The sequence below is a fragment of the Solea solea genome, chromosome 3 (assembly GCF_958295425.1).
Source record: "Solea solea chromosome 3, fSolSol10.1, whole genome shotgun sequence".
Lineage (NCBI taxonomy): Eukaryota > Metazoa > Chordata > Actinopteri > Pleuronectiformes > Soleidae > Solea > Solea solea.
The window spans coordinates 13,272,397-13,394,292 of NC_081136.1; the positions used below are offsets into that span (position 1 = coordinate 13,272,397).

At 40.3% G+C, this 121,896-nt stretch overlaps 10 protein-coding genes and 1 pseudogene across 18 annotated transcripts in view; 5 read left to right on the forward strand and 6 right to left on the reverse strand.

The window, feature by feature from the left end:
- LOC131457339 (calpain-5-like) overlaps positions 1 to 12,142 on the reverse strand; it is a 15,241-nt gene extending 3,099 nt beyond the window's left edge. For 2 of the 5 annotated variants that reach the window (XM_058626323.1, XM_058626319.1), the window contains exons 1-9: positions 11,212 to 11,892; positions 8,741 to 8,925; positions 6,771 to 6,902; positions 6,461 to 6,672; positions 5,453 to 5,645; positions 5,168 to 5,355; positions 4,245 to 4,379; positions 3,001 to 3,421; positions 314 to 436 (exon numbers count right to left, since the gene is read on the reverse strand). In XM_058626323.1, coding sequence (XP_058482306.1) covers positions 314 to 436; positions 3,001 to 3,421; positions 4,245 to 4,379; positions 5,168 to 5,355; positions 5,453 to 5,645; positions 6,461 to 6,672; positions 6,771 to 6,902; positions 8,741 to 8,905 — 1,569 coding nt within the window. In that variant the 5' untranslated portion in view covers positions 8,906 to 8,925; positions 11,212 to 11,892. Of the gene's footprint in view, positions 1 to 313; positions 437 to 3,000; positions 3,422 to 4,244; positions 4,380 to 5,167; positions 5,356 to 5,452; positions 5,646 to 6,460; positions 6,673 to 6,770; positions 6,903 to 8,740; positions 8,926 to 11,211; positions 11,893 to 11,964 lie in introns of those variants that run through there. The other 3 variants (XM_058626322.1, XM_058626321.1, XM_058626324.1) reach the window with 3 other exon arrangements.
- Positions 12,143 to 13,243: 1,101 nt separating this feature from the next.
- On the forward strand, positions 13,244 to 16,059 carry cnpy4 (canopy FGF signaling regulator 4). Its single transcript, XM_058625437.1, has 6 exons — positions 13,244 to 13,408; positions 13,498 to 13,624; positions 14,423 to 14,519; positions 14,761 to 14,883; positions 15,054 to 15,171; positions 15,496 to 16,059. Exons 1-6 carry the CDS (start codon positions 13,324 to 13,326, stop codon positions 15,642 to 15,644), a joined length of 699 nt encoding a protein of 232 aa, XP_058481420.1. The 5' UTR covers positions 13,244 to 13,323; the 3' UTR covers positions 15,645 to 16,059.
- Positions 16,060 to 21,876: 5,817 nt separating this feature from the next.
- ntn5 (netrin 5) lies at positions 21,877 to 39,668 on the forward strand. Its single transcript, XM_058626242.1, has 7 exons — positions 21,877 to 22,101; positions 28,144 to 29,609; positions 31,284 to 31,472; positions 34,334 to 34,483; positions 37,712 to 37,762; positions 38,807 to 38,887; positions 38,989 to 39,668. The coding sequence occupies exons 2-7, from the start codon at positions 28,154 to 28,156 to the stop codon at positions 39,585 to 39,587; spliced, it is 2,526 nt and encodes an 841-aa protein (XP_058482225.1). The 5' UTR covers positions 21,877 to 22,101; positions 28,144 to 28,153; the 3' UTR covers positions 39,588 to 39,668.
- A 5,092-nt stretch (positions 39,669 to 44,760) lies between these two features.
- On the forward strand, positions 44,761 to 45,824 carry LOC131455955 (monoacylglycerol lipase ABHD2-like; annotated as a pseudogene).
- On the reverse strand, positions 45,756 to 61,106 carry si:dkey-33c9.6 (active breakpoint cluster region-related protein). Of its 2 annotated transcripts, none has more exons than XM_058623777.1 (24): positions 60,618 to 61,106; positions 59,854 to 59,890; positions 58,354 to 58,446; positions 57,499 to 57,620; positions 57,262 to 57,366; positions 54,768 to 55,001; positions 54,047 to 54,154; positions 53,900 to 53,954; positions 53,770 to 53,822; positions 53,126 to 53,263; positions 52,854 to 52,975; positions 51,734 to 51,890; positions 51,514 to 51,633; positions 51,326 to 51,401; positions 50,810 to 50,884; positions 50,519 to 50,593; positions 50,310 to 50,407; positions 49,483 to 49,584; positions 48,868 to 49,031; positions 48,449 to 48,588; positions 47,743 to 47,877; positions 47,349 to 47,454; positions 47,084 to 47,222; positions 45,756 to 46,814 (listed from the first exon to the last, which is right to left on the reverse strand). In XM_058623777.1, the coding sequence occupies exons 3-24, from the start codon at positions 58,403 to 58,405 to the stop codon at positions 46,710 to 46,712; spliced, it is 2,481 nt and encodes an 826-aa protein (XP_058479760.1). In that variant the 5' UTR covers positions 58,406 to 58,446; positions 59,854 to 59,890; positions 60,618 to 61,106; the 3' UTR covers positions 45,756 to 46,709. The 2 variants fall into 2 exon arrangements, with proteins under 2 accessions (XP_058479760.1, XP_058479759.1); XM_058623776.1 differs by having other exon boundaries at positions 45,757 to 46,814; positions 50,810 to 50,905; positions 60,618 to 61,103.
- Positions 61,107 to 62,600: 1,494 nt separating this feature from the next.
- On the reverse strand, positions 62,601 to 67,961 carry ponzr1 (plac8 onzin related protein 1). The gene is made up of 5 exons (XM_058624783.1): positions 67,928 to 67,961; positions 66,788 to 66,919; positions 65,381 to 65,518; positions 64,634 to 64,779; positions 62,601 to 63,080 (listed from the first exon to the last, which is right to left on the reverse strand). The coding sequence occupies exons 1-5, from the start codon at positions 67,944 to 67,946 to the stop codon at positions 62,940 to 62,942; spliced, it is 576 nt and encodes a 191-aa protein (XP_058480766.1). The 5' UTR covers positions 67,947 to 67,961; the 3' UTR covers positions 62,601 to 62,939.
- Positions 67,962 to 68,932: 971 nt separating this feature from the next.
- On the forward strand, positions 68,933 to 75,685 carry zgc:194312 (uncharacterized protein LOC794943 homolog). The gene is made up of 2 exons (XM_058624781.1): positions 68,933 to 70,284; positions 73,206 to 75,685. The coding sequence occupies exons 1-2, from the start codon at positions 69,332 to 69,334 to the stop codon at positions 73,345 to 73,347; spliced, it is 1,095 nt and encodes a 364-aa protein (XP_058480764.1). The 5' UTR covers positions 68,933 to 69,331; the 3' UTR covers positions 73,348 to 75,685.
- Positions 75,686 to 75,782: 97 nt separating this feature from the next.
- On the reverse strand, positions 75,783 to 91,543 carry acadvl (acyl-CoA dehydrogenase very long chain). Its single transcript, XM_058624780.1, has 21 exons — positions 91,422 to 91,543; positions 91,057 to 91,146; positions 90,891 to 90,951; positions 89,425 to 89,496; positions 89,080 to 89,152; positions 88,901 to 88,965; positions 88,461 to 88,595; positions 88,176 to 88,320; positions 87,466 to 87,595; positions 87,222 to 87,347; positions 86,031 to 86,229; positions 84,369 to 84,473; positions 84,014 to 84,100; positions 82,919 to 82,981; positions 80,566 to 80,667; positions 79,658 to 79,755; positions 78,523 to 78,595; positions 78,314 to 78,386; positions 78,074 to 78,146; positions 77,911 to 77,986; positions 75,783 to 77,487 (listed from the first exon to the last, which is right to left on the reverse strand). Exons 2-21 carry the CDS (start codon positions 91,128 to 91,130, stop codon positions 77,350 to 77,352), a joined length of 1,968 nt encoding a protein of 655 aa, XP_058480763.1. The 5' UTR covers positions 91,131 to 91,146; positions 91,422 to 91,543; the 3' UTR covers positions 75,783 to 77,349.
- A 233-nt stretch (positions 91,544 to 91,776) lies between these two features.
- dvl2 (dishevelled segment polarity protein 2) lies at positions 91,777 to 109,866 on the reverse strand. Of its 2 annotated transcripts, none has more exons than XM_058625371.1 (15): positions 109,309 to 109,866; positions 103,677 to 103,746; positions 101,135 to 101,289; positions 98,801 to 98,910; positions 98,451 to 98,580; positions 97,928 to 98,018; positions 97,696 to 97,765; positions 97,437 to 97,576; positions 97,203 to 97,279; positions 97,035 to 97,102; positions 96,818 to 96,937; positions 96,246 to 96,377; positions 95,546 to 95,722; positions 94,448 to 94,672; positions 91,777 to 93,467 (listed from the first exon to the last, which is right to left on the reverse strand). In XM_058625371.1, exons 1-15 carry the CDS (start codon positions 109,467 to 109,469, stop codon positions 92,911 to 92,913), a joined length of 2,283 nt encoding a protein of 760 aa, XP_058481354.1. In that variant the 5' UTR covers positions 109,470 to 109,866; the 3' UTR covers positions 91,777 to 92,910. The 2 variants fall into 2 exon arrangements, with proteins under 2 accessions (XP_058481354.1, XP_058481353.1); XM_058625370.1 differs by having other exon boundaries at positions 96,818 to 96,940; positions 97,032 to 97,102.
- Positions 109,867 to 111,007: 1,141 nt separating this feature from the next.
- Positions 111,008 to 116,582, reverse strand: si:ch73-335l21.2 (RING finger domain-containing protein). Of its 3 annotated transcripts, none has more exons than XM_058626166.1 (3): positions 116,460 to 116,582; positions 114,936 to 115,022; positions 111,008 to 112,977 (listed from the first exon to the last, which is right to left on the reverse strand). In XM_058626166.1, the coding sequence occupies exon 3, from the start codon at positions 112,919 to 112,921 to the stop codon at positions 112,283 to 112,285; it is 639 nt and encodes a 212-aa protein (XP_058482149.1). In that variant the 5' UTR covers positions 112,922 to 112,977; positions 114,936 to 115,022; positions 116,460 to 116,582; the 3' UTR covers positions 111,008 to 112,282. The 3 variants fall into 3 exon arrangements, with proteins under 3 accessions (XP_058482149.1, XP_058482150.1, XP_058482151.1); XM_058626167.1 differs by having other exon boundaries at positions 114,689 to 115,022; XM_058626168.1 differs by lacking the exon at positions 114,936 to 115,022 and having other exon boundaries at positions 116,460 to 116,578.
- On the forward strand, positions 116,333 to 117,915 carry si:ch73-335l21.4 (E3 ubiquitin-protein ligase-like). Its single transcript, XM_058626169.1, has 2 exons — positions 116,333 to 116,880; positions 117,585 to 117,915. Exons 1-2 carry the CDS (start codon positions 116,427 to 116,429, stop codon positions 117,644 to 117,646), a joined length of 516 nt encoding a protein of 171 aa, XP_058482152.1. The 5' UTR covers positions 116,333 to 116,426; the 3' UTR covers positions 117,647 to 117,915.
- Positions 117,916 to 121,896: the final 3,981 nt, after the last annotated feature.

Sequence of the window (121,896 nt, forward strand, 5' to 3'; positions counted from 1 at the left end):
AGGGGATGTAGTTTGACCTTTCTAGAGGAATTATTAGTTTTATTTGCACACACTTCAGTTACTAACAATACATTTGACTTCTGCATTTAACCCATTCTTTTTCCACAGCAGTAGTGAACACACACTGAGTTCAGGAGCACCCAGGGAGCAGTTGCAAGGTCCCCCCTGAGCAAGGTACACCAGCCTTTGACCTGTCCCAGGATTTGAACTGGCGGCCCTCCGGTTAAAAGCCCAATTCCCTTCCACTTGGCCACCGGCTGCTTCCTGCTACTTCCTGCAGTCAAAAACATGTGTGGGGGCCATTATTGCTCACCTTCAGCACCTCAAAGCCAATAGGCAGGTTCTCCCCTCCTCCATCTTTCCTCTGTATCCTCCTGTCCTCCTGCTGCAGACACATGAGCACCTCCTCCTCTTTGTCTCTGACGTCAAACATGAACTACAGGAATAAGAAGGTAAGGTTTGGGTAAACAGAAACTAGAGAGCTCAGAGATTTGTTTGCAATTAAAATTGCAATTTATAATGTAACTACATTAGAGCCACAACTAACGATTATTTTCATAATCGATTAATCTGTCGATTATTTTTTCAATTAAACAATTGGTCCAAAAATATCAGAAAACCTTAAAAAAATGTTGATTGGTGTTCGTCAAACCTGGAAATGAGGATGTTCTCAAATGTCTTGTTTTGTCCATGCACCAAAATTATTAACTTTAAATGATTTCTTTGTTATCCAGAGCAAGGAAATTAAGAAAATATTCACATTTAAGAAGTTTAAACAATCGGAAATCAAAGTAGCTGTCGATTAATTTAGTAATCGATTAATAATCGATTAATTGTTTCAGCTCTAAACTACATTTAACTATTACGATGCACAGCATGACATTTATGCGCCCAGGTGTCTCTCAAACAAAATAATCACAAAGGTCTTAGTTTGACCATGTCAGGAAGCAGGATTGCATCATGGGAGTTGTTGACTTGTTGTCTAGTTTGGTTCTCCTGAGGGGTATTCCAGAAAGCGGGTTATGTGAGAACTCTGAGTTTGTTAACCCTGAGATGAGGGAAACTCTGAGTTATCCGTTCCAGAAAGAGAGGTAACTTAAACTCTGGGTCTGTTACTGCGGTAACTTACTCTGTGAACATAACCTGCTCGCTGGCAGGTTTACTATAAGAAACCCAGAGTTTCTACCTGTCTTCTCCCACACGAAGAAAGCAGTTAGACATGGATTGCCCATTCATTAGAAATCCAATCGACATCGAAGCCGTATTGATTAGAAATGCATTACGTCGTGAGAGAATCTTCCGACCCAGATTAGACGTTTTGATTAAAAATAAAAGACAAATTCACATGTGATTTGGTTCTTCTTTATTCATTAAAAGTACAAAAGCAACAGTCAGGATTTGTAATATAGTTCCAACTATTAACATATTTCACATATTCACCTGTTTCACCATGACAATGCACCCACCTCAACTGGCGTTCAAGTAATAGAATTTACAAGTCTGTTTTTCTGATTTGCCGGTCCAGGTACACCATTTCTTTCTCGGTTTTTTGAATGGTTTTCATTAGGTGCACCCTGTACAACTCTTTTACCGGCAACTCGGAAACATATGGACGACATTTAATTCCTGCAGTTCTACATACAGATTTAACATGGTATTGACCGAAAATCTCACTGTGTCAAGCTGTGCTCTAGAAGTTGATGGACCCTCCTCATGGTGATGCCCAGCCATGTTCTGTTGAAGGACAAGAATGTGCTAGTTTGTCCATTATCTATGCTCATCACTTCAGTGTACATGTCAAACTCCAAATTCCACTCAAGAATGTAAATGAATATGAATGGGTAGAGCAGTGCCAGTAGCTATACATAATATTAAGACACACTTTTCAGTAGGCCCCTCCGGAGCTCTCCCTGTGGCAGCAGACAGCGTCTCCTCCTCTCCTCTCCCTCCTATACATACATATATATATATATATATATATGTATATATATATATATATATATATATATATATATATATATATATATATATATAAATATATATAAAAGTTTTATTTAAAAAAAGTGTATACTTGCATGTGATGTAGGCACTAGTGTCCTGGGGGGTGACAGGCTCAGATGAGCCTCCCCCAGGGATGCCTTCAGCCACAGGGCGACCCCTGTATTGGCTGAGAGCCCTCCACCCGTTTTTCGGGCCTCTGCCTTCTTTCTGTTGGCTGAGCAGAACTCAATGTTTGCAATCTGAATTAATATTTACGTTACGTTTAATAGCCTAAGTCAATTAAAAATAAAAAAAATAAATCAAAGTGAGGTGCAATCATAGCCTAGCAAAATATGCCTTACCTTTTTGAATGATGTTTTTATGTTTCATTTTGAGCTGCTTCCAAGTCCTCCTTTCTCCTGTTGGATTGCACCTAAATGAAAAACTCAGATTTCATTCCTACTTATATTCATAACTATAGGCTTTGCTACGATCTTACGGTTAAATGTTACGTCAATGGAATAGTACATTCAAACTTACGCGTTGACTCGGGCAGCAATTTTCTACCATGCGTGTCTCTCTCTCCTTCGCTGCTGCAGCTGTGTTGCATTCGCGGCGAAATATGTGCTCATATTCTCCGTAGCCCAGCAAAAGGATCTCCAACTCCTTCGCACTGAAATATGTTGATCTTTTTTTTTTCTCGGTTGTCATGGTGACTCGTGGTATCGGGGCTCCATTGATGATGGCTTTTTTCAGTGGTTGTGCACGCGCGTACCTCGAGGTTAACATACTCAGAGTTGATTGAACTAACTCAGATCAGCTGTTCTGGAACCGGATACTCAGAGTTTCCCGACTCAGAGTAAGTCAACTCAGAGTTCAGGGATAGACTCAGAGTGTGTTGAACCTGCTTTCTGGAATACCCCTCTGGTCATTTATGCCTCACAGGGAGAGCTTCTGCATGGTGACGACATTATGCTCATGTTTTCTGCACCCATTCAACAAATCCCTCTGTAGTTTTACCTGTGGATTGTGCAGGAAAGTCTCTCTGTGGTTGATGCATCCTCCACATCGACTCCTCTTATCCGTCTGTGCCTCCCATCCTCCGTTCCTCTCTCCACCATCATCTTTCACCACTTTTCTCACTGTTTTACCCTGCTCACACCGTCCTCTCTTCTGCTGCTGACTCTCACCGAGCCGGGCCTCCTTGCGGTTCCCCCGCTGCTCAGTCCCCCTGGGTTTTATGTTGGTTTTACCTAATGTCAGAGCATAGTTGCTGTGGAGGATGATGGATGGAGGTGACCCAGGTGTGGTGGGAGCCGGAGCCCACTCCCCATGGCAGCGCTCTTCTCTCCAGTGAGAGTGTGGCCACAGCAGAGCTCTCTCCACCAGCCTGCACACCACCACATCTGTGAAGTAGTGACAGAAGTCCTCGAAATCCATCCTGAGTGAGAGAGTAAGTACATCAGTGAGTCTTTACTCACGTTGCACTTTTGTAGATGTCAAGTGTGAAAGAAGTAGTGACATCTAATGGTGAGACTGAAGATTATCACGACAGGGAAAGACAGGGAAGGACGCAAGCTATCGCTTTTCCATTTGAGCTGCTGTAGAAACAAGGCACAATATGGCGGCCTTAGTAAAGCAAGGCCCTAAAGTACATGTGAAAAGCTCAATCTAATGCAAACATATTCATTGGTAGTTGATTCAATTTCTGTCAATAAATCTACCTAATGCAGCACAGTACATACATACCAAACAAGTTGAAATAAGGATAAGCTGAAAAGTTGTGATTGTTACACCACGTCTGTGTTTTTAGATGTTTTTTGACTGTGTGAAATGATTCTGCATGTGTAAAAGTCAGTTTTCAGAGGAAAAAAGCACCAGTTAAAGTCAGACCTTGTATAACAAACACACATGTTCATATAAGACAGCAGCCACCCAGTTTTACTGCTTTGGAGTTGAGATACAGTTACCGTGCCTTGTCAAGAGTGATTAGAATCTGAAATAAAACACCTAAAAACTAATGTGAGGTCTTAAATTATCTGTTTGTCTCTGTTCTACAGGCCTGAACACAGACTATTTTTTATCCAAAGCTTTATGTTTTAGCTTTATAAACCTTTTATAATAAAGTAAAAAAAAAGAGTGCGATTGAAATATAAATTATATTTTATAATTATAATTTATATTTATGTGCCAAATGCAAATCATTTAAAAGCAGTGACCACTCAGTTATTGGTATTTTGTCAAAATAAGACAATCAAACGTACCAGAACTCCCCAACGTCTCGAACATTGAGGCCCATCTTCTCCCTGTCTGCGCGACTCATCTGTTGCCACTCCTGTGACCTGCAGGGGGCGTGCAAGGCCAATAAACTCAAAGACAGCAGAGCAGAAATGGTAAAGCTGCAGGACACAACGCAATGGAAATGGCATATGAAGAAAAATACAAGCTGTGTTTCAACTTCTGGAAACCTTTATTGGTCCATTTTGGCCATTTTAAGAGTTTCTCAGCATCGTATAATGAAAATGACAGATGTAGCATTTGTATATGTGGCCTTGTAAAATGTTATAAAAACAGTCGGACACTGTTAAATGCTAGCAGATGGGATTCACATCTTTTTGCAAAACACGTGATGCAGCCAGCAGTATAGTCTGACATGTGGCAGACGCATAGATTGTATATAAAAAATGGACGTAGTCTTCTAGTCTGAAAAGTGAAGCCCACAAGCTAGGACATATGTAGCATTTAGCCACCAGGGGGCGACTCTTCTGGTTGCAAAAAGGAACAAGTTTGAATTGTTGACTTCTACTTCTTACATGATTTATAAATCAGTGAGTTCAAGCAAGTTCTCAATAGCTATAGTTTCAGCTCTTCTTTGGTAGAACATGATGTTCATTCATTCATCGTCTACCGCTTCATCCCCTGGCCCCAGATGACACAGGGTGAAAGGTGGGGAACACCCTGGGTTAATTTTGTAAATTATGTTTCCATTTAAAATAGGAAAATAAACAATAAAGTACAGCATATATGAGTGTGATTGCAGGTGAAGGTTGCAGGTGACATTTGTGGTTTCAGAAGCTATTCTCAAAGCTTCATAATGGGCATTTGTCTTGCAACAGGAAGGGTCTGTCCATTTTTATGGACACTCTATAGGCAGATGAAGTCAGTAAATGGTATAAAGTGCCCTCACCTCTGACTCCAGGCACCTGTCCAGTCTGTGGTCCCCCATGGGTTCCTCATTCGCACCATGAAGAGTCTGGACACTCGACCCGTCTTCTTGTCCCCCAACCTCAGCCTCTTCACTGCTGTGATCCCGTAAGCGTGTCCTCGCACTAGGCCACAGTCCAACACGGACTCCACTGTCTCTCCCTCTGCTGGCTGAGAAACGGAACATATACTGTACATATACCTTATCTTTAATAAAAAAACCTACAGTTTCTGAAATGTTTAATTTTTCCAGAATAAACAGCCTTACCCGTATGGAGCAAGTAATGAGGGATTTGCATTCATGGGCCTTGGTTAACGTCTGGAAGAACGTCCTCCTGTGGTCACTTTGCAGGACGAGGGCCTCGCGATCCAGACTGAGGGGCTCTGAAACTCCCCCAGTGAAGTCGATCAGGGCCTCTGCAGTGTTTCCTCCCTCCAGGGCCTCATAGCACCCGTTGAGTCTAAGAAGGAAGCCAAGAGTGGGTTAGATTGCTGTGGCCCTGTTGCTTTACTCCCTAGATTGATTTCAACAGCAAAAACATGACTATGAAGTGTGGTTACTGTATTTGTATCTGCATTTTCTCTTTTTAAGACACCTTTTTTGAGTTTTTGTTTAGGGTGGTTATTATGGGTGTTGGCAAAGAGGTAGCACTGTATTTATATTAAATACTGTACTAAAATCATTTTGCTTAGCATGGTTTTGTGGTTAAGATCACACAACCTGAGACCAAGTCTTAACGGCAACAGTTAAAGCTGTAGTATGTAGCTTTTATTGATTGATTTTGTTGAGGTCAATGTTCAGCCTCTGCTTGTTCTTTGTGAATTAGGCTGTGTTCATCAACAGATCATGGGCTCTGTCAAGCAATACTATCAGACCTGACTGAGGGAGCGTTTGTGTGTTTACAGCAGTAGTGCAGGGCCAGGTGGGGACAAGATTCCGTCAAACGGCTGAGTGACTGAATGGTTTTTGAGGAGTAAAATTCACTTCTGAATCTTTTTTATGTTGCTGTATTGAATTTTTGCGTTTCGCTTTACTCGCTCAATGTTGCTATAAAACAAATCGCTTTCTGTTTTAATTTGACAAAAATAACAGCAGTGCACTGAAGCAGGGTTCACTGAAAAGTGAAGGCAGAGAAGAATGGGGCTGTATATGAGTCTGAATGAAGAGCATCCTGGGATAATGGTATCAGATGTAAAGGACATTACCAGTCGCTATATCACCTGTATACCCTGTATCAGGGTAAGAGCCAAATATCAACGAGGATTTTCTGCTCACTTAGCGTAGGCCTTCTCCAGCAGGGCGCTCCAAAACTCTCGCGGTGTAGCTGAGCGACAGAAGAGCAGCACCCCATCCCCGCTGACTGGCAGACAGTCGTCAACAACCACGTCCACCCAGCGGCCAAAGCGCCAGAAGCGGTAATGGAATATTCCCGCATACAAGTCAAGGCGCTTTGGGTTCCACTCCTGATCTTCATGATCAGGGATGACCTGTGGGACACAGAGTGGGAGAAGAAGAAAAGCCATTGATGAACAGAGAAAGATTGTTTATAAATAAACAAAGGAAGGAAGGAACACAAATAACCAACCTTCTTCCAAAGAGATGGCTCAGATGCTAGGCAGGAAATGGCAGCCACCATCCAGCAGTTACCCAGACTGCCTTGGTGCAGGTCACGAGTGCTGATGCCATCGACAAAAAGACGAGGATCTTTGCATATTTCCTGGATTTGATTGAAACATAAAGCGAAATACATGTGTGGTTCTTTTGCTGCAACATGCTAATGTTATTTCTTTTGCTTTCTTTTCTAAATCCAAAACAATCAGCTGAAAGACATTCAAATGTGGAGGCAAGTGCAGAATCAGCAGCAGTATTAGCACAAGACTTTGCTCATTCCACTGTGAATAGAATAGAAAACACAGTATTCATTTATTTATTTATTTATTTATTTAATCAAACATGATAAAACAAATTCAAACACACAGGCGGCAGCAACTAAGTAGGAATAACTGCAGCATTTCTTCCTCTATAAAAAGTTTTATGAACAATTCTTGTGGCTCCAAACATTGATTTTATGTCAGCACGCAGTAATAAGCAGTGTGATTACTGAGCAGCAGTGAGAAGCGTCCCGGTGTTTTATGAGCTGATTCAGTGTCAGGGCACTGCTGAGGAGACAGATCCTGTCTGTGTGGCCCTGGTGATCTCAGTTTGGACAGGGTCAGGTAACCGCAGAACTGCTGCTGGACACACGCACACACACAGAAAGACACACTCTTGGTGGCCATAACCTCTTAAATGTAACTCTAATCCGACCTCTAAGGCGATATCAAGTTCATAAAAAAAAAGCACAGATGAGCAGGTGGGGGAATCCAGGTTGCAAGCTGAACTGTTCCAACAGCAAATGGGAAATTACAAAAGTTTAATTTTGTTGTTGTTGAGCGTGTATCTGCAGAGAGAGCCAACAGATGTCATCCTATCATTCATCTCCTTCTCCTTGTTGATAAATGCTGCTAAATACCCGAGTGGAGCAATAGGAACATAATTCAATTCCGTTGGCCCTGTCTTAGTTCGGTCTGAGCCATAAACTAAGAATCTCAGACATTTATTTTTTTTGCTGATGTGAATTCCGAGTTTTAACAGGTCTTGGGAGAAGTCTAGAAATCACTACAATAAAAAGAGCATAGAAGGGTTTAAACAGATTTTTAACCCTAACCCTAACCCTGAAAATGTATTCTTTAATAAGGGTGTATTCATTGTCTGCCTCCTGTTAATCAGCTTATTAGTCCAATAAATATAGGAGGTCAACATTTACCCCAAACACTACAGAAACCCTGCAATGTTTTTAAAAAAATTACATACAAAAACACATTTGGAAATCTATTCCTGTTTCTTGTGACTTAAATCTTTACTTTGACCCTGTTTCTAATCTTTTTAATGGATGTCAGCATATTCTCTGCTACGTTTTTGTTAATAAACACCTAATCCATTTCATAGAATTGATGTTATATACAGTATATTTCCGTGCACTTGGCAATAAATAATTTCTTCTTGAGTTTCACTGTGTTTATTCCAGTGCACTGCACCACCATTAAAGGCCACTTGTGTTGGTGCAGTGACAATAAACACTTGTGCATTAGCTAGACACTGTGCTAAAAAAATCTGGGCTATTTAAACGGTTGCTGCTTTTCCTTAACTCAACGCAACTGTGTATAAATACATAGCCTACACACACACACACACACACATACACACACATACACACACTCACAATACAGCGGTCCATCAGCAGCACGAGCCCCTGCTCCTGCAGTGCTAAGGTTTCACTGCTTGACGTCTTTCCTATAATAGAAAGTGCTTTATTTAACTGAATCTGATGAAGATGTAACACACTCGGTTTAAGATGTGTAAAATAACTCTGTAGTAGTGGTTTGGACCAGTGCAATGCAGGAAGGTGTGTCAGAAATCTGAAATTTAACGCACTTTACAGATTAATGCTGTGAATAACGTCAAGAGTGTCCTTATCCTGGAGGAGCTTCCTCCCGCCACACACCTCACACTCACCCTCGGCCTCTTCCAGGTCAGTCCAGGCGGAGGCTCCCGTTTGTAAAAGAGGGACTGGCCAGTTGTGGGGAAGAGGGGGTCTTTAAAGAGCGCACCTCGACGCAGGCAGGCTCGCCTCAGCTTGTGAAAGCTCTGACCCTGGAAGTCACTCACTCGCTCAGGCATTCTAGGCCGAGTGCAGGCGCCTGAGGAAAGTTGGCAGGAAGAGGTGAACTGTGAGGGATTTACTGCAACCAACAAACATTGCTGTGGGGGTCAAATGTAGTTAAGTTGAGCTAAAGAACCATGAGACTGAGGTCAAGTTAGATTACACTGACTTAAAAAAAAGAAGAAGAAAGTCAATAAATACAGTAAACATTTCATTTTATTCATTAAATTAACCAATGGCTACTTATAGTTTAGTATAGTTTGAATGCATTTCAGGCCTAATGCAGTGTGAGATCATGAGGATCTAGTCTGGTTAAGAGGAGGTCAGTCTCGAGAAAAAGGAAGTAAAAGTGCTTGTTTTGATATGGAATGATGTACAGTATATATTCAGAATAATAACATTCATGGCGAAAAATAATATCAACATTTCAAAAACAGAGAAATAAATTTAAAATGAAGTAATTAATAATGTGGCCAGTTTGACACCTCTGCCTCAATAACACATTCTAGCAGTAAGGAATCATGGGAATTGTTATATTGTTTGGTTCTCCTGTGCGTTTGGTCTTTACAGAGAGCGTTTCATCAGCAGAAAGCGCAGCAAACCACAATGTGAAGCCACCAATACTTAACTGAACAGGAATACAGATTTCTATGGATTTAAAGAGTGTTTTGGCCAAGTCACGTGCACTTCTCTCAACAAAACACATACTGTAACATTGTCCTTTTTTTATAAACTTGAGTGCAGAAATTTCACATATTTCATATTTGAATTACTTCAGGCTTTCTTTCATTGTTCAATTATTACAGTAGGGGTGTCATTTAAATCTACAATCAGGACCCATGATCAAACTTAAACCCAGTTAGTTTTAATAACATCATTTAGGTTGTGTATTTTCAAGCAGCAGAGGATCCAGGAGGTCCTGCAGGGTCTGTGTGTGTTTGTGTCTGTGTGTGCGCGTGTTTGTGCGTGTGTGTTATAGAGAAGGGGTAGGGTGAGGTCAGCATTAAGGTTTAGTCATCAGTGATATGAACTGCGGGGACCCTAAGTCAGCAAGCCTGTGTGTGTGCGTGTGTGTGCGTGTGTGTGCGTGTGTGTGCGTGTGTGTGCATGTTCACAGAGGGGTCATCTCAGGGTCTTGCTGTTCTGCGGACAAACGCAGATGTAACTTTGCAGGTGCTTAGGTTTGCAGATACCACGCAGGTCAGTGTTATCAATTATCAGTGAGGTTTTGTTTCCCGTGTATCAGAGACACATAAACAGCAGGAAAAATAGGTAAAGTAAACATACATTTCCAATATATTATGATTCAATGTATAACATAAACATGACTTGGAAACAGTGGAAACCTTTTTCTTTTTTTTTTATCTTTAACTTAAGTAATAGTAGCACATAATGCAAAAATATGTAGTGTTTGTCATGTAGAATGGCCCATGTTAGAATAATGTATATAGTTGTATTAAATGAATATTTTGCTGTCATAAGTGGGACTAACTTGAAGTGGTTTGTTTAGAGTAGTTGTTTATCATTCAAGTAACAATGAATGTGATCTTAGTCTATGATAACTTTTCACTAAATTAATTAGATTTTTACTTATTATTACTATCAACATTACTAAAGTGATCCAATTGAAACATTTGGTTAAATTGATACAAAGTACCTCAAAACTCAACTACTTGACTACACGTACCTTGTAACTCTCCACCACAGATCACGTCTTAATAATTAATGCAGACATATCATGAAGTCCTGACTCGGCATTAACACGTGATGAAAACGTAACCAACAGTTTAGTCTAATGATAATCAACACAGTTTTTAAATGTTGTTTTGGGGTTTTTTGATTAGCTGGTTTAGTTCATTTCTATTTTAGCATGTGTGTACATACAGTCAGTGTTTACAGGAGACTGACTGCAGATTCAAATTATAACACTAACATAAAACTGCATTGCATCGTTTTTTATGATTTCTTTTTAACCAACCATTTACCTTCACAAATCCATCCAACAAAAGACAGTTTTATATAAATAGAAATAAGCTGTCCCTTAAAATTATATAACCTATGAAATCATAAGCTTTATAGTAATGTTGAAATTTAATTTTAGTTTTGATACATGGTTTGCAGGCGTCACTTGTCAAAAAACATGTGACAACTTAGGAAAATGTTAAATATATTGGTTGTGAGTGTGACAGTGATCCAGTCTTCAGCTCGTGTTGGATATGACCCTTTTATTAACCTTTAATAATTCTGGGTCATACATTTAAGAATTAAATCATGATAGTTCTGTGGTTGTACAGCAGTTTTTCCTTCCTCTGAAGTGTTTTACCTTAAAATCAGAGTAGGAGTTGATCCACTTGCTTTTCCTGGGATGAGTCTATTCCTTGAGCCTCTGCAGTGGATCCACTTTCATGTCCTTCTCGGATCATTTAGGAGATCCTCCGGGGAGAATCCTAATTCCTCTTTAAAGACGACCACCCATGGCTGTTTTGAGAAAAATAGCTAGCATGTGTTTGCTCTTTCTTCTTGTTGTTGTTTGGCTCAGAGTCAGCTGTTAAACCCCTGCTGCTGACTGTGTCCAGACCAACGTTTTCCTCTTCTTCCTTCCTCCGATTCTGTCAGGAGTGTTGGATTCATTTCCACTAGGTACTCATGTAATGTTTGACCTCACTGGACCTGAATATAAAACATAATGTAAAGGAATTTTAAATAAAACACACAAAAACACGCACGATTCAGGCAGCTGTGTGATGCTGCAGGACAAAAGTACAGCTTGATGTGAGTGCTGCAAGAGCCGTGACATGCAGGAGGAGGGTGACACTGCGGTGTAACTGTATCTGCCTCCACCACACAGACAATGGACAGACACCCAGTCACCCACAGCAAGTGACATGCCACACAACTGAAGCCGTGGAAACCCACACATGCAGTAAAAACGCTTCACTCACTGCAGCCACTCTTGAGTTTCAGACACTGTATCCTCTGACACCTGTGTGAAAACTGCTGTGACTCCACTGACAACATCAACTAATGTGTTTTCTGTGTGTGTGTGTGTGTGTGTGTGTGTGTGTGTATTGCTCACTGCTGCTTCTGTTCCTCTGACTGAGCACATTCTCACCACATATATCTCTTCCTCTTAATATGGCCTCCACGATTCCCCCCCTCTCTTCTCTTTCTCCCTTTTATCTCTTAAAGATTGTCTCCTCTTCACTCATTTTCTTTCTTCTCCAGCTGAGGGACTCCTGGAGTATCTGTTGCTGTCAACTTCGTTGCCCCTGACACCCGAGAAACCTGGAGGCAAGCAGGGTCTATTTTAACTGCTTCACTGCCAAAAATACCAGGCAAATGATTTCCTATTTCTACATACTGTACTATATAATCAACATGTAGTAATTGTACATTATTGATGACCTAGAAAGCCTGTTTCAATTACCTGGAATGAATTATAGATGAATAATATTGATTGATTAACTCATGATGTTTTCTTTTTAACTGCAAAACTCTGAAAAGCAAAATGTGAATTAAAGTGGACCTCACAACACAGCCTCTGCTTTTACTAAACCACAAACAACAATGGCCATGTTCACATGTATCCAATATTTCATGATGCTAACAGGGTTAAAAATACATTTTTACACCATAAATGCAGATGCATGAGGTATATAAATGACTCAAAATGCAATTAATTACTTTTGATGAAATACTGTGAATGTAATTAAATATATGGTTACTTTGGAACACTGGTCTATTATTTAGGCTCAATACTACAAAGATTTTAGAGTGAAAAAACTGTACAGTGATTAAAAAATAATTTGGTCAAAGTTTATATTAGTCATGTGTGCGTATTATTGCATTAATATAAAAATATTAAAGTTACATGTCAAATACATATTCTTGTCCTGAAAACTGGTACACATTACACAATATTAAGGAACAAAGTTGTGATAGTTATTTGATGCAGTTAAAATCAAATTACAATTAATATTTAAATAGTATCTGATATTTTTTTCGATTTAAAAAGTGCTAATGTGAGACTTAATCTATTACTATATTTATACAGTTATTAGGTTTCTGAAACTGCATTTCAATTATTTTTAAAGACGTGCTTTCAAACGCGCACTGAGATACTGCGCTCTAGGTTGTTTTATTTTGGAAATCGGATGTCGACATCCTTACAAATCAGCCTTATTCATTAGTTCACGTGGTTTTTGCAGTAAAAGCTTTTGTCAGACAATTTGAACACGGAGAAATGTGTCACTAAATAATACTGTACACGACTTTCTCTTTGAGGAGATAGGAGCTCGACTTTTCTTCTATCTACCGTCTCCCCTGAAATCCAAAATCGGGCATCGATTACGCATGCGCATGGTCTAGATGCCGATGTGGCTCCGGAAGCAGTACATTTTCAGCGTTTCTGCCGGCTTTTCTGCAAACTGACGCAATGAATGTTTTTGTTTTGGCATTGTTTTGTTTCTGTGGCTTCGTCGCGGCAGATGAAGACGAGAGGCTGCCAAATAAATGCGAAGGTAGGACGAGAAAGCTACGCCAGGTAGCTCGTGTCTGTTTACAAACGTGCGGACGGCTCATGTTCGTGTTTGTTTTGGTGTCTTGTCAGTGTGTAAGTTCCTCACAGTCGAGCTGCAGGACGCTCTGGCGAAAACCGGCCGCTCCAAAGAAGTGCTGGAGGTGGGAGAAGTGCTGGACACAGGGAAGAGGAGGAGGAAGATCAAATACAACACCTCGTGAGTTCAATTCTGTCTCGGGGACGAGGACACACCCACAAACACGACATATTACAAGTAAACATCAGTCCTCATGAGACTTTTCAAAATGTCTCCAGCTTCATTAATGCTGTTTGAAAGAAATGCGTTCTATTATTCAATGTTAAATGAAATCAGTGGTACCTTTGCACAGCAGCCATGTTGACAGGGGAGATGGGGTCACAGATGTAGACAATCACACTAATGATGGCTGAGTTCCATTTAGCTTTACTTTGAGGGTCACTTCCAGGATACATGCTGTTTCATTGTCCTGACTTATATGAATGGAAAACAGATGAATCATTATTGTTTACATCCTTTTTGGGATAGCCATAGTAGTTTGACACATTTGGAAAAGTGAGGGGTCAGTGGAGGAGTCTTTGTTGCAGTCTCACCATAACATGTTACTTATTCTGACCTTTAAGTGACATGAAATATTTTTAAGAATAAACCACACATTAATATGCTCTGCCCTAAAAAATGAATCAGTTCCCCATTTTATTATTGTTCAGGCTCATGAGTGTTGAAAGAAGGAGAAATCCAACACTCCAGTCAAATATTTTTAAATGTTTTATTTATTCACAAATTGAGCAGCCACTTGGTGTCACTGGAGAGAAAAATGTGCTTTTAACTTTTGGAGCAGGAAGACAAGAGGTGGATAAAAGGGGTGAAGCGGAAAACCGAGGAAGGGGAGGGGAAAAGAGGCGATATACTCATACTGAGCTTTATGTGTCAAATGTGACCCTTTAATACTAATCCACTTTCTTTGAATTGTTTCAGGGAAACTCGGCTGACTGAGGCGTTAGACGACATATGTGAGCGCATCCTGCAGTATAGTGTTCATGCAGAAAGACCTGGCAGCCTTCGATATGCCAAGGTGACGTGAATTTGTTTGCATTATAAATTTAAACTCTTTATCTTCGCTATTTGTCGTATTTTATCTTTAAAATGTATTTCTGTGCTGTTTTTATACTTGTAAAGCTCTCTGAATGACCTGACCCCGTTATAACATTTGAAGTGGATGATAGTGTGATATATAAATACATTTCATTTTTCATCAGTTGCAAACATTTCATTTGTGAAACAAACTGACAGCTGGGTATTTGGTGTAAATCTAGGGCACCAGTCAGACCATGGCAACACTGAAGAACCTAGTCCACAAAGGAGTGAAAGTGGATTTGGGTCTGCCGTACGAGCTGTGGGACGAGCCTTCAGTCGAGGTGTCGGACATGAAAAAACAGGTCAGGTTCCGTGGGTCTTCTTTTGAATGATTTTGGGAAGAGAAAAACAGAATGTTTCTAACTTCAGTAACGATAGAAAAACACGTTGAAAACCAAAAAGTAACCAACTATTAATTAGTGTTATAATGAAAGTTGCGATACAAGTGAACGTGCTGGTGTGTGTCGTGCAGTGTGAGACGATGCTGGAGAAGTATGAGGAGGTGGTGGAGGACTGGTACTTCCATCATCAGGACCAGAGACTGGAGAACTTCCTCTGTGAGAGCCACGTCCTCCAGATTTCGGATCGAGGTAGGAGACATTGTAAACTACTCTGTCTCTCATTTGACTAAATATGTACACACATTTATGTAGAAACCCAGTAAGTGGTTCTTGAGGAAGAAAATAACCAACATCTATTTTTTTCCTCTAAAACTAAACAGTTAATGAAGGGAAAGCACTTAAATCCTAGAACGAGTAGAGAGCGATATTAGGGTCCATGCATTACAATAAACAATCTCTGAAATCTAAACATCAAAATCAACTCAGCTTTATTTTCCCCATGTGGAAATCTAGTATGTTCCTAAAAGCTCCTCCTCTTCATCCTGATTGTGTGTTTTTCTCTCCTTCTCTCAGAATGTCTAAACGAGATGTGGAAAGGAGACGTGGGCCGAAAAGGAGGGGACAAGGACAAGGCAAGCAACAGTGCAGAGGAAGACGGAGCTGATGGCAGCACAGAAGAGGAAAGGGAGGGAAAGAAGACGCATGACGCTTCAGAGCTATGAGACAAAACGTTTTAGGTTTTTTAAAAGGAGAAAAGCATAAAACAACACAAAACCTCAGCTTTAGGCTTTTGTTTGGAAACTTCTGTGGACTGAAACTGAACATTTCCAGCTTCTTAACCGTTGAAAATGAATAATTTGACACAAACCTGAGATTTGTTGTCGGCACCATTTCTGGTTTACATCGACCATTGTAACTTTGTTCACACTAACAAAATGTGTCTTATTTTTTTTATAATAAATGGTGTTTATCTTTTATAAACTGTTGCACCTTTTTAAAACGCACTCGTATATTGGAGTACTTTCAGTGTTATATCATGTTTACAATTATGCCAACATTATATGGTACATATATCTGCCATTTTGAAATGCAATATGTATAGTTTTTCATGTCGAATAAAATGTTTTTAATAGTAAATTTTGCTCGTGTGCTTTTTTTTTTAAAGAAAAATCTTTTTCATGAAAAATGACAGCAGTGACTGTGCAGTTTGTGAAACTCACTTGAATCAAAGCAGAACAAGGCAAAACAAGCCAAACACTGTTGGGATGACAACAGCAAAGCTTTGTGGTTAAATGTCACAAGGACAGGTTTGGATAAAAGCTCATCTGTCTGACACTGGTCACTGTTTGTTGAGACTTGGACCTGAAGCACTTTACAAAGCCAGCTTTCAAGACGGCGAACACAAAGTGATTATTCAAAATAAAATGTCAGCTTAGCTGTGGAGCATGCAAATATTGGAAACAATGTGTGCAACAAACCTGGGGCCAAAACAAACCTGCTCAATGCTGACACCTAGTGGTTGCACTTTTTTTCCCCTTCACACTTACTCCATCTCGAGCTCAAAACAAGTCTCCCTCTTACTCTAAAATTACTATGTACAAAAAGTAAATATCAGAATCAAATCTATCAATCAATTTATTGTTATTTTTTATTATGAACTCCCAATAAATTAGAAAAGGGGAATTATGTGCTCATAGTTGCTTGTTTAACCTTGACGATCCAATGAAAAAATCTCCTCCACTTATTCCTAACAGCAAATTCAGTTTAATACCATATAATTTAATATAATTATATGTGACAAACATGTATTCTTTTTAAATCACAAATACAGGTTTTTTACCTGTCAGGTGAAGATGGGTCAGATGCTGATCAGTCACAGCAAAGCCACAGCACAGCGGTGAAGTCACGTCCGGCCACAAGAGGGCACTGAGGAGCAAAGAAGAAATTGATCGTTATGAAAATGATTCAGTGTTATTTGTGTTTAGTGCTGAATATTTTCAACAACACAGGTGTCAGTTGCAGGATCAACAACATAAATAGTAAGGTCAGATTTGCCTCAGGTAGATTTTGTGTACATTTTAAAAAACCTTTTCTGAAATCTGTCATCACTGTATTAATCCTACTTTTATTCCATTTATTTAAATGTGCCCTATTCAGCAACAAAAAGGACACAAATACAACTTGGTGACAAAGTTTATCCAACATTTCAACCAGGCTGAAATCAAATGAGAGGAGGAAGATTCTGAAAGTTTACATTGACTAAAGAGGCAAAACAAAAATGAAAAAAAGATGTGGGGAAGAAAAGAAAATTAAATATTGAGAAACCGTCAGTGCCCTCAGTTCTTTCATTAGGCACACTTGTTTTGTCTGTTAGTCCATTGTTTCATTTTTTGTCTTTGGGTCATTTATTTATTTATCTATTAAGATACAAAAAACAAATGTACATTGTACAAAATGGGTTAAACCATGGGTTTAAAGGCAACATTTAAAAAGCCTTCTTTCCCTGATTATTCTGTGCACTACTATGATCAATGGATACGGTTTCAATCTGCAGCCAAATTAATTTGCTGTGGTCTTGTTTTTATGATTATTCACTTCACTTTTTTTTAGAATAGAATAGAAAAAATATGTATTGTCCAGCTGGAGCGTGAACATTTTGTTTAAAATTGCTCAATAAATCATAAATAACACATGGTGAAGATAAACCTCAGACTAGAAACGAGACCAAATACAAAGTCTTTAAAATGTAAGGTCACAGAGGTCACATGCCGTTCAGTGATTTTGTTGTTTTTGTACTTTCTACATCTAATCTTTTCTTTTCTTTTTCTTTAAGAATAATAATCATAATAATCAGGATAAAACAGTTTTGTTTTAATTTAACTGGAAACCCTTGATTCCTGCAAATGAGTTCCTCATTTAACTGTAAATCAAAAAAGAATCAAGCGCCCAAAGTAAAACGAGAGGCATTTTAGTGTTATTACTCTTTGGCTAGTTAAGAGATAATGGATGGACACTGTGTGGAAACACATGGATGCACTTGGCGAATGTGCCCGACCTTAACAGATGTCTCCACCATCATGACGTAATGACAAAGACTTTCTTTCTAAATACTTTATTTAACGCCTATTAAACGTATTTGTCCAATAAAGTTTGCTGGTTGTTTAATTGCGGCGTTGTAGAGGATCAGAGGGGAAACCACTGTGGACATTTGACTCTTGACTTTTGCTCTTTGAACACAACAGGTTAATTGGTGACTTTGTTTTTTATGTGTGTGTGTGTGTTGGTTGTTTTTGCTGCGGCGCACAACAACAGTCTGTTCACCATCTCCATCCAGCGCCTGTCAACACTTGTGCCAGAGACACAGTGAGGGAAGCGTGGAAAACAAAAACACTGCATTAGTATTCATGGAAACCAGGACCATTTTCCACACTGCTATTGTGTTTTTTTGTTTTGTTTTCTTTTGTTTTTTTTGCCAAGTCATTTCAAAAGCCAAAGAGCTAAGTGAAGAGTTTTTGTTTTTTTTTTTCCACAAAGACATCCGTGCTGCATCAACAGAATTCATCATAGTTATCATAAAAAAATAAAAAAATAAATCTTTGCTCTTTGTTAAGAGGAAGAACAGTTCAATCCAAACTGTCCAGAGGTAATAGGTCAAATTTACATATAATTACCTTCAATTATAACTTAATTTCCTTCCCCCTGTAAACAATAAGGGCCTGAGGGAACTTGATCTCTATGTATACATAATCAGATATGATGCATAAACCTGCAGGTCACAATTAAAACATGCATCATACATGTGTATTTAAGGTCCAAATAAACGTTATAAAGCTAAGACACTTTTTTTCTCCAGTCCCATACATTAACAACATTTAATATGCCTCTATAGACTTGAAGGATTTTTCCTCATCGTTTCCTGTGCAAAACAACCAATATCACGTAATTAGAAGTTTAATTATTATTATTTTTACCATAACTATGATTTGGGTCCAAATTAACACCCACATATCCAAATTCAATAAGATTAATTAGTTTTCCCTTCCATTTTTTTCACTTATTGTTCTGGTGGGAAAAAAAACTGTTTATACTAATTGTTGATATGTAGACTGAACAGAAGAGGGTCTTACATGGATCCTTGAGGTACACCAATAGTCATTAGATATATATTTGTATAGATAATTTAGCAATTAATATTCAACTCACAAAGATTTTTAATAGCAGTTACTAGCTATATAGCGATAGCTGTTTGTGCACAATCTCTTAAATTTCTTTTATTGCTCTTTGGGAGATTATAAATATTTTTTCCAGATTATTATATTAACCTGGGGAAAAACATTAGGGCTAAGTATTAATAATACATATGGAGGAAAATATATATTGTTTGTGTGACTCATTTTAAATATCTAAATCTTTGCTGTTGTAGTTGGTTAAAATATTGTTGGAGTGATTGTCTGATTGATCACTATCATACACTATAGACTGAATAGTAACATGTCCTTAAATAGATCCTTGAGGAACACTGTTTTTTTTTTCTTCTTTGCTCCTTTGAATATCATTTATATACGGATTATTTTTCTTAGTTTTGTCTCGAAATAAAAATGTATTTTAGCAAATGTCATTCTACATTTCATGTGTTTTGCAAACCTTTCTCTTTTAGGCAGAGTTACAACCATTTTTCCAGAACAGCACATTATCCCATTATGTCACATTATGTTTTTTTATGGGAGCATTTAAATGTAAATGAGAAGAAAATGCAGACTGCAATGATGTAGATTAATATAATTTCCATATATTGCTTTTCAATGCCCATATCTGATCATTAGACTAAAGTAAGTATGTATAAGTACCATATTGGAGCACTTTCCCTCACTAATCCATCAAATAGACACCCATGTATTGTGAAATGTGTTCTTATTCTGTCACGGTGGCTTAATGTTGACTTTTATAATTACACCTCTGTGCTTTTTTTTTATTATGATCTGAGTCTCAGCACGTTCCCTCGCTGCAGGACTCAAACATTGGCAGCACTGCACACCTGTCAAGGACCACCTGCAGAGAATTATCAAGCACGACGACAATGTCTTATATCACTTTAGCTGGGACTTCTGTTATCGCTGAGCAGATATTAGTGCAGCTCAGCTCACTCATATCTCTCCTTTGTGTTTTAACGCTGCGACATTGATGCGTAAACGTGCCATTTCACCCTTCTAATTTTCTTTATTGCACTTGTGCTGCGTCCAAGGATAGCATTTCTCAAGTGCACTGTAACTACTTGACACACACACACACACATGCATACACACAAAGCACACACCTGGGGAAACATTCCTCGAGGGAAGTCATCAATCAGTTTTATGGCTTTCTCTGGGAAAGTTTCCTCCTTTCCAATCAAGCATCTTCTCTCTCTCTCTCTCTCTCTCTCCCCCTCTCTCTATTCTGTCTAATATTTCCATCTGTATCAGTTTTGCTTCACATCTGAGAACAATCCACTGCGGCCAATTAACTTCAACCATTATTCCTATTCCACCGAGGGATAATTGGAGCAAACTGGAGGGTGAGATCTCTGCCTGGACAATATGAGACAAGGCTACTGCAACATGGCTTCTCTCTGTATCCTCAATTTGCCTGCCAGTGGTAATAAACCTGAGGTGGAGGAAATGCACAGTGTAAAAAAGAAAGTCCTAACAAGTCCTGAAATGCTGAATTGAGTCTCAAAATCCATATTTTCTGCTGTAGCCACTTGAATTAATACTCTCTCCGGAGCTTGTGGCAACAAATACAGCTCGGTGATTTGTTTTCAGATTAATTCTGATTCTCAGATTTCTATAAAGAGAGTGTAATGTGTTGCCGCTGGTGGAGGAAGTACTCAGATCTCTTACCTAAAAGGTCCTCAAGACATATTTTTCTTATCATGAGCGGTGAGATCATGCAGAGACAAAACATTTTCTGCTGTTGCTGGAACAGCTTTGGCTTTTTTCAATAGAGAGATTTTTCCGCATGCATGTGTCTGTCTGTGCTCGTCTCATTGTTTTTATTGGGCACCGTTGGGAAAAGCATTCTGGAGTTTTTCAATAAGGGAGAGATGGGGAATATTATGTCTATTATATCTAATCTGGTAGTGGAGGAAAACATGAAAAAGTAATTTATTCAAGGCACATATACGAAAGCAGGTCTGGAAGTCATCTGTAACTTAACTCTTAATATTTAGACCAGGGCTGTAAATAAAGACAAAAATAACTTTGTTTTTTTTTTCAGTTGATCAAATTGTAAAGTACGACATTGTCTCTTTCAGGCTGCTACAGTATTGTTGCTGAATATAAACATGATCTACTGTAATAAGATTCCTGCACTGAAAAGATTGTATTGTATATTAACAGTATAAATCTTGTGAGGACCAAAAGAAATTTGAAAAAAAGTGATTTTGTGTAGAATATCTGCCAAATTACACTTTATCCTGTCAATTAAAATGTGTAAAATGAGTACAAAAAAAGTCGAGATAGAATAGAATAAATAGTGTAAAGCACTTAAGAGGCAAATCCCTCCATTTGTAATTTGATATATGATAACTTTTGTTTATAGTACTTCAGAATATATTACACAAGCAAGGTGTGTATGTCCACATTCACATTAGATACCAGTTTGTCAAGTTTGTCTCATTTGAACATTATTTGACAAAATAAAGACAATATATCCATTATTCTGGATGGTTTAAGAAAGCGCCAAATAAGAAGTATTTTGAACCTAAAATGAACCAAACATTGAACTATACGAGGTTATCAGTGGGTTTAATAATGCTCTTGGTTTTACTGTGATGGATATGATACTTTATTTTGTCATGGGAGACCGTTTGGCAGCGGTGCGCCCTGCGTCAAACAGGATGTGGCTCCGCTCGGGGTGGTGGGAGCTCTTTCGGCTCCAGATATAAGGAGAGACACCTCCCAGCTGGTCCCGTTAATTTGCCTCCCTCTCCTCCTCCTCCTCCTCCTCCTCCTCTTCCCCTTCCACTATACCCGGTGTATTGCCCCCTCTCGGTCGGTTTATCTCGTGTCCCACTGTCTCTGCAGACGAGCTGGAGGAGGAAGTGGATGTGCGGACACTTGCTGCGCTCCTCTTTAATGACCAGGACGCACCGCGGGAGCAGGGGAAGTAAGGAGAAGAGGAATCACAGGGACGCACATGGTGAGCACTCCTGATTTATATTATCGTACCTCTCTCTCTCTCGCTCTCTCTTTTTAAGACTCAGACGGTGAGACTGCTGTGAGAGTCGAATGTGCAACTTTTCTTTCTCCGTGCGCGCAGAGAAGAGACTTTACGCGCAAGTTTTACGCAGCGAGTGCACGGCAAATCTGAGCCTGTGGTATTTTTTGTGACTTAAGAATAACATTCGCAGTCAAATATTATTTGCCACATGTTACTTTAAATTGAATCAGGGAAATATTTGGCACTCATTTTGTGTAGATGTAGATCCAGTCTTATACAAATTAATTATTTCAAGTGCCTTTATTTATTGTTAAAAAAAAGTATTATACAGAGACGTTTTAAATTTAGACAGCAAGCTGTATAAAATGTCTGATTTATTACATCGATAAATCCGTTGCCTAACATTGAACTCATCCAAGTCATTTTGACTTTACAAACTCAGACTTTATTTAGCCTCTAATTGTTTAGTTTTCAATAGATAATTGTTCCATTTTTAATATTAAGAATACTCAGTCTAATATTGTTATGTTTGTGTCATTCAAAATGAAAACATAAATTACGTACATGACAGGACGATACCAGGGTTTGCAATTAGTTCATCTGATCTTGGAATAATGTCTCCCCTCAATACAAACACATGCGAGTAATTACGACAACGAGTTTATTTTCTTCAATCACAATTCACTTGTTTGATCGCCTCCCACTGTAAATATTATTCTTCCTCTCTATCCCGCAGGATAAAGCGAAATTGGCGGCTGCTTAACGAGAGCAATTAGCACAGAATGGCTGTAATTAAGCTTCACTCTCAGCGTCTGCCAAAGTCATCAAGACTAAAACACGACCGACGTTTATGTGCAACGAACCGCAGCAAGTGAATCATTCTTATTAGTCCCAGCGCCATTAAATGCAACGCAAACCGCAAACTTGTGTGTGACTCCAGGCTCTTTGAACGTCTCACCTTAATTTCCCTGAAGTCTCCCTTTTTTTCCAGTACCTGAATGCAACACTAAATATATCATATACAATCTTTTTTTAATCTATGTATCTATTGATATATGCACATGTAGATAAAACAATACTAACATATATAATAATATAAATATAATAAAAGTTGTGTGTGTACGCCATACAAACTGATAATATACAGTAAAATAGCATCATGCTGTATATTATCCATCATCTATCCATTGATATAGATACATAGGTAGACATAATAATAATACTGAATAAAACAATGAAAAAACAATGCCTTTAATATACAATATATTACTGTATTATAATCTATAAATGTACCATATATTAACTATCGAGACACATAGTGCTTACCATTTTGCATATGCAGCTGCACATAGAAACAGTGTATATACAATAGACGATACACTACATGTTATCCAAGAATCCTAAATAAAATAAAAGTTGCATAATTTAGGTGCATACATGCACATCTAAATGGTTTTTATACTGTACAATATATAAAATCGTATTATACGATATACTGTATATTATCTGTCTATACATTAATCCATACCCGATCCTAAATAATATAAGAAAGTTACATCTATAGGTGCCTATATCCATATATACTTACATTTATATGTAAAATAAAAGGTGTGCATACGTATGTGTGTGTGTGTGTGTGTGTGTGTGTTACAGGGGCGTACATTGCAGTGCAGTGGAGGGCGTTAATGTAGCACACAGTAGTGAAAAACAAATATTAAAACAGGCTGCTTTTAAAATATTTTTGTTTCAAAGTTTATACTATTATACTATTTAATAGTGCTGTAAACAGTCTTTGCATCTCCATCGCTAACCTGCTCTGCCACACTGTGTGTGCGTTTGTGTGTGTGTGGATGCAATTGTCGACGCAGTCATGACCAGTGGCCTCACTCTTATTCCCATCATGCCTGAGGTTCGTCTTTGGCGTGCCTGCAACGCGGAATCACAATGATTTCATTTCCATCTGTTTTTCAATATCAACATGTGAAGCTCAGTGCTGCGCACACAAAGCCGCTTGCCAACTAGTATGAGGCTATAAAGGGAGGGGGGGGCGGGGTGTGTAAGTTGACAGGAAACTTAAATATCAAGTGGGTGACATGTGGTTTTTTATTCAAAAATTAAATAAGCAGGACAATGAGGGTCAATGCAGAGGCAGAGGCACCCTCACATGTATCTGTGACGGTGCACTTGGCCCCCCGGGGGGGGGGTGCATTGAATGCACCGGGGTTGGCGGTTTATTGTTGATGCACGTCTGAAGGACGGAGGCCTTTTAGCTAAAGATACGAGCAGTGATAATCCATTTTGTGCTGTCTGTTGCTTCCACCTCCTGCAGGCCCCCCCTCCACTAAAATTAGATTATTACACCTAAAACAGAGCTCCTGGAATCTGCTCCGTGTGGAATAACACACACATGCGCTTCAACTGTGCAAGCAGGAATGCAGTTTGGGAATACAGACGGCATACGTAGCCTCTCTCTTCTCACCCAGTGTTGTATTTCTGACCGGCTGAGGACAATTGCAAATTAACAAAGGTGTCAGTGTGGTAACATGCGCCAACAGGTGCTTTGCTGCAGCTTCAAACATGTCGGCTATAAGAGAGAGCTCATATAATTGATCATATTTATTTAAAGGCCCCCGAGTCTTGGAGCAGAGTTGCAATGTAGAAGCCTGGGAAATCGTCCCAGTGACTATCACCCGGATATAAAACTCTTGTTCATTTTTATACAAACACCTCATTTCGTCTTTTGAGACTCGCGAAGGTGCAGAGCAACTCAAATCTAAAGTGTTTGTCTCCGTCTTGCTACGCACATGGCTGGACAAATCTGCTGTCCATGACGAAGAATGTTAAAATGTGTGAGACAGGCCAAATCCAGCTCATCTGCTCACCAGAACAGCCCCAGACCCAGACAGGCCCGCAGCTCCAAAGTGTGAACAGACCAGAGCGAGTTACAGTAACAGGTAGAAAGAGACTATACCACCAGCAGAGATTTTACGATCATTTTAAGTCTTCATTTTCTGCCAAAACACAATAAATTAGTTGTTTTTTTTTCAGAATAAAGCTCTAAAATGTGACCAAAAAAGATAAAATCCCATGTTGCAAATTTATTTTTATAAACTTAGCTTCTTTACACTTATCTTTCCTGACCATTCAATAGTAGAAGTGCACTACAAGCCCATTATATTGATTACAGTCTAAAAAAGTCAAAAATCCTATTTAAATCCATTTTTACATTGTAAGGCAGTTGAATATAAGAAGCAGTCTTTGCTATTTTGCTGGCTTTCAAATGTGTAAGACAATAACAAAGAGCATGTTGTTACCAATACCTTTTTAATAAAAAAAAAGTAAAAAGAAAAAAAGAAGAAGCGTAAAACATTTTCCTTCCTTATGACATTTATCATTTCTAATCCTCCAACTTGTCAGGCACTTTAATTGCATTTAATTACACCTCAACAAAATGAAGAATGAATGAAGGTTTACGTTAGGAAATCAATACGGACTGCAGCTTGTTGCTCCGGCTTCGAGCACTGACATGAGTGGCGGTTTCCTTTCTCTCCTCTGTACGACTATGCTGTAAACATGCCCCCAGGTTGTCAGCAAGTATTTTTCCAGCCACTTGCCAGCCAAGCATAGCTGCTTCCACAGATCACCCGCAGGAGATGTCGTTGATCTTATCATACCACAATTTGACTGTATAAGCTTTTTGAGGAGGCGTGAAGAAGTCTCACTGAATGCTGTCAAAGTGGAGGAGTTCTTGTAGGGGTTTGGTGCAGACCTCAATTTGCAATTTTCTTGTGAGAAGGAATAGGTGATGACAGCCTCTTTTACACATGAGCTATTTGTAGTCAATACAGAGCACCTTGACAACAGGAGTGGTGTAAAATACCCCTGATGTCTAGGTTTGGCATTTTTGACCCATCAAGTGACACTTAAAACGGAATGCCGCTCATCCGCAGTATGTTCTTCCGATACCCCGGCCGTGTGAATTTATGGAAAGCGGCAGAGAAAAACACTTGAAACCATATCCGATGGGTTCTGGTGGCTGTGCCAGACAGATGATCTGGTTTCAGAGGAGAAGAGAGTCTGGATTTGGCCTAGTGGGGCGCATTAAAAAACCTCAGGGGCCTCTCTGGGATGAGCATCCATTTATCAAAGTGGTTGTAATGGGGCAATGTTTAATTAGTCATGTAATGTGACAAAGACAAGAGCAAGTGCATGTCATGGGAATGTTAAACAACCCCCCCCCCTTTCCCTTTGCAGCCTTACATGTTTGAACCACCACAACCCTGAGCTGTTACTCGTCCACACTCACGTATCATTTCCCAACCATGAATAATTCTTTGTCATACTCTCAAAGCTCTTGAATTTGCTGATAACCTTTGCCCTGCTCATAATCCTCTCTGACAACATCTTCCCTTCCTACACGGCCAAGACGTCACCACTGAATGAAACCGAACACCTAATTAATCACACCATCAGCGTATAAGTCCAGCTTTTTATCAGTGAGTTCAGATTCCCACGGGACATGTCTCGACATGTCAGGAATGACCAGCCGAGGCATTCTGGGTCCCAGGAATGCGGCTCACTGGCATCAGGGTCACAGTTAGACCGCTCATCGCCGCACTCGCCACTTGCGGTGTATCCCGTGGCAGCTTCGCAAAGAGTGAGGGGGAGCCTCAAATGTGGTGTCCGATCTCCCCCTTTTGTCCTTTTACTATACAGTAGCTTTAACCGATCCTACCATGTCTTCTGATTTCGACCTCAGGAGGAGAGCAGCTTGTCCGAGGGCTTGCCGTAGCCTCCGTGCAGGCCCCGCAGAGCTGTGTGGTCCCTGAGGGGAGCCTCATATTTCGGTCGTTGGCTAATTGAGCAGGATGACGAGGCCGCAGAGGCTCTCTGCCACGTCCTCTCCTACGGGTTTGGTTTATGCAGCCCTGCTGACTTTGCTGTCAGTGTCAAACGCTTGTTAGGACATCATCAATCTCGAAGCAGTTAAGAATATTCCCAGACCAGAATGAAGGGGGCAGGTGATAGATGTGCGGGGAGATAGAAGGGCAGGGGGGGAAAGCCGTTTGAAAATGTGGAAGGAAGGCAGTTATTGATGTAAATATGACAGACCTCTTGAGAAAGAAAGGGAAAGAAACCCAAAAATGAAAGTGGAAATCTGGAACTTTCTTAGCACGGGAAGAATCCATTTAGGGAATGTGCTTCTGGGCTTAGGGTGAGTTATTAAAAACAATAACAACTGGTTCCGGAGAAGGAACATTCCTTGTTCGTTGTGACCACATGTCAAAATTAATCTTGACAGACGAATAAATTACTCTCATCACCAGTTGTAAGGGATTTACTTGCACTGTGGCGACACACAAGCCCGTATTTGTCTTCACCACGGAAGTCTCCACGTAGTGGGCTCATGCTGAACACCCATTTTGATCTATAAATCATTTCCTACTATCCCAAGCCCTAATCTCCCAACTCCTCTTCTCCCCTCCCCTATTTTCTCTTTCTCATACACTCTTTTCTGCTCAATAACCGCTCACACTCAGCCCCCTCGCTTGCCTGCAGCACTGACCAGCGGTAAATGATTTGAAAAGGAGAGAGCCATAAATGTGATGGATGTGGTCCAGGCCGGACTTTAGCCCCAGCTGTTGGGCATGTTTTTTGTCATTTAACACAGACCCACTGGGTGCATGGCCTTCTTCACCCCCACTCATCCACTACTTTTTGAAGAAAGTTGAAGACTAATAAGTTCTTAAGGGTCGCAGGTTCAAACTAGTGGCTGACACCGCTATGATTGCATTTTTACGGGTCGAGACCTTTATTGGCTTCTGCCGTGAGCCAATAAGGTGCAGTTGAAGAGATGCCATAAACTGGTACTGTGTGTTTTCAATAAAAACACAGGTGGGCAATCTTAGATCTCCTTCTCTAGCTTTAAATTTAAGTCGTATAAATCATTCAGATTGTGTCGTTTTACGATGAGACTCCCAAGATTTTCTCCTAAAAATCATCTTTTTCTTTCTTCCATAGGCTCAATGACATGATGTTCCCACCCTTTTCCCCTCCCCCCTTTACCTCTCTTTTCCCCATTTTCCTTCTACTCCTCCTTTTCCTCCCCTCATCCCTTGTCTCCTCCTCCCTTTTCCACACCCCATTGAGCTGGACTTCTCCTCATGACCCCTGCTACCACCTAGATGGGCGCCCACGTCACTGCCTGTCAGAGTTCATCAACGCTGCCTATGGGGTCCCAGTCAACGCTAGTCACTCGGTGCAAGGGCCCAATCACGATGGCAACATCACCGCCCTGACCGACCTCCACAACCCTCATAACCTCACCTGCTGGATGGCTCGCAGAGGCATGGACACCGGGGAGTGGGTGCTCTCCATACCACTGGGCCGCCGCTTTGAGATCACCTACATAAGTTTGCAGTTCTGCCACCAGGGGGAACCATCAGATCCCATTTCCATCTCCATCCTCAAGTCAATGGACTACGGGCGCACCTGGAGGCCAATGCAGCACTACTCCAGCGACTGCCTCACAAACTTTGGGCTGCCATCGCAGACAGTGGCTCGGACCAGGCATCAAGAAACAGAAGCTCTGTGCTCAGACCCTCGTCCACTGCAAAAGCAGAGGGGCGGAATGGTGCTGGCCTTCTCAACCTTAGACGGACGACCGTCCTCACCCGATTTTGACCACAGCCCCACCCTCCAGGACTGGGTGACAGCCACAGACATACGCGTGGTCTTCCATCAGGTGTCCAAAGTTGTCAAGACCAGCAGTTTGAATAAACAGGATGAAGCAGAATGGCGTGACAGTGGAGAAGATGACCGAAGCACTGGGCGATTGGCCTACAAGGGCCGCACTGAAGGGCAGATGAACATATTGAACACGGATAATACACTGCCATTTTTTGACAGGCAGTCCAAACAATCAGCGATAAGAGGGAGGAACAAAGGAGAGAAGGTGGACAAACATGGAAGGAAAAGTCACAGTAAGGGGTCTAGTCAGGATGAAGATGGCCACAATGTGACCAGCAAAGAAGGGGGAGATAGTTTTGGTACGCTCACGCATTCAAAGAAAGGTGGGAAAGGGAGAGGGCGTGGCCTTAAGAGGGAGAAAAGTCACTGGCTACCTTGCCCCAATGGCGACTGTGATTGGACAGTGGAGGGGCAGCGTCAGGGCAACAAAGGGCAGGAACTGAGGAGGAGGCGGAACAATAATCTCAACACGAGGCAGAGTGCAAGGAACCTGCAGGTGGCTCTTCCCTCCACTTTTACCTCCCCTGCCCAAGCTCCTCTGGCTCTGTCGGACCTGCAGGTCGGAGGCAGATGTAAATGTAACGGACACGCTTCCAAGTGTCGCCGTGACGACACAGGTCGGGCAGTATGTGTGTGCGAGCATCACACAGCGGGGCCAGACTGTGACGTGTGTGAGGACTTCTACTTTGACCGACCCTGGCATCGAGCTACACCCACACACCCAAACCCCTGCATTGGTGAGTCATGAAAGTTACACGTCACCCTCTGTTAAATGGAATAAACCTATAAATACATCACCCTCCATTTTATGAAGTACATCTGCGTGTCAACACAAACATCTTATCAGCCAATCACATGGCTACAACTCAATGCATTTGGACATGTACTGTAGACAGGGTCAAGACAAGCTGCTGACATTCAAACCGAGCATCAGAATGAGGGAGAAAGGTGATTTAAGTGACTTTGAATGTGTTTTTTCGTAGAAACTGCTGATCTACTAGGATTTTGATGTACAACCATGTCTAGGGTTTATAGTGAATGGTCTGTAAAAGGGAAAATATCCAGTGAGCAGCAGTTTTTTGGGCGAAAATGCTTTGTTGATGACAGCGGTAAGAGACGGATAACCAGACTGGTTCATGATAGAAGGGCAACATTCTATCATGACACCACACCAGTATTATTTACCAATGTGGTAAAGAATACCACACCGGGTACCATTCCTGACACTTTATAGGGTTCCAGTGTTGCTAATAAGGTGGCCAGAGAGCAGAGGTGGGGGGATTTGACTCGAGTCTGACTTAAGTCGCAAAAGTGAGGACTTGAGGCTTGACTAACGTTGGAAAACGACTCGATGTAGACTTGGGTAAAATGACTCAAAATGACTTCTGGAATATTTACATTTTCTCAAATATTGAGGGGGTTAACGTTCCAATTTGCTTTTGAAACACGGAACACATTGGATGTCTGCTTTTGCGGCCTTGATTTCAAACCTGGCAACCGAGCGACACCAACACCACAACGTGAAATGCCATTCGACACTTCAAATCCCACAAAGGAAGGTAACACATTGAAGTCAGTTGGTTGCTATTTTAAACGAACGCTAGTTAGTGTCTTGGTGGGTCAAAAGCTGGTTATAAGTGCGCGGAACGTGCTGCTTTATTAGGCTAATGAATGCATTTCCAGGGTTTAATATCGGCCTACAGTCAGTATTCTTTACATTTTAGGCTCTGCAGTTTCATTTATTTTCATTTTATTGGTGTAAATTATATATTCTTTTACAAACAATTCAATTGTATGGCACTGTGAAGCTGTCCTTACGTTGTATGAGTTATACAGTGTTTATGTTACTGATAAACTCTAGCAGTTCAGAATGACTTACTAATGTCTTTTTAGCATATTTAAATGTGGAATACCTGGGAAATCATCTTCATCTTCTATATTCATACGACTTAACTTGCTTGATTTAAAGCAGAGACTCGACTAGACTTGGTTGAGGGTAAGACTTGGGACTTGCTTGTGGCACAAACAGATTATCATCTACCATAACAAAATGATTCTGGATTATTGAGTTCAAATATGGTTATTGTAGAAATGTTACATACCGAGCAGGAGTTCTTTGACAGAGGAACATTGAGAGCATGCTGGCAGAGGTAACAATGACCATCTGGTGAGGGAACAAAGTCTTCTTATTTCTGGGGTTTACTGGTGGGAACTGCCAGGGACAGGAAGTGGGCGGGAACCAGGTGATTTTCATCAAGCTTGACTTGAAAAGGAAAAGTGACTTGAGTTTACAATAAAGCATGAAATGCATGAAAACCAAGCGGGTGTTACACTACTGTATAACTAACATTTCACTTATCTTTACCTGTACATTGGAAGTAAACCAAAACCCCTTTTTCTGTTTATTTCAGCCTGTGAGTGTAATGGCCATTCAAACAAGTGCCGCTTCAGCATGGAGGTCTTCCAGCAGTCGGGCCGACAGGGCGGAGGTGTGTGTCTGAAGTGTCGACACCACACGGCTGGACGCCACTGCCAGTACTGCCAGAACGGTCACACACGCGACCACAGCAAGCCTCTGAACCACCGCAAGGCCTGTCAACGTCAGTCACTTCTACATTTATGTGTTAACTGTGTGTGTGTGTGTGCGTGCATGTGTGTGGGTGGTGCAGGGTCAAGTACATTCTTGTTGGTGTATTTGTGTCTACGCAAAGATGCATAAATAAGTTTCTTTACTGAAGTGTGTTTTCCTGGAGGATGAAAGTCAAACCATAATGTGAGAGACTGTGTGTGTGTGTGTGTGTGTGTGTGTGTCTGACAGCCTGAATGCACATCTGTGTGTGTGTTTTTACGCAGTCTCTCTGTCTCGTACAGTTGTACAGAAGTGTTTAAAGGTTCGGTTACATGGTTACATTGTGAGAGTGGACAGCTATTCCTGTTAGCGGTACAAACATGGAGACACATACAAACCCCCCCACTGGGCTGCCACCTGTAACCCCCGTCGTTACCACCGGTTGGCATCTGCTGTGACCCCTGACTTTTCACTGGTCACATGTCCTAAGTGACTGTGACACTCTGGCATGCTTTACTGCCGCACCAATATATCCAGAGTTAACGGGATGGCTTTAAGCTTGCCGCAGGTGCAGGGATGAAAAGGATAGGCTATAATCTAACCGAATTTTTAAAACTGTAGGACGTAACTCTTAAATGTAAACAAATGCCTGTCACTTTCAAACCACTGTCAAATGAGTGCTCACAGCCTGTCTCTCGCAGTGTGGGTTAGGAGACAGGTGGAGACAATGCTCTAGCTAAACATGATAGTTGCAAACAGGTTGAAGTGTGATTCAAAGAAGTAGAAGTAATAGTAAAGTTCCAAGTGCAATTCTTATGCTCAAAAACCCGATCATTCAGCAGTTTGATGAGGTAAATGCTTTGTTTGTTGCCTGTGTACTAGGGCAGGTGGAGCTAACAGCCAAGCTAACAGGTGAATATCCAGATTTGTTCCATACTTTGAAGAAACTCCCACACGCTGCTTCTCGACTTCTAGGCTGTATATTTTGAACTCCAAGGGGTTTTTAAAGTTGGAGTTTGACTTTCCTCCCCACTAAATTTGAATGGGTATCTGAATTTTAGCGTACAGATAATGTTACATCATTTCTGTTCGCAAACATCAAACAGAGGCAGAATAATAACAGCAAAATCACCTACAGTTGCACACTGCAGCTTTAAATTTCCTCCTGCTTTAACTTACAGCTGCATTCAGAGGACACCGGCGATATAATAACTTACTCGGTCCTGTCAGGCTGTAAGAACTTGTGTAAACTTTGCTGGAGTGTGAACAGAGCTGTTTCGAGTGTGGGTGCTTTTCTTTATCTGTCTTTGCTCATCATGTGATAGAAGTGGTAAACAGACGACTTTGCAGTGTAAACCGTGGCAAATCCCGGCTGTAATCATTATACAGCAACACAAAGTGGAAGAGAAATTAATTATAAAACATGATGGGGGCTCTGGCTTCGCGGTTTATAGCGTAAAATCAGCGGGAACAAAAATGAAAATGTATCTTTCTTCCACTGTCAAGCTTTAAAGAACGCCTCATCCCTTATGTGACATCTGCTTAATAACTTCATGAAGGAATTTGTCTTTGTTTACGCATCAGGGCAGCTTAAGAATACCATCCTTGGTGTCAGTCAAGGTCTTGTGTCTCGCTCAAGGACACTCCCGCAGGACAGACGCTTGCTGTCATGCAGGATTAAACCTGAGGTTCTGTCGTTGACGGATGGCTGACTTAATCCAGTCCATTGTACAGCCTTGTGTTTTGTTCAGTGATCGCAAATTTTAACACCTTCTGGCTTAAAATATTTTCTCATGCGTGCATGTTGTCACACGGCAATTTGCCGTCTTCTCCTCAATGCCAAAGACGGTCAAGCACACAGCCGACACTCGCTTGGCTCCGTGCTCACTTCATATTCATTCAATTGAAATCTTGTGCATGTGAAAGCAAACCTGTATGACCACAGCCGGGTGGGTGCCAAAAAAACTTTATATCTGCGTGACTTGATATTTTTATTTTCATAGCCATACCTATAATGACTGTGTGTAATTTGAGGTAAAGGACTGTGAGGTGATGAGTGCAGAGAAACGACTCCCCCGAGCTCCAACAAGCATTTTAACATCTTTCAGCTGTTGTTTCAGATTTGTAGCTGCAGTGCGTAACTTTTGGGGATTTTTTTTTTTGTGCTGTTGATGTTATTATTCTGCTTCTGTTTGGTCTTAGTGGACGGAAACTCTGTAACATTATCTGTGTGATGTGTCCTTCACCTGAAAACAGGCTGTCATGCAATACTATCAGACCTGACTGAGGGAGCGTTTCTGCATATACAGAGGTAGACAGGAACAAGAAGTGTTTAGTAGAATTCACTTCTGAAACTTTTTTTGGGCACTTCTTTGGGTGCTACTATAAGAACAAGTCAACCTGGATATCCACCAAGAGGCACATCTCGTCATTTTATGGTTCAGAATGTTAAACCCTGATCTGTGGGACGTGTAGGCTGGATGGCGATAGCCATGTCAGCTATGTCAATCGTGTGACATCATACCAGTGTGACACAATAATAGCCCGCCAATAAATTCAACTAAGTAGAAGAATTGGACGCAGTAAACACTGCTGCGTGCTGACATCATTTTTAAAAAAAGAAACACACAAGGTTTTGTATCCTCTCTCTCTCTCTTGTCGTGGAGCATGGTATATTTCGAAAATCTTGCATTTTCCATTTCTTTTTTTTCCCCTAAAATGACGATTATTGGTTGACCAGTCAACAAACTGCAGTGCCAATATGCACAGATTTGTACAGATTTTGGTACCCTTCACAATTGTTGACAAGTATATAAGTGCATGTAACTGAACGAAACTGAAATGTAATGTTTTTCAGGTAAAAATAAATAAAAATGTTTGAATCTTTTCCAGCATGTCAGTGCCATCCTTTGGGAGCAGTGGGCCGCTGGTGCAACCAGACATCAGGTCAGTGTCTGTGTCGAGATGGGGTGACCGGCCTCAGGTGCAACCGCTGTGCCCCAGGATACAAACAGGGAAAGTCTCCTCTACGGCCCTGCATACGTAAGTTTACAGCCAGGAGTCGGCCTCATTTAAACTGTCAGATGCTGTTATACAGAGACTGTCCTCGTGGGAAAGGTTTGCATAGATACTAGGTTTTTGTTTAGCCCAACAGATGGACAAGATCATAGGAGGAAGTCTTCAATGCTGGTTACTTGCAACCATAGACATCCAAACAGTCTGAGTTGTCTCATCATAACATCCAACACAACAGTGGCAGATGCTGGTCTCTGAAACACTGGACACTGGAATAAATTCTGCAAACGAACAACTCAAACAAGAAAACGTGATAATCATGTAAAACTGAAATGCTATAATTGTGTTTTTTGCACAAACCAAAATGGGCTAGACCTCAGAGCAAATCACACACAATGACCAGCTGTTTGTCTACAGCCTTCCCTCACAAAATCCACACACGGGACTGAGACAGTTTCTGCAACGCTGTCATTCAAAAACTAATTCCGCCTTTCATTCAGTTCCTCCAATCATCATGCAGAAGCCCACTGACATGGAAGCTGAGCTTCCCTGGGAGTCACAATTTTGCCAAATCTGTCCAATCACCGTCGAGCTCACCACAGTGAAAAAAAAACATTTGTTGCCGTCCACCAGTTGAAGCTGGGCTTCAAGTGGTTTCGCCCGTGATAAACAGCTGATTCTGAACGAGCTAGTGACACATTCTAATCACGTTCTAGGGCACGGTCAGTGTTGAAATGTAAATACAAAACCGTACATATTTGACGCCATTTTAGAGAAAGCTGAGCTTCCCTTGCTGTCTTAGAGCAAACGCCAGTGCAACACAACATTCCACCTCAAAATGTGAAACACAAGGTCTGGCTGGTTTGTCTGTTCAGAAACACAATGGCACAAAATGGCCACCTCTGTGAGGCAAGACCCTTGCCCAAAGTATATATAAAAGGCTCATTCTGAGTATACGTACACAAAATGATTTTAATTTTAAAGCAATCACACACACATACTTATGGGAAGTATATTCAAATTCTGCCAAGAAACCCTGCTAAATGTTACACACTGGGCCTTTAATACTTTGTTGTCAGTCATGACAAAGTGACCTCATTAACTTCTCCTTCAGCCTCATTTGCCTGTGGCCTAAACGGATTAAACCTCAGATCAAGAGCTCCAATCCTTTATTAAACAGTGTCTCGATATTAAAGGGCCGCTGCAGCCTGGTTTAATTTGGCTCAATCTCCAAGCATGTCCCCTTCTCATCGTCCCTGGAGACGGTTTCCATAGCAGCATTAACATGAGCTGACCACCACGGGGGGGAAACCTCATCTCCAGCTGATCTGTGATGAGCATCTGATCCAGTGGATTGTTGCTCCTCCTGTCTCTGCTCATGACCGCTACCGAACCTCGGCCCCGAGTGCTAATCCACGTGTGCTCACCGGGATAAACGCACAAGTGCCGACAACTACACAGGCACTAACACTGTGTAAGCTCCAATCAGGTGACATCGGGAGCCAGCGGCGACGAGCTTCACACCTGTCGCACTGCGGCTCAAAGCGCCCCCATCACAGAGGCCAGACTCATAACTCTCCCAGTGAAAGGAGCGAGGCAGAGAAATCCTTGTTTGTTTTTACTGCCGGACCATCTCAAGCTATGTATAGCATCTCTTACTGCCCCTCACCCGCCAACGCCGCCACATCCACCTCAGCTCCTCCTCTCATCTCACACAGACTTTAGCCGGCCTAAACTTAAGGGCAGCTCAAGAAGATCACAACATATCACTACGCATTTGGTAAAAAGTGCATTTTTGCTAATTAAAGGTCCAGTTGGTAAGATTTAGGTGGTGAGTGTAATTGCTTTGAAATAAAAAGTATTTTGGTTTTTGTAGCCTTAAAATAATACCATTTGCATAATAATAATAATAATAATACTAAACTTTATTTATATAGCACCTTTCAAAACACTATTACAAAGTGCTTTGCAGGATACACACACACACACACACAGCAATTAAAAGTCATCAGAACATAAACCAGACCTGAATAAAACAATAAAAGCCGTAAAGTAAGACTCAAAAACATCAAAACCGTGATAAAACATGATATAATAAAGGCATTAAAAAGGTTTAGCGCTTGCATTTTGAAGGCAGCCATCTTGCACCATCATGTTTCCACTGAAAAAAAATAAGTAGTACATTATTACTCGAAGCAGCAGCTACACAACGGAAAAAGCCTGCAGAACTCTGCTGCTCATTACAGCTTAGATTCTTTAGCCGGACTGAAGTTGTCTCAGATTTCGTCTCATGATGAATTCATGCTGCCTTTAAACCACATATTTGAATAGATGAAATGATTCAATTAGTTGTGAACGCCAATAGTAATAGTAGAGGGATAAACCATCATGACTCAGCAATGAAATGATAAAAAGTAAAGCTTATTTTCTGCAACAGATCAGTTAATAGACTGAATATACAGGTTTTGAGTTTTATATACACGATGGCTTAATTTATGAAATTAAATGAATTTTATTTTTTTATTATAATTACATTTTCCCATTTAATGCTGTTTTTAAGTTTTAGGTTTTATAAACCTTTTTACACTTTTCTTTGAAGAAAAACTACAAAAATATCAAAAGGTACAGCTTGGAAAAGTAGCATTCATTTCTGAAGATATTAAACAATACGCAGCCTCAATATGATCCATGTATGGAGTCAGTGGTGTACGTACATCCACAAACACACAGTGACTTCCTGTTGTTAAAATAAAATGTGTGTGTGTGTGTGTGGGGGGGTTCAGCTGGGTGGGGGTGTAGGATGTCACTGTCCCAGTTGTGTCAAAGAGGACGGGACATGAACGCGGGAGACACAGCGTTGGCTTAGTTTTATATGGCTGCACTGTCACACACACTTTTACTAGCGGCCTGGATAATGTATGGACAGACCAGCAGGTTGTTCAGTTTACACACACACACGCACACAACACACACACACACACACACACCAACTTTATTAAGCTCTGTTTAATGTTTGAGACAAAACCATGCAAGAGTAAAGTTTGTATCTCGTGTGTCTTTGGCCCATAAAAGGACCACACAAACAGCGGCGATGACACGGACAGGCCTCACACACACACAGGCATTCAAGCAGAACAAAACTAACACACACACACACACACACACACACACACAAAGGAGCATCAGCCTGACAGCTTGTGAAGACAGCGTGTATCTATTCCCGTCACCTGTCTGAAACTGTGTTTATGTTTGCAGGAATTCAAGAAGCCGCTCCGACGCCTGTGTACCAGCCTCAGTACAGCATAGGTGAGTGGATTCACTGGCGAACGACAGACACTTTCATTTATTTATTAGCGACAGCCAATATCTATTTATTTATGTTTGTTTTTTCTGATGTGGCCTTTGCCTGTAACATGCCAAGACAAATACCTGTTGTCATGAACATGTGTTCTTGTCCTCGGATATCTCCCCAAATATTATTTACGGGGTTCGTTAAACGGAGATGAATGAATCTGTAGAATATTAGTATCAGTAGGATGATGCACCTTTCAAATGGGGCCAAAAAATATAGTATAGTCAATATAGTCAAGTTTAGAAAAACAATGCATTCATGCCTGTGCATGAATTTTACATAATTAGTATTACATGCATAAGACAAATTAGAATGAATTTAAAGTGTAGGAGAAGATTTCTCCTTTCTTTTTAAGAAACAGAGTTTAAAAACCTGATTTTAAAAAGTAAAAACATAGCAACAATCAGTGGCCACAGGAGAATACTAGCTTTTCTTTTTAGGCTTTTCTTATCTTTACATTTCTGGCTTGCTTTTATTTAGGCTCTTATTTGCCTTCTCTTTAATAAATCACTTTAGACAACACACAAAGTGTGTGTATACACTATAAAAGAGTAGCATTTATATTCTGTATGAGATAACTACTACTTTCAGTTAAAGGGAATAATAATAATAAATGCAGGCCAGTGTAATGAAGACAGGAGGAGAGTGCACACCTTTTCTAGTGATGCAAAAGTCAAATGTTAGTTTAATGTGAAACAGACCCTGATGACGTCGTCTGTTGTTGATTTTAACAGAAAGGACCTTGAACCAAATGTAAAAAAAAAAGCTCCTCCAGCTTCTCAATGCAGCAGCTAAGCACTCCCTCCTAGTGGCGGCTGGAGGAATGTCCCACCTGCTCCACTCGAGGGTCATCTGTTAGTCACAGGATACTGTGATGACAAATAGAAGCAGCCATATTGTAATTAGGGGAGAAGACATGTGCTGATATGCTTGCTATGAAATGATACCGTGTCATTTGATGAATTCTTCCTCCCTTCTCTTCACTCTCTCTATGCTAGCGGAGGAGTGTGTGTCGTACTGCCAGCCTTCTCAGGTTAAAGTCAGGATGAACTTAGAGACCTATTGTCTCAAGGATTACGGTTGGTTACATTTTCTTCTTTTTTTTTTTTTTAATTAACAATAATAATAAACCAAGTATAAACCAATGATTGATTGAATGTTTTGTACCTTTGCATGTCAGTGCTGAAGGTGCAGGTGAGAGGGATGGAGCGTTCAGGTCCCTGGTGGCAGTTCTCCATCGCAGTCCAAACTGTCTTCCGCACGGGGTCCTCCTCCCACGTTCGCAGGGGCCCACATTCCCTCTGGGTCCCCGACCGTGACCTTGGCTGCGGATGCCCCGCCCTCCACGTGGGTCGGACTTACCTCCTGATTGGCGCAGAGGAAGGAGAGCGGGGCTGGGGCCCAGAGGAGAGACGCCTGGTGGCGGACCGCTCCACTCTGGCCCTCCAGTGGCGGGAACACTGGAGCCCCAAACTCCGGGGCTTCCGGGGGCAGGACAAGCGGGGCCGCTGCCCTCCAAAGTCCCCCGACAAGGACCACCACAGGGAGTCGTCAAAACCACAGTCAGGGTACATCCCCCCTCACCTGCTGACTCAGAAAGACACTGACAATGTGAACACACACTCTGCAAAAGTGGACATAACTCACACGGACACACACGCTCAACCAGAAGGCACAGTAACCACCACCTCCTCCCCCTCCTCCTCCCCCTCCTCCTCCTCCTCCTCCTCCTCACACACCACACCTGCTCTGGTGTGTTCAACTCCACGTCCTGAATAAAACTAAATATCTATAAGAAGAGAATTAAAAACAAGATGACTGGGAGAAGAAAGAGTTGAATTTACACGTTTGGCCTGAAGATGGGATTATTTCCTAATCCCATTTTCAGGCCAAACGTGTAAATTAAACTCTTTAAAACTCTTTGAAATACAGGAGTGACTTTATGTATATGAAACAACAAGGTCAAAATCTGATCTAAAGATGTGAAGAAAAACATGTTTTTACCATGAGTCAGAAAATATCGGCCGCGGCCACGTTGTCAAGAGGATTTAAATGTTTTCTCTTCATGAAACGATTTCAACAATTAAAGTGGATGAAATTCTAACTGAAAAGGCCACACAAGATGTTTTGTTTTTAGTTTGAATCCTATTTATTGTTGATTTATTTTTACTCAAATAAAGGGGAAAAGTGACAAAAAAACAAAACACATAAAGGTAAATGTTCTACCTCACATTTCCTGCACACAAATGTAACCAAAGAGTATTCACAGATGGTTTGTGTCGTGAAAATAAATAAATAAATGAATATATATATATATATATATATATATATATATATATATATACATATACATATATGTATATATTTTCTTCTGCATTTTGATAAAGGTTTTGATACATATGAGGCCAATAAAATATCTTTGACTTTGTTCTCTCGCTTTTTTTTTTTATATTCAAAATTGAGGACTACACTAAAAAAAATGATTATAATTACCACAATATTGAAACACAGATTCCACATGGAGACTCCATACTGGAGTTTTTCCAAGTGTTTCTTTAAATTGTGCCTCATTATGTTACTTTATTTTTTTTTTCCCTTTGCATTTATTTTCAATAGTTATATTAAGAAGCACACACACACACACACACACACACACATTTTGCATTAGTTCTGTATAATATTCAGGGAAATTGACACTATCTTCAATCTGCCGCCTCGGCGGACAGCTGACGTGAAGACCAAACTAACCCAAGCCTCATTTTCTAATCGTACAGGAATCCTGGGAGAGACGCGCACAGGCCTCAATATGGATCTAAAAGCATCGGCCTGGCCTGTCGTCACGGCTTCTGTTTCCATTTGGGAGATATGGCGTCATAGCCCCAGGGAAATAGTAGTGGACAGGCGGGAGGTGTAATAAGACAGATGGGGGATTTCCTATTTGCCGAGCAGCTACCTTGTTTTGGTAGCAGCCATGTCAGTGATTGGTTGTGCTGTAGCCTGTGATTGAAAATGAAAGGAGGAAAAATAGACTCGCTGACTGATGTACGAGCGTGTGTGTGTGTGTGTGTGTGTGTGTGCTGTACTGTTATGTAGTCCAAACATCCAGCTATACAAGGATCCAGAATCAGCAGCTTCTTCGGGGGCCAAAGCACACACAGGAGCTGCCAAACAAAGTCAGTTTTTCTTAATAAAACAGCTCATTTTACAGTCTTGTTGAAGCAAAATAGAAATAATGAAAGAGCAAGTGATGTTTACCATATGTTCCAAGATATAAAATGTCTTTAGTCCGGCCTTTTATATACTGACAAATTACAATCACAACTTTCGACTGACAATTTATGTGTCCTCTGATATTCCATCAAAATGTTATATTGAAATTGAGGACAGAAAAAAAGTAAATTTTATATGAGGAGGGGGAATATGGCCTACAGCTTTTTACCATCTATAATTAATTATAATTAAGAAAGAGAAATGAAACATGCTATAATGGTAGGTTTTTTAGAAAGGTTACACTTTTTAAAATCCTGGTTTGAAAACACTAAATAAACGTTCCATAATTAGAACATAAATAGAAAAGTTATTATTTAGTTTCCTGACAGTTTGGTGTTAGAAATGTAGGGATATGTGTGTGTGTGTGTGTGCGTGTGTGAACACACAAAGCACCTGCTGTGTGTGGCGGCAGGAAACACCTGTCAGCGGTCGTCTCCGCACAGCCCCCGTCGACATGAGGGGGTTTGATCCCAGAACTACCCTAACACACACACTTACACAGACACTAACAGACAACTTAAGCCCCCGCAGCTCTCTGCTGTGGAGGGAGGGAGCACGTTGTCTGCGGCTTTGTTCACATTAAAACGACAACAAACACTTTACTGAGGACGAGGGCGAGCCTACTCTTGGCATACGGAGAATTGGGCAGCAGTGTGTGTGTGTGTGTGTGTTTGTGAATGTGTGGTGTTATGTTTACAACCTGCTGAGGGTACATTTTATGAGAGGTGACTCCTCCTGCACTGCAGCCAGTGCCAAAGTTCAACTAGACTTCATGCAAACACACATTCTAAGTTTTATCCACTGATTTCCTTTTCTCGCACGCACGCACACACACACACTCTCTTGTACCATCCTTGTACATAATCTTCCTCAAAGACCTCAAGTTCTGCAAATTTCTCCACCACACAATTTTCACTACACACACAAGTTTGCACAGCTATTCTTCTTAGGACACCGCATTGACTTCCATTCATTTATACAGCTTTAACAAAGCGTGATCCATCAGAAATGAGGTTCTTCCAGATTTTTGGTCTCCATGAGGACTACTGGTCCTGACGAGATCAGTGTTTATGCTAGAAAAGGTTCTAAATAGGCAACAAATACAAGAACACACAAACACAGAGAGAGAGAGAGAGAGAGAGAGAGAGAGAGAGAGAGAGAGAGAGAGAGAGCTTCTGTTAACCTGAGAGGCGGAGGGTCAATCCCTATGATCTGCAGCCTGCATGCCTTCCATACAGACACGCCGCCGACACAGCAACCTGACTCCCAGCTAGATTAAAACTAATCAAGTATGGCACGGCTTCGCACATGCCATCAAACAAACACACACACTCAGAACTACATCACTGCATCACAAGCATGTGCTCACAGGGAGCTTTTGCTTGTTTTAAGTTACCTTTGAATTGTTCCTGAAGGTAACAGAGCAGCCTTCACATCACGTTGAAACTTTTCAGCGTCATACTTTGCCCGACTTTTCCCGAGAGATGACGGTGAAAGGGCCCAAAAGATCTGTAACGTACAATACAGACGATAAAACGTTTAATAATTTACAGTTCAAGTGGAAATAAAACAGATGTCAGACAGACATGATTCATTCAATGTAAGCTGTAGTGTGTATTGTTAAATGTCAAATTTCACACAATGCTGATTAGGGTCATGAGTTTCACAGTAAGGCAGCATTACTGCACTGCACACAGGAAGTCTTTATGTCGAGACAGACAGAGGCAACGTGGATGCCGTATTAATAAAGCGAGACAACTACAAAACCAGGTTGGAGTGTGAGTGAAAATGTAAAGGGCCTACATAAAATTTCAGAGGTGAATTCTACTGCACAGACCAAATGTTACACACTGCAGCTTTGAACGTTTGAACCTCAAAAACACACACATGGTCTGCTAATGCTTGTAAGTTGAAAACTACAGGTTTAGAGGTCAGACCCGTGACCGTAATATTATTTTTTTTGAAGTCACTGGAACTTCTACAGAACCTGACTTCTCCAGTAAAAACTTTCCCACCAGTCCCAGGTGTCGACCAGTCGTCATTTCCAGTCTTTAGACACAAATGTCTCAGGACTTCCTCGGCTTTGTTGTCTGCAATGGGAACCTCACTTTGTCTTTGTAGTCCTCAAGCGGAACCTTGTTTTGGCAGCCACCGTGTTCGAGGGGACAAGTGATTTATGACGCAACGCGGCGACAGGGAGATCCAAACTCTTTCTTCCCCAGTTTGGGACTAGTTCTGGATTTTGTTATGGCGTCCACACACAGTTCGCAGTCTGTTAGTACTGGGAGGGCTGGATAGTGGGGTCCAGGATTAGGGGATCAAACAACTGAAGGGGGTTTTAGGGGTAAAAAGGTTGGAGGTAACATTAGCCCGGCCTGCCCAGGTGGTGCGCTTGAAAAGGGACTCCCATCTGTGGTGTGGATGCATCCAACACGGGTCATTTGTGCGTGTGTGTTTTCAACATACCATAAAGTGTGTGCTTGACTTTTATGGGGCGTACACTACGTGGTGAACTCCGTCTAGTTGGATTTGAACCGTAACTGATTGGATTTCAGGCGCGGGGAGGTGACCTCCAACCCTTTTATCACATGTGCACCGCTGATTTTTGGCTCGACCACATTTCAGCGTCATGTTACTCCGTGCCACCGAAACCATCTGCCTCCCGAGGAGTCCTGCGTGCATATATTTAAACACAATAAGTTACATTAAGTGACAGATCAAGTGGATGGATTTCAGGTTTACTCACGTCAAATTCACTTTTACTGGAAATCATAAAGCACCAAATGGGAAAACTAACTTCTCAAATGCTGTTTCCAGGTCATACATGGATCGTAAACCTTTTAAAGCCGATGTGGACGAGAAGGAGAACGAGAACAAAGAATCAAATATCTACTATTTTAATAAAACTGATAACTCCCTCTGCTGATGGAAAAGTCATAGCTTAACCACTTGTATTCAAACTGCATATTTGTGGAGATTTTCACAAAGGTACAGCACATGTTTCATGACTAAATTCTGGAGGAAGAGGAAGAAAGAAGAATAAACCTGATTGATACTAGCGGTGACTGCTTTGGTTTTCAACCTTGACTGCAATTTCTCCAGCAATTTCTCTTCTTTTCTTTATTGTTTTTATGGCAGTTGGCGTCCACTGCAGTTGAATTTATTTACCATTGTAACTATCTAGGCCAACGTCTGTAAAACACCAAGGACAGACAACAACATTGCATGATGGGATTTAGAATGTTGCAAGATGATCAAGTAAAATAGATTTGTGGAAGCTGTAAAATATAGTTCCTAGCTAATTTTTTTCTTCGTAATATTACAGATGTCACATCATTGTGACTTTTGTTTATTGTCTTTTTTTCCAGACTTTTGGTCATGTTATGATTGGAGGCTGACTTAAACGTACAACGCTGCTACAGCACCTTTGGAACCAAGAGGAACAAGGCAATCAGAGATGGCAGACTTCACCCCATTCACACAACAAGCCTCTGGAAGCCTCTGCTGGTCATATTGGCAAGTGCAAATGCGGAAACACAAACAAACAGACAGACACACAGAGCCACTAAAAACAATACTTCACTCCCACTCTGTGGGGTGAAGTGATAATTAGAATAATCATGGACACCCTTGAGTGCGTCCCATCACAACAGAGCTGCTACTTCTGGTACTGGTGGTGCCCATGTTCTTCTTCATCACCACCTGCTGCTGCTTGAACCTAAGGAGCTCCACCGCACCCACAGACGGACATCACCTACCAGGGCACGTCGCTCAATCGCTTCCTTCTCACGTCTTGTCCTCAGCTGACCCAAGAACACATTCCTCCCCGTTTGTGGGGTAAGAATGGTCATCTGAGTACACCCGGTCGAGTGAAACCAGGACATAATATTTCATGCAGGATGGGGCCACTGCTACTTTTGATCTCTTTGAGCCACAGGGGGACCATCAAACAGGAGATGACATCACCACGGTGAGAGGCACTACGTTTGTGGATCACGCTCAGAATCATGGTTACCGCTGTGCTGTGCTAAACCACCTGGCCTCATACGTATCAAAACCTTTATCAAAATGCAGTACATTCCCACCTGGGAGCGCTTCCAAACAAGTCTACAAGAATATTCACTTATGGGGGCACATGGTTGAGTTGGCAGCCATGGTTGCTTTCTTTAAACGGATGGATCCTCAGACCCATGTGATTTTGGTTGGCTTCAGTATGGGTGGAAACATCATTTGTAAGTACCTGGGCAAGAACAGGACGAACCAGGAGCGAGTGCTGTGTCAGCATGTCAGGGCTACTTTGCATCAATGGGATAATTTCAGATGCTTAACTTGTTCATAACTTCATGAAGAAAAATCATCCTCTCACACAAGCTATCTCAGATAGAAAGATAGATGTAGATCTGTTCATGTTGTACACAGCATCTTCCATTGTAGAGATCGACAACAACATCATGAGAAAATTCCATTCCATTTATGAGAGTGCCACTGGTGCTAATAAACTCTGAAGATGACAGACACTCACTTACCATCCCTCGCACACTAGCAGCAGAGAAGCCGAATGTGATCTTTGCTCTGGAGGCCACCTGTGCCATTAACTCCAGCCTCTCCCCTGGATGGACAAAGTGATTGTGAGTAACGTCAATGCCATTTGCCAGGGGGGAAAAGAAAGCTCCATGCCAAAGTGAACCCATGAGTCAGAGTTTTTGCACAGAGCTAAAAGTCGCAACGTCTCAGGTGTACAGATAAATCAGGGCAGCATCCATTGTGAAGCTGAAAGAACAAGATTACAAGTGGACAAAATCAGCCCGAGACAGAGCTCAGAAGGAGATCGGACTTCGGGAGCCCGTCAAGAGGAGCTGGCTGTAGTGGTCTGGCCATCTGGTGACGATTGCTTCCTCAGCGCATCCTCTGGGGTATGCTTATGTGCGGGAAGACACCAGTGCAGACATGGTGGAGGAGAAGAATGGGGAAAAGAATGCTGCCCCTGCGACCTGGATTTGGAAGAGCAGATGAAGATAAAGACAAAGACAAAGAGGGACGACCATGTCGCCCTGACACTGTCAAGAGTTTCAGAGTATTGTCGACATAGGACAAACAAAAGGTCTTCACAAACAGCCACGGAAGCATTTATGGTCGAGGCGTCACAATGCTGTAGCCATTTATTTACACGTTGGAGTTGTCGTTTTCACAACTCACATCTAATAAGCTACAAAGACATCTGTGACATGTAACTTGCTCTGTTGCACATGAAGCGTGCATGTATTTACCAACATTCAGAGTTGTGCGCCATCGCTTTTGGAGCCTTTATGCCCGACATGCTGCCTCAGCCTGCTGGAAATCTTTTAAAAAAGGATTTAGTGTCGAAGAAGACATGTCTCCTCTTGCTCTGCTGATGAAAATATGACTATGTAGCTAATAAAAGGACCAAATTATTGTACAGTAATTTGATTGTCAACATTTCAAAATTAATTTAAAACCAATGTAGCAAAAAATAAGTTGTTAAACTATGTTTACACACTGTACTTAATTTATTTACAACACAGGAGACTTCAAAAGTCACAATAATTGTGCCAATAATAAATACATTTGTTTTGTTTCTTTCTGCCAGCCGTGACCCTGGTGCTGGTGGTCTCACATGTGGGTGGTCTCGTCATCTTCAGCATCTGTGTCATGTGGCACAGAGATCTGGGCTTCAGGGAGGTTGTTGCACTGCAGGTAGCAGAAAACCACCTGGACCTGAAACACAAACACACAGACTCATGACATGTGCTCACAGATAAACAGTATCCCTTAACTGTTAAACATTATTTTTCTAGATATACAGTACATTATTGGCAAGTGTCTGGTTTCCTGCCTTTTCTGATCTATATTTTAAATTAACTTAATAATGAATAGAAAAAGAAAAAGGTGAACGGTATAGTTTAGAATGCAGATTTACTGATCCATTGATCATTTTCTCTCTGTATTCATCAACATTTCTCTTTGTTTCATCCCTCCATCCACACCTGAACCACCACCTCCTGGGATATGTTCACAGCTGGGTCATCACCCTGTCCAGCCACAGGGGGGCGTAAAAGGCTCGGACCAAACACTGTGGCCAGGTTCATCAGAGACATCTTGTTGACGTCTTGCTTCTCAGACACACTGGAGACACATGGAGTAGAAGAAAATGATTTACAAGTGTCAGCAATGGCATTTGCACCCATGTCGGTTAAAAAAATGGATTTGAGATCAACTGTGAGAAAATATGTGTTGGTGTATGTTTCAGACCGTTGCAGGTGGTGCATGAGGTAGATTAAGGTGTGGCGGTTGGTCACAGGACAGGACTGTAGCAGAGACAACATGGAGACGAGACGCGAGGGTTTGTCCTGGATATCTAAAAGTAAAACAAATGCAACACATGAAGCCTTTTAGATGCATTTAATGGTGATGTCCGTGTAGGTCTACGAGACACGTAATATTAAATACCATTTAATTTAATTACAAAGGTTTGTTTGCCCCATCTTCTATATCTGCCAAATAAAATCCCTCCCCCTTAAGCACAGCTCAAGTTGTTCTTAATCATCCAACCGACACATAGAGATCTTTGTATTTTGTTCAAATGATGTCACATAAGGTTCTGCTGTGAAACTATTCTTCGTGAGACAGAATGAATTCCTCATACCCAGCATCCTTGCCAGACTGTGGAACAGCTCAGCGGGTATAAGAGGCTCAGGCAGCTCTCTGAAGTACAGCTTGAGGACACCAGAGACGTCGTTCACGTCGGCACTTCTCAGCCTGGTCACAGCTTCACGCAGATCTGTGCAGGGCAGGTGATGAGTAGTATTAGAACAATAAGTCGGTTTTAGTCACTTAACAAAAGGCTCACTGTCTTCCCTGCACCAAAGTTTTGATTCCCTGCTACCTGCATCAGTACAATCAAATGTGTTATTTTGTGACGTTGGTGCTTGAAATTCTTAGTTCACATTTACATCAGTGACACAAACTTGCCAAATGAGGCAGCAGCTCCTGTCTCTCTGTGAGCTAAAAACATGGATTTCCCTGCAAGGTGAGGTTTCAGTTGTGTTATCAGGAAGAGCAAATGTACCCATGTTGTTGGTATTTTTATCGGATGTTTTTTGCAACTGTATTCACCACGGTTACTCGGAAAGCTTTTAAAAGCCATAATAATCTAATTATTTCCAGCAGAATAAATTTGGTGTATTATTTGTTGGGATTTTCTCAAAGCTACAGGACACGTTGGTTGAAGAGAAGGAAGAAGCAGCCTGGTGAATATTATTAGTAACTGCTTTCCCAGCATTTATTCATAACCGCATTAAAAACATAACAGCACAACCGGAAAGTGATGACGCAACTCTGTGTTTTCTTACTGCTGTTGAAAGCATTCTTGAGCGCGTTGATTTCACTGGATGTCCCTGAAACCCTGTAGATTCCCACCTCATCCATGCCTCTACTCTCCACCTCCTCCACACAGCATCGCACCACGTGGGGAACCAGCACTCCATCCTGTCTGCCAGAGGATTAAAAGTATTAAGCAAAAAGGAGGAGGGGGGGCAACATCCTCAGATGTTTAAGACATCAGGTTGATTCACTTCATTGTTGCTGCACTTCTGTTTTTTTTTCAGGCTGCGGTGCCACAAAACAAACCGCCTCACTTCCTGAAGCTGCACAGAGGGTCAAATAAAACTAGACTGGCAGCTTTCACTTTAAACACTTTATAAAAACCCATGAGCAGAGACTGGGTTAGTGAAACAACTTTCTCGTACTCAGATGACTGGCTGAAACTTACTGAGCCAAAGTTTCGATAGGGACGCTGAAAACAGGCAGTGGCGAAGCTGTGGAGCTCGGTGGTTCAAGCCGGTGGTGACTGTACTTGAGGGACAGAGTCAACTCCAGAGAACCAAGCTGTAAAATCTGTCTCCTCCATCCGTTATTCAGGGATTTAGACTCCAACTGTGACAGCAAAAAGATCAGTGTTGAGATTTGTACCATGGATAGGAAACTAACTTTTGTCTTTATGAGTTTGAATCTGCATTTACATTGACTACAACAACAAACACACAAGGGGCTATACACAGGAAGTGATTAGCCTTATGTCAAGACTGTGCTAATGAATCAAAATGGCATTTTAAAATGAGCTAAAATTAAATATAATATATATTATAAACCATTTTAAAAAAAAAACGCTGTTAGACTGGGTTTTTCATGAACAGCCACCAATGTTTTAAAAAAAAAATTGATGAGAATGACCAGACTGGACCAAAATGACAGAGAGACAGTGGTTACTCTAAATCTGCCACACACACACGCACGCACGCACGCACAAACAAACAAACGCTTCTTATCTTTGTCAGTCTCTAATTATCACCTGCTGCAAACGACAAACAGTAGTTGAGGTTTGTACCTTGAAGGTTGTTTTTCCCAGGACGGTATCATCCCGTCTGTCGGACTGACTCACACAGAGCAGCCTCAGGTTCTGAGCCCCGTCAACCTGGAAAGACAGCTCCTGTTGGAAATAAAGAGGAAGTCATTAACCTCACCCCCCCCAGACACTGGACACTTCACTGTCCTCAAGCTTGCGACGGGAGCACTCAAAGTCCCGACTCCCAGTGGGATTTAGAGTCAGCTTTACTGCCACTGATCATGTTTAAAGGGCAGACACGCTGCAGACTTTTTAATCTACTGCAAGTTCAGCCGAGGCCTGACATCATCAGAAAAACGGACCAATCAACTAAGAATCCAAAAGGACAAATTTTATCAAATCTGGAACAACTGGATTCTATTCATAGCTTTTTCATTCACTTTATTTAATCCCACTGGTAATTTTATAATTTACTTAGTTATTTTCTGACCAGTTATTTTTCCACCCTGGTTCCTATATATAGTTTCATGTAAACCGTTCTATCTACAAGTAAGTTGTATTAGAGTTCTAAGTGAACATGTGACTCATCTGGATCTGTCTATCCCAGGTAAACTATCAGTACTGTTTCTAAGAAGATAATATGTGTCCACTGATGTCACGATATCACAAATGCTGTGAAATGTTTAAGTTATTAGAGGAGAGCGGGCATCCATGAATATACTGATGTGCCTTTTCTGACCTCAAAACAAACAAAACTGGAAGGACATTTGTTTTTATTTTTATTGCAGTCTATTGCTGATGTATCTACATGTCTATTTCAAATAAATTATTATTATTTTTAATATTAAAAAAAAAGAGAAAAGTCTGACCTGGTCCCAGTATGGGTTGAGGCTGTGGACTGAAGAGTGTGTCTGTGTCTCATTATCATAAAAGTCACATCCATCCACTTCCACACACACATAAACACCTGAAAGAAGAAGAAAAACATGGCCTTTATTGTTGACTTGCTAGTGGAGGAGCAAACTTACCATTTTTATCATTTTGTGTCATTTGAAATTAGTCAACACTGAAATCCTACGTGCTGGTTGCTGCAGGCCGCGGGCAGAGTGAATGGCCACACGCAGTGTCCCACACAAAGACTCCGTGTCCTCTACTGCTGGGAGACAGACAAAAATAGCCTGAAACTTACTGGATTTATAATCGTCCTGAACAAAAAAGGTTTTGTGGCCAACACGAAGAGATCAAACATACAAAAGCCTCACACAGTGAGTGGATTTTATTTCAGATACAGGTTGTGATTCTGCAGAAAAGAAAAAAAAAAAAAACAAACACAGAGGGAGAGGGAGATGAAAAGAGTTGGTGGTCGTACCAGCACTGGAGATTTGTAGTGGTGGCTGCTGGGTCATTCTCAGTTTCACACATGCACTGGTGAGAGTGAGCAGGTCTGGTGGGACAGTTTCTATGTCTGACAGTGATTCAAGTCAAGAGGTGCAACAGTCAGAAAAGTACACTGACATTATATGAAACATATGTTTTACCATCACAATATTCAACTAATAATTGCAATGACCATGATGCATACACATTTTCTATATTATTAACTGTAGATTATCTTTGTTACAGCAACACAACGGTAATGCAATGGAAAACTTCACATGGCTGCAAGTAACAAGAAAACTAATCTGCACATTATTATTTTAAATAGTCATAGAATGTGGTATATTTAAAAATCACCATAAATAAAATAATAAATCAAATTTAAACAAATAAATAAAATATGGTTAGAAAAACTAATCACCTCAGTATAAGGAAGTTCAAGGTAAAAGCATCAAATAAATGCAATCACTGTTAGGTTCAAAGCGTTTACAGGTATTGGAGAACTTACTGTCTGCACTGAGTTTATGAATGGCTTCTCTCCATTCTTCCAGTTCATACAAGGAGGAGAGGAGGAGAGTGTGACTCTGCAAGTGAGACAAAATGGATTTCTTTTATATTTTAGCTGCCACTGCATGGCAGCTATAGTGTTGGGATGTGTGTGTGTGTGTGTGTGTGTGTGTGTGTGTGTGTGTGTACCTTGCCACTAGGGCTGTGCAGCTCCAGTCTATAAAGAGGAGAGTATGTGAGCAGCATCAGATCCATTTGTTCTAGTTTCTTCTTGGTGCGAGCTACAAAGGACATTCCTCTGGATCCCCTCTTCAAACACAAATACATCTTTCTCACATATCGTATATAAAGGTCACACTCATTTCTGTATTTGTGTCTTGCTCACACACACAAAAAAAAACAAACATACCGATTGTTGCCGCATCTGCTGTCGCAGGAGATACATCTTGCTTCTTATGGTGTGTAAACGGAGGTGTGTGTCGGACGGTCGTTCCTGATCTGCAGACCAGTGTAGTTTGAGACCAGCCAGAGGCAGATACCAGCAGAACCTGTACTGATCCTGCTTCCTGGAAGAAACAGTTACAAAAACATGCAAGTCAGAAGAGTACTATTGCACTATTTCTCACAACTGTAAATCTGTGCAATACAAATACATGTAATCATCCTGTAGAACTGCACTTTTCCCATGTACCTTTTATACATTTATATTATAATTAATTTTATTGCCTTATTTTGCTGCTATAACAATCGAGTTCCCCCTGCACCGGATTAATACAATTTGTTATCTCCTCACTTGACTAACTTGTTGTTTCTCATTTTCAAACAACAAAATAGAACAAGGTGTAACACTCTGCACAATTATTTTTGTACTGTCAGTATCTTTAATAATACGGACATTTTTAGCAGTTTAATGATTAATGAAAAGTGTCAATTGTTCTATTAAAATCCTGAAGTCAAGTCATTTTGTCCTTGGGCAATAATGTACATCCAAGACAATATACTAAATATTGAATCTATCCTTGAGTTATTGATTCACACATTCATCTGATGATGAACCTTGCAATCAAAGTGTCTTTAAATCTGTTTCAAATCATTCAGTAATTGATTATAACAGTAGTTCCCTCCTCCTTTTGTCTGACATACTATGAGAGACAAGGCAGGTCAAATCCAACTTCAAAAAAGGTCCAGAGAGCAAAAATTTGTGACTTACTCCTGCTGTAGAAAAATGGCAAAGATTAAACAATTTTTATTTTAAAGAAATTATACACTTGAACCAACATAGCATATGTTCAATTTCTGCTAATAAACCCTCCTAAAACACATTTTTATGAGAAGCCTATTCTTCCTGATGGTTTTTCAATTGTACTTTTGTTTTATTGTTATCTATATTATCTCTGGGACTTATTTAGCTGCAAGGTAGCATGTCTTTCTGTGCTCCTAAACATGTCATTCCAGGTGTAAAGTGTAATGTAACAAGTGGTAAAACCACATTTCCCACAGGCCTTTGTCTTCCCTGCTCCTACACTCACCCTCTGGTGGTATGTTTTAATCTGACACACAGCAGGAGGTCGGTGTAAAGGAAAATGTGTCGCAGGTTGCGTTCTCCATCAGTACCATCCACCACAAAGCCGTCACGCATCAGCTGACGTCTCTGGGGGAGATAGACACACACACACACAGACAGAGATATAGAACATTTTCAGGTGTGGTAGGAGAAGTGAAGATGGGTGCACGTGTAAACATGCAGTTAAAAAATGTTTAGATGTTCAGCTTTGCCAGGTTTAATGCATACAAGACTCACCATTCCGTGACTGAGCATGACATCTCGATTGCACTGTGAACTCTCATTGACACCAGACAGGAAGCTGCGAGACAATCTCAGCGCTTCCTGCAAAGCTACGTAATCGCTATGCTCCGCTGGTGTCGTCTTCAGGAGGTCCTGCAAGATCAGAGAGAGGATTCTCTGTCAGAAAACGTCAAGTGGTCGGTAAAAGAGTGGCGAAAGAAAACAGTATCAGAGAACGTTTCAAAGGTGAAGTTTGGGTTTTGGGATGTTATGTAACTTTAAAGTAAAAAAAAACAAATCTGTCTGTTATATTCAATCCATGGTAGAAGTAGTTCACACAAAGCTCATTAAGCTCATCAGCTCCACAGGACTCTCACTCAGTGTTTCTCAGCGTAGCACTGTTTAGATCTTGGCGACATTCCTGCACAATAAAGTGAGACGACTGCAAACACACGCAAGCATCCATGAAACATTTCAGAAGTGAATTCTACTGCCAGACATTTAGCTATTAACTCTATATACACACAAACGTTCCCTCAGTCACGTCTGATAGTATTGCCTGACAGAGTCCAAACAGAGGCAGAACAGTAACATCAGCAACAACAACAAAAATCAATAAAAAAATGATATGTGTAATTCATTTTCTGAGGTTTGCTCACACGCAGCACTAGTGTTGTCTTGGTCACTCTGTCCAGAGGTTTGTACAGTAGAGCTGTAAAGAGAAAAACAGTCAGACACCAACTGTCAACAAGTCATGTTATAAAATGAAAATTATACACATTTCCGTACCCTCAAATGTGTATTTGGTGCGAGACTTGTCAGCGCCGTTGTTCAACATCATGCTCTGGGAGGAACAATCAAGAGATATGACTGTAAGGCTGGTGGGTGAATATTTATGTGTTCACACTGCTGCTCTGGAAGCACAGTGGTTTGTACCTCGGCCAGAGTTCTGAAGCGAGGGTCTGACTGTGTGCACTTGCGGACAACTTCAACGGCATCTTCGTAGTTTTGAATGAAACCACCGTAGAGACCGATCTGGTTCACCTGTGGAAGCAAAGATAAAGTGATTAGAACTTTCATTTAAATTTAAAATTTAAAGCTGCAGTGTGTAACCTTTGGTGATTTTTGTTTTTATTCTGCCTCTGTTCTTTATGTAACATTATGTGTACGCTGCATTCTTCATCTGAAAAATCAGACCTGGGAGCGGTTGTGTGTACAGTACAGCAGGATCGGGCGGGGACAAGAAGTGTTTATCCCATCAAACTGCTGACAACCAGATATTTTGAGCAGTTGAATTCACTTTCCACAGTCTATTCGTGGACGCTTCTTCTTGTTTTTAGTTGCCTCTGCCTGTCTTAACATAAAACAAAGCGCTATATTCGTCGTGTGGCACTGATAGAGTAAAACAGCTATGTTTAAACTCATTTAACAAAGGTTTCAATCGTACAAGTTACTGCAGTACAGTTTCAAGTAATGCAAATATTAAATAGGTTATTGATTTAGGTATTTATCTTGTTTTTATCTTAGCTTTGGTCTCCACCATCTCCTGAGGAAAGTATGTGGCTTTCTGTATCTGTTTGTTTCTGACCCTGACCAGGATGTATGCAATGTGAGAGTATCTCAGTCATACAATCTATAAATTAACAGAAAAACTCACCATTTTCAGAAACACTTCCCCCACCATGAGCTCAGAGCCTGTGTGGTTCATGTCTCTTTGTTCACCCGAGGCAGGATCTGTGTGGCAGTGAGCGTTCAGCCGGGCCTTCAGGTCTGAGTAGAAGCTTTGGTGCATGTCTCTAAGCTCAGGCACCTGGTAGAAAACAGTGTGGACTTGTTGACTGGACAGAACCGGCTGGGAGGTCCCAGCTGAGGCCCGCAGAGCCTTCATGGGCTAGAAATAAAAATAAAAAGAAACAGTCAAGGAGTTGACCTGTAGAAAGAGAGAGGATAATGGCAGCCAGTGCAGGTGCTGCTGTGCAGATAGAAGAGGAAGATGGGTGAGGTCATGTGAGAAAACATAAAAATCTGTGAACATATACGAGGCATACATTTTACATTTCCAAGCTTCAGTCACCTGTTTCAAAACAAGAATATATAGTACATAACATAAAGCAGTTATCTGAATCAGTAGAAAAAGAGTTGATTACAATAAGTTAAATGTATGATTTTTGATGGCACCAGGACCAATTTTGACATAAAGTTGAATTTAAAGGGTGTTGAAAGATTCCATGAAACAAAGTTTTTGGGAGTCGTAGGGTTAGGGTTGGGGTTAGGGTTAGACCACAAACTTTGTTGTAAACCACAAATAAACATAAATTATGCAAATATGTTGCTATTCTTAATAAAACAAATGATTTATTGAATAAAAACTGCCTAAGGATATTTTAGGATGTTCACTTTGTAATACCTTATATTTCCTTGTATTGTACAGCATAGGCAAAAATAAGCCACATGCTTCAGCCTATTGCATTTTCGGTTATTGGCATATATATATATATATTATTATCATCAAATGAGGTCACCTTGTTTACTTTTTATATGAATGTAACCGAAACAAAGATATTCATTCAAATACAACAACCTACACACAATGCAGCAACCAGCAGCAATCTGATGCAGTTCTCACAACCACTTGAGTAAAATTAGTGTGAGAATGAGGAAACAGGTTTGCCGTTGCTATTAATAGCAGAGAAAACCAGAAATAAGAAACTGATCGAGGTCTTCCTGTTATAAAGAGAACTGTCTCTTACCATGAAAAACACTTTTCCACTCTCATCCTTTTTGTTAATGCGAGTCAGACTTCATTTATTGCTGTTGGTTTAATCCTCAAAATCAAGGTAAACGTGAATGAATGAATGAATATTATGTAATACTTGTCAGCAACGAGATTTACTATTCAGCTTTTGGATTTTGTTCGATTTAATTGTGTACAATTTGTTCAGGGATCCATCAGTAGAAATTGAATATCACATTTATCATTGTGTTTTCATTTCATTTATTATCAACTGGAAAATTAAGAGCTGTTGTGTTTTTCTATTTTAGAATGAGCTCATTACTTAAAACAAAGTAGTGGGATCTCTTCCATGAAGTGTGCTATTTTGTACTGCCATGTTGGTACAGCAGTTAAACAGACTCTAGTGGTGCTTTTCCACTAGACAGTTCTAGCACTACTCGTGTCTACTCTACTCGGTTTGGTATCAGACATGTCGTTCTCCATTACTTCATAGTACCTCTAAATGTGGGCAGGGTCCTCATAGCACAGCTGCATCCAACTGCCGTGCTGTTGTTTTGTTAAAGTCTTTGTGACAACTTGCGATCCTTATCAACCTTGTCACTTTATCCATGGGTAAGAAGGCTTCTTTGGGCTGTTTTGATTCAGTTTTGGAGTAAGAATCTGCATTAGGCAGCCAGACACAGGAATTATGGTGACGATCTTCCCCAGTGTCGCCCCAGTCCGGTTAGATTTCCCCAAAATCCCTTGGCCTTTTAACAAAAATTGACCCAGAGACGTCTGTTCAGCTCTAGACATCTATGTTCAGTTCATCAAGCTGATGCGCGCATTTTCCGGAGCGGTTTGACTTTTGCACTGCACCGATCACATGACCACATGATGACACAGGAAACGCTCGACAAGATAAAATTAAAAAAAAATTATTTTATAGTTAGATTTGCTTGTTAACATATCTCATAGGTATCAGAATATTTAATACTTAATTGATTTAATTATTTGGCTTTAGATGTCCCTAAAACACAAACAATGGTCCTTTAAAACAAAGGCAAGCTAGCTTTTTCCACCTCCAAAATTAAACTAACCTGATGCTAGCTGTAGTTATAGACTGTATTAGCCAGAGACGGCGAGAAGCGGAACCTCATTCCAATTCATTTATGGTCAAACACGGAAAAAGAAGAACAAACATGTTGAATGTGAACATACTGCACATGTACGTATGACACAAGTCCAGAAACACGCACGCGAGTGCTACTCATGCTCAGATATAATACACACATACAAAACATTTAGACCTTCCGTGGGAGTGGTAAAGAGGAAGTTATACAGAGTCATTTATAGTTATATAATATCAGCAGGATTTTTTAGATGGAATATTTAAATGTGTAAAAAAGGGATATACATGTGTTTGTGTATTAGTTACCATGAGCAGCACCTCCAACTCTCTCAGATAAACCTCCTCACTCTCCACGATGCCTTTGAGAACCAAGAGCCTCCTCTCCAACATTTCCTCTGAGCTGCAGGATGTCTGGATCACACGTTCATGTCCAAATCAGTCACATGACAAAATAGATATTTAACATGTTTCTGTTATCAGCTCCATTGTGTTGTGCAGAAAACGATATATTGCAACACATTTGTGAAGTGGATGTGCACTTACAGGGGTTAAAGGGAGGTCTATGCTTTCTTCTTGAAGAGAAGAAAGATAAGAGGGCATCACCACCACCTCCTCCCCCTCCTCATGGAACACATCCTCCACCAAGACATCAGTCTCCACTTCCACTAAAACAACAGACGCATGAACACAATCAAAACCTTTCAATCAGACTTCTGCATGGCTATACTCTAAAATGTAAAGAGTTCAAATCTAGGAAACTTCAATTAAAAAGACAATCTTTGGAGCTTTGTTTCTTAACATTCCTTAATATTTAGTTGTATTGACTTTATTTAGTTAGTTTAAATAACTTAATTTATCATAATTTTGCAGGTAATTACTGAAAAAAATGAGAAAATGATTGACAGATTTAAAGTACAACTTTTAGGTTCCCCGAAATTAAAGTTAGCAAATTATAAAAAGGCAATGGCATATATGTTGATTCATTTGAGTATTTTTCAAGTTTGTCAAACTTCTACAAAACACAACATTAAAGGCCCTGCCCCTGGATGAGCCACGACCCACACTTTGGGAATACTGTTCCTTTTAAAGTTCATATACTGTGTGGAAACATGAAAGCTCATTACTATTTAAAAGTAAGAGTAAAATATATGTATTATATATTGAATACATATATAATAAAAGATAAGGTGCAATAAAATTGCACCATAAAATTAAAAACTCAGTTCAACAGTCTAAATGCTTTTCATTATTGTACATTTGTGATCCCTGGGATTATACATATACGATCACACTTTTAAAGTGAACACTTTGAGAGTATTGTAGGCAAAATCTAATGCCATATTCTAGAGTGTTATAAATTAGCATTTACTTTATATAACAAATACCTCTGTCCCTCACCTGGTACGTGTTCTGATTGCAGATACTGCACAGCATCCTGGTAGACGTCCATCAGAATCTCACAGGTCTTTTACCTCGCAGTGTAGCTGAGGTCTGGAGATGCAGCATTTGAAAACACACACACACACACACACACGCAGCTGGTGATATTTGACTTCCTCTTTCAGTCTGAGATGCACAAAAGAGGAAAATACAGCTTCCTGTCTGGGTGAAGCTCGTTAAAACAGATGACAACTGGCACATTTATCCATTGCACTTTACTTCCTGCAAACATGTTTATTTCAACATTTGCTGTCCATTTACTATTCTGTACCATAACTTATGACTGAATATTACTTAATAACTGATAAGTATTTCAACTTTAACAAGCTGCTTTGAGACTACACTGCAAAATATGGTACCCCCATTAATTAACATGACATTATTTGTCTTTAATTGCACATGATATTTTTTGGAACTTTAAACACACCATTAAAACATCATTATTTTCAAATACATTTTATATTTTTGAAGAAATGACTCACTGTGATGTTATATTATGATTAATAGCATAAATAAGACAGATTCTATAAGTAGAATCTATTTTTAAAACAATAGTCGACTTGACTATTGTTTTAAAAATAATTTTGAATGTTTGTTAAAGTAAGGTGGAAGTCTTTAAGCAGCAAGTGATCAGCAGTTAAACAACTAAAACATTTAGTGTTGAAAAAAATACATATTGTCAAGTTCAGTTTATGCATGTTTTTAAGACATGTTCAGCCACCTTCAAATTTCTTGGTGTGTATACAATAATATTAGATTTATTTGCACAGAATGAAGTTGCAGATTGAGATAATGTGGAAAAAATCATGAGCAGAGTAACAAATGACCTTCCATGACATAAACATACACAGTTTGTACTGTATATATGACAGCTAAAAACTAATTACAAAATAGAAACTTGTGAAACCAAATTAAAAAAAACAGCCCTTTTAATACATGTAATTAAGTTTCACTTACATCAACCAACAATCCAAAGTTTGTCTTACTAAAAGGTGAAGGGAAGAGGAACTGTATTTTAGCACAACACTGCCATCTGCAGGACAAATACCGATAACACAACCTCTTCACAGCATCACAGCTTGTGAGCTATGCTCCTTCCAATTTGTTGTTTTAGCTATTGACATTATATTTGGATGAGGAACGATGCTTCACACTTCCACTAGAAAAGATCTCAGACAACAATCATGTAACTTTTATAACAAGGGAATTGTTATAAATTAGTTTAAAGTTTTAACAACTTTATGGTTGGTGTTTGGATGTTATAGTGAAACAATCACACTGTTGTGTCAAAACCTGGTTCACTCAGCAAAGAGCCACAATCCCACCAACTAACAGATCCCTGACACTCCAAGCCTGCAGGGGGCAACCACATCAGTGGTGGAGCCCCAGGTAACAGGAAGGAAGTGCCTGAGGAATACAGGAAGCATGTTGTGAAATGTTTGGAGTTGGTTCAGTCACCTTGCTTTCTCCTGGAGACACCTCACAGCCACAGCTCCTGATCAACAATTGAAGACACCACTGGTTATTAACCTATTCTGTTACGTCCTGTTCATCCCATTCTGCCCCAAAATAAAAAACCGAAGATTGAACAGAATTGAGTTGTCCATCGTCGTCCCAACAGTTGATCAGCCGTATTTCAAGTTTGGGCAGAGCTGTGGCCAACAAATACACACTAAAACAACACATAACTTGACACACACATTAAAAAGAAATACAGTTGACCTTTGTTTCCAGTGTTGTAATGTAACAAAGTACAAATACTTTGTTACTGTACTTAATGTAAGTACACATATCTGTAATTCAAATTTGTTACTTATATTTCTTGCAACTTTTACTTTTACTCCCCTTCATTTTCTAAATAGATTTGTTAAAGCCGGATAAAATCAGAAGAGTTTGTAAATGGTCTGTACCAATTCAAACACTGCTGGCAAGTATCTTATCCAATGTCATATCAGCATAGTGGAATCAAACCCACAAGCTTAATTGCTCAATTCTAAATTCAATTCTAAGTACATTTTGTATCAGAAAATTACTTTTGATACTTAAGTACAGTAGCCTAAATGTCATATACTTTAAGTATACTTCATATTTCTTTTTTCATATATACTTTTACTCAAGTAATACTGACAAAATTGACTTTAACTTTCACCAGAGTAATTTTCTGATACTTTTACTTAAGTATCCTTTTTAAGGTACTTTATACAAGACTTTTTGTTTCTCACCTCTCCTCCAGACTGCATGAGACCATCATCTGCTTTGGACTCAGGTCAAACCAGCTTTTTTCTCTGAGAAATCCTTTTATGGCAGATTCCTGAAGGAAGGGGAACCGTTTAAGAGACATTTGGTCAGACAAGTGTTGTTTTAAAAAACAGATTTTATCGACAAACACTGTTAATTTCAAGGATAGCAACAAATACAACACTACGATTACTCATTTGAAAAGTTGATGGGTCCTTTGCACAGAAGCCACTTTCAGAGCATAGTAGGACTATCACAGGTGTAAATGATCAAATCAATGATGGCTGAGTTCCATGTAGCTTCCTCAGTTTCAGGATGCCTCGGTGCATTTATATTTTCTGTTTGAGTCTTTGTAAATTCTTTTTCCCCCTCTGCTGTTTATACTTTTATACTAGATAGATAGCTACCGAGTGAACTAGCTACCGAGCTAGCTAGATGGCAAGCTATCAAATAGCATGCAAGTTAACATAAAATGTTTATGCACCACAAAAACGTCTCAATAAAAATGTCTTATTAAAAGAAAATCCAATAGCATTGAACTGTATAACATTATAGGTTATAGTTGTATTTGTCATACCTTAAGCCTTAAAATGTAATATTACAAAGTGAACTATTGGTCACGTATTGCTATGAGCACTTGAAGGCAACACGTTACATTTTTCAGATTGTTTCACCAGCAGGGGACGCTACATTTCTAATTTCACTCATTATCATTACAATGGGTACAAGCTTATGGAAAGAATTGAGCTACTGCTTAAATTCACAACATGTCCACTGCACCACCCCTTTCTGAGACACTTACTTTTGTTTTTGCTGTTCAAAGGATGACAGGATGTGGTCTGTGGTCTGTGCTTGTTCTTGTTGTGATCACACCTCAATAAGTGGAGGAGACATCATGAAATTTGTAGCAGCTTTGTTGTGTGCAGCCAAACTCTTCGTGAAGACGTTCTCACATCTGGTCTGAACCTTTATGAAACTGTGTTAAAATTATTTTTCATTATTTTTCCCACTATGGAGAGACAGACTCAACATGCTGCTTTCAGGTGCTAATTTAGGTCATCAGTTTATGGGCAGAGCTGTCTTAAAATCTTCTACACAATTTGCATCATTATCTAAGCTATTTGACGTTTATTTATAATATTAAAACACTAAAGTTAGAATGCGTCTTTACAGTAGTTTAAAAAAAGAAAGACCCTCTATAATCACTTGAACAAATCAACATTACTACTTTTATAATATAGGTTTTATAGTTTAATGTTCATTTGTGTAATTTTCTTTTGCGTCTGATTATGACAAACTGAGACGAGACCATACATTTATGTCTGTCCATGTGTGTAAATCAGTGGTTACTTTATGCAAATTGAGTCAAAATAGAAACATCTGTCCAGAACATCTGTGTTTGCTTTCTAAACTTGTGATTGCTGGTTCCTCTTTATTGTTTCATTTACTGTATGTTGTCGTAATCCAACAGTTGTACTAGAAATATTATGCATTTTAACCAAAAACCTACAGCTAATCACATTATGCAATAGAACACTTTATATTTAACAGTGCAGTTCTTAATAGACCTTTAACAAAGGGCCTAAACAGCAGTTTAGTGCAGTCACACAGACTCAGAACAGTGGTGACTGTAACTGAAAGTGTGGATGTTTAGTGGCGCCAGTTGGTTTGCATGTCTAAAGCTGATTCACTGGGATTTTCCCACACAACAGGACGTTTCTTCATCATGTACTGGACTGACTGAATGTGTTACTATCAGACTGACCGAATGAGTAATTAGTAACAGCTATTGTAGAATCATTACAGTTCTTGCAAATCTCTCAAAGTCTGAACCTGCTAAACATGATTGTGTGCAGACATCATTTCATTGGCCACTGTAATAGGTAATAGGTCTGCCATAGTTCATCTGCTTCAAGGTTAGATATCTTTTAAGCAGCAGGAAATACATGATTAAACGACTCAAGGAATAAAGAAAAACTATTCAATACGTGAGTTTGAAAGTTTGTTTGCTTTTAACATTGTGAATAAAGACATCAGTGATAATATTGTAGCTGCATATGATCCTGTCATCAAAAACGATTATATTACAAGAGCACGCAATGCAATAACAGTAACTGTAATAACAAGGAGAAACAATAACTTGATATGATATGACACAATATAACAAGCTATAACAAAAAATCTACTTTGAAATGTGAAAATTTGCTGCAAAGCTGCATATTTTTGTAAAAAAAAAAAAATTTAATCACTGCTATACTAAGAAAAGCAAACTGAAATGAACGCCTGTGTTTCCACATGGTTGCGTCCTATCCCCTCATGACCTGTGAGGTGACCACTGTGGCGGTGTTCGCCCGTCCTGAGCCCCTGATCTTCAGCTCACGGTTCATCTGGCACCACACGCATACGTAACACCACAACAGCTTACAGCAGTCATCACAGCAAGAGCCCTGCGGGAGGAAGACAAAGGCACAGGGCTGAAAACATCAGCTATGAGAGTTTATTTGCTTATTATTTTTACCCAGCCTTACAGCAATGATGTTTCCTGCAGTCGTCGGTTAATATGAATGAGCTTTAGAAGGTATAGGAATATATTTGAGTTTTTCCCGCCTTTAATTTCATCCACCTGGTTAACAACCCCTTAATGCTACAGTTTGCTGTTTACTTCCATGTCTGTCTATATTCACATCTTTCATGAAATAAAGATTTAAAAAGGACTTAATATCGATCGATTATGTGCAGTTTGTCATTGTTACCATGTGAATTCTTAATTTAGGCCCAAAAACATGTTTCATTAGGTAGGACTGAACAAATCTATACTATAAACTGTACTGAACAATGCTCTGAATTTGAACCTCAGGATACACAAATCCAGCTAGTATGCACATTATATACAGTAGTCTGACCATCACTGGGCTAGAACTGCTGAAGAAACTAATTTTATATAAATCATTTTCCAGTGTGCTAATATATCTCACACAGGCAAACTGAGTAGAACATCATTGATCAGATTTCAAATAAATCCTTTAGGTTGCTCAACAGTGTGTACTGAGTTCAAAACTGTTTCACTTTTTGGTAACAGTTACATTTAGCAAATCTTGAAACTGACTCTTCCTCGCTGACTGATGAAAAATGCAAACTGTGCGGTATTACGGTGGTGACAAATGAGGAAACAATAGTAGCTGCACTGGAACATTCAAAACAGAACGTTGAAACACAAATGAAGAAAGAACAGAAACAAAAAACACTTTCTTTCTGAGAAAAGAGTTGTGGATTTTGGCTTTTTATGACATTCAGCCATGTTTCTAAGAAACAGATATTTATATTCAAGAGTTACCAAAATATTAAAATGCATGATAAAAATGTGTTTAATTGTCGTGGCAGACAGAAATGATCTAGAATTTGGAGGACATGGGGGCTTAGCATGTAAATCAAGTGATCAGGGAACTCAACTTCTGCAACTCCTCGACACTCTGTTTACAGCCTTGGCTGACACTGATCACTGGTTTCAGCTCATCTTCAATAGAACATGATGTTGATATTGTAAATTATGCTCCCATTTAGAGGGAAACAGACTTTAAAGTAAGGCACCAGTGGATGCCAGTGTAATTGACAGCTGGTATCATCCAGGGTGCCTTGTTGGAGCTGAAGCCTCTGAACAATGCTAATTCTGGAGGCTTCAAACAGCAAATTCACACATTCATGGGTGAGGTCACATCCGGACACTTGCCGCTTGGTCAAAATCAGCTGAGAAGTCGAGTCATTTGAGCTCAGGACAGAGAATTTCTGTGGATTAACAATCCACTCAATCAATTCCTGTGTTCACTCCAAAAACTGTTATCTCTCTACTGGCTTCTACTCATGAAGATCAGTGTCAAAGCGTGGACTGTGACGTCTCACATCACATCACAATGCACTAACTTGACTTTACCAGATGTACACGTTTTCATTGTTAGTAGCGATTATAACAGAGATTTCACCCCCCCCTCCAAACCGGCCTTACAGGGATGGCGTGACGCTCTCTGATGGAGGAGCGGAGTAAGCAGGACACCACACAGCAGGCGTCCAGGAGCGGCATGCAGCAGCACCAGTTGTTTAAACTGGCAGTGTGACACTGCATGCAGGGGAAACACCACAAACCACAGCAGCCTCCAGGGAAGAAAAAGAAACAAGGAAAATTTTGTCGGATTAAATTTCATATTGATATTTCCCAGAAAAAAAGTCCTTCCCTTTTTTAAAGTAAATTGCACACAGTACATTCTGAAAAATGTGGGAAAGGACTAAACAGTAAGTTGCCAGCCGTAACTAATTAATTGTATTTTTATTTTTAATTTTTTATAATGTATATTTATTATTAAATAATACAACTGTCGCTAACCCTGTACTGTGGGAACGGGAAGTTCAGAAGAAATGAACCTGAAAGTATCAATCTAATATGATGCAATCAATCCTCATGTGAATCATGTGAACTATAAAAGTGCAATACTCATTTATAAAATATAACATCATTTACTACCACAAGCTTTTTTTTAAATTTCTCCTCTTCACTCCTCCCCACACAGGCACATTATTAAAACGTTTTCACCTGTCATTTCCTACTGCAGAGCACCTATAAATGTGAAGATTTCAAACTGATCAGTGCTTGTACTGCATTTCATTATGATTCCATAGAGCAAGCACAATATTCCCTCAACAACTGTTTCTCCATCCACGAAGGAACTTTTGGGACTTGATTGTTGGGTAGACTTACAGGTGCTCATATCTGAACAGCAGTCGCAGAGGCCAGTGCTCCATGTGCCAGGCATGTGGGCATGGGTGGTGGTCACTGTCATCACCTGGGATGGGATTACTGCTTGTACAGCGATTGGTTGCTGGTAAACGGCCATGGCTGAAATTTAAAGGGAAGAAATTAAGAACTGTCATATTAAAGAAAAAGTTGTTGTGAATGTGGTGCTACTAATGTTAGTTTAGTAGCATAACAGATGTACCTATAATTTATTCACATGAAATGCAAATTAAAAAAAAAATCTTCCTCTTGACAGTGCTCTTTCTTTTGTCCCACCCTCATAGTGTATCTTTTCATACAGGTTTATGCTGATTACCAATCGTTAATGTTCAGTAAAATGCTTTAAAAACTTTAACCATCTCTGTATCAATATTGACATAAGCCTAGGACCAGGTTTACATTCAGCATGGTCTGTCCTGCTAACTCAATTTAGCTTTCAGATACAATACACAAACATTACATTTAATATGTATATAAATATACATATAAATATGTATATTTGTTTTCTGACGTTCTATTATCTTATTCTATAACACAGAAATCACAAAAACCTTCCCAAGCAGAACTAGACTCACAACCAGGGATGCATGATATTGGACTTTTAGCTGATATATCGGTAGTGCTCAAGGAACTTGACACTTAAATGACAAAAGGTATCTGAGGTGTGCATGCAAACTTTCCAAGACAACTTATTCAACATTTTAAACTTACAAATAATGTGATATAATTGAGACATTACAGGTTTATGAAAAGCCAAACCCATATTCAAGCACAACAATATACCTTTTCTTGTCAAACTTAACCATCTTCATGTATAAGCTTAGCTATCAGCTGGGTCTGCCATGTGCAGCAGTACATTAGCTCTTATATACAATCATTTAAACAACTTAAATTAAATATGCAAAATTAGGTTTTTAAAAGTTTAAGTAAATGGAGTTTGTTCATTTTAAATATTTGTATAACAAAAGTCATACAATCATCCTGTGGGGAAAAAAAATCAGCTAGCATGAAATTATTAGTTAAATTATCTTTTCCTTTAACTTGCTACATAACTATGGTAAAAAAAAAAAAATAATAATAATATTAAAACATTTTGATAATGACTAAAAATAGAAGTTAATTGCTCTAATTAAGTGGTCAACTGTGACACAACATTTAAATTGTCCGTGTAAAAATACAATAGTAGAACGTTACACTTATGTTTGGCCTAGCAAGTGAGCTTTCACTCACAATTATTCTAAACATTGAACTTACGCTAAAGCTCTATCATTTATTGAGTTAAACTTACACATGTCGCGATATTATAAGCTCAAAACAGGTTTCAAATCAGCAAAAGTCATATTCAGACTGATAAAAAACACTTTTTCTTACCTTCTTCGAGGTCGTTCTTTCGTCCTGGATGCGTAAGCTGTGAGAGAAAAGTGAGCTCTGAGCATAAGTTCACCCAAAATTTTAAGTTTCTGTTTCCAAGGAAGGAGCAATTTACAGCAGCAGACTGAACACCTGCAGAGAGCAGGAAGTTTACAAGTTAAATCACAGGAGGAGGATGCTGCAGTGAACTCCAAAAACACAAACGCACTCGCTCTGAATGCAAGAAAAATAGTATTATAAATTAAAAAGGAAAAACGAAACCAAACATCAAAGTCACCAAAAAACAGCAAGATTAAGTTCTAAAACAATCTAAAACAACCAGCAGGGGGCATAGCAGTTACACAAATATAATATTATTTTATATATATTATCTACATATTAATGTACGTTTTATGTAAACAACCAGCCATAAGAATGTGGCCATTTTTTTTAATATGTCAGTGGTCTTATTACATTATTCATGATGATATATCTTATGCTTATTTACTAACACAAATTATGGTTTATTTCTTAATTATAGAAGAAACTGCAATCACAAAAGTTGAAATCTTTTATTTGTAGTGGTAATATGAATAAAACATTTCAATGTTAATGTTCTAAGTTAAGCTCAGTGTACTTCGAGGGGCTTCTGCTCGACTGTACAGGTCACAATACCGGCTTTGAGCACATGGTGGCGTAGTGAACTTAGGAACAGCTGTAAATGTGTCTGAACTATAAAGATTTAAACTAAAATTATAATATTCATATTGTGCAGTGATGATAGCATGAGTAAGGACCGTGTAGAAGTGTGGTATCACAGCTGTTACTTGGTTGTACTACATTAAACTTACTTGCATGTGAATGTAGCCTGATAGGGAATTTATTATTAAAAGATCAACACACATCTGATGTTACAGCAGTTACAGATGTGATTCTCTGCAACTGTAATGGCTGTAAATGTTGTTGTTTTTTTGTCAATTCAGATAAATTGTATTTCATAATGTTTTTAACACAAATAATTCTGCAACTATGTATGTCAATACATACTTGACCCACAATAATAATAATAATAATAAGAAGAATAATACATCATGACCAGTTAGTGTTGTCTGCTTTGTGTGCTCTGGAGGAAAATGTGTAAGTGAAAGAGATTCCGTTCACCTTGAGATTTCCTGAACATCTTCCCTTTCCTTCTGAGGTTTTTCCAGCACGCATGTAATCCAGCAGAATCATCATGTGTTGTCATTAAAGCAAAGTAACACACATTACTGGCAAAACACCTACAACAGCAGCAGTGGATGGCAACAACGACTCAACAAATATGAACTTCAGAGAATTAAGTGTGAAAAGTCCAAAACGTTTGCGTCAAACCCTCTTAAAACATAAATGCTGCAAGTCTACTTTAAATTGAAATAATACAATAGTTTTAAAGACAAAATAACAACGCAGACATTTTGTAGTTATGGTTAGGCATTTAGTTGTGATGTTTAAGGATAGGGTAAGGGGCCAGGGAATGTGTGTGTGTGTGTACCTGGTATTCCTTATCTTGTGAGGACCTAAATCTGTTTACACACTCACATAATGGGGATTTGACAAAAATGAAAATGACTAAAAAATCATAAATGCATCAAATCAAAAAGGTGCACGATATTACCATTTGTTTCTCTTTGAAATAACACTGCTATCAAAACTCATCAGACTACTGGAGGAATTGATGTAGGAATCTTTGAGGGACAGTAAAAGTTATTTCTGGTGGAACCACAGGCTGGGCCACTAAGAAGTTAGTTAACGGCCACATGTGGCCCACGGCCGCCATCTGAATAGACTGGGGTTAGGGGTAAGGTTAGGCATTTAGTTGTAATGGTTAAGGTTAGAGGACATATTATGTCTATGAGTGTCCTCACTATGAATAAAGTCCAAACGTGTGTGTGTAATTGTGTTTGGAGGACCTTTTCTGACAGACATAAACGCTGAATTTGTCAGGACAACAAGTCCTCATGGAGACCAAATCCTGGTCCTAATGAGGCTGACTAAGTTTAGGGCTAAGATTTGAATTGTGGTTAGGTTAAAGTTAGTGTAATCTATTGGTTATGGTTGAGTTAAGGGATACGACTTTGTTTAGGCTGTCCAAAGGAATAGAAGTCAAAAGCTGAGACTGTTGTGTGAGTGTGTGAGAGTGTATCTGGTATTCCTTATGTTGTTTACACACATTATGGGGACTTGTCTTCCTTATGCCCCCAAGTCCCCATACACTTTTTAAGTTGAAGACATGTTTTAGGGTCAAGGTTAGAGTTAGGTAAAGGTTAGGGTAAGTCTTCAGGAAATGAATGTCTGTCAATTCAATGTGCTGTCAATGTGTGTGAGTGAGTGAGTGAGAGAGAGAGAGAGAAAGAGAGAGAGAGAGAGAGAGAGAGAGAGACTTGTGAAACTTGTGCCGCGGTGTAACTGTGTCAATCGTCAGTGAGAGAGCAGAGAGAGAGGATCATGCAGCGGATAAGCTTTTCACCTCCTCCTCCTCCTCCTCATCATCATCACACGAATCCCGCCATGCCCAGCTGAGGAACGATGCCATCCAACAACAGCACGGTGCCAGACCCAGCTCAGGACTACACCTGTGTGCGCTTCTACGTCTCCACCGCGTCCTTCTCGCTGCTCCTCTTCTTCAACCTCATCATCAACTGGACCATCGTTCGCGAGGAGCGTCTGCGGACTCGTGTGCGCTACGTGCTGATCTTCCACCTGCTGGTGTCCGCGCTCGTCTACCTGGGCATGAGCAGCGTCTTCTACTACCAGATCCACCTGCACGCGCGGCCGGGACGCGGCGCGTGTCTGCTCATGGTCACCGTGTTGATCACCAGCGCCTCCAACGCTCTGCTGACGCTCACGGTCATGGCTCTGGACCGTTACTGCGCCGTGTGCCACCCGATGCGCTACAGTGTCACCTGCACGGCGGGGCACTGGCCGTGGCTGCTGGGGCTGTTCACGTGGCTGCTGGCCCTGGTCATCCCTCTCAGCCTGCTCCTCCACTTCCGCGGGGAGGACGGCTTCCCCCAGTATGGCGAGGAGTGTGGCCCGGAGCAGCTGAGGGTGGGCAGGCTGCACAAGGTGGTGTTCATCGGTTTGTGCACGGTGCTGATTCTCTACACCTATGTGCGGATACTTATTGAGGGACGGAGGATAGGAGTGCTCAACCGGCGCAATCGCGCCGGGTGCAGGACCATCGCCCTGCACGGCTCTCAGCTGGCTGTTTACATCCTCCCCAACTTTGTCAACTTCATCCTGTCATCGCTCAACAAGCACGGGCTGATCCACACGCCCACCAAAGAGCTGTCAGCAGTAGTAATCTTTGCCTTCTTCAGCCTGGCGCAGTGCGTCGCGCCAATTGTTTACGGTTTGCGCAAAGAGGAACTCATGGATCAGTTGAGTCACAGGTTCCCCTGCTGCTCCCGGTACTTGAAGAGTGTCCTGGGCTGGACTTTGAGAGCCAGCTGGCCGCAGCACCCACAACACAGAACACGGTATGTACCAACCATACACAATACACACACTATACACACACTAGCACAGGCTGATGTACATATACACATACATACAGTACATACTGTATATACACATTCATACATATATATACACAAACATACATATATACACAAACATACATACATACACATTCATACAAACACAAACATATACACATGTCATTTAGCAGACACTTTTATCCAAAGCGACTTACAAGGGAATTGAGTACAATCTGCCATGAAGCCTTTTGCACACAGGGTACCGGTCTTAACCACTGAGCCACTCCGCCTACAATCGCTGTATTGTGAGATCATCGTGGACCATGTATCGCATATCGTATCATGAGGTACCCTGTGATTCCCGCCCCTATTCATAATTAACAAAATGACCATCGTGCTCTGTGAAAGAAGACCCGAAAGTAGTGATTGAGACGTTTAAGTTCTCAGGAAAAAATGCGATGCCCATTGTGTCACAAAATCTACAAAATGATCCTGTGGCGTTTGGTGTGAACAGGGCATAATAGCTTCTTTTTTTTTTTTATCATTGAAGTCTGCCCCTGGTGGCTGTTCATGATACTATTGTTTCCTGGTTGGCTTCAGGCGGAAACCATATTGTTTGTGTTAGCAAGTGTTTTAGTTGCGGGAAGGTCAGCCATCTGCCATGAGCTGAGCAAACAACTGTAAATTAAAGCCGTAAATACCATTTAAAAGTGGTGTCAAACTAACACAAAGCGGTTTTATTTTGCATGAGGGCATTTGCATATGAAAAGACCAGTTTGGGATACAGTGGCAAAAACAGCCGACGCAGCAGCCAACCCATGCAAAACAAACACGTGCCTGGAATAACGAGGCAACATTGTTTACACTTTCACTGACATGGTGCACAGCAGCACGTGAAGGACACCTCCACTGTCTCGTGTGTGTGCGTGTCCACTATTTCGTGTCACTTTTGTTTGATATGTAATAAGCAAACCAAACACACCCACGTTTATTTCACATCTGACGCCGGTTCCTGTCTATACTGGTGCTTCAGCGAGCTGTTGAGTACATGCTGACAGTGTTTCATTTTTGTGCGGTGTTGTAATCTCCCCTAATTCAAAGGTATTCAGTCAGACTGAATAAGAACAAGATCACTTGATTGAAAAACATGCAGTTTTGTTCGTCCAATATTACTGTGACAACCATTCCTACTATTATTACTACAATTAAAAGGGTATTTCTGTAGAAATGAAACTTTTGCGCTACTGAACTTGTCATTATGCTGTTCAAATGACAGAGTATAAAAATATAATCTTTCGAGAATAAAGTCCTAATATTAAAAAAAAGTCATATTACCAGAAAAGTCATAATTTTATGAGAATAAAGTCGTACTATGAGAATAAAGTCGTCATTTTACGAGAATAAAGTCATAAAATTGCGACTTTATTCCTGTAATATTACGAGGAAAAACGTAATATTGTGAGAGTAAAGACGTAATTTTACAAGAATAAAGTCATAATATTTCTAGAATAAAGTCATATTATTATAACTTTTTTCTGATAATATTACGAGAATAAAGTCATAATATTACAACTTTTTTTCTTGTAATATTACGAGGAAAAAACACAATTTTATGAGAATAGTCATAATATTACGAGGAAAAAAGTCATAATATTATGAGAATATTATAGATTATACGTATATCCATGTTTCTCATCTTGATGCAGGTTGCAGCTGAGGTTTCGAGATTTTGCTTGAATAATAATTACGACTTAATTCTTAAAGGATTATGACTTTATTCTCATAATTACATAATTTCTTCAGTTTGGCCCTAATACTCTGTTGTACATGACAGTGCGAATGCAACAGAAAAAGCACATCATCTGCATTCCTATTTCTCTCACTGCATTATTCTCTTGGCCACCAGGGTGCGGGTTGTTATCGGAAAAATGGCACCTGCCATTCTTCTGTATCCAAAACATGGTGTTCACCAAGTATGTGTTGTGTGTTTTTTTATATCACAGGGGTGATTATTATGATACGACATCTGCTCTGAGGTCAAGATCCTTGTGTCCTTTGCTGGCATCTCGCTACTGCTGCATCTTTAAAAAGGTCCACTGTGTGAGAATTAGTGACACCCGATGGTGACACTGCAGATTGTAACAAACAGCTCACTCCGCCTCCCCCCTTTTCCCGGTTGTATCAGTGAGCTACGGCGCCTCGTGCAGTCCACAAAGCCCGCTAAGAAAACAAGCACACGTTGAACACGTAAAATCAATATAAAAGGCTTATTCTAAGGTAACACAAGCATTTTCTTTTATTTGAAGGTACTTATGCACGAATACAAACATATTTATGGGTGGAATATATTTAATTTCTGCCAATGAACCCTCAGCCCTAAGTGACCGTGACGACTGTGTCCAAACAGGAACTACTACAGACAAAAAAGACGGCACATGGGTAGCATGCCTGCAACTTAAAACATCAGATAAATAGAATCTACTTCCTCCTAATATTGTTTTGCTCAGAGATCGCACATGAAAAGTGGACGCAGTCTTCCAACCAGGAAGCAAGAGTATAGTGATTAACCACCAGCAGCCTCAGTTTGAATGGAAGTCCATGGGAAACATGAGTAAAGATTTTCCTGAGCAGTAAATGGTAAAATCAATCACTTGTTTCAGCTGTTATTCAATAGACTGATGTCAATGTTGTCAATTATGTTCTCATGTATTGGAAAACCGTGGCACAAGTGATCAACAGTGCGAGTGTTTCCAGTTTCCGATTCCAGTGCAAAACCTGGTCAAATCACTAATCTTGAGGCGTCAAAATGGTAGTTTATGACCAGTTTGTATTGCCATCTTGCCACAAGACTACAACAGCAGCACACGTGTTCATTTATAGAGCAATGGTGTAACTTAAGCTTGTCTCTTTTATCCCCTCAGGGAGAGAACACTGACCGCTCTGACCATCCTCTCCCAGGACGTCCCACAAGTCCCTGTGGAGGATGAGGAAACAAGGCCAGTGTCTGACTCGTGTTTCGCACATGACTCACACTCATGTCAAGGAGATACAGACAATGCCTGATGGGGGGGGGGCGGGGAAAGTGTCTCAATACGAGGATCCCTAGAGGCACTGGAACGTCTGGCGTTCTGAGCCTAAGAGGAACAAAAGAGGAAGCTCCTTGGACTTCATGAGTGCAGTCAGTCAGGGGAGGATGTAAAACAGCAGTGTTTTTGTTTTGCTCCATTGTGACCTTTGGCCAAGTCATGAACAAACACGCAGACTCTCAGACCAACTGCAGAGCACAGCGTTGCTTTCAGGAGAAGTGGTTAGTTCTCTAAAATGTGACTTTTCCTGGCAGGTCCAGGGATATGAACCTCAAGACTTCAGGTCAGAGGTCATTCATTTCAGACCTCTGGGTTAGGAGCAGTGCTGCATTGTTTCACTGTGATGGAGAACGGTTGTGTTTCTCATGTGTTCATAACCTTGTGGATATTAAAAGCTGTTTAGTCGGATGGACTTGATCCACTTGAATCTTTGAACAGCGCCCTGTGATTTCCATGGAGGTCACATTGAAGGTTTTGAGTCAACACTAACAAAATCTGCATATGAAGTCATAACCACACTGGCTTTAGAAATAGTTGCTCTTTTGTCCATAGTAGATAAGGACAGCTGAACCACAAAAGTGTTTTTTTGAGGCTCAGGAAAAAAGAAGAAAAAGGGCTTTTTAATCCGATTAGATCATTTTATAGGCATACAAACTTTTTTTTAAATCTGATGTGATCCGATCTAATTAACAGAGAACAGTGACTAAAAAGGCCTAAATCTGACACAAATAGTGATTGATAATAATCTGATTAACACAGCGCTTTCTCCCCTGCACATTACAGCACCTTAACTGATCTGATTTTAATAATAATTTGCACTTGTATTGGAAATAGCAAGCCTAATCAAACATTAAGACATGATTCAAATCAAATTCACATTAGATCTCAAAACATGTTGCAGTTTCTATTTCTATTTCAGTTAATATCTGATTGTGGTGTATTTGACATTTCCTGTTTGCCTAGTATTCTGATAAGTTCACTACATCCTGGCTTCAAGCTAACACTTACTTATGGCGCATTTCCACCGGCTCTACTCGCCTCGGCACGGTTTAAGTAGCGTTTCCACGAGCCTAGTACCTGGGCGTGCTTAAGCAGGTACGATGCGATGATTGGTCAGACTGCCGGCCGCTGACTGGCCAGAGTCCCGTCACAGGAAGAGACGTCCCACACAGGAATCAAGCCGAACAGCGCCGAACTGTAGATCACTTAAAACTACTTAACAAATCCTAAAAACGTGGGTTAACCTCCAACAACTACATAAGTGTGGTGTAAAGTCGTGTGTGTGTCTTTACCGCAGTTTCACTCAGCCGTGCATTGATGACTCCGCCCACGTTAAGTAGGTACTTTTTCGTAGTGAAGATGCAACCTAATCGTGCCGTGTCGAGGCGAGTAGAGCCGGTGGAAATGCGCCATTAGACTTGTTAGATTTGTCAAAGTGTTTAGAGCTGCAACGAGAAATTATTTTACGGATTAGTGACAAGACACTGACTTTAATTGACCAAAAAACTATTTCATTATGCTTCAGTTTGTCCAGCTCACTGTGTCAAACCATAAACACAAAGATATTCAATTGACAATGATCCACAATTAAAAAGCTGAATCAAAGACTGAGACTGGTACGACTCTTACACTAGCAGTGCTGGTTTAACTGTTAGCAAGCGTTGACAAATAGAGATCGATGGTCCTTAACCTTCAAATTCAACATCAAACTGAATTCAATGGTCTTTAATAAAGTCTAAAGTCAAAGAAAATTTGGCAAAACACATGAAATTGTCTTCATTTAACTTGCTAACGTTAGTCTGATTAACTTCCTTTATTTCAGGAAAGGACTGAAAATGCAAACTTCCATCAAAGCAGCTCATCATGCTTCCTCACCTTCAGTATTTACTAAAGTTATATCATCAGTGGAAAGTGTCTACAGGAAAGCAGAGAAACCCATTTTGTTCAACGTGCTGAACTCTCAATCAGACGGGGCTCTCGATTGCAGGGGGAATTCACAACACTTTAACCACACGTCTCACGAAGCGGTCACGCACACACACACAGAGAGAGAGAGAGAGATCATCACCATCGCCTCTCACTCACTCAGGCAACACTTGAAGTCTGTGTAAGAGCAGGAGGAAGGAGTTCCTGTTATTAATTTCACAGCAGCACTGATGGCACATCAGCGATGTGGTGACAAAGCCCTGACTGGCATTCCAGTAAACTCTCGGCTGCAGAAGTGAAAGCAACATGTAAATTATTCTACAGAAAAAAGGAAGCAAGTTGAGCAAGAAGGGGCAGTCTTTTTTTCTTTTCTTTACAGGGTTTAATCTTTTTTTGACAGGTTAAAAAGCTTGTAGATTGCAAAAACAAGACAGAAGGAAGTGGACTTTAGAGAGGCACACGGTATAAATAAATTAAACTACGTGATAAGCAGCCAGATTAATTTCCATTTTATTTGTTCCAATAAAAGAGTGTTGAGCCAAAAACCTCAAAGCAGATGTGCACAAACACAGCAACTCATCTTAAAAACAGTGAGGACAGTCAGCTATGGATCAGATCAGTTTGAACTGCAACAAACAACTATTTACATAACTCATTTTTAATGAACTATTTAATGAAACCAAGCACTGATGATTGATTCTTGCTCTTTGGGAAACCCGTGTGACTTCCATGAGTAAAAGAGTAAAGAATGACTAAGTGACCTGCACATTTTGTGGTGGACGCAAGTCGTAACAGGAACTTCAAACAGCATCTGTGGACCGGTTTGTTAAGGCGGAAGTTTTCATGTTTCTATGATTAGCACTGAGTAAAAAATGCCTGAAGGCTAACACAGTACCCAAAACACTCCGTTTATATGTACATTACAACACAACGTAGATAAGTGTACAAATTTAAGGCAATGTTTATTTAAAATACCCCTGTGTATATTTTAAAATCCCTTAACAGTTGTTCCAGGACTTGTGTTCACTGGCCTCTTACATTAAAGTTGCATTGATGTTGTATATATGTACATTTTGTCATTGATACTTGTAGCTTCAACATTTTTCAGACTGAGATATAACGTAAAAGGACCATTGACTCCATGCACAAACAGGTTGGGGTCACCACTGACCCGTCTTCGCATATGTGCGAGTGCCATAAAACCAAAATAAAAAGTCAAACGTGTGGGTTCTGAAACTCCCATTTTGCAGCAGCTACATGGCTACATTCAGATTAGCAGGTACTTCAAATCTGACTCATTAGAGATCAGATATGACTGTTCACATTTGCAACTGAAGGCATCTTGCATCTGAACTTGCATCTGAATGCGAACATGTCTAAAATGGCACACACGCAGAAACACATCATATTTCAGACCACTCTGCATTGAAGCAGGAGATAAATAAAGATGTACCATTACTGATCCCTCAGAGAGGGAAGTAAGCGTGAATGCATGGGTGAGATTTAGCTCGAGAGCAGTGACTCCCAAAGACTGGGTCGGTACCCACCGATTGGTTTAGGGGTTAATTATTATTCTTTTTTTTCATTTTTCCAAATTCCCTTTTCAGTGAAGATGTAAGTGTTTACCATTTACACGCATACACTGACATTGTAATTAATTTGCCAAACACCTCATAGAAATGATTTTAAATTCTGATATTAGATGTTACAGATACGGCTGTAAATTAGTTGCTACATGACACACAAACTTGCTCTTGTAACGATACATAATTATGATTATGATAGAAAAACTATGAGGTTGCAAAACACAACTTACTGCAAAAAAAAGGAGAAGCTTTATCAGTGCAGTACAGTGTGTATCAAAGGCCGCAGTGAGTACGTGTGTGTGTTCACGTAAATCACGGTTCATGTGGTTTGACCCTTTATCACAGTGTCTGGACGAGACACGAGAACCCCAGAAGCCATTTTGCCACGGGTGTGTGATGACAACAGCAAAAGTAATGAAGTGAATGTAGTACAGATGAAGCTATTGAGACTGGGGGGGGTGGTGTGTTTAGAAACCCAGAGGGTGAGGAGTCACCAGTCCTCCGTTCTCCACCATGGCTGCAGAGATGGTCCGCAGGTTCTTAAAGAGCCGTGCCGAGTCACTGGAGCGCAGGGTCTTGATGTCACGCATAACCCTCTCGTGGGTCTGAGGGAACAAGGGCAACAGTGACATAAGATTAAGTGTTTCATCTACAACAAGTAGAAGAGTAGAATTTGTCTGTAAAAACAATTTATCATGAGCCTTTGACAACAGATGTGTCGGCAAAATGTGGAATCATCAATTAAAAACACAAAAGCAACTGATTTTGACTAGTATCGGACCAATTCTGATACTGATCGATACAGACTCCCATCCCTATATAATGACTATTATGGATTTCTCTTTTTCCCTTTCCTTTTCTTCTTCTTCTTATCCTTACATCAGAAAAACAGGGGCAACACAAAGGATGTGTGTTGCTATGGCATCGCCTGCCATGCATCTCCATTTTAAATAATGAATCCCTGGGCAGGTGACATTTTTGACTTAATTTCATGAACACAATTAGGTAGGATTCAAATGGTGTCTCACCTCCATACACCAGGTCTCACACAGCATCTTTTCATGCTGAGCTGTGGCCTGGCCTTGACTCAGAGAACGTGAAGCCCTACAGAGAGAAAGAGAGGAACAAGGAATGAGAAACGTCTCAAGGAGTTAATATGTCACTTTGCCTTCTAAATGAACATCTTTGTACCTGGACAGGACGACCACCATGGCGTAAATGTCAATGGCACAGTCTGCAATTCTCTTCAACACAAACTGTTCATCTGAAACAGAAAAACCCTTTTCTTTACAAAAGCACAGAATGGCAGGAGAAAACTTGGAATTGAATGACTTAAAGTGAAACTGTCACAAATGTTTTACATTAATTTTACATGCAGGTGAAACACCAAGAATGGAGCTAATGGGGATTTTTCACTACACCCACACTTACCGATGATCTTCTTGCCGTGTTTGACAAGCAGCTCTTCAACGACTATTCCAAACTGTTCAACAGCTTTAACCGTCTACAAAATACACACACACACACACAATGATCAGGGAGAAACAAGTGACGTGAAAACAGAAGACTCTCATCAAACACAATCAGTCCGCATTGTCGGAACGTTGTTTGGACACCCACTCGTTGTCACTCCTACATACCAGTTCACCACTGTGGGCCAGCTCCGGGTGCACGGCTCCCTGCAGTGTCAAGCCTGTGCTCAAACCTGCCATTCTGCAAACACAACAAAGAAAGACAGCGTCTTATTAGCCATAGAAAGAAAACAGATCAACAACAGCATTCAGTCCACCTGCACTGCAACTATTTACTCAAATGCTACAAACGCATGCTCACAAACTGGTTTCCACTCAACTCCAAAGAAAACAAACATTAAAAAAACGGTTCAAACCGTTGTTTCACACATACAACTATCAAATTCAGACTCAGAAAGTGTAGCATGACTTATTTGGAGTTCATTTATTCCATGGGTGACTGAAACTCGTTGGCCGCTAATAGAACACTTTTACATGGCACGCTGTTCAACCATATTACACGGTTAAGGTGTTTGTTTGTACCTGACCTGACATGAGAAAGTCGAGCACAAAGCTGGCCATCTCTGGCACATACTTAACAATCTCTCTATGATATATAGCTTGTGTTGCAATTGGGTTTTTTTTTTACATGAAAAGTGCCAGTAATAGGTATTTTCTAGGCTTCACAGATCATCAGTTATGGAAATGCGTTATGGTTGATTTTAGGTTGCAAAATATAGTATTATTACTCACAGATTGAAATATGACTGAATTTCCTAGCTATTTAAAGTTGAACTGTAATGCTCTGTCTACAAAAAAACTGAATTACATTTTTCTTTCTTTTTCTTATTTCCTTCTTATCATAGTAGATCAGGTGTCAGTACTTTAGCACCTATTTTTCTTGTTACCTCCTCCATTCGAACACATATCTGTACTTTCTACTCCTTCCATTCTTAAGTAATTGAGTTGAATGTAAGCGAGGGGAATTGACGAATACTTTGTTTCTTAGTCTCTGATTTTAACCTACGAGGACGCAGTCACGACATTAAAGAGGCGATGACACAGACAGGGAAAGACAACCGTGGATAGAGCGCATAACAGATTCAGATGAGCGAGGCACTGCACAGTGCCATTAAAGTCAAAAATGTATTTACCTTTTACTTTAGCACTTGAGTAAAAATATTTTCTGAGCCTGTCATTTCTCACTCTTCCTGTATTAAGTAAGTTTAATCATTGCTTAAGTTAATGACGTGTGTGATGCAACCTTTTAGCTCTCTTGGTCATTTCTCCTGTGAGCAGACCAGCGTTGCCGAGCGGGTTCTTCAGTGCCTTTTGCAAACTCTTCAGCTGGTTACCAGCATTCTGTAGGGAAGCAGGAATCAGTCAAATACTTACGTAAAATCCAGAAAATATAAGTAAAAAGTTTATGTATTTTAAGCAAATTAAATACTGTGAGTTGTTAAAACCTCTATCTCCAGATGTTTGCTTTACTTGGAACCTTGGTTATTTCTCTTATTTAGATACAAAGGCTTTAAAAATATAGTAATTACAAAAACACTCTGTGGAAAATGCTAACTTATGATTTCCAGGAAAGTAAAAAATAAAATGTCCATTATATCTGGAACAAGACATTGAAGGGTTCATGTACAAAACAAGCTGGAAATTGTCACCTCAAAAATATTTCTTCGCTGACCTGACAATAACAGGACAGAGAAGTACTCTGTAATTTACCAGGAATTCATGAAAAACAAGCCGTTTTCAGCACCATTAGCTAAAAACGACATAATTGTGGCTGTATCCAGTCCAGGAATTTAACATTTTCTCTTTAAAAGACCAAGTCATAGAAAATAAAGAAAACTGTCAGTCAGTGTTGCCGAATGTGCAGTTTTAAGGCAAGTTCTATTGGTAGTGTGGGTAAATTTAAATCTAATTTAAGTGGCTGGATTTCTTCTGCTTAATATTAACAACATAAGAGACTGACAACAAGTGTCAGGAAACAGTGTAAAAATAGGAATAAGGAAGTTCTACAAGCTCAAGATGCAGAGCTTTAGACAGTAGAAATAACTTTGTGTCTATGCAACGTCTGTACTTTTCCACTAGACATCTTCAGATCACCACAGACAAGTGAGTGAAAAAAAAAAAAAAAAGTACAGATAAGTGGTTTAATTTTACCTGGAAACCATTGAGGGCCACAAAGAGCCGCAGGATGTCGTTGGTTCCCTCAAAGATTCTGAAAATTCTCAGATCCCTCATCACTCTCTCCACTCCAGAGTCCTTCAGGTACAGATACACAAAAAACCATCAGGACTTCCATTTCTTTTTAACCTAATCCTTTCTAAACTAAGCTGCAAAAATGACACATATGCCATTACTTAATTTGAAAACAAGTAACACAAAGAAACATGCTGTGCATTTATCATACATAGACTCAGATCTCAGATTCTCACACAACTTTAACAAGGATGTGAAATCTGCAGCTGCAAACTGCAATGAAGAAAACCTTTGTATTTCTGGTAGCACAGGTGACAAATTCAGCCCACAGGAGCAGAAATGAAAATCTACAGAGCAAAAGTCAGATATAACTTCCTTGGTGACATGAAACCCCGAGTGAAAAAGTACACAAACTCTATGTTTGAGAAAAACTTGAATTATCTTACACAAACACGTGGGGCAAAAATCACCGAAAGATCTGTGCGTATCGATGCAACAAAATATCCGATAACAACTTAAAATCTTTTTGAGAAAAACGTTTATTTTCTGCTTCCACGTTTGTGAGATTTTAAATAGTTTTGTTGTTAAGAGATTGCAGTCTTCACCACAGCCTCTTTAGTTCTACTGAGTGGTGTTTCATGATGGGGCATACTTTCCACTGTGTTGATGAGAAGCAGCACGGGTACTCTAAATGTGCCCTCTTCGATCGTTTGGTTTATTTTAAGACCGGCAACAGTATTGTTTACACAACTTAAAGTCGCCCACACATCACCCCAGCTTCTTTGTGTGAGTCTATTCTCAGGTTATTGGTTGACATTTTTTTTTAACCTACGGAAAGGAAACAATCAGTGAGGTTTAGGGTTAGGATTTTAAAATCTGTTGAGAACGAGCGCTTTGCACGTAGCAACTAAGTCACTCACCACCAGACTGATGTTTGCACAGAAACATCACTTTCTACTGTGAACCAACTGCTAATCAAGCATAGACAGTGTTGAAACAAGCCTTTCAGTAAATAGTTTAAGGTCACGTCGTTTAGAAATGGCAAAATGAAAATGTGACACTATTATTAGTTCAGGGCCTGGAGCGGTGCACTCAAGCATGAAAAACAAACCCTTTCACAATTGACAGAATCGAGAAATGTGCACGGTCTGGGAAGTGGGAAGTCAAATTCTACTCATCCGATTCCTTGTTTAATTTTCCACTGCGAGTGAAGAAGCGTGAAGACTCAGTCAATAGATTGATGACACATTTTAAAACAAAGCCGTTTGAGACTGCAATGTATATACATTGTAATTCCTGAAAGGAATTGTAAACACAAGAATGACTGTTAATTTCATTGTTTTCTTCCACTTCATTATAATGTATGTTCAGTCCTAATGTTGCTACTTCTGGCATACGGCATCGTTTCAAGAAATATCACACAGAGAGAAGAGCTGTGTGAGCGGAGTGCACACACAAAGTCACAGAGACACAGTGCATATAAACAGAGTCACAGACGAGCTGTGGATGTTCAGTGCAGTGGACTGTGTGTGGAACAATCACTGATCTGTAAGTATTGATTCCTCCTCTCTTTCACCTGTGTTTGAAAGGCTTTGACTTTTATGAGTGACTGTCACTTTTAGCATTATCAACTATTAGACTGATGACAATACCGAGTATTGGAAATAAATACGGCTGGAACACAAAACAGTCTAAGCAGGAATTACGGCTCCCTCCCTTCATTCCTGTGTCTCAAACATCTGAACCTTGTCTCTCAATTTAAGCAAAATAATGTTTGCTAACTGAAATGTTGTGCTATATAACACATAACAAACAGGGCTTGGGTCTTGAGTTCTGCTAAATTATTAGGTGGCCTTAAACTGCAGAAAATTGGGGAGTCGGGGCATTTGGCACGATGGCACAGGAACTATTTGAAAACGTTTCTAAAAGGCATCAAAGTTTTCAGAAAAGGTCCCTGCTATGAAAAAGCTGTTCTGAACGCAGTTTATTTCATTCTCTAAAATCTTGAGGACTATTTTTATGCAAGTTTAAATATGTTTGTCTCATCTACTAAACTAGGAGTTTTTAGAGTCAAGGAAGTAATTTCTGTTTTGGGAAATCATGTTTAGGATGAGCCACCTAAGACAAATGTTGACCTTGCTTGTTTTCATTGCGATGTGTTTGCTTATTTATGACTTCATGGATTTGACTGGAATGTTTGTAAAAAGAAAAAAAACAAAACAGCATATCAACAGATGGAAGATTTCAGCACTTGACAACACATATTCAACACCCAGCTGGTTTGTATGCAACAGGATGTGGATAGAACACTAACCTTCATGAAACCCATGCCGCCCATAACCTGAATACACTCATCAGTCACGTTCCATGCTGCTTCCTGTCACATGGGGGGTGGGGAGGGGGACACAAAACAAATACAAATACAAATACTAGTGAATTTCAAAAAATTAAAGAGCTTTTGCTTTGCTAATATACTAATTCAGTTATTTACTTTGACAAGACACCTACTTCCTCTGTCATGATTCCTTCATTTCTTTCCACAGAATAAGGAACATAAATATGACGAAAGACGTGTGGTGTTCCCCAGGGTGTTATTTTGTGTAAATGGGTGCAAAGTATACAAAAATAAAATCAAAATACTGCCCTATTATCAAGATGTCCCCTGTTAAAATGAAGGAAATAATTAAAACTGAAGAAACACTGTCAATCAGGCACTGTTGGAACTATTAGCACTTCTTGTGTACCTCTCTATACTTCTTGTTAACTGCTGAGCATGTTGTGCTACTAACGGCCCTTTTTCCACTATGGTCCCGTCCCAGCTCGCCACGGCAGGTTTTCCACTACCACTCTAGTACCTACTCAACATGGGTGTCATCACTGACACTGTTTTACACGTGACACACTAGCAGTTTTTTTCAGTGTACTGAATCATCAGAATCAGTTAATTCAAATTTTTGTTCAGTACTTCCTCCATGACCGGAGCACAGACTCAGTGCAGTGACACAGGGCTGCAGGGTTTTTGATGCCGCTCGGGCATACACCAGACTCCTCTGTTTAATATGGAGATTTTGGACATTTCCCTGGTAATTGTTGGAGATTGACCCATGTTTTTAGGATTGTTAAGTCTTTTAACTGATCTACAGTTCGGCTTTCTGTTCCTCTTGATTGTTGTGTCGGACGTCTTTTCCTGTGCCAGTGGTCTGACGACGTCACGCATGGTACCTACTCAGTTCGCTTTGAACCTCGCCAGAGCAGGTACTAAAAAAAAGTGGTAGAGGAAACACAACATAACCGTGCCGTGCCGAGGCAAGGTGGAAGACCTGCACTTATTGTAAGTCACTTTGGAAAAAAGCGTCTTCCAAATGACATGTAACATGTAACCTGTGGAAACACGCCATATAACTCTTACAGAGGCAAAGATCTTGCTCATAGCAGCTTCAATCTGGAATTCAGTTGCTCCACTGTCCATGTTGCCGCTGATCATGTAGGCCATTGACTGCAAAAAGATGGGAGATTAAGTGTCAGTGAGGTTTACGGATTTAAGACATCTTGTTCTTCTTTGCGTCAGATGTTTGCAGTAAAGTGAAAGTAGTTAAACTTTATGAGATTCTTCTTTAAAAAACAGAAAATAATCAACTTCTTTAAAATCACATGCACTTTATTGGTGTGGCAACAATGTACCACCTAAGAGTGTGGATTTATAAAAATACCTGGGCGAAATGTGAATCAGAAATTTTAAAAGATTATCTGTAATTTATTCTGACCTCAGTAACATACTGCAGCATTGCCATGCGTGCCATCTTCTCCTGAATGGCTCCGTAGTTGTGAATCTTGTTACCAAACTGGGTTCTGTTGGCTGCATGATCCACCTGATTAAAAAAACAAAAACAAATTCAGCTTTCTGTCAAATAAATACATTCAGCTTTCTGTCAAACTTTTAAGTCAAAAAAGGGTCAACTCTTGAGGGAGGGGGTAGGCTGCACCTTCTTAACCTGTGGTAAGCCCAATTGGTGACCAGTTGTGACACCAACCATATGAATCTGAACATTGTGAAGCCTCGAGATGACCAACCCCATGTGGATGTTTTACAAACCAAAGTTCACACTCACCTGTGACAAGACTCTAGAATGTGAAAATATTTTACAAAATTGACAAAATTCCATTAAAGAAGAGCTGAAACTAGTGACTGAGACACTAACTCCTCAGAACACCATAAAGCAAGTGGGAAGTAGGCTGATATTCCCAAAGACTTCCAAGTTCTTTATCCAAACAGTGGTGTTGCCCTCTGCGGGCCATTGAATACATTCTTATTCCAAAGACACCTGAAGACTATGTCCATTTTATTTTTAGATAAAAGAGTGGACTTCTGCACCTCCTACTGCCTAACTGACATTTGCTTAATAACAGTGGCTGGAAACAAGTGCATTTTCTTTTTTGAAAATGTCCATGCGTTGATGGAAACCTAGATATTGTCCGTAGTAGATCTGGAAGCACTCAAGAGAGGAAAACGCACAGTTGAGTGTGTGTGTCTGCTCGTATTGAGCGAGAAAGAGGGAGGTATTGAGAGCGTGTGCGTGTGTGTATCTGCGTACATTATTGGTAATACGTTTTTTCTGCTAAGTTGGTGGAGTAAAGTGCTCATCACTGCAGTTACTACCACAGTCACTTCTTCAGCTAAGCCCTTTGCGTGTGTGGTGCAGCAGTGAAAAGTGTCCCCCTTCGAACAGTGTTTTGCTGCGCCACATTCTGTTGAATTTTTCATATCCCACAAGATCGGTATATGGAAAGTTCATATTACTTAAAAACCAATACCAGTTTTCGTATGAATCAGTACACCGCCCAGCACTACTCACTATTTTACTGGCCTGTTTACTTTTCTTTTTTTAGATTAATTTATTTATTGACATCATATTGGTTCCAGAACAGAATTACAGACCCAAGCTTTAAATAGACAGAGTTATACTAAAAAAAGCCATAAATAAGACAACACTCTCTGTATGTACTGGTAATGATGCTGTTTCTGATATTGCAACATAACAATTTGCTTACACACGTTACACCATTCAGAACAATGTCAATGTTTTGGGAAAACAAACTGATCAGAGGCCATCTAAATCTTCGGCACCTGTAACATCAGCAAGAAGTTGCATTATAACATAAGACCATGTTGAACAACAATGCAAGACGGGGGGAAATTCCCTTCAGACGCACAATGAAGGAAATACACAACTGATCGAGGGGGTGGTAACACTGACAGTATAGATAAAGATCACTGCAGCAGATGGAAAACACCTGCAGCAGATACAGAGAGGAAAAGCCGTGAGCTGAAGCTCAACACCTAACTCATAAGAGGAGTCTACTGTCACACTTCTGCCCATTTCCCTTCCTGTCAGCATTTATTATATTGCCGAATGAAGTTTACTCACAGCTTTGGTGATCACGCCCTTCATGGTGCCAGAGAGGGCAGCGGCCATGCCAAAGCGCCCGTTGTTCAGGATATTCATGGCGACCTTGAATCCGCCGCCGACCTCTGCAAGCAAACAGTCAGCTGGCACACGGACGTTATCGAAGTAGACCTCGGCTGTGTTGGATGCCTTGATGCCCATTTTCTTTTCTGGGGGGCCACTGTGATTAAGAGAGAAAGTCCCATTGAGTGACCAGAGAAGATACGAAATTTGACCAAAAGGCTCAACTGTAACTAACAATCAACAATTTTCAAATCGGTCAATATGGATAACTAACAACCTGTTTCAGTCTCACTTATAAAACAGAATTTAGTCTCAATGTGACATCCTAGTAAAATCAAGCTGCAGTGCATAGCTTTTGGTAATTTCTTCTTTTTTTACTGATGTTTTTGTTCTTCAACGGCATCCATGGTGTTGCAATACTGCCATCTTCTGGATTTAGAAAGCTCCTACACTTTCCAGTCCATCCTGTTCTTTCTTTCTTCTCATCTCTCCTTTTTTCTACCTCTGTTTGGCCTTTGTTGACAAAAACAATGCAACATTATTTGTATGCTGCATCCTTCATCGGTAAACAGGCTTTGTCAAGCAAAACAATCATAACTGACTGAGGGAGTGTTTGTGTGTATACAGCAGCAGCACTGGGGAGGGTGGAGGCTAGAAGGGTTTGCCTATAAAACTGCTAAACAAGCTGCAGCGGAAATTCACCAACCTGTTTGCAGCCATCTTAATTTACTAGCTGAAAGTTGCTATTGCCACCGTCTGTCTTGACATTAAACTATCACTTCTTAAATCACTTCCTGTGTGCAGCACGGGAATGTCACCTGGCGAGCAAAGACATCCAAACACCACTATACTGTGAAACACAGAATTGTGTCAAGCTGGGAGACTTAATCGGTATTGTGTGAACTTGACATTCCATTCATCCCAAGTTACACACTTCAGTTTTAAATAAAACATTTAAATCAACTAAAACCTGATTTTTAATCTTGTGTGCAAATTGTAGAATGTAGTAAGTTGTGATTTTAAACTTCTTTAGCTTAACAGTCAGACGTGTGAAAAACTTACTTGACTGAGGTAAAACATCATATGTTTTCATAATGTTTAAACATAATTATATCACAATATATATAATGCTTATTGTAGTGCGCTCACTGTGTCACTCCTCCAAAGCTCCTCTCCACAATGAAGGCTGAGATCTTGTCCTTCAGCTCTCCAGTATTTGGATCCTTCACGGGCGTCTTGGCGAACACTGTAAAAATCTCAGCCAGGCCTCCATTACTGAAAGAAGGAGTTATTGCATCATCAGACTTTAGCAACTCCATTACATGTTACTTGTCATATTATACTGTGCTGCCTCCTTGTGGTAGACATCACAAAAAACTGCAACTTCTCTCACCTGATCCAGATCTTGCTTCCATTCAGAGTGAAGTACTTTCCGCAGGGAGACTGCACAGCTGTGGTCTTGATGGAGGCAGCATCAGAGCCACTGGCAGGTTCAGTCAGACAGAAGGCTGCGATGTGTTCACCTGCAGAGACAAATGTATACATGTACTCTCAACCATGTGCAGTGTGCATCAGTTCTACAGTTTTTCTTCATTTTGTCACTTCTCAGTACAAAAACAGGAAAGGCCTATGACTTGAAATAAATGTTATATTTTATTATTTTCACTGCCAAAATAAAAAAAAAAATAAACAATGGCAGCATGGAACTATTCAATGACCCATAGTAAACAATAACATTAACATGAAGTTAAGCATTCTGGATATAGTTCAGAACCTAATATTACAGATACACCAATTCAGCAAGCTTGGCATTCCATTATTATGCGAAAAACAGGCATTCAAAATAAAAAAAGTAAACATTTTTTTAAAAACACTCAATATCTGTTTTATTTATTGGCGTTTAGAGGATTGTTGTTTTCCTTGTATTATCACATTTTATCATTTTAAATTGCTTGAGTGGCTGAACTTCAGATGTTTAATTTTAATATGAGAGGCTGGCTGAAACAGCTTGATTCTATAACAGACATAACAACAGTAATATACAGTGTTGAAATTGATGACTTAAGATGGAGCAAGACACTGACTGCCTGCTGGCCATTGTACCTGTAGCAAGTTTAGGCAGGTACTTCTCCTTCTGAGCTGGGTTCCCAAAAAGCAGAATGCCCTTGAAGCCAATTGACTGGTGAGCACCCAGAGTGATGCCAACGCCCAGGTCATGACTGCCGACGATCTCAACCAACCGTCCATACTGTGAGACAGATAGGTTTACATTAGACTATTTGCAAATGTCTGTTTCGCTTTCTCTCTGACGCACTTAGCACGTTGATAATATTTGCTAATGTGTCTATCATTGAATAAATATCCATAAATCTCACTGGGAAAACGTACTTGTGTGTTTGTGAGACCAAGGCCCCCCAGGTCACTTGGCACTTGAAGGCCGAAGGCACCCATTTCCTTCAGGCCCTCCATGGTGTGATCCTCCACCTTTTCCAAGGCATCGTTTTTGGCAGGATCATTTACTTCCTGTTCACATAGAGCAAGAACAGAGACGGCGAGGTGTGAAGATGGCCACATCCATACTACTACGTTTTCAAATAAAATGTTTCAGCTCTAAATCATAAGTAATCTGCATCCAAATTAACAAACATAAAAACACACAGTATATCGCAAGGCTATTAAGGAAAGACATATTCGGGCTTTCAAATACTGGGGTAATATGGATGGATGGCATATCCAGAATTTTTTCAAATTTAACAAAAAATAGAGTAATGCAGGTGTAGCTTAAGAAGTCTGCAAAGAGGCAGGTAAGGTTTTTTTTTTTTAAATACCTCAAAGAACTTGCACACTGGCCCCACAAGTTCTCGGAGGAACTGCTCCTGCTCCTCGTTGAGAACTATGGCACAAAGCAGAAGAGCTTCAGTTTGACATTTTACAGTTTGACAAAGCCATTTAATGAAATGATGGCTTCCTTAGAAAATTATAATAACCTGAATATCCTCTGACCTACCTGAGGGATAGGGAAACACCTGAGAAGTGGCGATCTGTCCCTTGAAAATGTTGACTGCGAATGATTTGGATTCCTAAGTAAATTGAAGACAAACATTGTTAAGTGTGTGCTAACAAAAGCGTTAAAAGGTCATAAAACATTTGTAAATACACTTTTGCTAGGTAATATTTACTGAGTCACTTAATAAAATATGGCATATGCATTTAAAAATGCCAGTAAGAAAATGCTGTCATGTGCACAGAAAACCTTGTTATGCTTGATACAACTCAAATACAATTTAAAAGCCATAATAAAAAAAATTATCTATACAATAAAAAACTGAAATATTGAAATGAATGTACATACAATAGAAACTGCTTGTTTTTCCACTTTAGCAGTTGCATGACTTCCGACTGCCACTGGCTTCTCTAGCACAGCCTTAAGAACAATAAAACACAAAATTCAAGTTCAATACAAATAAGACTTTTGTGTAGTTATTATTATAGATTAAATGCATAGAAGTTGTGGAGTTAGCATAGCAAGTGTCATTTTGTGGTGCTCTTTCAGTTAAACCTGTAGAAATTTCAGAAGGCTCGTATGGGCTCTTTTTGCACAGCAGCCATTTTTACAGTTCAAAGTAGATAAAGCACAGGTGTAAATAATCAAATGTATGATGGCTTAGTTCTATTTGGCTTTGTTAGTTTCAAGGTGCTTGTTAACTCACTCTCACTCTGTTCTTATTACACACCAATCGTGAACACACACAAGCCGAGCACAGGAGCAGCGGGCAGCACAGGAATTGTTATACTTTAAATTTGTCTTGTTTTATTGCTTTTGCTTTTTCTACTACCTTTTCTGTATTTGTCAGTGTCTACCTTTAGCCCTTTCTGCTGCTATAACAAGTGAATTCACCTGGTGTGGGATCAAAAAAATCTAATCTAATACAATCTAACATGATATAATCTAAGTTTGGTTGCAGGATTATATATGCTCCACTCATGAAATGCAAGAGCAATCTTCTCCGATTCCAACTCTGATACAACAATCCTAACTAGCACTACCATGTGTAAATCTCTCTTGTGTACTGTAAAAATCATACAATAAAAATGCAGATGAATATATTTAGTTTAACTGTGGTCTGTGCACTTTCTGGATGGGCAGCTCGGATTTGAATGGTGGATTTGGAAAGGGGTTTCCCCTCCAACATCAACTCTGAGAAGCACTAAAATACTTAAAAGTAAGTTTGCTTTTTGAGAAAGCGCACCAAGCATACAGCAGAGGTTTAAAAACAAAGAGCAGAATTGGTCTTTGTGGATTTAGGAGTGTTATCTTTACTGACACATTGAACATCAATCATTTTTATTAATGTTAAACCTGTTTTCACCAAATTTGTAACAAATACCCAACAAATGGTACTTGTGAGCTCAACAAGCTACCACCTGATCCACAACAATCCTTTCTAGCACTATCATGTGTAAATCTCTCTTGTATACTGTAAATATCATACAATAAAAATGCAGATAAGCTTAATATATTTTTAGCTTGTTATTGTGGAGTGAATATACATCGGGACATCAGCTGTCTTGTATGAACTCTGTCCAGGACAACTGCAGGGTCACCTATAAAAACTGTGTCATGTGACCAGTGAACCTTCACCCACTTCCAGTCAGGAGGAGGGGATAGCATTATGTCACCCAACCAGTAACTTTTTGCCAAACAAGGCCAATAAACAGACTCTTTGTGATCCTAATGTTATTTAATGCAGCATTCACATAGGAAACATTAATATTTAGAGTACTACTTAAAATATAGGTCAGTCCGTGTCATTGTACCTGTGTAGCTTCACTGGCATAGAGACGCGAGTTCACCACAGCCCTGGCCTGACGCTGACCTCTGTAAACCAGACAAATGACATCACTAAACCCCTTGTTTGAAATAATTATTTCATTGTAGTCTTGATTAAATATGTTCAACAAGAGTTCAAGACAAGTAACTTACCCGGACAACACGGGTGGAATCCTTAGGATGGAGCCGCACAGAGCGGGGGACTGAGTCACCTTACGAAGCAGCATATTTATATAATTTAACCTGACGAGAGGAAAATAACATATATGTCAACCAGTTAATTAACACACGGATAGTTATCTAACAGCTTAAGTAGAATAGCTAAAGGCTAAAGCAGCGTTTTATACCATTTGTTGGCTTAAGTAACGCATAGCAGTAGCAAGAAGCTAGGCTAACTAGCTGTAACTTAGTCACTTTTAAATCGCTGTTTATATTCCCTGCACCAAAAGTGGGAAAAGCAAGTAAAAAGGTTGACGTCTTTATATCATAACGCATTGAGGTAAAAAATCATGACGAACCTCAAAACCTTATGTTCAAAGAAAACGTCCCGGATTCTCCAAGTGAAGCCGACAGTATCCCTCAACTGCTTTTTCCTCTCTCTCCTTCTTTGACGTTGCCGTCTTCCTACCGCGATGCTTCACGGGATATGTAGTTTCACATATCAGTGTTGAGAAAGTCCATAGAATTCAACAAAGCATTCTTTTATCTTTTTTTTTTTTTTTTAAATGTTTTTATTATTTAATGCGATCGTCTTACTGTGTAGCGTGTCATTAATGGATGTTTTGTTCCTGTAACCAGTAAAATTAGGAATTCAGCACATGAGCATGACCGTTTACAAAAGTTCACTTCCACAAACTGAAGTCACAACAGTAATGCAAGTATCAAATTTATTCTCAAATAAACAAACAAAAGGTGGTAATATGAAATCAAACAATGTGACACTGTCAAAATGTCATTTTTTTAATGTTGACTCTTCATTTAGCACCTTAATAGTTGGGTTACACATGATTGATATAGTCACTCATACAAAAATGAAATAGGTGAATAATGCGAGTCAGTAACATAAAAATGAGTATGGGGAGCTGGGGCTTATGGATCACAGTTCCTTAAGATACACGATGTATGTAATCAAAAAGTACCGCTTACAGTATCTTGTTTTAATCCACTAGTACCATTATGCCTTTAGTCCCACACCAAAAACCATAGTACTCCTCACAATACATTTATTTGAACACTAGGCCTAGACAGTGATTACTAAACACAAGTTCACCTGACATATTTGGACCTATTTTCTTTTCACATTAGAGCTCACTGTTCTGTATTATTGCATGTACATTGGAGTAGTAGATATGTACAGAAAAGTTCATTGTCAAACAATGCTGGGAGCAGGAGTTATTTTACGTACTCTGAGTGTAAAAATGTCTCTAAAAATGCAAAGAGTAAAGGCACTTGATATACTCTTGTGCCACCAACCCAATCTGGCATCATGATGCAGATTTATGTACAGGATCATATCCTTTTCAAGTACACAGTGCACTGGGCACCCTCTAGTGTTTAACTGTGGTCTGTGCGCTTTCTGGATGGGCAGCTCTGACTTGAATGGTGGACTTGGGAAGGTGTTTCCCCTCCAACAATTTACTGCATTTCTGTTTTGGCAATTTAAAAAGACAGAGTGCTAAGCAGCTCTGAGAGGCACTAAAAGACTTTAAAGTAAGTTCGCTTTTTTGAGAAAAAGCGTACTGCAGAGGTTTAAAAACAAATAGCAGAACTGGTCTTTGTGGATTTAGGAGTGTTATCTTTACCGACACATTGAACATTAATCATGTTTTTAATTTTGTCATATTTTCTTTGTCAATGTTAACCCTGTTTTCACCAAATTTGTAACAAGTGCCCCCAGTCCAATAGGTGCTTGTGAGCTCAACAAGCTACCACCAGATCCTTGTCAAAACAAGCGGGAACCGTACACTAACTTCACATGAACTGTCACTCAACAGCAAGATTGAAAAACTACATGACATCCACAAAGAATTCGCTGGGGTTGCCCATGGCCAGATGGAATGACTGGCGTGATGCAGTCAGCTCTGGTGGGACTGAACCGAGGTCACGGGTGGGTGGGGCACCGGGAGGACCCCCTGGAGTGGAGGAGGGAAGTGGAGGTAAGGCCGGGTGCATGGGTGCTGTGGGCAGCTGCTGCGTGTGAGAAAGAGTGTGAGCCATGGCCGGGTGTGGGTGCTGGGGAACCATCATCACCATCATGGGGTTGTAAGGCAGGATACCTGGGGGGTATGGGGACATGTGTGGCGGCTGGGGCATGCGGTGATGATGCGAGCGCTGGGAAGAGGCGTGGCTGTGCTCACTGGGCGCAGCAGAGCCGTGGCCGCGCCGCAGGCTGCTGCGAGTGGAGTATTCTGATTCGCTCCCGCTGCCGGAGCGCGAGTCGCCCCCACCACCTTCCCCACCAGCACCAGAGGGGGATTTCTCTCCTCCGCCCACTGTGCTGCCGGGACCTTTACTGCTGCGACGTCGCTCACCCTCGCTCCTTGTTGATCCACTGCTTCGGCTCCCTAAGGTCAGACAAAAAAAAAAGCTTTTCAAATCTATTTTACACACATTTGCTGCTGGGCATCAGTCTGATGTTGCTGTGAACCAGTCTTCCAGTTACAATCATTACAAACACATCCTATTTGACTCTCGCAATAAATAGTGGTGCATTCCAGACGTGGTCAGAAGTCAGAGCAAACTCACAAACCCAAACACTGGATTCAAAGATGGCTGCCACTCGAGTCGGTGATGCAAACACACTTTTACTGTTAATTGCACTTTTGTCTCATTTGCTTCACATTAAATTTGTTGTACACATAGTACTGTTAATTTTTTTATCTGTAGACATGTTGCTACTCTGCTTGTTTGTAGTGTACAATGGTTTATAAGTTCATACTCCAAAAGAGCATGAACAACAAAGTCCTTCGTCGCTACCTGTTCTGACTTCAGATGTAGGGAACGCACCACATAATGTCTACAAGATCCACCCTCATTTATTGTCCATTTTCTGTGTCACAACAACAGAGCTTGTGAATGCAACATTTGTAGGCAGCAGACTCAATTCTACAATATCTGAAATTCTTTAAAAGTGTTATCAAACAACTTAATATTACATTTCCATTAAAGTTACAGAGCAAGTTGTTGTTTTTAAAAAATCATCAGATGTCCTGATTTGTAGTTGATAAAAAAAATATGTATCATAGATATTCAATGATGCAACTCTTTGGCAGCTTTTATTTAGAGTCCTGTCCACATTATGCAACTATTAACAGCTACAAACAGAACCCAATTATGAAGATTGTCGAGATGTCTTTTTAAAACAGACACATTAGAGAAGATCCAAGAATGTATGGTGTGTTTTGGAAATAGACTGCAGTGATGCTAAACCCATATACAGTAGCTTGCAGTTAATGGCCTGTTGTATGCAAAACAAACGATACAATCCTTTAATGATGAACTAACTCCATGAATTGTGCACATGGTTCTCAGCAGCTGATCTCACCTTCACTGTGCTGACTCCCAGTGCTGCCCGGGGCGTAGCTGTAGCTGGAGAGCTCATGATATGGAGGCGGCTGGCTGGAGTAGGGGTGTGTGGGGTAGGGCTGATAAGGGAAGGTGTGCATCATGGGCCAGGGGGTGGCACCGGGGAGTGGCAGGGGGGCTAAAGTGTCCTGATCCGAGGCCCCACTGGAGCCGTCATTATCGTTCAGGGACAGATTGGCCATATCTGGGTGGGAGATGAAAGGAGAGTTAGGAAAATGTAGTCTACAGACAAAACAAGCTAATAGAAAAACAGACTTGTTACATATCATCTTTGTTTTTGTATAATTCATATATCTTTCTTTTACATGCATTTAACTCGATAAATAAATGTAACTGTTGCTGTATACACAAAAACACTCTCCCAGTCAGGTTTGATAGTTTTGTTTGACAGTTTTCAGATGAAGGGCTTAGCATACAAATATTACATTGTGTTCATTCACAACAACAAAAACACCCAAAGCACTGCAGCTTCAAAAGGTCCAGTACTTAACATTCTGGGAGGGTTTATTGGCAGGAACGGAGTGCGTAATGTAAGTGTAAGTGTTTAATGTAAGAGAAAAAATTGTTTGGTTTTCCAATAATGTACTTTAGACAAGGGCCTTGATTTACGGAGGCTGACTTCTGGTGCTGCCATGTGTTACAGCAGCCCACATGGACGCGTACACCCCCATATACACAATGAAGACAAAACAGCAGAGAGAGTGGACAAGTTCTTTTATCCTTTCTGGTATATGAAAGCCACTGTAGATCACTGATCTTGGGAAAGGGAGTTGTGATCAAATGAGTCAAAACAGTAAAATGCGATGGCAACTAAAACTGGAAACTAATGCTACAGCTTTTTTTTTCTTCCCACTCATTATAAAAAGTTTTTTGGAACTTAGGGATGACAGGAACTTTAAAAAAAATAAAACCTGCATAAATAACACATGGACAGATGTTTGACTCCCACAAATCCAAGACCACAAAAACAACCCGTCCGCAAAATGTTACCAAATGTTTATGTTCAGCAGATTGATCCTGAGCCAGACATAGATGTCAGCGTTTTCTAGCAACTCACAGTTCTCACAGTCGCTCAGGTCTCCAAATACGTAGTAGCACTGTTCAGAGAAGGTGATCTTGTTGACGGTGTGTCGAATAAAGCCGGCCTTTAATAGGTTGCTGGCATACTTCCTGGCTTCACGGCGGTCCTGGAATCCCTCAATGTGATGGAACAGCCATTCCACTACGTCCGAACCTGGAAGTGTAAACAGAGACAAGAAAGAGAAACTGAGTGAGAAGGACTTGCTAGATAAAACATGTTATATGGGTATGTATATATACTGTACATTGTATGATAAAAATGGGTGAAAAAACAGTTGGCTATCCAAACTTAAACATTTACTAATTAAAGGAAATATGTAGTGTGAATGCAATGAAATATGAGTGTCCTGCCCATCTGATGACCCAACATCTGCCGTATTATTCCAGTGTTTACACCAAAAATGCAAGTCAAGTCTGAAATTGCACACAACACAAAACTTCTTCATAAAATAGAAACTGGGCAAACATAGTTTATGTAATCATCCCTCGTGATTCTGTTGCAGGTGATTCCAATTTAACAGATGTTTTCAGTCAAAACTTCCCACAAGTCACACGGCTTTAATTCTGTGAACATAATGGCTGCCCTGTAAAATTCTTCCTAGCACAGAAAGTTCATGATCCTAATGTCCTCTCTTTTTTGCCTTGTTTCCACTCTTTCTTTTTTTTCTTTAGCTTACCAAGGAAGGCATTAGGGATGGTGATTTTAAGCCACATGCGGTCCCTGACCTCCAGGCCAGACTCCGGTGAGGCCATGGCCTTAGCAACTGATGCCATATCAGAGTGTAGTGACAAGTTGAAGTCATCAAAGCCTGAAAAATATAGAGGGAGAAGGAGTTTATTTTAAAAATCTGAAGAGGAAGCAGTGTAGACATGCATGGACAAATGAATGAATAACAAAGATGAAATCGGAACTGCGAAAAACAAGGAGTGCAACTTTGAAAAGGAGATCAAAGGCTATAGAAATTTATCACATCACACACACAACAGCGGCAGAGGCAAAAGCAGAAAACCAGATGTGAAAGATGATTCCTGTGCCAGTGTCGTTACAAGAGAAAGATGGATGACGAAAACTTTAACAGGAGCAAGATACTTTGTAATAATAACCATCCTTTAGGCCTAGAATACTGACAAAGACACTCGATATAGTTTGAGACAATTGTGTAGATGTGAAAGGGCTGAGAATAAAGAAGGGAGGTTGGTTACAGCACACGGAAAGTGAAGGGAGAGGAATATGGAAAGAGGGACTCACGTTCTGTCTCAGTGACAGAGGAGGAGGAGGTGATGGTGCCTGCGTAGGGAGGGTAAGCCCCGGTCATAGCCACAGAATGGCTGACCCACGCTGCAGGGTCGATAGGTCGGATCGGTTCATCTGCACCAGTAGACGAGAAATTAGGAAAATCTTACTGGCACTGACTTTACAAGGGGAAAACTTCTTTATAATGAGTGTGAGGCAGCCTGGTACTCACTGCGAGGCAGAGTGAAGTAACCCTGAGGAGACGGGTCCCAACACTTAGCCACTGTGAGGATGATGGGCCTGGAATTCACAATTAACAATAGAAATCAACATTTTGTTTACCAAAACATTTAACCAAGATCTCTGGTCTGATTATCAAAATCAGAGAGCAGCAAATTACCCAGGCTTGTGTACGATCTCCCTCAGGACCCGCACAGCGTCGTCGTTACTCATGTTTTCAAAGTTGATATCATTCACCTTGTTGTATCAAAGCAGAGGAGATTTTACTTCAGACACCATGGATGTTGTAGCCGGTGTGGTCCCATTGCAAAGGTTATTCCAGTATTTCAGCCGTGTCTAAAAAATGTCAAATTCTTGCTATAGATTTAGGGTTTAAATCATTGGCCTTGCTCACCTGCAGCAGCATGTCACCAGGCTCGATTCGTCCATCTGCAGCCACTGCTCCTCCCTTCATGATGGAGCCAATGTAGATGCCTCCATCGCCCCTTTCATTGCTTTGCCCCACAATACTGATGCCCAGGAAGTTGTACTTCTCTGTGTTGTTGAGAAATCACACCACAGACGTATGAAAATCCACACTGCAGAACTGATTTGAGAGTTTAATATCTGAGAAAGCCAGTTCAATGACAGGAAAACATCAGGGGTTTACAGACCCATATTGAGAGTGACGGTGATGATGTTCAAGGACATTGTGGAGTCAGTCACGCTGCTGAAGGAGGAAGCCTAGAGTGGATAAAATAATTTCATGATGACATCAGCTTGCAAACGAACTGAAATACAAAATTTCAGAGTGATCTATTCCAATGACTCCCAGACATAAATGACTGATTTAAGAGAAGCAAAAACCATGAGAAAATGTTAAGAACTAGAGGACGTTGTACATACCCTCTCCAGACGCGGAGGGCGCTGTTTCCGGCGTCGACGGTGCCTCTTCAGAAGCCTGGAGGCTGTGCTCTGCTCTGTTGCACTGCTGAACCTACAAGATCAAGGGTCAAGAGGAGGTGAAAGGTGAGATGTAAAACTTTTATAGGCTTGTAACCATCAAACCTTTTGTGTCCCTTTTTGTGGATTTCATGTTAAGTTTTAATTAGGGGCCGAAATAAAAGATACAAAATGGCAATGACTGTCCACGGTGGTGTTTTCTTCTTTCAGGCACAATCATCACACATCACAATTCACGATGAAAAAACACCACAGAGCAGACCAACCACTGACAGTACAGATGTTAATTGCCCTTTTTAGTGGTTAACAAATGTGGTATACCCACTAATTTTAGTATCAAAGAGGTTATACTGCAAGAAATACATTTTTTTTTTTTTTTTAAATCTTTGGGCCATTTAAAAGTTTTTTTCTCGAGAAAATACTACACGTATTGTTGACAAGCTCCTCTCTTAAATGAACCTCTCACCTGCTCATGGTGTCGTCATCCTCAGAGTCGCAGAAGCTGGTCGTTTCCAGTTCGCTGCTCATCACTGTGCTGGAGCTCTCATATCCTGCCAGGTGGCGCTCCAGACGACTCTGGCCATTCATCCGAGGCCCTGAGATACCACAGAAGAAGCCGTATGAAAATCAAGATGAATGTTCATCCCTTCTCGGATCAGTGTCTCTTTAATACTCTTATAGATCATATACATTCCTTGCTGCTCAACATTCCTTGATTAAATCACAGTCTATTCACTGTTTGGATGTTGGGAGCATGCCAAATCTTGATGGCGCTCCTTGTTTTCATCATTTCAAGGGAGATTCTGTGTTGCTCACCGTGTTGCTCCATGCCCTCTCTGTGGCGAGGTCTCTCTCTCCTAAATGAAACTACAGACTCTGTCTCAGTCTGGTCGTCCAAAGTCTCCACACTGCCTGTAGCATTGGGACTGTACAAGAGGAAGCAAGAGCACAGTAGTTGGAATTAGACCAAATGTGGACTGAACAGTTATGATTTAACAAGTTTCAAGCCTGGCTATTTTTTTACTAAACTGGTATTCACAAAAATAACCACTTGGCTATAACTTGAGAGTAATGCCACAACTACAACATTGTTAGACTCTTTTCAGTTGGTTTATTAAAGTTGTGCTAATAGCAGCTAATATGGCCCCAGCTAGGGCTGCAACAAACAAGTACTTTTATAATCGATTAATGTGGTGATTATTTTCTCAATTAATCGAGTACTTGTTTGATCTGTAAAATGTCAGAAAATGTCTAATTTTGTCCACGAACCAGAATTATTCAGTTTTAATTATTTATTTATTATATGGAGCAAGAAAACTCTGAAAACCTCCAACCGATTAATCAATTATTATAGTTGACAATTAACTTAGTAACCGATCAATAAACGAATAATTGTTGCAGCCCTAGCCCCAGCTAATATGCTACATGTAGCTAATATGGCTTTTAGGGGAGCTATTGAAATATCAGTGCACAAACTAAAGGTGGAAATTATTGTTCTGGTTAACTTTGCATGTCCATGTCAAATAAACCAATAAAAAAAATAAGCTGCTAGCTTTAAACTGATGTCAGCTCAGAGACCTCTGTTGCCAGCTTCAATCCTTTCTACCTCCCCTAGATTTTTCTTATTTTTTGTTTTGGCTTCAAACTTGCCATCTAGTCTCAAGCGATCTCAATCTGGAGCCATAAAAGTCTTTAAAGTTGTAATTTTTTTATATTGATACCATCAGTTGTTCTGTGGCTTTACAATCCGTCAAGACTGTTTTGGAGTTCAACTGTGCTGAAGTTTATACGCAACACAATCCAGTCACACTTGTCACTTAAAAGCCATTCTTGTCTGATATTATGAGATTGCATTACACTGCATCCAGAGATGGATGCAACTGAAACATTCCTCTCTTGTAAAGATCAGATGTCAAATATGAGGATAGTGTTGTTTTGATGGTGAAGAAGAGAAGGTTTGTTTTTGACTTGGTGTGATTTTATTAAAAGTGACATCAAATAGGTATTTGTGCTATGATGTCACCTTGACTCTTCACTTCACAATAATAAAAAAAAAAGAATCAGGGACTTCAATCAATTAACTTTGAATTTTCTGCAGTTGGTTCTCCTCTTTGTACTGCCAGATACTAGATTAACTAAAAAGAGGAGAGGACTAAGACGAATCCAGAAAGCAGCTGCTCACCATGTCACAGCTGGTAAAAGACATTTGAGCATGAAGCAACAAATAAATGCCCTGATAAGCCTACATGAGCAGCATACGTCTGCCACATGTGATGATTACATCCAATAGACACAGAAACAGATTTGGCTTCATCCAGCAAGACACATTGACGCAACTATTTGAAGTAATTTTTGAAGTAATTTCCAATAATTTTCAAAGGAAACAGCATTAATTGAACTAGAAACAAGGGACTACACCTGTTTAAGTCTTCACTATCTGCACACTGTACATTTATTTTACTAAAGAAGAAACTGCCAGATTTGTATTTGGATAAAGGGAGAAAATGGCAACCAGCAACTGTCCTAAAGTCAAAAGAGACAGACAGTTTGAGGCCCAACCATAAATGAATCAGCACATTGCAGCCTTAATGGGAATTTGCACTGATGTATGTGAACTCCATCTGACCTCTAATCCAAACGTAAGAGCTCCAGACAACATACTTCATGGGGAACAAAGAGCTCTGGTAAGAAGTTAATAACTATGCTTGTTTTGAACTCTTGTAAACCCAGTTGAAATCACAGTAACACATTTCATCGCTCCATACATTAATGTCATCAATACATTTATGTAAATTAGACTGTAAACCAAACATACATGTAAAAGTACATTTCAGAATCAGTCAGTTGGGGTTAAGCAAATCAAAAGGGCTGGTCATGTTAATAGCAAGGGCGGCCCCAGCTGAGATCAGGTTTAAATGAGCAGTGCTCTTGTTATTCTTGTTGTAACCTGATGATAAGAGAGTATGACATATGCAGGAAAAGACACTGTACCTACATTTTAGCTATGGGACAAACATGAGTGTTAAGTTTTGAAGTACTGGTTAAAACGTGCAGGTTTGAGCAAGGTTTTTGGCATTGTGATGTCCCTCTGCAGGTAAATACACAGCAGAACAAGTGCCAAGTGCCCTGCCAAATGAGTGCTTTGCTTACTGGAAGGAGGGCGGCCTGGAGTCCCCAATGCCCCCTGTCCTCTCTGCAGGTGGAGGTGGCAGCGGCGGTGGAGGGGGCGAAGGCTGGGTAATCGTTTCCACAGGTGGAACCACTGCCACTGGAGGCTCTGCCGTTGGAGTGTCTGAGGATACCAGCTAAAAAAGAAAAGGCACAAAAAGAAAATCAGCAAAAGGTAAAGAGAGACAGGATGAAAAGAAGAGGGGGGGGAGACGGTGTGTGGACTGTGCAGTGGGGAGAAATTGGTACGACGCAAGAAAAAGTAATTGAGAGAGGGCAGAGAGGAGAAAGGGTGAGAAACTGAGAGGAATGAAAGGAGGAGTAGGTAGAGGGTACAGGGAGGGAAAACGGGTAAGATGTCAATTACTTTGACACACAAACGCTGCACTCTTTTCATTTGGACGTCTCAAGGGCATACTGAAACGCAATCCCACACTTAACCTGTCTCTCTCCATTACACAACAAAAGAGCCCATAAATGCTCACACACACACAAGTAACAACAATTAGACTAAATATCATACGGCATCCATTACGTGAACCATAACAGCACATGCAGCAAAGGTATAAAATGTAGTTTAGACTGGCTGAGCAAAAATTTTAATAAAAAACAAAAATTCACCAAACAACACTAAATCACTGCACCTTTCATTGTATAGCTTTTGAAGTTTGGTGCATTCACAATCAAATGGAGTCAATCACTGAAATGTTCCTTCTTTGCCGAGTCACTCGCTAAATTTAATGGCTATGCAATGATGAAATACTCGTCTTCTGGGATCCCTCCATCCGCCTCTGCATGCAGATCACATGTCAGTCCCCCTGGTCTCTCAGCTTTGTTCCCCCATTCTTTTTCATGCCTTTCCTCATTCTTATGCATCGAACAGATGCTTTGGACTCAAACCTGCTTATCTGGGCCAAGTCCCCATGTTTTGTCTGTATTCAGATGTAACCTGCTGGGCGGGGCGCAACAACTGGGCCTCCAACAGGAGCAATGGAAAGTATGAAAACCGTACCTGCAACTCAAGATTTGCTGCGATGAGAGAAATGTTCCTCCCCTGTGACTCCATATGTTACATCTTCAAATAATTATTTCAATGTGGAGATTTGCTTTGTAATGTGATCAATCTTTTCCAACTCTAACATCAAGCATTTACTGACATTCATTGTTACATATTCTCAGTAAAAAAATAAAACTATACAACCTGCTGTAACTAAAGATAACCGCCATAAATCTGACTTTTACGGTGATTATAATGTCTATTTTCATAATAAGTATAAGAGTATATTAATTAAGCATGTTAAAGGGTTACTAATCTTTGTACTGCCCTATATATCAGGTTGGCAAAAGAGTTTTGTTTTTTGGGGGTAGGGGTTGAGTAGTATATTTACATTTGCCAATTTTTAAATAGGGTTTGCTTTTGAAAATTGCAACTCGACATAAATATTAACTTGTAAATGCTCTAACATGCTCCTCTGCACTCAAGAAAATGCCAGGGCTCTTCTGTGTGGTCCTGCAAATATTTCACAATAAAAGCCTTGTTGGAAAAGAAATGAACGGAACAGAAACGCCAGTACTTTACTATAAAACTTTGGTGCAGGACGTGTTGCGTTTGGAACACATGAAATAGATTACGGAACTGATGAGCTGTTCAGCAGAGAGCAATTGCTGCAGCGAGGAATCTGTCATTGTCACACTAAAATCAGCTGATCATTGTGTGGCATATGCAACAAAAAACAATATCTTTGCAATACAACGCGGGGAAAAAGTCAGAGAGGATCTACCACACATAATTCATGATTTGTTTCTTGTTTCGCTAAATTATCTTTACATGTCACAAGAGATAAAATGATATATATAAAATAGGCATTACACTCTGCAAATGAGTTTTCTTGTTATGATGAAATCATACAAACCTAAAGAGGGACTTGACATTGGATTCAATGAAAGCTGAAAAGAGTAGTTTGGCATGCTGCTGCTCAAAGTGAGTCAGACTGAGGTTTAAACTTGGAGAATATTTTCCCCGTGTTTTCTCTGGTCCCTTTCCTCCTGTTTAACCTGGACCAGGACACTTATTCTGTTTCAGGCTTTCCACTCTTTCCAAAAGATTATTCCCATGGTGATTTTACCCAATACTTTCCCAAGGATAAGCTGAAACAACACAAAGCAGTGATGTTGCAATACATTACACAATTATGTACATTTAAGCGCTGGACATTTAATTTTATTCTCGTCGATTCAAGATCATTTGTTTAAAATGGAGTGTAGAATCTTGACGTTTTCACACAAATGGTGGAAAATTGTTCAAATTAAGTCACTAATGTATAGGTCATAATAGGAAAAGCACCGTTTTCATAATTTACTCAACTCCTTGAATAAAACAGAGCCACCTTTAATGTTATCAGAAAACATCTGGGTCTTTGCGACTGTGACAAAGTCAAAATGTCTGCTGTGGAAAAAGGCCTGTTCAGTACAATGGCCACCAGTGAAATAGCTTACAATATGCAGCAGGTTTATTATTTCTTACCCATGACACCACCCTGCCGTTGAAACACGGCAGCTTGGCACTGTCATCAGAAATCTCTTCTTTCACCACCCTGAAAAACACAAGACAGAGCCAGGTTTAGAAGGCGGTATAAATTGTTCTGCCCTCACAATGTTTTGGCATGGTATGTGGTGTCTAGATGGTAGAGCGGAGAGGAGGAATGAAGGAGGAGAAACCATACCATGGCTTTAATGCGATCATAAAGAAAAATGTGAAGCTGCAGGGGAATTAAACGGTTTACATTACTGACACTTATTAGGCCATTACAACAACATGGTCAAAATAAATCATTTAAACTGCCTAAAGTTATGGAGTTGTTTCATCTTATACGAAATATAATACACAGTAAAAATGTTAGAAAGTGTTCAAAAAAATTTGATTGTTGTTGCTCAAAATGGTGATGTCCCCAAATGTCTTGTTTTGTTCACAAACCAATATTAACTTTTTATACAAAGCAAAGAAAGCAGAACATATTCAGAGTAATCCATCATCAAAATAGCTGGCGTATTTTGATCATTTAGTAATTCATTTATCAATTCATTGTTGCAGTCCTGTAGATGACAATCAAAAAATAGTGTGTAACTAAATCTACCCGCTTACGTAAAAACAACACAGAAAATGTTCATAGATTAATTATACATTGTGCAGAAAAGTTTCTCTTTGGTTTATGCTGCCATTATTTTTTATATACTAGCACAAACATGTTTAACTTCCAATCCTTGCCTTAAAATATAGTGTAGTATATCATGTGGTGATGCTACATCACAGTAAATACTCAATTCAACTTTATAATTTGGACACAAATATAATTCAAATCAAATTGAAATATTTGTCCAAACTTTGATGTTTACTTTAAAGACATATAATTCCTTTATGTTGTGTTCACAATATTTACCTTTAGTGTCCCACTACTCTGGGTTATGCACCATGTGACAAAATCTATGACGGTTAATTAACAGTCTCATAGTATTTAATTTTTGTATTAAATTGAAGAATTTAACTTGGATTAAAGATAGTTAATTCCTCACAGACAGTTTTCCTGCATCAATAGTCAGAAAACTGTACACAACTATCACTTTGTACTATTATGATTGATTAAACTTAAAATAAAAGTATCAATTCACTCATTAAGCTTCTAGCTGAATCAACAAAAACTCTCGTAGTAATTCAAGTACAATCAAATCATTGGGATTTTACTGGCATATTATATTATATTATATTATATTATATTATATTATATTATATTATATTATATTATATTATATTATATTATATTATGACTAAAAGACTACCATGTCTGGTTTTTGCAGTAAACTAATGTGCATAAAAGCAAGAGACACTATGCAATTTCTTATGTGTTGGTTGATGAGCTAAATACACATATTTGTATTGCTTTTGTACCTCATTGTAAATGACATGCAACTAAACATGCATGCAAACGTAACAACAGCGGCCTCATAAACACAGCAACTGTTGGGAGTTGAGTCTCTACAAAGCTCCTTGGAGGCGATACATTTGTCTGGCTCCCTCCTCCATCCTCCTCCATGTTTGACAGAAAGGCAAACATTCTGCTTCAGCTGGATCATTTCCCTGCAGCAGACTGCCAATACATTATTACAGTGGTTTGTCAAGATATGAGCTGGGCACACAGAGTGAGGACACTTGACTGCTTTGAATCTGTTGGAAAATGTTCCCTCTCAGGCTTCAACTGCCAGTGTGCCTCCTCTTATGTGTGTGCGACTTGGTCAAGCTCCACTGGGCTTCCGTAAGCAGCTGCTGAGAGCTGGTTTTGTGGGTGAGTGTTAGCATGCGGCCAGATTGTTGTGGGCACTGGTGGGGAGCTGCTGCAGCAAGCCTCAACTTTTGAGAGCCACGTGTATCACTTCCGAACAAGAGGCTAACAAATTGTTTTTTCTCCTTGTACACTACGAGAAAAACGACATCTTGGCAGGAGATGAACCCATGCAACATTTTTCTCCCAAGAGTGTAATTGTCTACATTCCTCTGGCCACCAAACAAACAAGTGACCACAGTTGATCATTTCACGCACACTCAGAAAAACCTCAAACAATGCACAGACAGTCGTGAATTATGCAGAGTCCTGTTAGGTTTACTTAAAAATAATTTCACCCCCACTTCCTTTTCCCCAGTCCCTAGATACCACTAAATTCCTCCCATCCACCACAGCATCTCTTCTGACAATTAATCTTACTGAAACTACTCCCCGATCCCCCTCTGCAGCACATGAACACAGCAGAATATCCAATAACTGAGTGAACACCATCCCACTCTTTCTCCTCTGCCTTCTCCCTGTGGACAAACCCAGAAACCTAGCAAATGGCCCCTGCCCTGCGCCTGGTTCCCAGCATCGGCCCAGGCTTGCTCTGCCTACATGGATCTCCCCCACTGCCACACACACAGCCTTAGTCGACAGCTGGCCTCGTACCAGGGCAAATGAAAACACTCGCTATTACACACTCCTCTATGGGGTCAGGGAGAAGGGGGGTAAACATCCCTGCTTGGATTGGACAGCTGACTCAGAGCTATGTTTGAAATTTTCTCATCTGAACTCAGCTGGAGATGTTCAAATGAGAGCGTGACATGCCAGACTGTAATTTAAACTCAAAATGGGAATCTTTCTGCCATTTCCCCCATGATAAACTTTCCATGCGCCGACACAATATGACGTGGGTGGCTTGATTGACGATAATTAGCCTTTGGAAAAAAAAACATTATGCGCTCTCTTTCAAAAAGGTCAAACAAAATAACATTAAGTCCACTTAATGTGACAACTAGCGAATTACACTGATGACTGCGGTGAGTCTCGTCAAGTTAAAACAGTTGAGACCATTAGACGCCGCAGAACTATTGCAGGTAATAGCTTCACAGAGTCATTACGTGAATACAGTTGTCAGATTATTAGGTACACCTAGTTAAAACTGTTGCAGTCTTTGCTGCGGTGAATCATACGTTCATAAAGGTTTGGGTGTTCAGTTGTTGTTGAAACTTGTTCAGATAGACGCGGATTGAACTTTATGGTTACATTGGTAATTCTGCAGTGCTACTGAATTGTATTGTTGTAACATATTTAGTCGGTCTAATCATGTGTATAAACCATAGACTGTATAGAGAAGCAACATGAAACAAAACAGGAAATGAGGATATATTGAATGGCCACTTGGGGGCAACTCTGTTGATTGCAAAATAGAGTCAGTTTGAAGAGAAGTCATTAGGAAAATAAGCCTACTTCCCCAATTAAACAGTATTATGAGGAGTTAATGGTCTCGGAATATGATGTTCAATTTGTACATCATATTCCAGCTTAGAGAAAAATTGAATATTAAGTACGACACATACAACTGGACACCAGTGTGATGAACAGCTGGTGTCATCAAATAGGAGTCTAGTTACAGGTGACGTCTGAGGAACTTCCATTAGTAAAATGTCAACATGGCACCAGCCAATTCACAAAACCAGAGCCTTCAAAACAGGAGTTCAGATTCTGACCGGTTGCCACGTAAGATATAAACATTCAAACTACTAGTTAATAATCACAAAAAAACAAAAGGAAAAAGCAACAATTATCAGGTTAAATGTTATGTGATTTTTGGGTTTTCTGGTTGGGTTCCCAAGTCTTTAAAAATGTTGCATTGGGCAGTTGGAGTTCCATGTGTAACATTTTCAAACAAATGTCTCAGGTTCATGAACAATTCATCTGTAGAATATAATGGTCATGTCATCAGAAAACACATGAATGAATGGGTGGTGAATCTTAGAGACGGTAAACTGCCAGAAATATTAAACACAAATAACCAAAGCCACAAATGATGTCATAATATTACTCCATGATCTGATCAAGCATCATTATGATACAGCTCATACTTGGGTTAGGGTTAACCCAAAATTAATAAATGTGTTTTTAAAGACCATGCTGATGCATGGTCTTTAAAAACACATTTATTAATTTTTAGTAACCCATGTCCAGTTATTTTTAAGATACCTTGAGACAGATCTTTCCAAACAACATCTCTTCAAGTCGGTTAGATGTTGTTGGTATTAATGTTCAAATGATATGCTTCAGCAGGATAGCTCCAGCTTGGCAGCTCTAAGAGACATAATGAAAAAGCATTTCATCCATTTCATCTTGGTGTTGAAGCTGATATCTGCTCCCTTTGGCACAGGCTACTACGGTGCCATCCAAAGAGGAGAAGAGGCAAACAGCCCAGCCTTAATGCCCATCCAAGACTACAATGCATTTAACAGAAAGCCTAAGGGTCTCACTGGGTGAACAAACCACAAACATGCATTCCTGTGCAGGAAAATGCACAGCAGCCACGCAGAAAAAAGAAAGATTAATTGATAGAGAGGAGGCAGCTCTTTCTGGAGGAGTGGTGTTGGGAGAAAGGGGAGAGTATGGGAGGAAGCCCGGGAATCAAAGGATGGCCAGCAGGCCAAAGTGTTAAAGAGGGGAGAGACAAAACCCTGGCTTCAGTCCTGAAAGAAGGGAAGGACAAGGATTTCACAAGATGATGGACTGAAGGAGGGAGTGAAGAATAAGGATTAGGGTAAAGAAAAGCAGCAGGGACAAGGAATGCCTCCCATTGTAATGATGATGTTTTCTGAGAAATGCCTTGGCCTACATACCCTCAGTATTTATAGAAGCACTGGGACATTCATCAGCAGGCATTATAACTTTTCTGATAAGAGATGTGTTAGTTGAACGGTAGTGATGCATCAGTATTGTCAATGTCATGACACCGCAAGAACAAATGCATTTCAATACCACTGTAGAACTGCAATGCTATCAAGCAATAGGTATTCCCAGCAAAAACAGAAACTATGAGGTAGATTAATGGTAGGAATAAAGACTATGGAATAAGAAGAAAGTAATACTGCAATATTCCAACTGCTATAAAACGCAAAAGAACAAGAGGCAGATTATTGCAGAGCCTAATCATTCTTACTAGGACTATTTTTTAAGTAGGTTTTAACATACAAGGAATTTGGTTTGGTGTTATGCTGCATAACTGTGATAAACATACATACAAAATAGATTATGAATCTCTGTAAAGGAATTTGTTACTAACAGATTATTGTATCGAATAGTGACTTAAAGGACTTAATAAACTATATTGCTATTGTTGCAACATATTTATGTGTTTGTAACAGATTTGTGGCCATTAGGTGTGTCAGTTTGTACTGAACCGATTTTGGTCTACAAATACAGTCTTCTATTATGAGAATGAGTCTACTCGTAATTGTAATCAATAAAATAAACGGGATTAAGCAGCTTTTTAAATTTAAAAAAAGGCATGAAAGACACACATAAAACACAAAAATGTGAATAAGCGACCAAAGCATATGTGATAGTGATGATAACATTCTCATGCAGTGAGTTAATGATGCAAGTGTTTACTTAGGCTAAGTTAAAGGTCTTCCTTTCATACGGTAATGGCACATTTGGAAATTGTTTTCCAACTTTTGTCAGTCCCTTTTACAAAACATGGTTTACTGGCCGTCTATGGGTTTATTTTAAACCCGTGTCGTTTAACATTCAAACCAACCACACTACTCTTCTTTGCTGCTACAGGAGAAAAAAGTCGCTGCTGCTCACCCGAAGTCCTGGTCCATAGACTTGAAGAAGAATTTGTAGTTTGGCTTGTTCAGGACCTGTTTAAAATCCAGCAAAGTGATATTTTCGGCAGCAATGGGTATCTTCACCAAATACGGCGTCTCCTCTTCGTCGATGTGATAAATTATTTTGGTTTCCGCCATCTCTGCGGTGGCTTTTTTCCGCCCCTCCAAACGGGAAAGTCACCACAAGAAACACACACCGAAGAGGCGAGGTAGCGTTAACTTTGTTAGGAGGTTAGCTAGCGGCGGAGCTAGCTGTGTGGCTAATGAGACGGCAGAGGTGAAACGATGATGGCCACTGAGATTTTTCAGTCCGAGCCAGAGGAGGACGCGCAGTTAAAGCGCTGAAAACCACGCTCAAAAGCTCGAACTCGCACTCAAAAACTCGCATTCCCTCCCGTTCACTGGTGGAGAAGTCACAAAAAAACGACGTACACGCTACATTCACACACAACACCTAACTAGCAACAACTTTTCCCCCAACAAAAACATACAGGGAGGGGGTCTAAAAACTTTTCTCCACTGGCTTAATGCGAGCCAGCGAGGCGTGTGACGTCACCACGTAACCCCCACCCCCCCTTCACTGCCCTTACGTACCATGCCGACCATGCACACACACACACACACACTTTTATTATTATAGGAAAATACTGTAATAAAGATAATGATAACAACAATAACACTAATATGTTTTATTCATTGTATTCAGGTGAAAACAAATGTAAGTTTTAGAAGTAAGTATTAAAGTCTATATGTGTCCTTGAGCAAGACACTTAACCCCATGTTTGCAGCGTGTGAATGGGTAGAAAGATGTGTGAATGGGTGAAAACTGTAGCGTGTGAATGGGGAAAAACTGTAGTGTAAAGCACTACTAGAGTCAAGACCAGAAAAACACAGACATTAATAACTCTACTCCTTCTGATGTTATTTGGTAGTGATGAATAACAAAGTTACTATTGGTGGAAATGTAGTGGAGTAAAAGTAAAGGTCGTATAACAAGAAATATTTGTATTTTGTAACAATTTTCGATAGTATTCTATATATCTATTTCTGATATATACACTGAATTTATAATAACAAAAACAGCAAAGGAGAAATCAAAAACAAGAAGGCATTACTCAAAAGCAAGTGAGAGTGAATAAAAAAATAATGATAAAATCAATGCAAAACAATGTATGCAAAAATATGGATTTAAAATATATTAATATATATTATTAAGTATTTTATTTGTATGTTTTGTATTTCATCTCCTATATTCTGTACTGTTTGTGACGTGCATAATGCTATTTCAGCAATAAACTCACTGCCTTCATTATTTTTAATATTTGATCTAATATAAAATACAGTTGCTTCAAACAGACATGTGATTAGTTGTTTTTAATTGTGATCCAACTTGTCTGTCACTGTCGGTGAACTCTTGCTTCACACCTTAAAATGAACTTTAAACACTTTTTTGATAATAGAAAAAACAGTAATACAACTTTTAATTCTACCTAATTACTGAACTTACCTATAGAGGCGTCAAATGCAAATTTATTTGAGGATATACTACATCAAAATTCAAATGCACTGTAGTACAAGGACCATCAATCAATAAAATTCTATAATGTCACGCAGCAAAACCATTAGTAGATGGACTACCCAGGCTCAGGACCAAACGCAAACAAAGAAAAAATTAATTTTCAATCTCCACATCTTTATTTGTACAGTCCTCACAATCAACAGCTGTAGTCTATATAAATATCAACAAACGTGTGCAAACAACATTAAAAAATCAATGATAAATAACACCACCTCTGAGAAAAGATGACAACATAATAAATTTAATAAATACAGCTTTGTAGGGCTTGTCCTTTGTCGGTACATTTTCAAATAAACCACTAGAGGGAACCCTTCATCAGTCTATCATTCATCAAAGCGCTACAACCATGCATTAATGAGAATAAGTGAAAATGATGAGCAACAACATTCACAATCTGAAAACAATACAATTGGTAAATCATGAAGACTGCAATTTAACATAACTGATATAAACTTTATGGAGATGAACTTTGTTTAGCACTTTTCTACACTGTTACTTTTATTGATGAGAGAATTTAATTGAATTTAAACTAAGTTATAGTTTATATGTTGTGTGTTGTTGTGCTCATTTAACATGTTAATTTTAATATCAGTGGACTTTCGTTTATCTATTACAAAGTGAATAGTGAACTACAAATTTACCTTAACGGTCCAGTGTGGAATATTATTGTCCATAGGTTACTTTCCATAAGTATGTTTGTTTAAGTATGTAACTGCTTTAAGGTAAAATTATTTTGTTTTCTTGGCCCTAGAATAAGCATCTTATTTCTGGTGTAAGTAAGGGCATTAACTTTACAGAGGCTGCAATCCAGCACCACCATGTGTCTACAGCAGCCTGAGTGTTTAAACCAGCCAGAGCAGAGTTTCACTTTTTGAAGAAGAGGGTTATTACGTAAACAAAGAAAAAGGTCTTTCTGGTATGCAAGGCCACTGTAGTCTCCTGATGAGCTTGGGAAAGGGAGGGGTGAGGGGAGGAGTCCTGTGTTTGTTAGTGTTAATCTAAACGCCAGCAAGTTTCGGGGAATACACAAATGTTTTGTATATTGGCTTTTTATCCACACGCAAATGGCATTTTAGGAGCCCTTAGCTGCTATTTTTGGAAAAGAAAATCTCAAAACAGCACCTTTGCACCTTTGCTTTATGAATTTTGGGTAGTTTTGTGTGTATAAAGAAATGTCTTGAAATCATGCAGTGTTCACGGAAAACTAGGAAGAACAAAAAAGATAAAGTTTTGCTGTGTCCTTAAGGTCTAAATCTTACACACTATACCTTTAAAAAATTATTGCAAACAAAAAAAACCTGTCGCAGTATCTGTCTTCATATCAACAACGACAGTTTATCTGCAACAAAATGGAGAGAACTCCTTTTTCCTACTATAACCTCTTGTTCAGAATGTGTGGCCCAAACACCACCCCAACCACACAGGTGATGACGAACAGCACCCAGAAGACGACAGCCAGCAGCTGCACACAGAACAGTGTCTTCTTGCTCTGCTCTATGACTTCCCCTTCACTTATCAGGCCCGGCGCTGTGCCGTATGGTGTGTCCGGGTGCATCTGCTGCACCCGCAGGCTGACGGTGGGCAGGATGATGAAGCGGGTGTCCCTGTTCTCGCCCTCCAGGGAGAGCACCACCCTCTGGGTGACTGACGACAGGCAGGCAGCCATGGAGGCAGGCAGGTGTAAGGCCAACGGGGGCAGCCTGGCCAGGATGCGGGAGTTGCAGGGTAAGGTAAGGGCATCGCCAGATTCGAGGGGGGTTAGGTGGCGACACAAGGGACAGGGGATGGCTGGTGGGCTGTGAGGGTCAGGGGGCTCAAAGCGGCAGAGCTGGATCCTTTGGAGGCACTCGGTGCAAAAAACATGGAGACACTCCAGCATCCTGGGGCATTTGTTGTACTGGTTGTACTCCTGGTAGCAGATGGGACACTCCACATCCATGGGATCTCCTGGGATGGATGCGGCAACAGCTGGGTCCCCCTGCTGGTGGGCTGGGACAACCTCGCCCATCATGGTGGGAGGGAGTGGGGTTGCCTTGGTGATGAAAGCTAATCTTTAAATGACAGACTCTGCACAGAGAAAAAAAAATGCAACATCAGCTTTGAGTTTATGTCCAGGAGGTTTCCTGATGTGAGGCTGATGATGTAGCATTTAGTTTTATGATCAGATTCCACAGCCTGTGAGTCATAACATTCATCCAGCTACGTGCTCAGACATCCACCATTTTACACCCCCTCCCCCCACCACCCCTCCCCCTCTCCCCTGTTGACCCGCACTACACAGTCAGAGCATGTCCAGGAAGTTGAGACATCAAAACAATGAAAGCAGCAGAGGAGCTGTGAGGGAAAGTAGTAAATCCCTCCAATCAAACACTTCCCATATGCTTACAGGGTTCTCGACTTTTAGATTAGTTTTACGTCAGCGATGAGTCTGATGACGCATGATTAAAAGGCCATAGACGTAAAAGAATGTAGCCTCCTGAGACGGCCCCAAAAACATGAGTCAGAGATTGTTTATTTGAGCCGGAGTTTCATGTTTTGCTCTGTAAAAACTAGTGGTGTGCAAAGACATTTCAGGGCCAGGGACTCAGGTGAAAGAAAAGGGCACCACCTCATAATTTTCTACTTTAAATAAAATGTAATGTTACAGTGGCAAATCTTGTACTTAAACTAACTCCTAACTTCTCCGGCAGCTCTTTGGGGATAAAATAGGTGACATTTCTGCATTAAAATAGCTAAAAACAACAAGACTAATGTTACACATTTTAATTTCCAACACATATCTATGTTTACATTCAGGGTAAAGGGCTTTTATTTTGGTCGCCCTTTTAATGGTAACATCTGGGGCAAAACACCATGACACACCAGAGTGAGGAAGGTATTAGGTACTAATAGGTACTAATATTTAGCCAGTAGTTTTTCTTTTCCTTATGTGCAACTACTCAGTGCCATTTGCACACACAAATGACAGGGGAACCAAACAAGACACAGAACAATTGCCATGCTGCTTTTCAACGTCATCAAACAAAGTATTTTGTTGTCGTTTTGGTTGAGAGACCCCTGGTGGCAGAAATTACATATTGAGTGTTTTAAAGGCCAAAGTTTCTACACAATTATTGGCAGAAATAACAACTTAAATAAAAATTGATACCTTTTAATTGAGAATTTATGCTACTGGCAACATAAACAATGAAATATATAATTAGAAATGTATAAGGTCAAGGTTAAGGTAACTTTATGTATACCCAAAGATAGTAGATTTGGTTCTGCATGGTAAAAAGATGTCTTTCAAAAGGGCCAAAGGGCAAAAGGCCAGGTACCTGAGACCACCTGGGGTCTTATCTGTGCACGTGCATGAGAACCGCCAATACATGATCATCTTCTTTCCCCGTTGATAGCTCACATGGGACAAGAACAAAACAACCCATGCTACCTCACGAGGGATCGTTGCTTAGCAGGATGGGATCTCCTTTGACTGCTCCCATGGAAACACATTGGCTGAAACCCTATTTCGTTCACTGGTTAACTACACGTTCATGTTAGTAGAGTTAGTTTAGAGAATATAAATACAGCAACAAAAAGCATTTTGTGTCATTAGGGGGAAAAAAATTATATATCTAATGACAAACAAGCGCCGAAAGAGAAACACTGAATGGCTGCTCTGTGTTAATAAATGGTCCCTCTGTGTGCATCAGCCACCAGTTGCAGTGAGAGCTTTCAGAGAGAAATATGACAGTGCTCCATTAATAAACACTTAGAAACAGATAAGAGTGCCACTTACCCACCACATAAACCCCTGTGATCAGAGCACACTTTGATGCCCACCCTCGACCTCACTGTTTCCTCTCTCACAACTCATACTCCTCACATGCTGGTGCAGATCTCATCCCGGCAGACAGAGGAGTCTTCCTCTCCTTTCTGTGTGCACATACACTACTCCGATTTTGATCTTAAATGGCGGTAGATTTGCAGTACGTGTCTACGCTTGGCTCACTGGTGGTTAACTCCTGTTTTTTGCTGCGTCTCACCTGATTTTTCTCGTCCCCGTCTCTCCGTCAATGTCTCCCACGAGGTTTGCTGAGCAGTAATTAAACCCTTGGTGATCTAAGCGTAACCTGGACACATGAGACGGAGGATGACAGACTGCAGTCTTTCAAACCTTGGTCTGCTCGTATCATGCTTCCTTACAGTCAGCATGTTTAAAATAGCGTAATATAGAGTAAGTATAGAGTAATATAATATTGTACAGTGACTTTTAGCATCTCAAACAGTTACTGGCAACACATACATAACTGTCCCTCAGTCTGCTTTATTTTTATGTACACTGAAACTAACTTTTTGTGTGTGTCAGCAACAGGCAGCAATTGAAAGTGAACATCGGTCAACAGTGCGAACAGGCTATAAAAACATATAAGTCAAATATCCAACATCATATGACCTGGCCTGTCTTCAACTTCCTCTCTGCTTTACGTCATCTACATTTGAACATATTTCCACTGAAAAACCTGGTTTTTCTTCTCCTCTGGTTGAGAGGTAGTGAGACTTTTTAGGTCTGGTAACATTTCTGACTCATAGCTGCAGCTCATTGTTGGCAGCAAGTCTTGAAAAAAGTACCTAAAATGGATACTTGAGTAAAAGTACTGTGGTTGAGGTCACTTTTAATCAACTACTACTATAACTATTAATTAAGGGGTCGCCACAGCAGACAGTAAAAGTAAATAAGTCATAGGAGCAGAACAAAAAGTTCATGTTTGTGCTGACAGCACAAAAAAACCAACAACAGATGCCACTTTAACCCTTACACAACTCCTTATATTCTAAAACATAAATACACTTCATATGAACCCAAAAGGCTTATGTACAATTTTAGTTTGTTTTGTAAACACACAATTCAGTTTCAGTTAGTTATTTAACTCTAGTTTTTATTTTTATTGCAGTTAACGAAAAAGGTTCTTTCAATTTTAGTTTTTTTTCCGTTAACTATAATAACCTTGGTCAGCTGAAGGACGCAGCATATACAAATAATGTTCTGTTGTATCTGTTCACAAAAACCAAACAGGCAGAATGATAACATCAACAACAACCAAATAAAATCACAAAAAATGGCACACGGTAGCTTTAAGGTTTTAACTTTAGATTCACTGGGATTGTTTTAAAGACATGGCTATGTTCAGACTTTAATCGGATTTAGACAAAAGTCTGAAAAAGACACTGCCACATATGTAAACAACACTTTATAATGACCTCAACTAATAGGATTCTGATGTCATTTACATTAATTGTATTCACTCATTCCACAAGGAGATAGTTATTGATATCACCCTCATAAATGTTGTTGCTATTATCCCAACTGTGTATGTGTGTGTAGTCACGCTCCTTTTGGTTTCATTGCGTCATCCAGTGACTCATATTTGCCTCCAAACTTAACTCCTACGCGCTTCCTCTGTTCCTCTGTATATAAGTACAGTAGGCAGCTCCCTGACTCATGACTTCATCCACAACACAGCAGGAAAAACAGCATGTATTCAGAGCTGGAGTGCGGGATATGTTACCGGATCTACAACGCGGGTCGCCGGTGTCCCCGGGAGCTCCGCTGCAGACACACCTTCTGCCAGAGCTGCCTTCTGTCTCTGGTCCGGCCCCAACACCTGGGAGCCGAGGACAAGTCTATCCTCTGCCCGCTGTGCCGACAAAACACGTCCATGTCCACTCCGAACATAAGAGCTGAACTCCGAGTCGATGAACACGTCCTGGATCTGCTCCTAGAGGAGGGTTTCCTCAACCGGGACGACGAGGAGCAGGAGGAGGACCAAGTTCAGAAGGAGGGGACGGAGGAGGGAACGACTCTCCCTGAGACTCCAGCCGAGCAGAGTGACTCCTTCGCGGGCTCCAGAGGCGGCAGGTTCCGGCGAACCTGGAGGAAAGTTTGGTCGGCGGTTCGCGGGAGGAGCTTCCAACAGAACGTCGTACACGGTGAGTACACACCGTGTTGTGGTTCAGTAATCATGACGAATGTTATACAATATACTTTTACAAGCTATTATGGTGTAGTCTGAACGAGAGTTATAAAAAAAACTTCTAGAGACTTCTGGAAATTGCTACTAGCAGTGGCGAGCACAGTGATTTCAGGGAAACAAGGAGACCCCCCTCATAATTAATCATTCAACAATGTTACATATTTTGTTGCCTCATGTACTTACATTAGCCTAAACGTTTCCATAAGTCTTTAAATCAACAGAAATCCATATTTCTGTCAAAAGTAATCCACTACCTGTCTCTGCAGTAACTTTATGGGAAATAAGACAACAATTCCCATGATCCCACACTGCTTGTCAACACTGTTAAAATGTGTTTTGTGTTATTATTTTGACCGAGAGACCCGTATGTGGCCCCCCCAGTGACTGGGTTTAGGCACAATATAATGTATGTGACTATTTTACTGCCATTTTGGTTAGAGGTAGATGTCATCAAGATGCAACCTCTTATCCCTTTGTGCTGATTCTGACTTTTTTACCTCAGTGAACTAAGTATAAGGTGCTCAGTCATTCTTTGGGGGGGCTGCTTTCCCTTACCTGTAGCCATGTCCCCAGTCCTGCACTACAACAAGCCTTTAATACTTGATATATGATAGATATGGCGAGTAACTAATCAGTCTTATGTCTGCTCTTATCCTTCAGATGACTGTATGACCAATGATGACATGCGGAACCTGGCCATGATGTCCTGCTACATGTTCTGAGGTGAAGGCCTCACACACCTTGGATAATGTGAAAACCTACTGTATTTATTTTTCGCCGTTTCCACATGGACTGATGAACAGACTGTATGTAGCTGTTGAAAGAAAGGAAAGAAACTTGTGCCTATATCAGGCCTACACTAATGCACAAATGTATTTGATATACTTGATATGATATTATATTTGTACTATTTATTGTTTTTATTCATGTATTTTTCTAATAATTGTTACATATTTATGGCAAAAAATAAACAAGTTTTGTTTGAATTCTATTTGAAGTTTTCTGTTCTCTGTGGCAAGCTTTAGGGTGAAACAGCATTTATTATTATAATGAAATGTATCTAAAGAACACATTGCAACTCCCTGCTGGGCTGATGAAGGTACTGCAGGTTAGCCACAAGAGATAAAGAAAATAAAAACATAGCAAATAGATTTTAAATTTGAGTTTTGTCAATAAGCTCAGTCATCATAAAATATACATTTTGCATATTGTTACATTCACAGGGACAGATATGAACTGAGAAAAAAACATTTATTTAATCATTACTTGTGAGTTGTGAACACCTGCACAAAATGGAGAAAATTCAACTACATCTTGAGTAAACAACAAGCGTGTAGAAAGTAAATAAAGCTTAAGACAAATATATATATTTACATACCTTTTTCAAGGCAGCTTTCTAGATTTATTGTTTTTTTAGATAAAAAAAAAAAACTTGTCACATTTTACAGTGCAGATCTTGCCCATATTCAATGTTTTAAATTTCTGACCGTTTATGAAATGAAACCTGTATACTTTAGGGTTTTCGGTGGACCGCAGAAGATTTTTTAGAATTTAAAATGTGCAGCGACATTATTAACTCGGATCTAACTGATTTCATCCACACATTCAAGGAAAACTACGGGGGGAAACATAAACTGGGGAAAGAATAAGAACAAAGTCAAGAAACTATGAAGCAGTCTACATGAATGCAGCTAACACAAGAAAAAGACTTCACAGGCAGGTACAGGAAGTGGTAGTTACCTGAAAGCAGGTGACCAGCATTGGCTCCAATCAGAGCCACCCTGCAACAGAGCAGCAAAGCATTTGTTTGACAAGTAAAATATGTGGATTAACAACACTAGTGTGATGTATTAGACTGTAACTTCTTGTGTTGACAATTATACAAACCTTGGGAAGAAGCTGTCCACCATGTCAGGGAGCACTGCCGTTTACTCAAGGTAAATATCACATTTTGCATATAAGCTCATTATAAAATTGATTTGATTTGACAACATTAGGATTTTCACGCAATACAACAACACTCCCTCTGTGCTTTCTTTCTTTTTTCTTCTCTAGACTAGAACTGTTTGCTGTCCTGCCTGTCTGTGTAACTGTGATGTTGTTTGTCATGTGTTCTGATGCTGCAAACGGTGAGTGTAAAAGTGTAAAGTGTAAAGTCGGCATCTAAAATCTGTAGAGTCTGCAGTTTCAGTGGGCCGCCGCTCCATTTAATTGCTTTCATTTGTTGGCTGACTGGGTTCAATGGAGACGGTTATGCTTCTTTCAATTTAACAGCAGAAAAGTTGTAAAATAAATCTGCAGACGTCGAGGAAATTATGCATGCATTTCTTAAAGTGGTTTTGTCTTTGGTGGTCTGTTGTTTACATTATTTTCTTATTCTTTCTCACCTTTAGCCAGTCTCGTATTATCCCACGCAAACAGTGGAATGAAGCACGGTCCCCTGAGTTCACTGTTTACACCATACAGCCAACGTCAGCCTCTCTCCACTGGCCTGCTGCCAACTGAAACTGGACTCCAAACTGGAACTAACGGTGGAAGAGAGATTAGCAGGAGTTCAATAGAAGCACTGTCAATCACTGAGCATCGGTCAAACCCCCAATGGATTACTGAAGGTTCCTCTAGTTACAATCAAAACAGGCTGGATAATGGAGGGTTCCAAAGAGGAATTATTAGAGTGTACAGAGGTCAGAGCGTAGATGGAGTACGGCCAGTGAGCAGGATTTACACCAGTCACTCGCAGAACAGTGAACAGAGCTTTGAGACGCCACAATCCAGGTTAAATTATCACCCTCCCTCTGAAAAAGTAGCCCAGACTGGATATTCTTATAACTCATACCCACTGATTATTGGAAAGTCATCTCAAAATGAAGGCTGGGGCCCCAGTAATCCTCAGACGTCCGACCAAGTCCATAAAAATGACAGAACAGCTTGGGCGTCACAGCCTGGTGGACATGTGAGAACTTCACTGTCAACTTCTCGAGGGCATCACGGTGGCCATAAAGAGACGAATGAGCTCTCTGCAGCCAGAGCGCAAAATGGGTTTCACCCAAGTAAATTTTCCCCATCAGTGAGAAATGGCAACAACCCCGGCTCAGAAAGAGCAACGTCATCCATCACAGGTTTCTCCCAGGGCCTGAACTCGGTCGCCAGAAGTGATAGTTTAAGACCCAAAGTGGGCAAGTCGTATCTCTTCAAGGACTCCCAGAACTCGTTAAGTACAGTTAACTCAGTAGAAGGTGGCGGGCGACAACCGTCACATGGACGGAGCAGTTACACGCCGATGCCACAGAAGCCAAGAGCGTCTGACGCTCAAGGCCACAGAACATTTGATTCAAAATGGAAGCAGTCACACAAAAAAGATCCAATAAAGGGAGAAGATGCCAATGTCCTGCATTTTAACACCAATTCAGCCTGGTATGGTGGTCAGACAGGCTTCAGCACGTATCCTCCTGCTCAACTCTCTCAAGGCAGGACGACTAAAGAAAACTTTGTCCCTTTAGCGACTTCCCAGAAAAACTCTGCTTCAAATCCTCTACAGCTGACTAATCCCTCCATCAGGGAAAGGACCAACTCTAGGCCATACAGCTTTGACAAAGAAAAGGACAATATGTTTAAAGTTGCACATAAATATCCATCTTCGTCACCAAAGTATAGCTTTGGCCAGAAACGAGCGTGGACTCCGACTGTGACGCCTGCAAAGCTTGAGAGGACGCCCACAGAGAATTCACACACTGTTTCTACCGCAAGGCTGTTCAAATCACGTCTTAAGAACGTCCAGCCCCTGCTGCCTGAAAGTGATGCCGCTATGAACAGCGGCCCGGACCACAGACAATCCAGGATCAGCAGATTATATGGTCTCAAAGGATTTGGCACTCGGCCACTTGAGGGAGCCAGAACTTCACTTAGAGAATCAGACAAGTCTGTCACACTCCAGCGAGGTCCTGAACCTCGGAGCTCACAGACATGGCAACCCAGAAGGAGCCAGATTTACAGAAAGTACATTAAAACAGGTGAAATGGAGCCAGAAAACAGCAATATATCAACACAGACACGGAATGAACTGAGCACCAAAGGCTTTATCCCATATTCTGCAGGAGGCACTGAATCAGCCAAGCAAAGCACATTTACACCCAACAAATTCCAAAAGAACCACAATATCTACACATTTCGGGGATTTAATCCTGCCAAAACTAGGATTAAAAGTGCACATAAGCAGCACCCAACTGTAGCAACTCTACGAGTCTCTGCATCTTATCTCAGATCTGCCGGGGGGCTCAACAAAACCAAACCCGTTCCAGGGAGGTCGACTCTGTTCAACAGAGCCTCTAGCAGCACAGTGAGAGGCAAACGTGTCAGAGTAAAACAGAACATGAGCAACAAACTCAATGAATCGACCATTCAGCCCAGTAAAAGTGTAGATGCAGTCATTGTCAGGCTGCCAAAGCGCCCTCACAGGGTGAATGTTGTCACGTATGCTGATATTCTTGGAAGTGCTTCATTCGCCGGTGTCAGAGCAACAACCCAGACGCCGATCACGCCACCTGATAAGGATTCTTTTCCAAGTACTTCGGCTGTGACCGGGCAGAAAGAAGGGGCACGTTCCGGGACACCTGTAAAAAACACGAGCAGAGCTGCAGAAGCAAAATCTGAGGATGAGGTGGGAGATTTCATTCGTGTTGTGGAAAAGGAGATGGGTTTGGAGCTTGGCAGAGGAATGAAAACATTTGATGCTCCCTCAGATAATGAAGGAAGTGGAAGTGGGGCCTTTAATCTGCCTGATGTTGTTTCAGCTGACAGCACAAAGAGTCCGAGACTTAGTGAAGATTTGTTGGAGCGAGATTACCTACGGATATCAACGGGGAACATCTCTCTCAAGTCAATGAAACTGTCTGAGTCCAGTGCCAAGAAATGACAGATACTTGTTGAACTGTGATGTGGAACGGGGGAAATTAAAATAAAACATGGTAAAAGT

Bases quoted from the DNA above. Each gene is read 5' to 3' on its own strand.
- zgc:194312 (XM_058624781.1), top strand. From the start codon at position 69,332: ATGCCATCCAACAACAGCACGGTGCCAGACCCAGCTCAGGACTACACC. The intron at 70,285-73,205 runs GTATGTACCAAC...TTATCCCCTCAG, and splicing joins CACCCACAACACAGAACACG to GGAGAGAACACTGACCGCTC.
- ponzr1 (XM_058624783.1), bottom strand. The intron at 64,780-65,380 runs GTAAGTCTACCC...TCTTCCCTGGAG, and splicing joins CTGTTCAGATATGAGCACCT to GCTGCTGTGGTTTGTGGTGT. The intron at 63,081-64,633 runs GTAAGGCCGGTT...TTCCTCCCGCAG, and splicing joins GAGAGCGTCACGCCATCCCT to GGCTCTTGCTGTGATGACTG.
- acadvl (XM_058624780.1), bottom strand. From the start codon at position 91,130: ATGCTGCTTCGTAAGGTGACTCAGTCCCCCGCTCTGTGCGGCTCCATC. The intron at 84,474-86,030 runs GTGAGTAAACTT...TTTTTTAATCAG, and splicing joins AGGGCGTGATCACCAAAGCT to GTGGATCATGCAGCCAACAG. The intron at 79,756-80,565 runs GTAAAATTAAAC...GCTTCCCTACAG, and splicing joins TGGCCCTCAATGGTTTCCAG to AATGCTGGTAACCAGCTGAA.
- cnpy4 (XM_058625437.1), top strand. From the start codon at position 13,324: ATGAATGTTTTTGTTTTGGCATTGTTTTGTTTCTGTGGCTTCGTCGCG. The intron at 13,625-14,422 runs GTGAGTTCAATT...GAATTGTTTCAG, and splicing joins AAGATCAAATACAACACCTC to GGAAACTCGGCTGACTGAGG. The intron at 15,172-15,495 runs GTAGGAGACATT...TCCTTCTCTCAG, and splicing joins CCTCCAGATTTCGGATCGAG to AATGTCTAAACGAGATGTGG.
- dvl2 (XM_058625370.1), bottom strand. From the start codon at position 109,469: ATGGCGGAAACCAAAATAATTTATCACATCGACGAAGAGGAGACGCCG. The intron at 97,280-97,436 runs GTGAGCAAGGCC...TGATACAACAAG, and splicing joins CTGGTGACATGCTGCTGCAG to GTGAATGATATCAACTTTGA. The intron at 95,723-96,245 runs GTAAGCTAAAGA...TTACACTTCCAG, and splicing joins CATCCCTAATGCCTTCCTTG to GTTCGGACGTAGTGGAATGG.
- ntn5 (XM_058626242.1), top strand. From the start codon at position 28,154: ATGATGTTCCCACCCTTTTCCCCTCCCCCCTTTACCTCTCTTTTCCCC. The intron at 29,610-31,283 runs GTGAGTCATGAA...TGTTTATTTCAG, and splicing joins ACACCCAAACCCCTGCATTG to CCTGTGAGTGTAATGGCCAT. The intron at 34,484-37,711 runs GTAAGTTTACAG...TTATGTTTGCAG, and splicing joins TCCTCTACGGCCCTGCATAC to GAATTCAAGAAGCCGCTCCG.
- si:ch73-335l21.2 (XM_058626166.1), bottom strand. From the start codon at position 112,921: ATGATGGGCGAGGTTGTCCCAGCCCACCAGCAGGGGGACCCAGCTGTT.
- si:ch73-335l21.4 (XM_058626169.1), top strand. From the start codon at position 116,427: ATGTATTCAGAGCTGGAGTGCGGGATATGTTACCGGATCTACAACGCG. The intron at 116,881-117,584 runs GTGAGTACACAC...CTTATCCTTCAG, and splicing joins CCAACAGAACGTCGTACACG to ATGACTGTATGACCAATGAT.
- si:dkey-33c9.6 (XM_058623776.1), bottom strand. From the start codon at position 58,405: ATGGACGTCTACCAGGATGCTGTGCAGTATCTGCAATCAGAACACGTA. The intron at 50,594-50,809 runs GTACGACCACCA...GTCTCCCAGCAG, and splicing joins ACTACAAATCTCCAGTGCTG to TAGAGGACACGGAGTCTTTG. The intron at 49,032-49,482 runs GTACAAACCTCA...TTGCTGTCACAG, and splicing joins TGGGAAAAACAACCTTCAAG to TTGGAGTCTAAATCCCTGAA.